The sequence below is a fragment of the Bactrocera dorsalis genome, chromosome 3 (assembly GCF_023373825.1).
Source record: "Bactrocera dorsalis isolate Fly_Bdor chromosome 3, ASM2337382v1, whole genome shotgun sequence".
Taxonomy (NCBI): Eukaryota; Metazoa; Arthropoda; class Insecta; order Diptera; family Tephritidae; genus Bactrocera; species Bactrocera dorsalis.
The window spans coordinates 73,536,765-73,680,943 of record NC_064305.1 but is presented as its reverse complement, the minus strand read 5'-3'; the positions used below and the strand labels follow the sequence as shown (position 1 = coordinate 73,680,943).

Sequence of the window (144,179 nt, the reverse complement as noted above, 5' to 3'; positions counted from 1 at the left end):
ACATACATATTTGCCACGAAGTTTGTATCACCCAGAAGCAAATATCGGCGACCATATAAAATATATATTTTTAATAAACTGCGTCTGTCTGTCCATCTGAATGTTGTTGTTGTTTTAAAGATTATCTAATCCCCCTTAGGATGGTGAAGATTACCCAAGTTGTCGTTGACGTCATCTATCGGGAAAGGTGTGCTGTTTCGTCGAGGTCGAACCAAAGAGAAAAGGGTGCCAGATGGCTGGTGTTGGTGGGGTATGCAAAGAGGTGGCCAGTGTCAAGCGGATACTCATTGTACGCAGGACATATTTTGTATAAGTCGGGGTCTATTCTGGATAAGTAGGAGTTTGACGTTCCAGAACGAAGCTGCGCAAGGGTCACTCTTGTTTCTCGCGGCAACTCGAGCCCTTCGTCTTGTCCGTCTGAATATACATGACCAGTGCTAGAGATATAGTTCTGAAATTTTCCGCATGTCATGTTTAACACAAGCAGCTGTTCAATTGTTGGAATCACTGGTATGGGATCACAATAGCTTTTATACAAAATGAACAAAGCTGTGTACGGAAAATTTTTTTATTGCTGTTGATATTGTTGTAGAGGCAGTATTCTGCCGAGTTGACAATCCTTGCCCGGATACAAATCCGGCTCCGTTCAGGGAACGTAGCCTCGACTATCGTGTGAAAGCTAAACAAAACATTTTTTATTCGAAGAGATTTCTTTTTGTAATTTGATATAGTATTATATGGCTTCGTTATTTTTATTTAATTTTAAGCTTCATCATGCTTATTATCATTTCGGTCGCAATTAAATAAAAATTCTAAACATAATCTAAGCCTACAATGTTACCAAAAAGGTCAATAATCTAATTCTACTAAATTTTCTAAAGTACCGCCAGTTCGCCGTGCCTGTTAACACACTAATTTATGCGTTTAACAATTAAAACTGGTGCTTTGAGCAACAATCACCGGAATTTAGATTAAATTTTTTGCGCCAACACAAAATTGCAAAATCAACAAAAACGGAATGTAATTGAGCTGCCACGGAAAATTAATAAAGACAAGCGCTAATAATTCGCCGTAACGCTGGGCAATGTGAAAAATGCTCCAACTACTAATGAAAAATGCGAAAATTTAGATTTTGTGAAAAGTTACGTATACGCCAGGACAAGCATAATTCGTAGGTGATGCCGGTTATTGTATTGGTTTAAATATGCCACTGCGCTTTCAACGCTCATATTTGAGCTGCTGACTTTGTTATCTATGCTTGTTGCAAATAACACGCACACGCACACTCGCATGCATACAGCCATAAATGGTTGCAGTGTGAACATGTAAATGTCAATGCCACGCCCTGTCAACGCAACAACCGATAAAGTAAAGTAGCTCACGGCGCTTCACACTCAACTACATTGACAAATCGCGCACGAACAAGGCTAAAGCGACAACAACAATTACAACAAAGCGCTTTCACCAGTGGATTTGGGCGGCTGCTTTGGTTGTTGGAGGTGATGAAAATGTGCCTGTTGACTACAACACAAACACACACACACATATACTTGTATATGCATTGTTCACATGTTCTTCTTCTACTTTCCAATTGACTTCAATTTGGTGCTGCTGTTTTTGTTGTTGTTGTTGTTACTGCTAATGCAAACAATAAATCTGAACACTCATTGTCAGCCAAAATCAAAAACATAACTCAACGCTCAGCCGAGTGCGCTCCACGCTCCACGCTCGATCTACTTTCTCTGCCACACACTCGCCGCTGCAACTTCAACTTCAACACGCGCAGCTCGGCGTTCGCTTGCGGTTGTGGCAAGTGCGTTGTGGTGTGGTCGTGGTCGCTTAAGCGAGCATTTGTTGCAGCAACAACGCAAACAGCTATTTCGGCAAATGTCGTGTGCAACAACAACAACAACAACAACAATTGTGCCAAGTGCAATTGTTGTGTTTCGTTTGTTGGCAGCATTTGCATTTACAATACATTTGCGGCAAATGTAAATGCGCCATGCGCCGCACACTTGCAACGGTATGCCGTGTTGCATGTGGCAGCGCCGCGCCGTCTACGGAAATTCGCATGTTTCGGTGTTGCACAGCAGCACGCCCAGCTGCCAAAAGTGCATGCAACTACAAGTGCGCGCGCCTCCATACAAATCCAGTGCCAACAAGACTTCGTACACACACTACTTTCGTATTTATGTTGTTGTTGTTGCAGTTTCTACACATGCCAATGACTTCCGACATGCAGTTATTTGCCGTTTTCCGCCCGCCAGCTCGCCCCGCTACGCTTTTAATACACCGTGCGTCGCTTGCCACCCTCAGGTCCGAGACTAGCATGTTGTTGTTGCTTGTTACAAGCAGTCGTTTGCTTTCGGCCGTTGCATTCTAGTGTCGCTTGCTGTATTTGTGTTTGCTCTTGGCTTATTTACTGTTTATTTGTCTGTCAGCATTTAGTGTTGTTGTTGTGTTTGTTGTAAGCTATACAGCGTTGCTTTTAGTGATTACTAACTCGTTTTAAAGGTTTGAATTCCAATTTTCTCTGTACACGTAATTGTAAAATTCGGAAAATAATTATGTGAGGTGAGTTGTGTATAACATTTGATCAAAATTGATCCGGACTGACACTGAAAAACTGCAATTTCACGTATTTGAACACACATTTTTATTATTATCGCCCTGAAAATGGCCTTTTGAGTTAGTACTGGCATGACAAGGATTATTTTCCTTGCACTTGTTATAAGCCTCGGATGGCTTAAGTGCCTGGTTGATCAGGATGATGAGAAGAGTTGAAACGCGAGTGACTCTCTGTCTGTACGTCCGTCGGGAAAAACGATAATTGGAGTAAAATTAAGATATATTCTTCAAGATTGAACACATGTTCCTTTGGCGAAAAAGTAAGGAAGAGTTCGTAAAAGGGAGTTCTCACATCACTGCCACTTTCACAAATGACCATTAAGCGAAATCTTATAAATTAATACGCTATTATTGCCATTAACGTATGCCTCAGGTATAAAAGTTGTCAAAATCTGACCAAAGCAATTCAAGCCCCAGATATCAGAACTGAACCTAAAAAATATCGGTCAATGTGTGAGATATATAATCGAAATTGTGGGAGAATCTTCTCCTGAAATCATTATGTCTGTATACTTAGTATGTCAAAAATGGGTTGAAGAAACCTAAATGAATTTTTCCAACTTTCGGCTGACTTTATACCTCAAATACTTATTAGCCAATAAGTGAGTTATTTTAATTAAATTGAGTGGGCGTCCTTTACTCCTAACGGTGCCCCTCTGCTCCCAAAATGGATGATATCAAAAGTAGCCTTAGCTTCCATATAACTAATATCACAATTTTCAAACATCTGCTTGATTTGTGTGCCGTTGCACCGTCCTGTTGGAACCACATGTTTTCCAATCCCAATTCATTAAGTTGCGGCGCAGAGAGCTCGTTGATCATTGCTCTGTAGCGCTCATCACTCACAGTAACCGTTTGGCCCGCGACGTCTTCGAAGAAAAAAGTTCCGATGACTCCTCCAGCGAAAACGGCACACCATGCATTGACTTTGAGTGGGTGTAATGGCTCTTCGTGGTTTACACGCTGATTTTCAGTGCCTCAGAAGCGAATATTTTGCTTATTTATGTATAAGATGGAAATTGGCCTCATCACTCATGATTATTTATGAGGAAAAATCATCTTCCCCTTGGTGGTGATTAAGGATGACTTGAGCATATGTTAGACGCGATTGGCGGTGAGCAGTTAACAGCTGATTTTGTACGTAAACGTCTTCAAATCTTGTATCAAAATTCGCTGTAAACACCCTCGACTGATACGCATTTGCGTAGCACGTCGTCTAGTGGAAGTCGACGGCGCTTCCATGACATCCTCGGCAACAGCAGCAAAATTCTCTGCAGAACGGTTACTCCGTGTTTTGCCAGTCTCTTCGTGATGAGCGGCTTAACGTCGCAGTGTTTTACCAGTAAGCGTCGGACGGCCAGGAAATCTGCGACGAAACTCATGTTGTGCCAAAGCCACCGACCGATTATTGGTCAAATAAATAGTTACCAATAACTCGCGTTCTGGAGCATTGTTGCGTACCATTGTTTATTTACGTGTATTTCGCATGTGTTTACTACACAAATGTCAAGACAGAACTGACATTAGAGGTTGTTGGCATGTGAAATACGTTAATCAAACTGAAAGAGTACCTGCATCTGTTAATAATATATAGTAATTTGCAAAAATTTAAAAAATCGCGTCAATACTATACTTATAACCATTCAAACTTCCGTTTGGCCTTTTATCGTATACATATGTATACTGGTATTTACATACATATATAAGATATCTTCGCAAAACTAACTGAACGCATACTATTTGATACACTTGTTAGTTTAATGCCGAAAATGTGTGAAATTATATAACACTATACATATATAATAATTTTCGTTATTCTAAAAACCCTTATTATATTTATGGTTTAGCGCTGAACATCATCTTGGCGTTGGGTATATTCGGCCTTGACATTCAATTGGCTGGCTTCAAAGATTTTTTAAATGATTTTTTTTGCATTCAGCAGTGTCATATTCCAAATATTTGAGTGAAAAAGATGCCGAAATTCTTGAAGATTCCTGGTCAATTTAAAAAGTTTTCTATGCAGGCACTTGATACCGATCGTTCAGTTTATATGACAGCTATAACCAATATTTGTGCGGTATCGGCGGTTTCAGTCAATAAGCAGTGTTTAACGAAGAAAAGGGAGTGTGCAAAATTTCTGGTCGATACCATGCAAACTGTGGGAATTAGTTCGCATATATACAGACGAACCGATAGACGGGAAATGCTAAATGATATGAACTCATCTCGTCACGCTGATCATTTATACATTGTGACAAAAAATTACCCGGAAATTGTAAATAAAACGCAAAATATTTCATTATCAATATTTATTTTGTCGTCTTTAAAGCAATCCCATCACCCCTTGTACAGTTATATCAATGATTCTTCCAGTCCTCGAAACACTTTTCATAATCAATTTTTGGTGAATTTTGTATTATCTCTTTGATCGACTGAAAATGGGTTCTACGAAATGGCACATTTGGGAACAAGAAAAACCTACTAGAACATAAATCAGGTGAATACGGTAGTCGATCTATGGTATTCATCGCGTTTTTGGCTTTAAATTCGGTCATAATCGTGGCACGATGCGATGGTGCATTATCATCGTATAAAATCCATAAATTGTTCTTCCACAATTCCGACAATTTTTGATGGATATGCCCACGCAAACGCCTCAATATAGAAATAGAACTCCTTATTGACCGTCTGTTCTTCCGGAACAAATTTATGATAGCATCACGTTGATTTTCGAGCGACTTTGGCGTGGTTTTTTTCTTATCGTTATTTTTTCCCTCCATTCCGACGATTGTTGATTCATATACCCATATCTCATTGGTAGTTTTAATGCTGTCCATGAAAGTGGGATCGGAATTCGCAGATTCAAGCATGTTCAAAGAGACCTTTTTATTGTTACTCTTCTTGGAAAAATTCAGCATTATCGAGACGAGTCGAGCGTTTTATACGCAAAATATGTACCGAAATCATTCAATCGGATTCGCGAGAGATGTTGAGTTCTTTTGCCATCTCTCTAGCCTTAACCTGAGAATTTTCAAGCACCATATCCTTAACTTTTGTAATATTTCTACCATTTGAAGATGTCGAAGGTCGTCCAGAACAAGGCATGTATTCAACTATATCTCGACCGTCTTTGAAGGCTGTGTACCACTCATAGGCTTGTGGTTTTGATAAAGTTGAATCACCAATATTCTCAATGATTCCGCATACGAAATTTGGTTAGAAATACAAAATTTGAGACAAATTCTTTGTTCGACATTTTTATCCATTGTAAAAATTGCAAGGCACTACAGAGGTATACCCACTAAGCAGCTGCTGTAAATAAATTGGTTGAGAGATCGCGCCCATATTTGGCATAGTAATTAAGGGCAGTCCTAAAAACTTAGATAAATACAGTTTTTGAAATAACATTTACCCAGGAACTTTTTTGTCACAATGTATATATATATTTTGTATGGACTCCGACCTTTACTTTAGGGTATTATAAACTGCGTCGCAATCTTAACATACCCAGTTCAGGATATAAAAATTAACTGTTGTTGTGTTATGTCGAAAAGACCTACAAGGGCGGTAGCTTTCCAAGGCATGTTTGGAATGTAAGAACAATAGAATAATTTGTAAGTTATTCCATCTCTTGGAAAATTGCACAAATATAGTTATAGATCCAATAATTTTCTCTAGCTTTCTATTTTATGAATCGTATATCGTGTCCGAAACCCTGCTCACAACCCTGTGTCTCTCCTTCAAACGGATGTTCTTTGGTTACCTGAATGATGCTTGGCCAAAGACCGGAACTCGTGAGCTGTTTGAGTCATATGTAACAGAATCGTTTCTGGGCACTCCCCAGTGAATGGCGATCACAGAACTTTCCTCACTTGCGTGCTCTTCTACACATGACTAGATCCTCCTCACTACATCTTATTACTTAGGTTAATAAACATTTATTTAAGTATTTTCGTTCAAAGCCCGAATCTCTTACATATTGAAAATTCAAGCGTTGGTCCACATAACCGCCTAAGTCAAATGTGTGGAATCAAAGGTTTTATGTGCTCCCTGAAAGCAATAATATTTCGTTTGTAATCGTAATGTTCGACCATACCAATGTTGTTTGTTTCGATGTGCCGAGTCTGTCGTCGGGTAGGTCATTCGCAACGAGTTATTCAGTCGACCATTTGCTGCGAATGACAACATGAAACCGAATATTTTGATTTATTATCCCACATAACTGCTGTTGATGGCGGTAGAAAGTTGCCGTTGCGGGGAAGAGGCGGCAGGGGAAACGATGTCAGCAAATCAAAATCAAAATCAAAAGTGTACACATGTGATGACGCCAACAACAATAACAGCAACAAAATACAAATATTAACAACACGAAGGAAAGGGAGGTTCGAAAAAAGAACGAATTTACACAACAAACGCCAATGTTGAGTAATAATTTCTAACTGGATTTTGCTTACTACTTATTTTTGTTGTTGTTTTTGGTGAAATTGCAACTGTGCAGTGACCGCACAAGCTGCATGCCACAAGCGCATAGCCATTTAAAATATGGCCTTGATGGACGAAATGTGGTGGTGAGGCGGTGAGGACTTTGCATGTGTCTATATGTATGTGTGTTTATGTAGATTTGTTTTGCTCTCAATGTGTTGCATGTAGTGCTTTAGTTGCTTGTTTGGCGTGGCGGTTCAAAGGGCAGCACATTTGCCCATATAATTCACATTAGCGCACTTCATGATTGGCGAGGTCTGTAATGAAAGTATAAATTACATTTAAACGGTGAACATGTGAGCGATTGTAATCGTTGCAACAAGCACTTGCAACAGCACTCCAACACTCCAACGCGCGCCACTTTGGCAGCTCACCACTCACAGGTCTACCGACAGCGCACAGTCTAACGGTGTGCTACGATTGCGCAGCTGTTCACGATTTAATTCGGGTTGTTATTGCTGGCCACAAGTGTTGGCGCAACAACAACAACAAAAACATCAATAACAGCAGCCACATTTGTTTTGCCCGTTTGTTGCAACGAATGCTGTGGTGCGGCATAAATTAGGTTAGAATTACAATTTGAATATGCTGGCTGGGAAAAACAATGCATTTCAAACACACACATACACATACATATAACACATATACATGCATAAGTGTGTTTGAAAGCGCCAAAACATTTGTGGCAATAATCGAAAAACTGTACATTGCGCCAAAATCGCCATGTTGCATGGCTTACATACATACAAACACATACATACATATGTATATATATGTGTACATACATATATACTTTATACTTGTTTGTTTGTCTCTATCTGTGCACGGAAATGGAAAATAAACACAACCACAATGCTGCCCGTTTGTCCCACTCACTTTGGGCCGCCAACACATTTCTATGGTCATTGCTCGCATTTATCATTTTTCAATTTGGTCCAACCGTCGTCGGCCGTGACCAGCATCAACCGACCGTGTCCGCGCGCGCAATTCGCATTATTCTCTCTTGGCCAAGTTAGCGATGGCAAGCATGTACTTTGCGCGCCATCATGCTTAACATGCTTGAACTGGTCAAAAGCTATGAAATCAGGTGGCAGCTGCTGTGGCATTGTTTTTAGCCGCATTTTGTGGATATTCTAAAATCAAAGCTGTGCTGTGCACGTTTTTGGGTTATTTTGTAAGAAATAATTACTCATTACTATTTTTATTTCTCAATTATCCGTTATTTTCTCTACCGCATTTCATGTGGTACAAGAGATGAGTTGAGTTGAAAATATATTACATTGGTCTAGATCCGTTTGTAATTCTATTCGGATTTTATTGATTACCTGTATTCAATTTCATTTTGGATACTTGGATGATTCAGTGGTAGCAGGGACTAATAATGAAAATAGGAATATTTATCAACGAAAATGGTGTTATTGTTTTTCAAAATATTCTCCATCAAGATTTATACACTTTTGCATGCTCTCAAACCAATTTTCGAAGCACTTTTCCACTCCGATTGAGACACCTCCAAAACATGGTTTTTGAATGCTTCAACAGCATCTTCTGGCGACGAAAATCGTTGACCACGCATTATTTTCTTGATGTGTGGGAATAAAAAGAAGTCATTGGGTGCCAAGTCAGGGCTGTACAGCGGATGACCCATCAATTCGACGTTTTGGCCGGTCAAAAAGGCGCTGGTTTGAGCATTGTCATGGTGCACAATGATTCGTCTTCTCTTGTTCGTTTTTCGAATTTCTCCGAAGACTTTAGGCAAACAAATGGTGGTGTACCACTCAGAATTGACCGTCCTACGTTGCTCAAGCGGAACAGTCGCCACATGACCAGTTTTGTCGAAGAAACAGGCGACCATTTGCTTCGAAGTGCTTCTTCCACGAACAACTTTCGTTGGATTTGGCTCGTTTGGGAAAGACCCACACGGTCGATTGCTGTTTTGTTTCGGGATCATACGCATACATCCAAGATTCGTCACCAGTGAAGATCTTATAAACGTCTTTTGAAGCACCGCGTTTTTTCAGCATTTCTTTACACCAATCCACACGAGCCTTTTTTTGAGCGATTGTCAAATTGTGCGGGATCCAACGAGAACAAACCTTTTTTACGGCCAGGTGTTCATGCAATATCGAATGTATGCTGGTGGGAGAAATGCATAGGCATGCCTCTATCTGAAGGTATGTTACATGACGGTCTTGCATTATCAGTTCACGTACGGCATCGATGTTTTCTGGCACAACGGTTGTTTTTGGACGACCTTCACGGAATTCGTCTTTGAGCGAGCGTCGGCCACGATTGAATTCGTTGTACCAGTTTTTCACAGTGCTATAGGATGGTGCTTCATACCCGTATAAAGATTTTAGTTCATCGATGCACTCTTGTCGTGATAATCCACGTCGAAAAGTGTGAAAAATGATCGCACGAAAATGTTCACGAGTTAATTCCATTTTTTGGTCGAAATGATTTTTTTAATTCCCTGTAAATAAAACAATTCACGATTAAATGACAAAACGTTCTGAGTGATGTTATGCTAAAAAATGTCAAACTTTCCAATGGAAATGTCAGATTGCACTGGCAACACTTAGTGTTGCCTAGGCCGGAAATATATATAGCAGCTCTCGTATATCTGTACTCAACAATACTGGAGGATATACTGGTATTACTCAGGGCCGCCGAGAGAAAACACGGCCAAGGTGCAAAAAGGCTGGGTCCCCTCTCTAATAGGAATGTTTCTAACACTTTATAAACTTTATTAATTCTATTTCTACTCACTACTTCAATTTATTTGAAGAATAAGTCAAATACGACGTAGTTTGTGCTCTCATCCTTCTTCTTCTTCTTTATTGGCGTAGTTTCCAACAACACGCCAGTCGTTCTTCCTTTTAGCTGCTTAACGCCAATTGGAGATTCCAAGTGTAGCCAGGTCCTACTATATCTGGTCTTTCCAACGGAGTGGAGTTCTTCCGCTTTCTCTGCTTCCCCTCTCAGAGCTGGTCCATTGGGACGACATGACTTAGCCGGCGCAGCCGCTGTCTCTTGCTTCACTGAATTATGTCAATGTCGTCGTATATAAACCATAAATCTACCGTAAAACCTTTCTCTCGAAAACTCGTAACGCCGGGTCATCAGATATTGTCATCTTCCATGTCTCTGCACGACCTGGATGATGAGTGACTTGTAGAGATTGGCCTTTGTTCGTTGAAGAGGATTTTATTTACCTTCTGGAAATAGTTATTCTACATTGAATTTCGACATTGACTTTGTTTTTGCTGTTAATATTGGTTTCAAGAACGCCGAAATTATCTACGACTTCAAAGTCCTGACTGTCAACAGTAGGAGCCTAGAGCTGCGATGCGTTTATCTTCATGTAGATTTTTTCTTACTGATGGTAAGATCATATTGTCTACTACCTTATTCAGTCGATTGTGAATTATTTTGCTGGTGAAAAATTCTCCATTGAAAAGTTTGTGAAAATCGGCTGACTGTGATGAGTGTTTAATACAAAATATTGGATTTCTATATCTATATTCTCTATTCTATTTTACTATATTGACTGGAGTAAGAAATGCCAGCTATAAGAATTTATCCACCATGTATTTGTAATACACAATATACAGGGACGGATCCATAAATATATGAGCAAATTTGAATGCTTTTGTACGACCCCCCAATGGTTTCAATTCCGTCAGTCGATCAATGCTCTCTTCAAGCGATTAATACCAACATCGAAGTTAAAAATATAGCAAGCCTTCTTGTAGATTCAATTTCTCGGCGATCTGTGTGAAGAAATTTATATTGAATGCAAAATTATTGCAAAGAACCAAACCCCAGAGCTTTTGCCATTACCCTAACGGAGCACAAATCTTCTCTTATTGGCCAAAGCTGACGCTTTCCGGCGTTTGCCTCCTTCAGACGGCCCAATTGTTGGCAGTAGAGGTCCGAATTAAGAATTTAGTCCTACAGCAGCTTAAACATACTAGAAAGTTCCTTGCGAATCCGACCAGACACATGACAAAACCTTTCTGATTATCAATTCTGGTTCGGTTAACGTTTCCGGTTTCACTTCACGTTGTTGTAAGTGATCCACTTTTCATCATCACTATACAACCGCATCAGCATTGAATCCCATGCTGATTTTTGAGCATATTTTTATATCCTGCATGTTTTAAATAGTTTAATGCTAAGCTCATGGGCAATCGAAACAGTCAACAGTCACACTCGATGATTTCAATTCGATTTTTTCAAAGTTTGATGCATCTTTGCCCTTATAATTCTGGAACGGATTCGAAGAAATCAAAATTGCATATTCACCTTTATTGAAAAATTATCAGACTTAGTTTTACTAGACTTTAGTAGCGTAAATAAATAAGTATTGATTTGACAGTTTTTATTGGTAAAATTGCTTCTGAGAATGCAGAAGAGCATTATATTTTAGGAAAAAGTCGATTTAAGATATATATTGATGGATACTTGAACGTTTTTTGACATCAATTAAAAGACAACTTACTGAAGACACTTAGACACCGCCATAAGAAGCCTGATTCATATTAGAAAAAGTATTTCAGCTCTTCAAACGAACTTGTATACTCTAGTCGCAATTACTTTTGTCATCAATCGCTCAGCTCGAAATATACCTAAAACATCATTAGGCTGAAATGCTTTCATTTAATTTGACTGTTATTTCCTTTTTACTAAGTAAACTAACATAAAAAATGGGAAAAGAAGTCGTGAATGCCAAAAAAAACATAACAAAGCATTATACCGTGAAGATGCCGGAAGCTTTTAGCATACCAGCACACATAAACACACATAGTAATACGGCATAATGCAAGTGAGGAAGAGAGCCAAGACTTTGTGGCAGCATTTTCAAGAATTTTTAATATTTTTAAAATTTCTTTTCGGTTATTAATAACAGTGCAACAGACAATGCCACAGTGGAGAGCCGTAGAGAAGTAGCAAGGCAAAGAAGGCCTAAACATTGCCACAACAATGGGTGCAACGAATGCAAATAAAGCGCACAGATGATGATAATAGAGTGAAACAAATAACCGAAAAGCAAATAAACTAACGAAAAAGAAAGAAAAAAAAAGAAAAAAAATAAAAATAAAATAAAATAAAATAAAATAAATGAAGATATAATCAAAATAATGCAAGGAGGAAAATAGTAGAGGAAGAAGAAACAAATTCAAGTAAGGGAAGTCACTAAAGTGATATGTTGAGAAAAATTTTTCAACTTTTTTTGGTAAGCTACAAGGGGTGTCACAGAGCTACTTTCGCAGCAGCGGCGTTTAGCGATGATGAGAAGGTGCACATGCACCCCCTCCGCACGCAAGCGCTTCATCTGCTGCCGCTTATGCTAATCTTACAAGTGGCTTTTGGACTGGATGAGTGTGGCATAAATGCAGCGACAGTTGTGATGTGGCTGTGAGGCAGATAGACAGCACACCATTTGACATGCCACCAGTCATCCATCAGCTATTGGCATAACCATTGGTTGAGTGCGACACAAGCGCTGTATCAACACACACACACACATGTATGCGCTCAATCACTCATGCCACCAACTCGTCAACATTATTAACTCAAAATGTCATTCGCTGGCATGCGCTCATTCAATGATTTCGCTGCCGTTTTTTGCGTTGCTCCTGCGGCTGTCCCCCGGCCTGTGGGCTTTTATGCGTTTTTGTGCTGATGCAGCAACAAATGTTGCATGCAACATGCTCTTGTGTTGATGATGAGTGCCAGTGCCGCCAGCAAAAGGTGGGCTGAGTAAGGCATGCAACAAACAAATGTGGCAAAGCCGCCTAATATCAAGTGCTTACTTACATACTTATCCATACTTATGCATGTATATGCTTGCATGTGTGTGCTTGTGTGGTAAAAATATTAAAACTAAGCAGCGTTTTTGCCCTTCAAGCAGCGCCTGACATTTAATATAATTTTTTTTTTCGTAGAAATCTCGCAAATTGTGGTAGCTGAGTGCCGCGGCGGTTGCAAGCTCGCACACAGTTATTTTTATTTGTTTGTGCAACTTGTAGATTTCTTTGAGTAAGAAAGGCGCTGCATAAAAATTCCAAGTTGAATTGAATTTCTACTACTTTCTAACTGTTCTTAGGCAAAAATCCGCATTTTCATTTCATTGCAATTACATATGTTTGTATGTGTATACATATATGTGAGTGTGTGTGTTGCATGCTTCGATTCAACTAAATTCCTTTATGCATATTGCAAGTATAGCTCGGCTTTATGCTTTTTTGTTGTCGCAAGCTCGCAGCCGCCTCAAGTTGCTATGAGGGGGAGGAGCAGCCGAGCGCGCGGGTAGCGCAATGCTGCTGCTTCGTAAGTAATCCCGCATATTTTATGCTCGCAAAATTATTTGTTTTGTCTGATTGCGGATTTGCAAAGTGCATCGTTTGCTCTGTGACTTTATGGTTGTAGACTTGGGAAATTATTGGTGCCTGCTGTGATAGCTCGCACAGCAAAATACGCCAGCAACGCACACACTCTCACATTATTATACACCTGTGTGTTTGTGTGTGCTTACATGTGTGCGGTAGGTGTCCGCCGGCGTAGGTGTTATTGCTGATGATGTGCATTTCCGTGTTGGCGGCGTAAATTCCTTCGACAATCCAGCTTTTTCATGTTCAATATTTTCTGGCTTTCTTTTCCTCCTTTTTTTCTTGAGCAGCGTGTCATTTAATTTGCGGCGCATATTTATAAGTGACAGTGTAGGCTGTTGTCGGTTTTAAAAGATATTTTCGATTTTATTTTGTAGTGATCTTGAAACATCGTTGATGCTATTAGAATGCTTGGAAAATGTAATTGGTTGGTAGAGGTTACAGTTCAGCACGATGTTAAAATTATAAGATCTAGTAAACAGAAATTCATTATATTTCTAATTGATGGTTTTAGTAAGCTGTATATTGTATCGTATAATTGCGCTACTACTACTAAGGCTACTAAGGCTTCAGAATGATAAAAATGCCTTAGAAAGTTTTGTGATTACTTAACTAAGTATGGTCTTTAATAAAAAAGAACGAAATAATATCAGTTTTGCATGGAATTGTCATTAGTGATTAGAAATAGATTTATTTTAAAAATTCTAAATGGAAAAAATCATGGGTTAATCTGGGACAATCACCTACGTCGATTGCATAAACAGATCGATTCAGAAGGAAGGCAATGCTAATACTAATATTAATCACCACAGATTGATCAATTAGAACCATGTATTGATCAAAAATGACCAGAATTGGCCAGAAAAGATGGGTAGGCAATTTTTTTTATTCAACATGGTTCCTTTCATACGCTGATTATAGCTACCCTTAAACTTTTCGATACAATTTTTATTATACTCTTGCAACCTGTTGCTACAGACTACATCTAAATAAATTTTCCTTGCTTTACTTATAGCAAATAGCAAGTGTATAAAATTACCGGTTGTATTCGAACTTAGCCCGTGTTTATTTGTTATGCCTTAAAATAGGTCTCAGTTTCGAAGATCACCACTTCATTCGACGAACATTTCTTCCCACTGAGCATTATTTTAAGATCTGAAAACGCGATATAGTCACTTGACGCCATATCAGTAGAATACGGTGGATTTGGGAGCAATTCGAAACATAAATTTGTGTCATCATTTTTATTGACCTGTGACACAGTGCATTGTCGTGGTAAAACAGCACTTTTTTTTTCTTCAAATACCTCCGTTTTTCGACCATTTTTACTTCCCGCAAACGGTCCGATATCATCCACTTTTCACAGAGCTTTCACATGCCCAAATGTTCGAGAATGAAGTGACGTACACGTTCAGCTGATATCTTCAGAGTACCTGCTATCCGGAACAACTTTATTAATAGCAATCTGTAACGGTTGATTTTCCTATGGCAGTTTCCAGAAACTCGCCATCAACTCAAGTTTTTGCTTAAACTGTCTTTTTTTCCTTCAAAAGACAGTATTTTCCTTCGGTAAAATTTTCTTTTATCCATTTCTTTCACAATAACAAAAATTGCTTAAGGGGTTAGGGGTAGTCAGAGGCACGAAAAAATAATAATTTTCAATGTTTTTTTTGCTATTAAATCGTGTTATTTTACAAAAGTAGTAATAGCATTATTACAGAATGTGTTGACTTGAAGTCGCGAAAATTTAAAAAAAATAAAAATTTGATTTCCAAAGTTATAGTTGTTTGTGTTGACCCGGTTCCAAAAAAAAGGTACTTGCGGTGACAACCATAAGTCCTTGGAGTTTTATCTAAAATCAGTCGGTCAAAAAAATTAGTTTTATAAATAGATAATCCTGGACCTGATCGAAGGATTTTTTTTCCAAAATTACAAAATGGCGGCCTCTGTAAATTTTTTTCTAAATATTTGGAAAAAATCAACAGTTAATTGGTCTTAAAAAAATCGAAATTTTTGAAAAAATAAACATCCTTCGATCAGGTCCGAGTTTTATATGTATTCTAAAAGCTGTTCATTAAAATCTACTGAGCAGTTTTCGAGTTACAGTTGTCACCAGTTCAAAAAACGTAGTTTTGAGAAAAACGCGTCTAAAGTTTCACACTAGCGCTTTGAAGTGCCCAAGCTCTCTTTTGTCGAATAACTTAAAAACTAATTATCGGATCAACCTGAAACTTTCAGAGAATATTTTTAAGATATTTATTACACTTAACGGAAATGCAAAAAAAAGTTATTTTTGAGAATTCTGACTACCCCTAACCCCTTAACTCAAAATTATACAAGGTGCTTTTCAAAGTAAACAGAACTTTCTGAATCTAGCGCCCCCTGGTTGCGCCATCTATATGTAGACTGGTGCGTTAGAATCAGCTATCTTTATCGATTGTCCAGTGAGTGAGTGAATTTCATGACATTTCATTGATTGGAAGTGAAGTTATTGCGTTTTAAGTGTCAGTATGTTTGTGTTATCGGTGCGAAAATGAGCTTCGAACAAAGAGCCAACATTAAATTTTGTTTTAAAATTGGTAAAACTCTTACCGAAACGTTTCAATTAATGAAACGAGTTTATGACGGTGATTGCCTATCCCGTAGCAAAGTGCACGAGTGGTTTCACCGTTTTCAAAGTGATCGTGAGGACATAAATGACGATCAAAATCCGTGATCACCGGAAATCGCGTCAAAACTGTGAGTGAATTCATCAAAAATCAGTCGAAATCGTCATTGAAATTCATGGAAATGGAATTGAACATCTCCAAAACATCGATTTATCGCATTTTGACCGAACATTTGGGCTTACGAAAGGTGTGTGCACGGTTTGTTCCGCATAAATAGAGTTACGACCAAAAATTGCTTGGAATCCAACATTCAAAGGACGATTATTTGACCAAAAATCAAATTTTAACCATCAACCACTCCCCGTGTTCACCTGATATGGCACCGTGTGACTTCTTCTTTTTCGGAAAAATGCATTTGTTCATGATAGGAAAGCGTTACGCAGACGTAGAGCCCATTCAAAAGGCTTGCACCGGCATACTGGCGGCAATACCGGCCAACTCCTTCGAGATGTTTTTGGACCTTGCAAAAATCTGTATTGAAGCAGAAGGCGACTATTTTGAATAAAATAAATTGATTTTGCCGAATAATCTATTTGTTCTGTTTTTTTTGGAACGCACCTTGTATAATTTACAAACTTATGATCGTACAGCTGTCAAAATATATACATATATGCGCCTTCTGAAGGAAGGTTAGGACTAACAAAAAGTAATATAAATTTAGTTAGATAGTAGCGCCATCTATATCTTAGGCTGGGTACTTGTCAATACCTGTTACTCTCCGAATAAATTGTTGAGATCTTACCATCGTCTTGCAAGCTGGCCAATCAAAATTGGTTATTACAGTTATATTGCTATGAAATATTACGAATTTAACTTACTCTTTTTCATACTTCTATTTCAATTGTATCTAATTTTCGCTACAAAATCTTGGATTTCATTGATACGGCTGTAACAAGTAACAAATCTCTTTGCCATTACCAAAAAAAATTCTGTTTCTTTTTCCAATTATTTTGCCGCATTGTTGGAGATTTCAAATTTTCCAATCGAACAGTTTGCTTGACCGCGGCACACAAAGTCTTTGCGTATTACCTTGACAGGGCAACGCAAATCCATGGTTAAGCATTTTGCTTGCGATCCACCACCCCGCGCATGCTGCACACCTTGCCTCGCCTGGTTGCTTGTCAACAATTGCTGGTTGGGTTTTTTATTGCTACGTATTTGTTTGTTGTTGTCACTTGTTTTTGTTGTTGTTGTTCTATATTTTTGTTGTGACTTATTTTTCTTGTTGTTGTTGTATATTTTTTGTTGTTGCACATATTTTTGTTGTAGTTGTACAAATTTTTGGTTGTTGCATATGTTGTTGTTGTTGCACTAGTTTGTGTCGTTTGTTGAAATTTTGTTGCTGTTGTATATTTTTTGTTGTTGCATATGTTGTTGTTGTTGCACATGTTTGTGCTGTTGTTGTATATTTTTTGTTGTTGTTGCTTATTTTCGGTTTGTTCCTCATTTTGCTGTTGCTGCTTATTGTTCGTTGCTCCTCAATTTGTTGTTGTTGCATAAAGTAGCAAATTATTGTTGCCGGTCGCGGGCCAATTGCGCTTTGCAATTTTTCGTCTGAATTCTCTTGCTTTGTTGTTCAGTGAATTTTTTCGGCCAATCACTCGCCGGCCAAACGGCCACTAAACAATGCAGCAAGCAGGCGCAACGGCTATTTTTTCATTGCTGTCGTTGTTGTTGTTGTTCATTGCTGAGTTGTAAGTTGTGACGCGTTTATCAGCGCTGCCCATCGATCTTCTGTTGCTGATGCTTTGCTTATGGCGCACGGAATTGTGCGACAATTTGTTGTAGTGTTGTTGTTGTTGTTGCTGCTGTCGCATGCCTGCAACTGCCAGTTTGCCAATTTGGTAGCCGATTGCCGCGACCGATTCAATTGTGTGCGTATATTGAATTCAATTGTGTATAATTGAATTGTTTGCCACTGAATTGATTTCGATTTGTTGTTGTTGTAGTTTTGGTTGCTGCTGTTTGGGTGCGTTGAAATGCGGCTAGTTGAGCGTGCAAATTAATTTACTAAATATTTAATTTGTTGCTTTTCGCAAGTGCGCATCTCGCAGCGTGCCACAAATGGCATGATTATGTGTGTGTGTGTGAGTGAAAATGTGTGCGTGTGAGTGTGGCATGCCGTTGGGCGCGGTGTGCCGTATCAGCGTTTGTGAATTATGCTGCTCATTTGGCGGTGCTCGTAAGCTGCTCGCCGATAAAATCTACAAATGTGCAGCTCAATGGCGTATTTTCATGCCGCACTTAAAGCGCTTGCCACTCCAGTGGCAGTCGCAAAGCGCGACAAAAGTATCGCCAAAAAAAAAGTATATACGAGCGACTAATTCGGCGTCATTGAGATTGGCTTTTCGCGTTGGAATTACCAATTTGCAACAGTTCTTTTTTCGCACGTCTGCGCGACGCCTCTATGTGTTTGTGTTTGTGGGTGAGCGTGGGTTTGGTGTTGACTTTTGGCTTGTGGCAAGCAACAGCCATTTGCCACTTCACGCTTATCGCACGCTACATCACCGCCAGGCCTTCCCTTGCCACAGTTAGCGCGCGCTGCGCTATTGCTTTGATATGATCGCACACAAACACACTTATACACACATCCCCGTTGGTAGGTCTTCCCGTTGGTAGGTCTTAGATCCCGTTGGTAGGTCTTAGACCCGTTGGTAGGTCTTAGATCCTACGGGATCAGGTATCCCAGCTGAGCTCTAAGCTACCGGGGGGGTCGGCAGGTCGCGGATAGCCGAACGGCCTGTAGTAGCAGGTTAGTTGCGAAATAAGTTACAACGAATAAGCAACCCCCGACGAGGAGCGGCAGGAGTGGAGGATGCGGTATAAAAGCCAGCCAAGCCGATGAAACTCCTGCGACAGAGGCGAATAGTTGCCGCCTCTCTAATATAGGTGACCGATCAAAATCCAGGCGCGACGGACTCAAAGTGAGCGGCTTCCTGGTCAGCGTCTGTTCACCATGTTAGGTGCGGCTGTAAATAAGACCGGTCCATACCGGGGCGCACTGGGAGTCCCTAGAAGCATCACCAGCTGTTTTCACTGGTGGTGTGGAGAGGGTGATGTGAGTCAGCTCTGCCGAAGTGTCAGCCACGATGTGAATCAGTAACCAGCCCCTTCGGGCCCTGGTCAGGAAGTGTACATTGGGCGCAGAACTAGTAGACTGCGTTGCTCCGGGCGAGCGCCGGTTCGTCCGAGTTTACCGGAACCGGTAAAGCGTAGGACAGGCCTCAGGGAACTGGGGTAGGGGCATAGTCCCCGAGGGTATACCCGTTCCTGTCTATTTCGGCCCGCCCCCCTGCACACGATGCGCTGGTTAAACTGATAAATGGAGACAATAAATGAAAAAACAAACAACAACAACAATAGCAGCAACAAGTTTAGCGATGTCACGAGTCAACTTACGATGTCAGGAGTAGACCCCTTCAAAAAAGCCTCGCGTTTGGCTAGATCGCCAGTGAAGGTGCTCTCAGCACAAAGACCAGTGAGGTCGAAATCGTCTCCTCCAACGCTTCAGGAGAACACCCCGATACTGGAAGAAGCACAGTCGCAACGTGATCATATGATGCAACTAGGAGATATGATACAAAAGTTAAAGGATATGATGCATCCGCCGCAGCGCACTATCAACAATCCCATAAGGGAACTGCTTAGCGAAATATTGAAGCTCTACACCCGTGCACAAGAGGACCATACTAGGCAACGGGAAGCTAAGTTAGGAAGAAGAGTAGCTGTGGAACAGTCGACTGCTGAAGTCACACCGAAAAGACCACGTGACCAGCAGATTAAGCGACGAACCCCTCCAAAAAGGACGAAAACAACGCATGACGAACCAATTGTGAAAGCGGGAGAAAGCAGAAATCTCGTGGGAGGAGAAAAGGACGCGACAAGGGAAGATACCTGGATCACGATACCAAGTAAATCCCAAAAAAATAAAAACAAGAAGAAGGAAAGCGCTGTACCACGTCTTCGACCAGAAGCAATTGTTATCGCAAAAACCGGTGACATGTCTTACGCAGACATACTTCGGGCAGTCAAGAAGAATGAAAACCTGCAAGTGCTTGGCGAAAATGTCTCACGAATTAAAAAGACAGCTAAAGGTGAGATACTGTTGGAACTAAAGAAAGCGCAGAAAGGAAGTACTAAGGAATATAGAGAGGAGATAGTGAAGATACTAGGAGATCAGGCACAAATAAGATCTCTAACACCAGAAATTACAGTGGAAGTGCGAGACTTGGACGACATAACGACGAAAGAGGATATAGCACAGGCGATTCGTTCAGAATTTGAAGAACTGCGTCTATTTAGTGTAGAGTGCATTAAAAGCATCAGACCAGCATATGCAGGCACGCAAAAAGCAATAATAAGCCTTCATGCACAGGAAGCAAGGCACCTACTGGCAGCACAAAAGATAAGAATCGGCTGGACAATCTGCAGAATCAGGGAAAAAGCGCAACTGAAGAAATGTTTCAGATGCTTAGAGTATGGACACGTGGCGAAAGCATGCAGCAACCCAGAAGACAGGAGCAAGTGCTGTATTAAATGCGGAGAGGAGGGTCATTTCGCCAAAGATTGTGTTAACAATCCTTTCTGCAAGGCATGTAAACACAGTGGAAGTACAAACATAGACCATCAGATAGGAAGCCGGAAATGTCCCATATATACAGCAGCGCTCAAAAAACCTAAAAGATGAAAATATTACAAATAAACCTGAACCACTGCGAAGCGGCCCAGGATCTCTTGACGCAAAACATATACGAAAATAAAATAGACGTTGCATTAATCTGTGAACAGTATAAAAATAAAGACTCTGACAAGTGGATTTCCGACACCACAAAAAAGGTTGCAATATGGGCATGCGGAGATAAGATGATGCAAGACAAACCGTTAATTGACAAGGCATACTATACAAGAGCCAAAATATGGGGAATTTACTTCTACAGCTGCTATATACCGCCAAGTATACCGCAAGCTGAATATGAAAAAATACTTGACGACTTGGTAAAGGATGCGATGACAACTACACCTAATATAATTGCAGGTGACTTTAATGCCTGGGCGCTAGAATGGGGCAGCAAAAATACAAATCTAAGAGGTAGCGCATTACTTAAAGCATTTGGTGTTCTAGACGTAGTACTGCTTAACACAGGAAGACAAAACACCTTCGAGAAGAATGGGCGTGGCTCTATTATAGATATATCTTTTGCCAGCAGAGTGCTTTATCGATATATAGACTGGCGGATATGCGACATATATACCCAAAGTGACCATTTGGCTATAATGTTAACTATCAGTAAGAGTATACAACAGGGAAATGTTTGCCACCAAAAGGTGCAGTCCAAGGGGTGGAGAATTGAAACCCTAGATGAGGAGCTTTTTAAGTTAATGCTGAATGAAAACGTAAACGGAAGTGAAGACATAGACCAACAGGCTAAAGTGTTGGTACAACACATTAGCAAAGCCTGTGATGCCGCTATGAATAAAAAGAGGACAGCCGCACAGAGAAAGCCTGCTTACTGGTGGAATCGAGAAATCGAATCTCTGAGAAGTGAAAGTCACAAAGCGAGGCGTCGTTTTCAACGAAACATACGCAGCTTAGATTGTGACAGTCTGCGAGAAGCATTCAAAAAGAAACGCAACGACCTAAAAAAGGCAATTAAAAAGAGCAAAATGACATGTTTTAAAGAATTATGCGAGAAAGTGGACGAAAATCCGTGGGGAGCAGCGTATAGAATTGTAATGTCAAGAATTAAAGGTGGCAAATGTCAAGCGCCTACATGTCCTTCATTACTTAAAAATGTAGTGGAAACCCTATTTCCACTACAAAATCAGGAAGAAGGAAACTATTATCGCGAAGAAGTCGCAGATGCGCCAGAAATCACAGAGCAGGAAGTTGTTCAGGCCGCTGAACGCTTTGAAAATAGCAAAGCTCCAGGATTAGATGGTATCCCGAATAGGGCTCTCAAAATTGCGATCAACTGTCATCCACAGCCATTTTCGGATATATACACACGTTGCCTTCGTGAAGGAGTGTTTCCAAGAATTTGGAAAGTACAACGGCTGGTACTCCTACAGAAGCCAAGCAAACCGGCAGGAGAACCAAGTTCCTACAGACCGCTCTGTATGATCGATACGATGGGCAAAATCCTGGAGCGGATAATCTGTACCCGGCTGGAAAATCATTTAGAAGGAGATGGTGGTCTCTCTGATAACCAATATGGTTTTCGTAAAAAGCGGTCAACACTTGATGCAATCAAGAAAGTTGCAGGTATAGCAGAAAAGGCTATTGAAGGAGACAGGTGGATGTACGGGAACAAAGAATATTGTGCGGTCGTCACCTTTGATGTGAGAAACGCGTTTAACTCGGCACATTGGCCCCATATAATGCGTGCATTAGTCCTCAAAAAAACACCGAGCTATTTGTTGTACGTCATACGAAGTTATTTGGCCGATAGGATCCTGCTGTATGACACTGACGAAGGACCAAAAAAGTATAGGGTAACGGGTGGTGTGCCACAAGGATCTGTGCTAGGCCCACTCCTTTGGAATATACTCTATGATGGAATATTGCGCCTCCCTCTACCGAGAGAAGTGCATATAATTGGATACGCAGATGATATTGCTGTGACAATAGTAGCTAAGGAGCTCCATCAAATACAAAGTATATGTAGTGAAACTGTACTGAAGATAAAGCAGTGGCTAACAAATGCAAAACTCGAACTTGCCGGACACAAAACGGAAGCAGTGCTTATAACTAGCAGGAAAAAACTGGAAACCATTTCGCTTAACATAGATGGGCACAACATTACAACACAATCCGCTGTGAAATACCTTGGGGTAACGATTGATGCGAGGCTCAATTACAAAATGCATATTGAAAAAGCATGTGAAAAAGCGGCGCGGGTAAACATGGCCTTATCAAGAATTATGGCAAACATAGGAGGGCCGAAACAGAGCAGGAGAGCACTTCTGGCCAAGGTCAGCCAGTCAATTGTAATGTATGCGGCGCCTATATGGGGACCAGCATTAATACATAAAACATATGCTGGAGTGGCGCAATCGGTGTTCCGGTTGAGTGCCATTAGAATAGTCAGTGCATTTCGCACGGTTTCTAAAGAAGCTGTCGGGGTTCTAGCAGGAATTATGCCTCCAGACATAATGGCTCTCGAACTTAAGCGAATATATGACAAAAGTAAAAGCGGAGGCCGGAAACTAACAGTGGCAGAGCGTAGAGCAGAAAGACAAGCCAGCGTAAACGAATGGCAAACGCGATGGGATACATCAAGCAAGGGGAGATGGACATACCGCTTAATCGGTAACATACAAGCCTGGATGGAACGAAAACACGGGGAGGTGGATCATTACTTGACGCAGTTCCTAACAGGACATGGATGCTTCAGGGAGTACTTGCATAAGTACGGTCACGAGGAGGGAGTAGCTTGCTCTTTCTGTGGTAGCTATACCGAGAACGCAGAACACATATTTTTCCACTGTCGGAAATATACAAAGGAGCGAATGACGATAGAAAAGGAAGTATCTAACCGAATAACGCCAGAGAATATAGTGACATATATGTTGCACTCGAGGCATGTGTGGAATTTAATGGAGAAGATGACAGCCATGGTACTCCATGACCTGAGAATAGCAGAACAGCAAAGAAGGAGTGAAGGTAGAGCAGCGAATATCGCTCAAATGACGTGAGCCCATAGGCTAAGCTTGCCCTGTGATGAAATGCCTAGCGGCGGTCCCACAGGGTCTAAGTAAAGCTAAAGGAGACGGAGTTAGGGTTTAGTACGTAGGCGTACCGTTTCGCAAGTCCAGAACAGTAGGTAATACTGACTGTGCGTGGTCCCGAATGAGGTGCACCTATAGCGGGCGGTACGAATCGTGCATATTGCTACAGTTAAGTAGCAGTATCTATGTAAGATTCCCCCTCCGGCACAAAAAAAAAAAAAAAAAAAAAAAAAAAAAAAAAAAAAAAACATATATACATCTATAAACATTCACACACACATATATGCACATTCTCTTCATACCGCTTCACCATTCCTTTTGCGTTCGCATTCTTTTTATATGCAAAATCGTAGATTAAGTAAACAGTTTTGTCGGCCACGTTGCAAGCCGCCTCACTAACGGCACTTGTGCGCTTGTGTGTCGGCGCTGATTTCATCGGTGTATGGCTGGTTGTGTAGTTCAGCTCGTCACGCGAAAATTTGCCAGTTTAGCGGTTTTTTCTTCGTTCGCCCACTTAATGGATATAACAAATTTATGCACTTCCTCATCCGCTTTCACACATTTCGCACGTTCCACGTTGCCACCTTTTCAACGGCTAGCTGATTTACTTGTGATTTGTCACAATGAGTTTTCACACCTCATTCTCCGCTTTCCCGTTTGCTTCATTGTCGCCTACGCCGCGTCGTTGGAAATGCTGTTAATGCATTGGCGCAGCGAAAGTGTTGACAATGTGGCACATTCAATTGCCATATTTTGTCAATTGTTTGCTTTGAATTTGGAAATTTATTATCCATGTTTCGACAAGGTGCTTAGCACGTGATTTCGAGAATTTCATTACAAATTTTAATTTGATAGCTTTTTATAGCAATAATGATGTGGTTATTGATTTCTGCGTTATTTGTTGAATCTTGGGTGGCTGAAAGGTTAAGAAACTACGTAGCAACTGAATTTTAGCGTGCATAAAATAGCGAATTCAGAAGCCACCAGAAAGTAAAAAAATAAAGAACTGTTTTCAAAACTGTTTAGCTTCGCCTTGCTAAGAGCTTGTCTTACTAAAAGACACTTAAGGTCTAAGAAGTTAACTACTTCTGTAATGATACTTAAAAGAACTGCTCAAAAAGCGCAGTTCCAGTAAATAAAGATACTTTCAATAAATAAATACATATGTATATTAGGTTGTCAAATATCTCCCATCCACTTTTTTGCTCTTTATTCAATGCTTTATAAAAAGTGTTACAGAGATGGGATTTAGTTCAACTATTCACCGTTTCGTTCGATAATCTGTTTTCATCAAGACGGCAACTTTATAATACCCCCCTCGTAGAAGCCTCCCTCCTTATTTCCGAAGAACACGAACAGCCACTTTTCACAAGCCTATTTGAGTTCAACTTTACACCAACAAGGGTGTTCGTCATGGACAGGAATAGGTGGTAATCACTAGGCGCTATGTCCGGACTAAATGGTGGATGCGATAAAACGTCCCATCTGAGCTGCCGTAGCTTCTGAAGAGTCATCAACGAAGTGTGTGGTCTGGCTTTGTCCTGGTGGAACTCTACACCCTTCCTGTTGGCCAATTCTGGACGCTTCTGGTCGATCGCCTGCTTCAAGCGGTCCAGTTGTTCACAGTAGATGGTAGAATTAAGCGTCTGGCCATATGGGAGCAGCTCATAGTGGATGGTTCCCTTGCAATCCCATCAAACACATAGCAAAATCTTCCTGGCCGTCAATCGCGGCTGGGCCACCGTTTGGAATGATTCACCGGCCTCCGACCACGATCGTTTTCGCTTGATATTGTCGTATGTGATTTATTTTGCATCGCCAGTCATCATCCGCTTCAAAAATGGGTCGAATTCATTCCGTTTCAACAGCACGTCACAGGCGTTGATTCGGTCCAGAAGTTTTTTTGCGTCAAATCATGCGGCATCCAAACATCAAGCTTTTTTGTGTATCCAGCCTTCAGCAGATGATTGAAAATGGTTAGGTGACTAACTCTCATCTACTGGGCGATGTCACGAGATGCCAAATGCCGGCTTGAATTTTTCCATGATTTGATCGTTATCACAGGTCTTCCACCGGCTGTCTTATCCGCGGTGTCGTTTTCACCCACTCTGAATCGTCAAAACCATTCGTCCGCAGTTCGAAGTGTTAGAGTATCATCCCCCAAAGCACCATTAATCTCACGGAACGTTTCTCTAGTGGATTTGCCTTTAACGAAGGAAAACATTAAAATAGCGCGAAATTGCTATACATTTATTCGACCTCCTAAAATGCATCGCAACTCCGTCCTCGTTTAATAATGCTTGTTAATGATGATTTTATTCTTCGCCAACTATGTATTTGTATCAATGGTGCTCTGTTCATGGTAGATTCATACATCCCTCCTAATAGTCCTCTAAAATTGTATAAGATGCATGCAAATAATATCTCTACACTGGTATTAAACATAATAATATTTGTGTTCTGGGTGACTTTAATCTAAGCCCTGCCCTAATTCCCTCCAATTTTTCGAGTTCTCATGAGTTATTTCTCATTGATAGCCTGCTAAGTCTCAATCTGATTTAAATCAATTCATATTCAAATAGTCTTGATCGATTTCTTGACTTAGTCTTCTTTAGCGATTTAGGTTTCTTGATAGATTCTCTTCAATTACTCCAGCTAGCATTCATCATTCTCCGTTAGCGTTTGAGGTCAAACCGATTCATTCTTTGCGTCTTCGGGAGCCACAAGGAAATGTTAAAGGTTCTCTTCTCTTTGTGCTGCTTCTCAATGACATTTCCTGTTGTTTCTCTTTTGCTAACATTCCAAAGATGTAATCTTTGCCAGATTTGGTTCCTTGTGACTTTTTTCTGTTTTTGAAACTGAAAAGGTTAGCTTCCGGTAACGCGCCATGTGCCTTTGACAGCTATTCGCTGAAGTCACTGAAGGCCGTCCCATTCGAGATTTATAACTAGTTGATGGAAAATTGGATTAAACGTTGTTTTATTGGCTCACGAAAGCACAATAAATAATTGTACTAAAATACTCGCACATGTAATTTGTTGTCAGTCTGGGTCAATTGAGTATATGATTAAGGTGGGACGTGAATATCAAGATTCTGTTTGTGGTCGAGTTTATTTTAGGCCAACAGTTCTATAAAGCCTTGCTGCCTCAACAAATGCGGTTTTTCGAGGAAACATATGCCAAGAAGATTTAACTCAGGAGCTTCTATAGGGCCCAAATTGTCGGTCGGTAATCTTAGAGGCTAACCTTAGGGAAAAACTTTAGTTCTGTAATATTTAGAAGCTACTTAATGTCCGTATGTCTGAGAGTGAAAAATATTTTAAGCACTTATTTAGAGATCCTTCAAAATACAAAAGGCGAAATTACTTCGTGTAAGGTTCGGCTTCTTTCGACAAGCCGTAGACTTTTATGCCGAAAATAAGAATTAATAACTAAATATGGCAGGTCCATTTAAGCGCTATACATATGTATGTGTAATGCAATGAGTAGTGAAATGAAAACGTTGACAAAAAATTTGGCAAAATGATATATTTGCACAAGTAACTGCATATCTTCGTATAACCAATACATATGGCGGCATACCTTGGTCTCGTGTGTATTTGTATGGTTTGCACATTTTAAGGGACACGACCATGACGGCGACAACAACAGCTAAGCCAGCGTAAAAATTGTAATCAGCGTGGGAGTAGTAAGTAATCAAAAGATGCCGTCGCATGCCACACGCATAACACGAAGATGCAACGCAACGACAATGACAGCAACGACCACAACGACGACGACGAAGATACGATGATTACTCGCATGCACACACACACTCGCGCAGCCACAAAATGAACAGGACACGACGCGAGCGTAAAATATGAACGGAAGTGTTCACGAACGCATTTACAGAGAGAGCGTGAGAGCGTAAACGAAAGAGTGTGCACACGAGAGTAACAAAAAGGGTGCGAAAATGAATTTGAGCGCTGATATTGAGCAGGAAATCATGTGATTTAAAGGGCGCATGAAGTTACAACTACAAGTGAATCTTTACTACGAGTACAATAACCGAATGATGGCACAGTGTGTTGTTATTGTACTTGACAAGTGCGAACCGCTGCGAGCGCCTGAATTCCAGGGGAAATATGAATTTCGCAGTGAATAAAATACATTGCACTGCGATGAATATTGCTGCGCGTAAACGAAGTTCATGCACAGAAACGAGTTGCGTCGATTAGTGAGACGACTACATGCGAAGTATGACGAAGGCACAGTTATAGCTCGAGCGTTTTGTTCAGAGTCTGTAAGTGTTGATTTGAGAGCTTGTTGGGGTTAGAAAAAGCTTTGCTTTCATGTGCGTGGGGAAATCTGAGTTGAGTCACAATTGTGGGTAAAGGGGAAAATGAGTGCAAATTGAGTGTTAACAACTATTAAGCAGCTTTTTTCCGAATTGACAGCGGAGATAAGCAGAAAAAGCTCGCGAAATTTTGATTTCAAATGAAATTACAGTCAAGAAAATGTAAAAAAGTTATTTCACGTTATAGGAAATATTTTTTTTTTTCGAGAAATATAAGTACTAAATATAAATATAGCAATTGAGAGACACTTTGAGTGGTTTTTTGCTTAGTAATTGGCAAATAAATTTATATTTTTGTTAAATTATATTTACTTACGAACAATATTAGAATTTATAATTTGTAAGATACTATTTTTTTGCAAAAATACACGGAAAGGTTTGTTCGAATAAGGGATTTCTCTAACTTTTATTTGCAATTCACAAACAAAATGATTAAAAATGGATTTTACTATAACGGTTACTCTCCAAAATCCGGGTTTGCAAGCTTTTTGTTGAAGCCTGATCTCACTTCCGCATTTAATAGAGGTTTTTGCAATTTATTTTCTTACCACATAACAGTATTTTGAGTTTATGCCTGAACTTTGCACTCCAAAAAATAAAAAGTTTCTGTAGTAAATGAAGTAAGCAAGCACAGAGAACTTTCCTACAATTTAAATCACGCAAAATAACTGTTATTTGTAACTCTAAAACCAACCCATCCACTTCTTGCCCACATACTTCCACTTACAACTCAAAATATGAAGCGGCAAAGTCCACTGACCGCTACCGTTACATTAAAGATTCTAAGTTTCAACCAACCCGAAAGCCCAGCAGCTGAAAATTGAGTGAAAGCTCACAGGCAGAGCACGAAAGCTGTGCGGCGACTACTCCTACAATCCACACAGCATCCAAGACGCGCTCGCATTCATCGCCTACTACCGCGCCGCCTAACCCGCTACTTGCTTACTACAAGCATTTTTTTGCATTTACTTCCTTCTTCCTTGCTTTCGTACTTTTGCTTTTATTGTTTTTGCATTTTACTTTGCCGCATTTCGCGTCGCCTTCGTTCGTCTACTGCCGTTATATATTGTGTCCGCTAGCCTCGTGTGAGCGTGCAAGTAAGTTGCATTGTTGTTTTTGTGGCTGTTGTTGTTCCTGCTTTTTAGCGACGCTGAACGCATCTGCTGTCTTTGGTTTTTTGCATATCCCCACCCGATCGGCGGGTTCATCGGTGGCGCGGCCGAGTGTGTGGCGCATATAAAAACGCCCGCAAACGCAAAATGTCTCTCATAAGTGAAAATTCTTGCGTGCAGTGTGTTCGATGATTTGTCGTTCGCTTGTTAGCTGCTGCAGTTATTTCCCTACTGTAGACGCCGTTGCTGCCGCCGCTGCTGTTGCACCAAAGACCAATGGACCATTTGGTTTAGTGTTTGCTTTGCTTTTATAAATAAAAACGCAGTTTTTGTTGTTGTTGTTGGTGGTGGTTGGAGTGTCGGTTGGTCGCTGTTGCTATTGCTGTTGTTGAGGTACGTGAGGTGTTGCGTGCTTTACGGCGCACGCATACTAAGACAAGCGTACGCATGTCGTGAGACTGCGACGATCGTGACAAAAACAAAAACAAATGCAAAAACAATATGAAAGACACTTATAATTATAAAAATAAAATGAAAATGAAAACAAAACCAATTAAAAGCAAAAACTAAATTACTAATTAAAAAAATTAATGACTTAATTAAAGAAAAAAATACTAAAATTTATTAAACCAATTAATTAATGGAAATAGTTAGATAAATTAAATATAATTAAATTTAAATCAATTTGTACTAATTATTAGACAATTAAATATTAAATATTTTTTTTAATTAATAAAAAAACAATTTTAACAAAAAATTACTTAATAAAAGAAAAACTATTAAAATTAATTACACTAATTAATTAATGAAAATAGTTAAATAATTTAAATATAAATATATTTTAATCAATTTTTATAAAATAAATTTTAGCAACAACAATATTTTAACATTTAAAACAAAACATTTTAAACAAAAAACAATTTTTTTTGTAAATTAATAAAAATTAAAATTAAAAAAAAATTAAAAACATAAATTTTTTTTTAATAAATTAAAAACTGACTATAATTCAATATAATAAAACTATCAAAAATAGTTATTTTTTTTCAGAAAAAATGCGCTTTAAAAATGTCATACATTCTATAATAAAATATTTGCTTTCAATTAATTAATAAAATAAAAAATAGTAGCTTTCAACTAATTAATAAAATAGTCAAAAAAAAAAATTAATAATAATTCAGCATATCTAACAATCAAACAATCAAAAACAAAAAAATATAAATTTTTTACGAAAATGATTTGAAGGATTTAATAAATTCTATAAGAAATATAATATATCTACTAATTAATAAATTTTCTTCGGTTGTAATGATAAGATAAACTTCACAAATTCGTAAGATTCCTTAAAAGAACTTTGATCGGTCAGCTTATATGGCAGCCATATGCTATAGTGATCCGTTATCAGTCATTCCGATAAATGAGCAGTTACTTTTTGTACAAATCTTACAATCAGAAAGTGGTGCAAAATCTCAAGTACTCTGATCACTTAGATGTACATATACCATATAAGGTCTCTGATATTTCGTTTTGGATGTCACAAGTATCGTAGCACACTTAATTTATCCAGTTCAGGGTTTCCAAAAACAAAAAAAAAAAACAAAAAATACTGTAACACAAGATTTTAAAAATCTAATTTTTCTTACTAAAATTTAATGCTCTGAATAAAGATAATTCAGAAATAATCATAAAAATTTTAGCAAATAAATTTTCTTTGCGAAACTTGACTATACAACAAGCGATCCTCACTTAACATGCATGGCCTCAGCGCAAAGTTATGTTGTAAAATTTAGTCAAGATTCTATAATATGCTTTTAAAATCATATATCCATTGCATTTTATTATAAAAGAACTACAAAAATTATACTTACTTCCTTTCGCTGCAGCGATCAGTAATGTTTGTTGTTACTCATACGCACTGTGTGCCAACGTGAATAAATAATGTAGTTGAAAACATATTGTTGCTTTTATGAAGAGTTGATCTGCTTCAAGCATAATATTTTTTTTTTTTTATTTTTAATCCAAGACAATTGACGATCACTTCATTCAAGTTGTTTTGAGCGCGTTTATAATCATTTCAGAAGCACTCTTAGTTTCGGAAAATGTTATGAACAAATAGGTCATCGTTTTGAGAGCCATTAAAATAACAGGCCTTAAATTAATTGATGAAGTAATAAAGAAAGAATGCAATTAACGGATAATTACCAATCATACATAATATAAAATTTAATTATTGTTGAGTGAAATTTTAGGTTTGATTAGCTTAGCCAGGCAGGCCTGTAAGCCATGCATAGACCAGTTTTGGAAAGGAAATTATAATTCAACTAGGAACTATTTTTAATCTACTAATTATTTTTGCTTTGCTTATAAAATGCTAATGCAAAAAATTTAAAAAATAAAATATTAAAGAAAGTTTAAGAGCAAACTTCAGTAAAATTGACGACCCAAAAATTGCTTTACGAATTTCCTGATTTTCAGAGTTTATACGCTCTAAAGATCAAGTTTTATTCGGAAAAATAAAACGACAATTTTTTTTTGAAAAATCACTATCTTTAATTTGATTTTTATACAATAAGGCTCGTAGAGTCTACAAAGCACTTCAGCAGATCTCAGTCTCAATTAAAAATTGTACTGAAGACAGTAAAGTTAATTGCGATTATTTTATAAAGCAAACGACCTGCGGTTCTAATTTTCACTTAATAGTTAGGTTGCTGTAATTTCGCCGAATTATAGGAACAATTCCAAAATGACTTTTCATAAAAATCTAAAATAGTTTTCAAATTGAGTGTATCTTCAAGGCAAAAACGTGTCCAAATAAAACTAGGCAACATTAAAAAAAATTAAAAAAATAAAATAAAATATTTTTTTTAGTGATCAGAAGAGCAGTTAAGAATTAGGAATGTAGAAAAATAAAATAAATAGCTTACATTAAAATAAAATATGAAAATACAATAAAATAAGCAATTTATTAAAAAAAAAAAAAAAAAAAAAAAATATTTTGTTTAATAAGTAGAAAAGCAGTTAAGAACTAGGACTGTAGGAAAATCAAACAATTAAAATTATCTTAAAAACTAAACTAAAAAAATACAATAGAATAAACAGTATAATAAAATAAAATAAAATAAAATAAAATAAAATAAAATAAAATAAAATAAAATAAAATAAAATAAAATAAAATAAAATAAAATAAAATAAAATAAAATAAAATAAAATAAAATAAAATAAAATAAAATAAAATTAAATAAAATAAAATAAAGTGAAATGTATAAATAAAAATTTAAATTAATTTAAAAAAATTTCAAAGTAACATAATGAAAAATGAATACATTTTTAATTTTCTATTATTTTCTAATATTCAATATATATCCCTGGAAAGGATTTTTATTTCTGAAAATATGTATTTAAGTTTTGTCCCAAGCTGTAATTTTTAACACACATAAATTATATATAATGAAGTTTATTCATTATGTTTTTAGGGTCTTGATCAGTGGCAGGTTATTGTGTATTCACAGCTAAGCTCAGATATTAGGCCATCCACAGTTCGCCAAACTGTAACCCTTGGAGAGGTCAGCCTGATACTATCAGCCTAATACTATCATCTGATAATATTTTTAAAATGCTTTTATTACAACGTTAAATAAAAAATTGCTAACTTTTTTTGAATAACATTTCTTCTTAAAAAATTAAGTTAGCAATAAATTGATATAAATTTGTAAATTCACAGCGAGGCTCGCCTACATTCCCTGTTAGTAGCATTGCCTAGTAAAATGTAATATAATTATAATAACGTGATATTGCAAAGCAATGCTGCTTTCATATTTAGAGAAATCACTTTATGTGTGCTTGTTCTTCAGATGAGATTATAAAAGTGTTTACAGTTTGATAAATAATTTGAAAAATGCTTTTAGATTTTGAATCATCAATTGACAAAGCCTTAAAGGTAAGGTATTTTCGGATTACTTTTTGCATATAAAGTGGAAAGTCCCAGGCTTAACTCATATATTTTTTCCACGCGTGAAGATTCCAGTCTTCGATTTACTTGAAAAATGTACTCCTAATTCCTGCATTCTCTAAAATAGGGAGGCGAAGTCTGCTTAAGAATGCGCAGTTTGAATTGTTGAAGGCATTTTTCTATATTTTACACCTTTACGAATGTTTAATAATAAAAATATTTCGTTTACAGAAATTTTCATGCTGCTTCATTTGGCAACTTTTTCATTCAAATTCATTACCTCACATTTTTCTTCCTTTTGGAAGCAATATCAGTAATCATTTAGCTTAAGCTTACTCCTTTATGTTACTCATACGCAACGTGCAACTGCAACTATTCAGCATTTATGCTGCTTTAGTTTGAAATAATTTCACTAAAGCTGTATTTATTTGTCTTAAAATAGTGATCAAAAGTTGCTATTATTGCTTTATGATTAAAAGTTCTGAATCAAAACATTGGAGTTTATTAAAATTTAGGCGCTCAAACAAAGTTTAGGCGAGCAGCCATAGTTAGAAAGGCAAATATATATAATTGAGTGCTTAGAAAATTTAAAAAAATTGTTTATTTATGAAGAAAATATTTTAAAAATTATGGGTTAAGTAGCGGCAGTTTTTTTAATCAAAGGTTAAGTGCTTTTTTTTATCAAACTTTTTTAACAAAGGTGAATTATTTTCGAAAAAGCAATACTTTTGGTTATTATTCCTTGTTTAAAAAATAAGGAAAACTGTTAATATATAAAGGAAAAGTTTCAAAAGATACCTGATAAGAAGTGGATGAATTTTTAAATAAAATTTTGAGTTATTTTTTTATCAAATTAAATTTTTTACTTTTTGTTGTTACTGATTATCTAAAATTTTAAAGCAAATCGTGTAATTATGAAGAAAATATTCGAAAAAAATATGTGCTATGAGTAGGAAGTTTTGTTAATAAAACTTTAAGAATTTTTTTTATCAAAGGTGAATTTTTTTGAAAAAGCAGAAAACAGAATTGTTTATATATGAAGGAAACAGAATTGTTTATAAATGAAGAAAAGTTTTCAAAAATATCGGCTAAGAAGTGGATGATTTTTTTTTATAAAATTTTGAATTTTTTTTTAACAAAAGTTCATATTTTTTTGTGGAAAATAAAAATGTTTTTTGTTACTGAGTATTTAGAAAATTAAACAAAATCCTATATTTGTGAAGGAAATATTAAAAAAAACTATTTGCTGAGAATTGAAATATACTTTGTATCAAAGGTTAAAATTTTTTTTTATCAGAAAAATTTTTTTTTTTCAAAGATTAAAATATTTTTTACTAAAGTCTAAATTTTTTGCTACGAAAAATCAATAAATTTTGCTACATATTACTGTTCGGTCAGAAATTTAACAAAATAGATATTTACCAAGAAAAAATTTCAAAAAAAATCTGTAAAGCACTGAACGTTTTTTTTTAACAAAAAATTTTTTTTTTTGAAAGTAAATATTTTTAGGAAATATAAATGTCTAAAGGTCAATATTTAAAATTTTCAAACAGACAACAATAACAATAATTTCCATAAACAGCAACACCTGCATAGCTTATAAAACCACTACATACACCCACTCACACGCATAAATTGCCAAAATACCAGCACTTTAACATTTTGGCGCACACTGTAGCGGCATGTTGGGCATAAATTTCATTGCTGTGTGTGTGTTTCATTTATTGTTTTTTCGCTGCTTCGCACGCTTCACACCAAATGCATTAGTGTTTAAATAAAGTAGGGAAATTTCGTTGTGCTTTTGTGTGCCCGTTACACGCTTAACTCGAATAACACGCGCTGCTGGCAATGTATTATCACTCGCTTTTATTGCACCCCACACACACACGCACGCACACACCAACAAACGCACTAACAACATGCGACAATTTGGTTGAAACATCTGACTGTCGGTTAGTCGGCTACATATATTGTTTTGTAGCTGTTGCTTTTGCGGTTGTTGTTGTTGTTGGTGTAGATAGCATAACTGTACAGCCGTACAAGCTGTTATTGCTATCTCACAGCGAATGTAATTGTTTTTGTACATGCATGTTGACAATTTGCAAATAAATAAATTGTTAAAACCAACTGCTGCCAACACAGCGCACAACAGCAACAACAACAAGCAAGCGCTATCGGCACACAAGTGCGTGTGGCGTGTGTGGCTGCGAAATACAATTGTATATGTGTGTGTGTGCCGCTGTGTTATCTCACTTTTCGCACGATTGTTATTTGTGTTGTTGTTGCTGTTGCTGTTGCAGCTTCAGGCATTTTGTATTGTATTTTGACACTTTTCGGCGCTGCCAGTTGGCAGTTGACTGCTCGCCTGCGCGACTCTTTGACTATTTGGCGTACTGTGACTCTCTTTTGCTGTTGTTGTTGTTATTGTCGCTGCACAGTTTTTGCAGATAATCAACATGAAAATTAATTAAATACGCTCGCACGCAATTTATGTGCCTGTGCATATGTGTGGTGTTGCCATATTGTTGTAAATATACATGTAATCAAATATGCACTGGTGTGGGGGTGTGTGTGTTGCGCAGGTGAAGCATTACATTTGTTTAATTATGCAAAGGTTTCATTTGATTTTTTTTCTGGCATTTTTTGTTGCTTTTATTTTTGTTTTTAATTTCGTGCTATTTATGACCGCCAGGAATGCCATGCCGTTTCATAAGCGGTATTTATTTTTAATCTTTGTTTATAATTTGTTAACAAAATATTTTAAAGCAATTGAAAAATAGCAAGCACACACAAACAGCTAACGGTAAAATTACAATACAAATGTAAACAACCGTTTTTTGTGCGTGCAAAAGCGTGTTTTTACTAAATTTGTAGCATACGCACAGGCGCTCTATAGTAATTATGCTCAAAATATGATATTTTCGTTGAAAAAAAATTATGAAAAAATAAAATATTAACGCAAATTAAAACAAATAAATGAAAAATAACATTTACAATGTTAAAAAAAAATTATGTAAAAATTCCAACGTAAAAATGTATTCCAAAAAATCTACATATCAACATAACAACAAAAAACGCACGCAATAAATATCGAAAAAACAAATTAAATTAAAACGTCGCATCAAATTAACGGTTTTACTGCTAAATTAAATATTTTTCAATCAAAATCCAAAAAAAAAATTCCAAAAAAAATTTAATAAAAAATGCCAGCGCCGAGCATAACACAAATGAATGCTAATACCTTGCAAATATTTACATGAAATTAACAAATCAACATTGCGCGTAATATTTCAAAATAACAAGAATAACAAAAACACCTACAGCAATTGTAAAAAGTGCCACAAATTGCACAGAAAGCAAAAAGAATCGCAACTTATGATAAACATTAATTATTTTATCGCGTTATTATCGCATCAAATAAAAATAAATTGCGCGTAAAAAATTGACACAACAAATAGAGTGTTTTCAAATAAACATTGCAAACATGACATGTAAATAAAAACACTTTTTCGCCGCGCATATTTATGACACTGGCGAAGCTTGCAACGCGGATCAACTTGTTGGTGAGTAGCAAAGGCAAATATTGTATTTATAAATAAATGTTGTCAAAAAAGTTGATCTCTGAATGCCATAGAAGCAACAGCTGCGATGTTTTTGCAGCGATTTGTTTTTTTGTGAAATTTTTGTTTAATAAACTTTTTTATATATTATATGAAATAAATTTTTAATAATCATAAAATTTGGATTTGCAAATAAAAACTAAATCGTATTAGTTTTGCAAAACTAATTACATATGACTTTTGTAATGTTTAAGCAAATTAACACAAATAGTTAAAAAATTATGTTTTTAGCTAAAAAGTTGTTTACGTTTCCCTCCTTGATGAGCTTAAGCTATTTATGAAATTAATGAATTTTGCTTGCTTCATTGTTTCTCATATTTTATGGAATATAGTATTTGCACAGAATTTTTTCATATTAAGGAAATCTTACGGTGCAATTTTTCAGCAGTAAGTTAGAGGATGCCTAAAGGAGCCTAGAGAGACTGTTCCGAACTGATGATAATTTTTCTTAAATTCATATTTGTAAAGTCAGAAAGTTGCATTGTTTCTGTTTCCAAGTGCTTCTCTGCAGAAAATGAGAGTGTACAAAAATACCTTATTTCGGTTTGTCCAATTTGTTTGAAGGGAGATGCCAATCATAAATGGTGCTTTTTACAGCAGGTCTGAATGACCCCATGTAGTTGAGCATTTACTTAAAAACCTATGAACCTATTAGCTGTCAGCAGACCAAAGAAAACGTAGGCACAAAAGCCCCAGACTGCACGCAATAAAGTTGAACAGTGGCACACCCGTGTAGTAGCCAAATAAGACTTATTCAGCAACTCAGTGGACTTAGTAACTACCGAGTTTTCCACTGAGTTTCTAGTTATTGCCTTCTTGCCTAAACTTACGCAGTGACACTTAGAGTAGGTGCTACGTACAACTATAAATTCCGTTTAGTTATCCAATATAAAGTTATTGAAATGCTTGACAGTAGCCCATTTTGCGCAGTTTTTTATGCCAAATATTGTATAATGACATGAAAGACTGAAATGCAATCAGTTAAAAAGCTACATTCTACGTATGTATTTTTACAGAAAAAGCCCGTTGCTGTTTCTATTTCAGTTTTTGATCCATCGGTGTATACACAGTTTGATCCACTCTTCCCTGCTGTGTCTTTATATTTATCTATGATAAATAATAAAATGTCAGTATGAGAAAGGCAAAATTCCGCCTTGCTACGTCGTGAATACGTCATGAATAATATGAGAAAAAATAATATCCTATACCATTGAAATAATTTATAAACTTTTTCCTGCCATAAGTTCTGTTACAAGTACAGGCAGTCATAAAAATGAAACTGTACTACATTTTTTATAAAGCTTATTTTATTTAGTATTGCATATATCAAGCGAGCGATGTATAAAATTTCATTTGAAATTATCATTTTTCACACAAGTTCTTAACTGTTTAGGCCACTGATCAATAGCAGGTTGCACAGTTTCTCTTGCTATTGACGACGCTGCTTGAATCAAAGAGTTTTTGTGCTTCTTCAAATTTTTTGTAGTTTCTTGAGTGGCCATGTTCGTCAACTCTCATCACAAAGGGATTGAATTCTTGGAATATTTTTCTAACTTTAACCACCTACTCTCATTCAAAGAATTGAACTCTTGTAATACTATTTTTTACATATGTGTAAGTTTTTGCCTAGATTTGGGTTAATTTTTAATTTTTAAAAAGTATGCATCCATTTTCAGTAATTCCTTGTCCTTAAGAAACCGTATGCATCACTTGAGCCTAATTTGTTTTAAGAGCGTTGTCAGTAGATGATCAGTTGACCGACGGTACTCTTTCATGCCAAGCTTATCTCGAATGAGTCTTGACATTGATCGGGTTGATTTTCACATTTCCTTTGAAATAATTTTAATTTGCAAACGGTTTTTGTTTTTGGCTGAATTGGTTAGAACCGCGACCACTTCTCCTGCTGTCATGAATGCTAGACCTTTGGGAATAACCATCAATGATGTATGATTGTAAAAAAAAATTTTAAACATTCTCAAACATATGTAGTTTGTTGGGAAGCTCTAATTCCTTCCATGATCAAGGAATTCTTCACTACTTACAATTCGACTGCATTAAAAGTATGAATAAAATTTATTTATAAAAAAAAGTTTCATATGATTTTATGACGCCTAGCACCCAATGTAACCTAGTATCAGTGTTAAACGCAAAATAATATTGAACCTTTTTCATGTTGAACTGCTACTGAGATTTCCATTCCTTTCTAACACAACAATGCATTTTTTAGTGCCAATAGTGAGAGATGGTATATCCACGAATATTTTGGCGGGAACTGATCGGTATGCTGTGATTAGAAAGTTACTTTGTTGCCTTACGATAAGTTGAAGCTTTGTTGCGTTTTTGGTGACCCGAGAATTATTGGTGTTTGAAAGGAATTAAAGCATTTTTTTTGTCTGTTACACTGTGTACTTGTTAGCAGATTTCGTTGCTAGAACCCAAATAACTAATAAGGTGTATCAAGTGCTTCACGATTGTAGTAGGAGATTTTACCAGATTAAAAAAAAAATTGTCAAACATTTCCACTGATGAAGTGTTTGAAACACTTTCAGGCCTTCAAAGAAGTAGCAAAAACATTATTCTCTCTCACTTATTTATTCGATTTCTAGTCTATTTCAAATTTGGTGTTGCGCTGCTTAGTCGAAAAAATCAAAACCCACATCGTCATCTTCTTTTGCCTTGTCAACAATTTTCTTTAATTATTATTTTATTAACCGAATCATCTGTGCTTTCATCCTGGGACCATATGTTTGCTGCGTAGCAAGATTGCTGCGAGTTTCTTGATAATCCGCCAGTTTGCTTCACTCTCCAGCATGACACTGATTAAATTGTTCACGCTTATCTGTCGCGTCGTTGTATAGGCATGAAGGCTCTTCGTCTTTTCCCATTCTAAGAAGGTTCTTTTTGAAGTATCCGTGACCAGCTGTTATACGGGTTGTGTAAAAATTGACTTCTCCAAATTTACGGCATGTCCAAAAGCCTAGATCTTTTATAAATCTAGCCGTCTGTCTGCCGCGACTCTTATTTTCTCATTTTTGTTGCCATATTTTTCTTGTATCTAACAAGATACAAGATTAGTTGTTTAAGTTCTATTGCGCTCTTGTTATTATCGGATATTTTCTTTAGCTCCCACAGCTTTTTCCTTTCATATGCTAGAAGGTCAATTGTGGCATTACCGCTAATAGTATTGCATCGCCTAACACTGTTCTATAGGTTGATACAACACTGAGGACTGCGGTGCGGTGTGCTCTGGCTACTACTTTACGCCTTTTTCCTTTTTAAGCACGTCTGCCTAGAACTCAGCTCCGTATAATAGGACGCTAAATGTCGTCGACAATATAAGCTTTCTCTTTTCTCGGCTGGAGACTCTTGTTTTGGCCAGTCGAGAGGTGATCTTCGCTACCTTTCCTGCAGAATATTAGGCTGGAGTCCAGTCTTACAACTAGGTAGTTCACCACTTTTTATGCTCTAAGAATATCCGTAGTCGTTTGCATTCTTATTTAAAGAAGAATGTGCTTATTTGTTAGCACTAGTAGCGCTGTTTTTACCGCAGCGAGTTGGAGGTTGTGTGAGTCGAACGGTCTTAGACTATTAATAAAGAAATTTTGATTTTTTTTTTCAATAATAAAGACGCCTTAAATTATGGTTAAATAATTATTTTCACTCATAAATATATAGAGAGTGGCTTGAGACGTTCAGATTTTTGTTTGTTGAAAGCTTAGTTGAGTCATTTTCAGAATATGCTAACTGAACATAATTCGCATAAAGAAGTTGAATAACGTTTGGCATTAAGAATTAATTACTGAGCTGATAACAAAATATCTTGTAAGTAATATAAGACCTGCTCTCATCAGACACGGTTTCGCTGTTATTTACAAAACAAGCTAATAGAAATAAGGTTGGAGTAGTAGTGTTGTCAATGCAGGTCATAGGGGGAAATATTTACATACTATTCTGTTGTTTAGTGCTTGGTATCAATTTTAGTATATGTGGTGTTTTTCTTATAACAATTCGATCGTTTTGATATCAACAAGTCATCCGAAGATCGTTATGGATCTATAAGGAGGTAATATCCTCATATGTAGAATCTAATCTTTCAAACTGAAATTAGGCATTTATCTTAAAAATTAAATATGCAAATAAATGAGATGTTTTAAGCTAAAGCGTAACGCTTAAGCAAAAAATTTGTACAACTAAATTTTCACATATTAAATATTCGCCTGAAGTCTATTTCTCTGATACTCAGTTACCCACAAGCCACCATTTATAGATTATAGCAAAGCATATCCTCACTTTTCTACTTAAGCTCAAACGCAATTTTACTTTGCCTAGTCGTGTTGCCAGCTTTTCGCAGTAAAGATTTGCCACATACAAACATACACACACATATACAGATAAACTTTTGTTGGCGCTTTCGTGCAACTAAATCAACCTTGCCTTACACAAATTTGAATACAAAATCTCGCCACTCGAGCTGAAGACAAACTTTCCATGCAACGGCATGCTTGTTGGTGTGTGTGTGCGGCTGTGCGTGTGGGTGAGTGTGTCGTTTAAATAAATATGAGAAAATATTTGCAAACTTTTGAATTGAATGAATGAATATTGAGATAAATAAATAACATAAAATACGAGTTCGCTATGAATTGAAAGCAGCGCAATGATGCACAGGCGCATACATACATACATACGTGGAAATATAAGTACGTGTGTGGTATGATAGTTGTATTGGTAATGACTGAGTGTGTGTGTTGTAATTGCTATAAATGTCGGCGCACTTTTGCAAATACAAGCAAATATGTACATATCTACTCGACTATGTGCTTGTGTGTGTGACGGTGTGAAGTTTGTGCGGCGACGGAGTGCGTATGATGGAAACCAACAATTGCCATTAAGTCGAATCACTGCATGGCTCAGCTGCGAAAATGCCATTTGCGAAAGGCGCACTGAGCACGGGAATGTATGAGTGTCGGTGTGTGTGTGCATGTATGTATGTGTGGTCCAATGCGAAGAAGTGAGTTACGAAAGAATAAGCGATTGAGTTGAGTGAGCTGCCTCAACTACGCTTCACTGTGTATTACAACTGCGGCATGTTGCATGCTACAGCGCGAAATTGCAAGAGAAGCAGCAAAAGCCAAAGGAAGAAGTAGAAAAGTGGTCCAAGTACAAGTGGTTGGTTGGAAGAGGAAAAATGTTGCTTTAGCAAAGGCAGCAATGTTCTCAACGAACCGACAACCGGAAGTGCAAGCGGCACAAAACGCTGCAGTGGCGGGTGGAGCGTGCAACAGTGTGATTGCAACATGCCACGCAAAAAGTAGGCAACGCAGACGTATTAACAACGGCCGTGGCAAGTGTAAGTAGGGCAGCAAGGTAAGGTGGAAAGCATATATATAACACTCTAGATGTATGTATGTACTATGTATGCATGCAAGTATGTTCATATATATTCATATATATATATATATGTGTGCGTGCACTTGTGCGTTGTTGCTGGCAAAACTTGCGCAAAGACAAACACCAAGTGCGGCCAGGCACAGACGAAAATTGTTGCAGTTTATATGCGCCCCTCAACCTCAGCGTCGCCTGCCCGCCCGTTGCTAATGTGTGAGAGGCAAGAAATTTCGCTGCGGCACTTTAAATTCCAATTAAATGGAAAATGTTAGTAATTGCAAAAAATCATATGCACACAGTAATATACATACATATCTAGATACATATGTACATATGTTTGTGTGGTAAAAATGTGTGGCACAAAGTAGGTTTGCAGTTTTTTTGTTTTTGTGAAGGTAGTCATAAGCAAAACTGCTTGTTGTGGTAGTCAATCCGGTGTTGTATCAGAGGCTGTAGGCAGAATTATGGAAGAATGCGTAACGCAAGTAAAAGAGGAAGAAGAGATTTTAACTGATTTTCTCTGAAAAATAAATACTAAAACAAGAAATAATATTAACACACTTCACACGTGTATTTTTTTTTATCTTGAACTATTAAATTTTTTCCAGTCGCGTCACGAAATTTCCTTCGAAATATCCTAAAAAAAAATTCCCTGAAAATTTTAGCCCTTAATATTAACATTAAGAACTGAACCAAGGCCTGTAAAAATTTTCCATAGAAAATACGCTAAAATCGTGAGTTTTTGTCTTTAAATTTCTACAGATCAGAGGTATTTTATGGCATCACTTTGACTTTAGATGCATATTTCTCAAAATAGTTCACTCTACAAAAGTGCCGAGTGCAACAAAGTCGTAACTCACAACGGCGAGGTAGTACGAGGCTCTAAACCCGATTTTTCCAAGAATTTATTTTTTTTGTATCTATCTCGTAAATGACAAGAGCTATGAAAAAACTTAAATGACAAATTTGTAGGAAATTTTATTTGGTTAAAAAAAGGTCTGAAGTGAAAATCGCTATCATTAATACCTCTCGAGATATTCAGCTTTTTAAGTAAGGCTGTATACAATTTTCATAGATTTTTTAATTCATACCATCTATAAAAATTCGATAAAGCCTTATAAAAGTTCGATATCAGCGGCTCCCATAAATAAGCAGCTTCTTAAGGAGAAAATTACATGCAAAAAATTTCCGACCGATATCTGAAAAATAATGGAATAAGTTCGCAGAAATGATCAATGTATAACCATTTTATTACTAAAACTCAAATTTTTTTTCAAAATGAGTGGTTTCTATTATGCCATATTTAATTCGCCTGTAAACTTTCGAAAAGGTGACAATATATACTTTAGACGCTCCACGAAGCTTTTTTCTGGGTATCACAAGTTCTGGCTAAGTTGATATAACCACTCATGGTATAAAAATAAATCAATGTGCAATATACTATTATCTTATGTGTGTGCGGCGCATAGTTTAATAATAAAACAAATTTTTTATTTCCATTAGTCCACTTTTCTGTTGCCTACCTTTAGGCTTCCGCCAAAACCTAACATCGAACTGTATTTGTTACAATTTTTATGTTGTAATTCAAATCTTTTTGCACAGGAATAGAGTACAAAAAATAATAATAAAACTAACCAAACTCAATTTGAAAATTTTTTGACAAATTGGGATGTTGAAAAGGCTTACATCGGAATTTTGCGCCCAAAGGTATGCAAATAAAAAATTAAATATGAAATATAAAATTTTTATGAGAAAGTTGCCCCTTTATGTCTTTTAAAATATCCGTAATTTTCATTTGCAAAGAGTTTCGAATGCACCAATTACTTAAAAATAAAAAGTTGCTTGCATTTGGGGGCTGAAATATTAAAACCAAGCAATTAAGGAGGTCATCCAACTTCTTGCGCAAACTTCGTTCCTATTTTTGACAGCAGCGATTTAAAAAAGCTAAATTTTCGGTTATAAAATTTTAAATTAAAGTATTTAAAAATACTCGTAGTCGCAAGTACATTTCATTTATCAAGTGGAATTGTTATAACGAAAATTTTTATAAATTTGTTTGTATTAAATTTTTGAAAATTAATTTTGATGACAATTCTCAATATATGTAAATATTGAAATTTCAGTCAGTACTAATAATTTCGTACTTTAATTATTTTTATTATATATATTTAATCTTATTATTTTATCAAATATGTGCAATCCTTATGTAAAATATTTAAAAAGTATTGCGTATTTAAATAACATTTTTTTGACTTGTTGCAACCATCACAAAAAATGTATTTAGTAAAATATTGTCGATTCCCGATATTAAAATGATTATTTGCAAACAATTGGCAACCCTTATTGTCGTATGAAAAATATTTTCGAACAAATATTTTCGTACTTAAAGGTTTTGCAACCCCATAAAAAATTATTTCTTCAAAAATTTTTCGTAAAAGTGGCAACCTTACCGAAAAATATTAAAAAAAAAAATATTGTTGTACTTAAATATTAAATGGTATACTTTTTGAAAGGAATAATACAGCCCTATGAAAAACAAATTTCGCTAAATTTGTTTTCCGAACGATTGGCAACCTTTATAAAAGCTATTTACCCAATTTTTTTTTTCCAAAAGTGGCAAACTGTATTAAAAGTATTTCCAAATAAATATTTTCGTACTCAATTTTAAAATGAATAATTGTTAACAAGTGGCAACCCATGACGTCAAATTAAATTTTTTTTTTTTTTTAAGATTTGCTACCCTATAGAAAAATATTTCATCAACAAATTTTTTTCGCACATGTGGCAACCCTAATACAAAATATTTCCTTACAAATGTTATCGCACTTAAAATTAAAACGAATAATAGTAAACAAGTGACAAATATTAAAATGTTTTGTTTTTTTTCTTTCAAAGAACTCGCAACCCCATAGAACCCCATAGAAATATATTTTTCCAAAAAGTGGTTAGGCGTTTAGGCTTAGGTTTTTTAACTTGATCAAGCTGAATAAAAGTGCCCTTCTTACTCTCTTCCAAAAACAGCGCTTGCTTATATTTAAAAAACCCCACCGCCAGGTTTACTAACAAATTATCGACCGACGCCGGCGCCGTCGCTGATTCCTGCTGAGATTTACTTAAAATTATCAATAAAGGCTTAACCAACCGCTTCTCACAGGAAATGAGCACACAAGCTTACATATACACACATATTTATGTCGCTAAAAACACATATCACATTTATATGCCGTAGCATGTAGTTGTAGTAAGTCGCGCCGCTGCGCTGTGGCATATGCAAAACGCTTAAAAATTCATGAACACATGCACATGAAATCGCACCAGTGTGGCAACACGCTGGCTGTTTGCCACCTCTGTTTGTTTTGCAATGTGCAACGACATTGCTGCCGCAGCACGATAAAGTGAAAATGTTGTTAATTTTTCCTTAACGCTGCAAACTTTTTGCATAATTGGCCTTTTTCGGCACTCTGCCACAGCGTGCAGCAACCACATGCTGCGGCCGTCGCACAGCGAATGGCGGCACAGTCACACGATTGCAACGTAAAAAAGGAAGGATAACTGCTGTGTTCACATATGTGTGTGTGTGTGTGTACTGTGACTGTGTATGCAAAACTTATATGTTTATGTTCGTAGTGCCAACTATTTTGATATTTAAACTGAGCTAGAGATATTTCGTTGCTCATACGACAAGGTGTCCCAGGTAGGGAGATATGTATGATACATACATACTTCCATATAATTTTGTTATTGCACATGTATATGAGTGAAAATTGAGTGAGCAAAGTTTGGAATTGCTTTAAATTTTGTTTGCAACTAAATTCATTGACCTTTCGCAACTTTTGCTTTTTGTCAGAGTTTTAAGGTAAACAAGAAATGATATGATTTAACAGTTTGGTTTTTGTTAAATTTATTTTTTGGTAGATATGTACATATTTGTGTGCTGGATATATCGCTTCAATCTGAAAATATTTTTTTATATTTTTATCCTCTTATAGAGCGACCAATTGCTTATTTAGAGTCTGAAAGCAGTTCAGTAGTATGTTTTCTCTTTGAGGTAATGGAGTCTTTGATAAAATATTGACATAAAAATGACATTATGGAAAGTTTTTTTCTTTTTTTTAATAATATGTCTGTTTAAAAAAGTGCAATTGCTAAGCTATTAACACTTTTTGGTAGTCACTCAAAACATTTACCCAAAAATTATGAATGAAATTTATTAAACAAAATTGGCAATATATTTCGAAAAATATACATATGTTTGTAGTTCTTAAGCGAATGGGATTTCGTAATTTCTATAGTCCACTACTCAATACAGCAATGATTCAACTTTAGAAAATGTTGTGTTTTCGACCGCTTTTATGAAAGGAAAATTATCGAAATAACCGGTATCCAAAATTTGTTTGATAAAAAAAACCAGAATATCTGCCAAACTTCATTCCATCATAATTCTTTTCGATAGTTAAAAAATTGATGATTTTCGCTACAAATAACACTGTTTTAAACAATTAAAATTTTTTTATTATTACATACATGAAAACTCTTATCAAGTTTTGTATGTACTGAAGCTAATAGATATTAATAGTACAATGAAAAAAAAGTTGTTCTTGTGACAACAAAATATGATTTTTTATGTACTATATTTAATAAATTTCCAACAATAATCTTCTAACATTCATGCGCTCTATTTGCTTGAAAACACTGCTCCGTTAAGGAAATGTCCCAATGGTACCTCCTTTCACTTTCTTGACTCACAGTACCCAAAATTGCCAGAAAGAAATTCAACTGACAGTCCAAGATATCGTCACCTAAAATGCAACACAACGTACAAGTATATAATCATTTTAGAACCAAAACTCAAATTTTGTTTCAATATACATAATTGGTTTCTGTGATATCGTTTTTCTTTCGTCTGTAAACTTATGAAAAGTGATTTCAAGTTATTTTCAATTTTGCGTGACGATATGTATTTTTAACACCCTAAGGCTTCATATGACTTTATAGTAAATTATATTATATTATTATATTATAGAAATTATGCTTGGAAAACGTTCCCAAAACATTTTCAGGCTAGATTTCCTTTATGATTCAGTTTTTCTTCAAAGCTCTTACCCTTTATTAGTTGCCCTTTTGCGGAACTGAATATACAATACTCAATATCTATCTGTTTGGAGGCTTCGGCACAGACAGTTCAGCACTCTGTAAGATGGGTCTGTTGGTTGAAAACAAGTTACAGTGTGTCAAGTAAGAGCGTAGTCTACTTTACCAACAGTTAATGAAAGATTTTGTCAACAAAGGTTCAGTTGTCGTTGATCTTTTGAGAGAGACGCGTCGCGCTAAAAAGCTTTGTTCCTTTACATCCACCCGAAAGGTCCCAAAGTGTCGCAATCAGCGGCTGCTAAATATATGAGAAAGTCGAAGGCATTTGTACAGAAGGGGATACAGTGGATATACTAGATATACTAGAACGTGGTTCTATAGGAAAAGTGAACAAAAAAGATGAAAAAAGAATAGTGAATCTGCTTTCGCGGAATCCTGCTTTAACACTGCGGAAAGGACAAGCAAAATTAATGCCAAAACGTTTAGATACATCCTACGAAACCATCCGAACCCTTCTTCGTACTCATGATCTGAAAATGGCGCAACACAATGAAGAAGCCTCTGTTAACTGAAAAACTTGTGAAAAAGCGACTCGCTTGAGCGCATTAGAATATTGATAGAGATTTTGAAAATGTTATTTTTACTGATGAATGTTCTATATGGGCACGTTCTGTCACCGCGCGATCCTGGTCAACTTCCACCAATAGGCTTGTTCAGCGGACCGTAAATCATGGAATAAAGGTGCATCATTAGGGCTGCTTCTCAAAGCAGTAATTCGGCGTTTTGTACCTCTTTACTGACAACCTAAATGCCGAGAAAATGATAAAAATCTACAAAAAGGCTTTATTGCTATCTGCCAAACGATGGTTCATCAGGAGGACAACGATCCTAAACACCGCAGCAAGCTGTGTACTGAGTGGAAAACTCAATCTGGCATCGTTACATTGGATTGGCCGTCACAGTCGCCCGATGCAGACCCTATTGAAAATGTGTGTAGATACATATATTAAACAGAAGCTTCGTGGAAGACGTACATACACTTTGAAGCAGTTGTCTTACGAAATTCGTCGGATCTGGAGATCCTTGCCACTAGAATACGCCGTCAAATAAGTAGAAAACATGCCTCGGAGATGGCAGGCAATTATCGACGCCGGTGGTGACTGGACATGTTATTGACCAAATTGCATCATTGTTTGTAATGTGTACAATGAAATTTTCACAAAATATTTATTTTTATAAATTATCCCGACCACGCTCTTACTTGACAGACTGTATTACAGTCTGTTCTGAGTATAAAGACCAACTCGGTAACTTTACAGTTAAATCATCCATTTAGGCGATACTGATCGAGAATTTCTGCTATACCTCTCGTAGTTTTATTTTGAGTTCGTAGTACTACTCTATACACTTCATATTTATTTCCATTTTCACAATTAAATTTTGGCTCAAACACTCTGATTATCAATAAATGAGATTCTCCAAAACGATTTTCAATAAATAGGTAGGTAGGTAGAGTGGCTGGTTGACGAAGTAATTTTAGGAGGAGGAGACCCATTGTGTTGCTTGCGGGACTAAAGTCACCAGACACTCTTATCTCGTCTATGAACAAAAACGGGCTTCTGAGGGAATTCATCAATTTAAAAAGTTATATTTATGCAAACTCCGAGAAAATATAAAGAAGCCCTCGACCGATAGTTGCGATTGTTTTACTATACAAAGCCTTATATTCGCTTAGAAGCTGTTAGTTATGGAATTTAAGAAAAATAAATAAATACATTTTTGGTTCAATATGATTAAATAGTCAAAATTTATTATATTGTATGTAATATAAGTATAAAATATAGCAACGTACAAAAATATTCAAGTACTCTAAATATACAAATAATTAATGAAACGAAGCAATCTACAGCAACAAGAATTAAAATATGTTACAACAACAATACGCTTGTTCAATTACGCTTCAAGATTACGCTCCAGAGCACATAAAAGTGGATAAGCAAATATGAAGCTCTCTCGCACACACATACACACGCTTTTATTTGTATAGCAAATTAGCCGAGCTTTTTAAATATTTACAAATTAGTTAATTGTACTGTACATAAGAGGCACATATGTATGTATGAGCACTTATAATCGTACGGAATATTTCGACGTAAGCAGATTTAGCTAGCAACATTTTCGAGCAAATTTTCTACAGAAAAAGCAAGAACCAAAAAGGAGAAGAAGTATGTGAGGATGCTTGCAGTTTTAACAATGTTATGAATTTGTAAAATCTCGCAAAAACTAACAAGCTAACAAAGTGTTTTTTGTGTGAGTATGCAAAATTCATTTGCTAAAATTCTTCAGCTTGCAATTAAATACAGTGGAACACGGTGAACACATATAATATTAAAGAAAAAATAAAAATAAAACTTGGTTTAATTATTTCTTCAAATTTAATTAAAACGTTCCTCAACTTCTCAGAAAATAATGAGAAAAACGTGAAAATCGGTAGATTTGTATAGGTAACTTATTAAAAGGTTACTTGGGTTTCCGCGATTGAAAAAAGGAGTTTTTTTTTAACAAAAATATGAAATATTTTACTAGAATTTTTTATTATACGATTAATAAAGAAATTCAGAAATTTTTGAAAAAAAATATTTTGAACTCGGCCATTGCGATGCCATTTATGGTGACCTCTCGTAAAAAAGATGAGCTCGCGTTGGCAGGATAGCTCCTCACAGTATCATCTAATATGAAAAATACGTATTTTAATTAAAACCTTAACTTAGAACTTGGACGAAGGAAAAAAACTGAAAATTGGATTTTTGGCAGACATTTTTACAAAAAAACTAAATTTCAGTGAAAATATCGCGACATTATTTTTTTTCAAATAGTTGTAATCGAAAAAAATCCTTCGTCCAAGTCTTTAAGAATTGTATCTCAAAGACCTGTGTAAAATTTCATGAAGATCGGTTGAGTAGTTCTCTAGAAATCTTGCCAACCGACTTCAAAATCATTGTTTCGAAGAAAAACGCGTTTAAAGACGGCGCATTTAGCCTAGTTAGCCTCGAGCACACAAGTTTTCAAAGCTGTATTCCCGAAGAATATTGTACAAGCAAAATTTTTTAGTACCGAATCTGTATTTAGGGTTCCATCCTCGTAGAAGATCGGAATCATTACAGCAGTGGAAGTTATTTTTTGTTAACCCCTTCAGAGATCGCGAATAATTAGAAAAGATTTATTTTTTTCTTCAAAAATTTGTCTGTGGGTTCCTAAAATATCCCATGATGTATTCTCAAAGCTATCACAAAAGGTGAGTTTCTCAAACCCGCATCTATTGGAAAGCTTAAGATCTTAAGCTTCAGAAGTCTTAATTAAGAAATTAATTTCGGTTCTGTCTAGAGTTTTAGCTTTAGTCCCGGGGAAGAAGCTTTCCAGGATGTAACTGTTGAGATATTTCGACTTACGTATAATAAAATTGTCTGCCTCATCGGTTGGAAATCCGTAAAACAGAGTCTGGGATCCCTGAAATTACGATTCTTGGACTTATGCGGTTTACTGGAAACTTAGTTGTCTGGCAGTACTTGTAGAAAACCAGGGGAACTATGACCCATTCCCAGTTTAATAGTACATAATAAGACAAGTGTATTTTTTTCTGCAATCTTCATAGGTTTTGCAGTTCCCAGAGACTCTTTTATGAGAAGTTACTTTTTTCAAAGTTAGTTACAGCAATAGATGTTCTGTTACTTTTATGGCAGTCACCTGAGTCTGTAGGACGTGTATTTGAAGTTAAAGATGATGGAGAGTTTCTTAGAATAGACTCCCAAAGCAATCTTTGTCCTAAGTTTCGACTCGTTGCTAAAGAAGATCAGTATGTCTCTAATCCGATTCAATCCCAAATCGCTAGCAACTAAACGCAAAAAGAAGAAACAGTAGCACCACAGCGATATGAATAGCTGGGTATGGAGTCAAAGGGCTTACGATTTTCAAAGTTTTTAGACCTAAAGCTGTTTAAAACCCTAGTTTGCCTTAGTCTGTTATATCAACTTTCATTATCTACTGGCTATGTTACCACAAGTGCTAATGAGAGGATTTTGTTGAACACTTTCAAGCTGATTGACTAGTGTAAAATTTTTCAGACCCCTCCAGCAAACAAAGAGCCGTTAGTGTTACAGATTTATCTATGGTTTTATAGAACAACTACAGGTGGGAACCCCATTTTCATAGAAAAGAGATAGGACGGCAATATCATCATCGAAAACATAAAGGGGAGTATAACATATCAGGATATAGGGTATAGAGAGAGTTTCATTTGTGAAGACAGCTATCAGAACTCAACACTCTTCCCTGCTAGAGCTATTCACTTTCAATAAGACTCACTGTACTAACATACCTATATATGTATGCTCGAATGCATACTCAGGACTCACTTAAACTAGAACAAGTGTATCATAACTACAATAACCACCTATAATGCATCTTTTCATATATATATATATATCTATTTATACACATAGTCAAATATGTATTTGTTAAGCAACTCTAATTTCACGCTTATGCAAAAATAAATTGCCAGCAAACAACTGATTACCAAAGTGCAACTCTGCGTGGTAACCTGCGCGGTGTGCTGCTCGTGCCACAGATTCAAAGTCAAGCATTTTAGCTGTTCAGTAGTTTGCAGTCAACAGAAAAAAGACGAAGTGGAGTAGAGTGGAGTCGTGGCCAAAAGTGAGTAGCGCTTAGCAGTAAATAGCTTGACGCAGCCACTCGACCAACTGCTTAACTGACCAGCTTCACAGCAAGTCCGCCGGGCAGCCGGTGAGTCGGTGCATTCGCATCGTTACACAGCCAATTTCGTGGTCAAAACCACATTAGACCACATAAACAGTGTGGACTCATGCTTACTCATGTTGCACTTTGTTCTTGTATTTTTGTTCACTCGCTTGTTTTCATTTTAATTTATTTTGAGCGTGTTAGTTCAACTGGTTTGGTTGATTTCCTGGTGCGCTGGCTAAACGGCTAAACGCTGGATTGCTTTTGATTTCGATCAATGTCATTTGGGAATTAGAAGGATCATTAAGAAAGTATCAGAAAACATAAAGAAAGAACTAAATAGTAAAGCTTTATTAAATTATTATTAAGTTAAAGAAATTTTGAAAGAAACGGCTTTTGCTGGGAAGTAGAAGCAAAGTTGATTCTTTCCTCTGTGATTGATCGGTCTGTTTTCTTACTTCCACTATCTTTGAAGTAAATAGAAAACATCTCTTTCATCGACATGACATTTCCGATGTTTCCGAGTCGTAAACAAACAGTTTCCGAACAGAATTTTTTTTAAATGGACAAATGAAATAGCAAGTTAAGCATGAGCACTTAAACAAAAGACAAATTTTCTAGTTAATTTCGTATATATGTATTTATGTTGACTTTAGTAGTTCGTTCCAGCAATGTACGGATGAAGTTCAGTCCAGATGCAAGTAATTGATACTATTAAGATGGAAAGTCAAGTTGAGAAAAAGTCGGTTTTACATATCCAAACTCCAAAGAGCATCTATTCTGTATGCAAGCAAAGGAAAAATAATTGTTTCTTGGAAAGTCTTTGTAACATATCAGTTTACTCCAAAAAGTATCTACGCAGTATGAAAAGCCAAGGAGAGGAAAAATATTCGTGTGTTTGTAAAAAAAAATATTTTTTATTGATAAAGTTCAATGCCAAAAAATTAAACGTTAAACTTATCAATCGGTTATAACCTCAGATTGTTTAAGTTACTCTTGAAAACTTAGGTTAGATTAGGTTAATGTGGCCAATAGGTAAATAAGCCACGTATAGACAAGTTTTGATCCTTTGCGATACCTGATGGAGTTCAGTTACTAGGTTCATGAGGAGTAGTCAACTTTTTAATTGCCTGCGCACCTCCAGTGTGCCATAACGTGGGGACCCCAGATGCTTACAGCGTAGTCTTGCCTATGCGGGACAAGTGCACAAGAGATGCTCTATTGTTTCCCTGGTGCCTTGCCCCAGACATTGCCCGCAGTTTTTTCGATCTATCAGCCCCATTCTGCCGACGTGTCTCGCCGCTAGACCAATTAGTATTCCGATCATATTCCTACAGTCTCTTCTATCGAGCGCCAATAGGAATTCTGTGTACTTCCGATATACCGTTAAGGACATGATTTCTGCAGTTTTGCACCCAGGTACCTTGTTCCAACGGGTGTTGATTTTCTTTACCATGCTACTGTGAGATCGATGTATAGACAATGAATGGGTTTCCCATGGTTGATCACATAATCTTGGAAACTTAAATGCGATTATTTTTCCCTGAAAAGAGGATTACCTAAGATGTTATTACTCGTTACTTTATAACGCTTATGAACTATAATTACCTAGTACTACATAGGTTAAGCTGATAATGGTCAGGAGAGGGATTGAGTGAGAAGTAGAGAGAGTGAGAGAGAGAGAAAGACATTTAGAGAAAGAAAGAGGAAGAGTGAGATAGAGAGAGGGGGAGGGAGAGGGACAAGGAGAGTGAGAGGGATAGAGAGAGGGAGAGAAAGTGATTGAGCCACTCTGAAAACATTATTTCTTTTAGCACTTCTCGTTCACTTATGCGTACCTCAAAATATTCTATGAGAATTTAACATTAAAATTATCTTTTACACCAGAAGAAGAAGAAGAGATATATACAATATTAATAGTAATTGAATTATATCTTAATTAAGTTTCTCTTAACCCTCTCGATTCATTTAGTTTCTTGATTGAGCGATGTGAATTGTATTAGAAAGATATTTGTAACCCTGAGATATGTGAGAGATAGGAGAGAAGAACTATATATAAAGAAGGAAAAGTTTAGAGAGTAATTTAGTTAATATAAATATTCTATTTCTCAAATTTATAGTAGAGAGTTTGAAAGTTATTTTAAAAAAAATAAGTTGGTTGTGATCTGTGGCATTAAGAAGTACATCATTGGGCTTTAGAGCTTTTTCCAGCTTTCTATCTGTTATTCGACTCTATGTAGCTTAATTTTATTTAATTTCGATGTGAAGCGCAAATTTCACCTCCAGCCATTACGAATATTATTAATTTAAAAAATTTGCCACCTTCTAAAAAACACTTGGCAATAATCCGGTAATACCAAATCAAGCTTTTGCCAGTATTTATAAATTTTGCATGCGATTAACAGTTAAATTGCTGCAAAAACTACGCTTTAATCAAATGTGCTGGGCAGTGAGGCATCATAATACACATACATGCGCAATTACACGCACATTAATTATTTATGCGGCGCGTGGGTGGACAGGGCGTATGTGGAACAACGCAACCAAATAGATGCCTGCACGTGTACGTGTGTATGAGTGTATGTGTGTGTGAGTGCTGCTAATGCAAAATAAATGAACTACAAAGGGAAGCAGTGAAACAGCGACAAAGGCGAAACGTAGAAAAAGCAGAACAATAACAACAAAAATAAATAAATAAATGAAAAGCGCACGGCATAAAACGCAAACGCGAAGGCGATACTTTAAAATAAGCGAGCAAAAGCAACAACAGATAAAAATTGCAACAAATTAAATGTTGCACATGGCGTGGAGCGAAAGCAGGCGAAGATAAAAATGGAAAAGCACGGCACACAAGGGACTGCATGAAGCACAGAAACGCAAACAAGCGCAAATACACACCCACTTGTAAGCTTGGAGGTTGCTGTAAGCGTGTATGTGTGTGTGTAAAGACAGTGCTGTGTAAACGTATGCATTGCCAGGTGGGCATGTTTATGTCGGCGATTTGTTTGCACGTGCCACATTAGCATATAAGCGCCATGTTTTTTAGTTACTAAGTTAAAGCAGCTGCCAGATGGTCACACTTGCCACAAAGGCGGTCTAGCGATGGCGGCGGACAGCGAAAGTGAAATATATGCTAGTATACCAGCTTGCATGTCTCTCTGTGCACCTGTAGCGCTGTGTGTGCAAGTTTTTTCTATGGCTGTTGCGATAGCGCACGACCGTACCGTTGCTTCATGGGAATCTCCCAGTGACTTGTATTTGCAAATTGAGTTTACTCGGTAAGAGCATTGGCTCCCTTAGCTGTTGCAGGCTACACCAAGCACAAACAACATACACATAGTATTTCCCTAAGCGTGCATATGCTTACCCATACACACACATATATTCAACGAAATACACATACACCCACAAAGATACACACAAAGCGTTTTGTTGCCTTTATTGTTGGTGGTTGATACTAGCTGATATGATTGTTGCCACACATACCGTTAGCCACACACACACACACACACCCATGCAAATGTGCTTGCATTTTGCTGCTTCTGCAACTATTTTTACCATTTTTGCCCACTAACACAGTCATCCACATACAACTGAACCCAAACAGCTGCCTGCTGCTGATTTGGTTTATTTTCCCGGCTGCCGCTGCTGTCAAGCGTATTTGTCGATGATCTGGCAATTTATTTACTTACGCCTGCACTCAATTCATCTGCTCTTTGTTATGCTCGACATTCAGTTGCATTTTTCTCACACACACATCTCCCTTTTTCTTTTTTTCTTGTTCGTTGCCTGCCTGTCGACGTGTGCGGTCTTTGTATGCAAACGCTTGCTATAATAGTTTTTAGCTTCTTGCTTTTGCATTAGTGGTTTATTTTCCTGCTTCGCTTTGTGTCCTGTTGATCTGCGCATTTACTTTTCAAATTTGATGCGAAAATCTACAAGCGAAAGTCAGCACATGACATGATGCGGCTGCTAGTTGCTCTGACACCTTTTAACACACACGTTCAAAAAGATCGATATGTGAGGAGGTTTAAAGTGGGTCTCCATGTAATATATATATTAAAGCAGTTAAAGTAAAATAGAAGTTTATAAAACTAGAAAAGCATTAACCGGAGCTAGAATAGCCTTCACATGTGCATATCTCAAACCACACAAAGGCATTAAAAGATCTTTATATCAATTTCGATCGTTCAGCTTCAATGACAGCTATATATTATAGTGGTGACCTGATTGTAGCACTTGGACAATAATCCATGCGAAATCTCAAGAAGATATCTCTTCAACTAAAAAACTTTTCCTAACAAAGACTTAATTTCTATTGGTAAATTTGTATGGCAGCTATATGCTATATTGATTCGATCTGGGCAATTTATTCGCATATCCTAGCGTCGAAGTGGAAAACAAACTGTTCCAAATTTAGTGAAGATATCTTCTCAAACAAAAAAGTTTTCCATACAACGACTTTATTTTGATCGTTCAGCGCTGTATGCTATATTTGTTCGATATTAGAATATCCAACAAATAATCCTGCTTCTTGGTAAGAAAAAGACGTATACAGAGCTTCAGAGCGATATCTCAAAAATTCAGAGACTAGTTCACGTATATACAGACAGACTGTATGAAACAGTTCATCACTCTGTTCAAACAGTGCCACCTCCGACGTTTCCTTTTAGATTTACAAACTTCTTGGCAAACTTAATATACCCCGTTCAGAGTATAAATATATGACTGTAGGGAATTATGTTATTCTGGTGTTGCAAGAAAGAACTTCCTTTTATAAACAGGACCGAAAGAAATCTGCTTGGACTAAAATATGACTTCTCAAGCGAAATCAGAAATATTCAATTTAGAGCAAAGAAAAAAGATCCTTATATATATATGTGTCATTTTGATTCAAAGTAGAGCGAGTTCATATTTTACATCAGACTCGGTTTCGAAAAAAATGTAGACCAATAATGTTCATAGATATGATTCTTTTATAGTTGAGATTCTACCTTTTTTCCTTACCTATCTTCGTAAATACAACTTTTAAGTAAGAAGGTTTAAAAACTCTGTATAATGAATACAAAAAACTCTATCACTAATTAAGGGCTAGCGTTGACTGGGACTCGTGTGCATTTTTATGTAAATATCATATGAGTTTATAAACATGATATCACTGCTACATTTTCTAGTAAAAAAAATCATATGAAAATTATTTGTTGGGAGGAGAATTTAAGCTAAGTTGCACACCATATTTAGCCAGGAATGCGCATCATATTTACAAGCACCACAAGAAGTTTTCAGATGCAGAATTATTATTAAAAGTGATATGATTTTGAATTAAAAATAAATCAGATTAACTCAAATGAAATGAAAACATTTCCTATTCTTAATAGAAATTAAAAAAACGTAAAAATTGGTTTTACACGTTAATATTTATTTATTTTTAACAAGTTTCCAGAAATAACCGTTTAATCGAAGCTAATAATATCTAGTACAAAACGACAATATAATACACCGATTTGAAACAAAACTTATATTATGAAAGCATACGTGTTCACGATCACTTTAGGTGCGACACAAAAATGAATGCTTAAGCACCGAAAGTGGTTCTGAACTTGGCTAAAACAGCAATAAGATAAACTGAGCAAGGCTTCTGAATTATATTGGGAGATCGTAAATCACTTCGTATTATTAACTATAAGGCATAAAGTAAACCGGAATTTTGAAAATATTTATCTATTGGTATATGGGTATTAAAAGAAGTATTGTCCCCAATTGTAGCTATTTCCAGCACTAGTGCTTGTTCTTGGCAAATTTCAATACTAAACTTAACAGATTTATCGATTCGATCGGATACAATTTCTCATATTTGGATCATCTGAAACATAAGAAACCAATTTAATTCTAAAAAGTAAGTTAATGGTTATCGTCTATGCTAGAATCCTGAAAAAATGTTGATAAATAAAAAAGTAATTAATTTTTTTTTTTAATTTTTCCCCATGTTTTTTTATATAAATTTTGTCATAAGTAGAGTAGTTCGACTGGAATCATGTCCTCCAGTTTGAAAAAAAGTGTGTTTTGAAAAAACGTGTTTAATGTTTGCGGTACTGAAAAAGCGTACAAAGATGGACATAAATGTTGAAAAAAACGTCGAGCGGTATTATTATTTTTGAGACTTTTTCGAAACCTTCCAATGGTAAAGTGGAAAAGAATTTTTTTTTGAAAAAAGTTTACCCTACTGACTGCTTAAGATGAAATACCTTGCAAAGCTTTATCCGGATTTACACATTGCTCTTGATCTTACCTTATAAATAAATATTGAGAATTCCGTGGTTTTCAGAAATCTACCTCTCAATTTGTAAATCACTGTTATGTAGTGCATAAAATTGATTTTCTTGGCTTTCAATAAAAATTCTTCAATGGGTATCATTTAATCTTTATAAGAGAACTCAAAGAGGAATATTTGAAGATACTTTTACAGATTCAATTAATGTCTCTTCCAAAAGGTGATCATCATGACCCGATTCTGTTCTTGTTATTTATTAATGATATCTCCTCTGTCAAAGAATTCAGAAATATTTTATAATATGCCGACGACTTAAAGCTTTTTATATCATATACTTCAATTTATGAAAGTTGTCTGTCACAAACCGACTTAAACATTTAGTTGCTTGATGTGATAGAAATGATTTGGCATTGAATTTCAAAAAATGTAAGACAATGTGCTATTCTCGTAGATCTGAGTTCCCATCTCCCTATTTAAATGACTATTTACTAGAGCAAGTTTTTGGATTTTTTTGATTGGTGAGTTACTATGGACCCTAAGCTAATTTTTATCTTCATGTTAGTACCATGGTCTTCAAAGCAAAAGGTATTCTCAGTTTTGTTAAGGGGGTATTCTAGTCTAGAAATCAAATTTTGGGCAGTTTTTTGAATTTTATTTAAAAAAAAAACCAAAAAATATTTTTACTATCCATTTTTTTATGGTGTTTTTATTGATATCTTAAGAATACAGAAAAAAAATTTACAAAAAAATATTAAAAATTAAAATAATTAGATGGGGGGAGAGACAGGTGTAAAAAAGTGGCGCATCCTGGTGACATTGATCCTGACTCTCCTGGTGGTCTGAAAAAAAAAAAATTAAAAAAAATTCTTAATCAGTAAGGATGTTGTTATAGTCCCTACCTCAGGGAACACGAAATTTTTTTTTTTGAAAAATGGCGACTGCCTGAACATAAAAATAATTTTTTACGCTTTTTTTGAAATTCCTGAATATTTTTAAAATATTAAAAACAAAAATTTTGATACGATGCTGGTAGGAACGATAAAGGATTATATAAAGAAGGTTCACGCAAAATTTCAAGTAAATCGGTTGTATAGAACTTGAGATAATGCCGGTACCGTGTGGAAGAAAGTAGTTTCGAGAAAAACGCGTTTAAAAAAGTGAGTTTACCTACCTAACGGGCTAGGTACTGCGTCACTAAAGTAACTGTAGCTCTTAAAATAATTTTAATTTTTAAAAATTCTCTAAAGGATATGTTCTTAAGGGTCTAAACTATAAATATATGAATAAAAAAATCGAATTTTTCAAAATTCTAGAGTAGAAAACCCCCTTAAACGTTGATTTAAAAAATTTAAAGATCCGTATGTTACTAAAACACGTTTTACAACATTGATTCCCATTAGGTATATATGACTCTTTTGTATGGAACTCTAGTTCTCAAATCCATTCTAACAAGTAAGAGTCGGTAAAAAAAGAATTTTTATTTTTCGCTTTAGGGCATTTCCGATGGGATTCTAGGCAATGTCTTTCTCCATACACTAGTCGTAGAGAATTGCTTGGTGTTATATTCTAACTAAAAATCCAGAATGGAACAGTTAGCAGTTATTTTCTCCTATAGATAGGGCACAATAGACCCTAGGTCGCGGTGCAGAACCTCAAATTTTATTCTATTTCTATTTTTCTCCTATAGATGAAAGAACTCTTTTTGTACTTGCAAATCGCATTGCGTCACTTATATAACAATATATAGCAATATATCGAACAGCAACTTTCTTACATGCACCAACAGATAGACAGCCAGACAACAGTTGAAAAATGCAAGTAAATGCGAAAAAGTCAAGTGTTTGCTTACACAACACTTCTGGTGAAAGTTGAGGAATTGCTGACTGTCAGCGTTGAATACCGAGTAAGTAAATAAGTGCATATGTGTTGAACCGCAATTGCGGATGAAATGCAAATACCATAAATAACGCTTGTCACGGGTTAAAGGCAGTCGATGCAACAACAAACAATAAAAGTAATAAAAAACAACAATAATAATAACAAAACAACAATAATAATAACCATCAAACAGCAATAAAAACTAAAGTAGTTTACAACAAATAAAAAGTAAACAATAAAATATGCTAATAACGGTGGATTTAATTACTTGCAATCATACAATAATGCAATATTTTTATAAGCCACAACAACAACAAACTATATATCACACGCAAAGTGTTTATTTTCAATTAAACTCACGCTCCAACACATACACATACAAATAGACATGCAATACGGTGCTGCGTGCCAAAGCCACAAAGTATAACGGTGAAAATAATTAAAAAATTCCAAAACACCAAATGCCATTTGCCGCAAATATGCGTGAAAAAGTCGCTTTCCGAAACGCAAACGCAAATTTTCCGCTTAAACAGCAAAAGCGCAAATGTTAAAGCAGCAGCAGCAGCAGCAACAACAAAATACGCAAATGAAAATCGCATAAATATGAAGCGCAAATATTCTGTAAATTCGCTGGCATAAATTTCGCCATACAAGCGGCAAAAAGCAGGCAGCGCCAGGCGGCCGTCGGCAATGCCGAAATTGGTAGCGCAAATAAATGCAGCTGTTCGCTTATGAAATTGCATCGCTATGCATGCGTGTGTGCGTGAGTGTGTGCGTTTGTGCAAAAAATGCGTTAATTTAAATTAATTGAATTGCATTTGACTGTAAAAAGGCAATAAACTGTGTAAATATGCGCATTAAAGTGATTGAAATGCCGCTGCCTTTTTTCTTGCCGCTCAATGCGTGCTGTCAGCATGTGGCGCGGCCGTGGCGTATGAGTAATGTGCTGGCGCTAATAACTACTTGTGCTGCATGGGCAGCTTTTGCAGGTTGGCTAATGTGTTATTGCAGTTTGTGTTTATGTACTTTTGTTATAAAATATGGTATAAAAAATACTTATTTCTTTCTGGTGTCATGTAAATAATGGAACAATTGTGCAGTGTATCAACTCGGGGTAATTATATTAGCACATATTATGTGTATAAAAGGTATTATTTAAGTATGGAGCTCAGATCAGATATATTCGAATACAAATACATAAAATTTGCTTAAGTAATCTGATAACTTGTTGCTGTTAAGCAAGCGCATGCAAATATCAAATTTGCAACAAAAAACGAATTTTTTTTCTCTTGGTACTCTAAAAAATAGATTCTGGCACTCATCTAAGAAATTATTTGTAATAGTAGGGCTCTCCGCCTCCCAGTTTTCTTTTTTTTCGTATAGAAAAATTCATATTTCGCTTCAAGCTACTTGTAAAAATACTTCGTTTCGTAGATTTTGTGGCAAATTGAACCGTTTAAAAGATATTAACGGTTGAGTCTTGAATAAAATTATTCATAATACCACGTCAAATGCGAAAATTCTCCATACAAGCCCTTGATCGTTCGGTTTGTATAGCAGCTATATGTTATAGTGGTTCGATATTGGCAGATGCGAGAAATGAGCAGCTTCTTAAAGAGAAAATGACGTTTGTAAAATTTTAAAACGATACCTTAAAAACTTAGGGACTAGTTCGTATATATACAGACAGACAGACGGACGGACAGACGGACATGGCTAAATCGAACATACTAATCATTTATATATATACTTTATAGGGTCTCCGACGCTTTCTTCCGACGCTTTCTTCTGTGTGTTACAAACTTCATAGCTAACTTAATATACCCTGTTCAGGGTATAAAAATATTCGCTGGGCTTTATTAAGGTGCCTCACATACAATCGCCAATCATATGGAGTAAAGTCAGCCGGATGTTTGAAAATCCTAATAATAGTTAATGGGAGCAAGGTCAAGTCAGTCGGGTTCCAAGATGTGCGCTTTTAATAGTTTTGAACGTTACCGTCATATGGGGACTGAGCAGGGTTACCTTCCCATTTCATCCATTTTCGCAATGTAGGTAGGAGTTCTTACAATATTCTGCTGGGCGAGTTTACTAATTAAATTAATTGAACTTATTGGAGCGCGGGGCCACATCCGCTTTTTATACTCTCGCAACAAAGTTGCTAAAGAGAGTATTATAGTTTTGTTCACATAACGGTTGTTTGTAAGTCCTAAAACTAAAAGAGTCAGATATAGGGTTATATATACCAAAGTGATCAGGGTGACGAGTAGAGGTGAAATCCGGATGTCTGTCTGTCCGTCCGTCCATGCAAGCTGTAACTTGAGTAAAAATTGAGATATCATGATAAAACTTGGTACACGTATTTCTTGGCTCCATAAGAAGGTTAAGTTCGAAGATGGGCAAAATCGGCCCACTGCCACGCCCACAAAATGGCGGAAACCGAAAACCTATAAAGTGTCATAACTAAGCCATAAATAAAGATATTAAAGTGAAATTTGGCACAAAGGATCGCATTAGGAAGGGGCATATTTGGACGTATTTTTTTTGGAAAAGTGGGCTTGGCCCCGCCCCCTAAAAAGTTTTCAGTCAGAGTCAACCAAACTCTACAGAATCGTTTCCTTCAGGCATCTCCATATACAGTTCAAAAATGGAAGAAATCGGATAATAACCACGCCCACCTCCCATACAAAGGTTATGTTGAAAATCACTAAAAGTGCGTTAACCGACTAACAGAAAACGTCAGAAACACAAAATTTTACTGAAGAAATGGCAGAAGGAAGCTGCACCCAAGGTTTTTTTAAAAATTGAAAATGGGCGTGGTGTCGCCCACTTATGGACCAAAAACCATATCTCAGGAACTACTCAACCGATTTCAATGAAATTCGGTATATAATATTACCTTAACACCCTGATGACATGTACGAAATAAGGGTGAAATCGGTTCACAACCACGCCTTCTTCCAATATAATGCTTTTTTGAATTCCAACTGATACCTTCTCTGTATAACATACACATTAGGAACCTTACGCAAATACGGTATTTGAGTTGAGGTATCCCTTGTGGAAAAATTGTCGTGATCGGACTATAACTTTTCAAGGTCCCTGATATCGAACACGAAGAACTCAATGCCTAACCTAACTTAACCTAATTTTTCACCGAAAATATCGGTAAATCTCTCAGAATTTAATTCTAATTAATTTTACAGCAAAATAAAAAAATATGTAAATGACGGATAATGAAATCTCGATTATCACTTTATCATGCGAGAGTATAAAATGTTCGGTGACACCCGAACTTAGCCCTTCCTTACTTGTTTTAATTTTTTTTTACCCACAAATGCCCCTTGCCACTACGATTTCCCTCGCTTCCCTTCGCCGAATTACCGATTTAAATTTTAGTTTGGTGCTTAGTCATGAGAACTTGTGGGTTTTAATAGAGTTTTTTGGGCGTGGTACGTGGGGCGGCGATTACGTCAATCTACCAATTTATTTTAGGCTTTTTTTTCCAAGGAATGCGTGTACCAACCATTACGTTATCTCAATTCATACTCAAAATACACTTTGCACAGTCATAGACATACATCCGGATTTCAAATTATTTCGTCATCATGCTTACTTATATACATATATAACTATGACCCTATATATACATTTATAAAAATAAGAGATAAGAGAGATATTTGAAAATAGATTTTTACAAATGTCTGTTGAGGCCTATTTTTGACCAGCGTAATCACTCGCCATAGACGGCAGCAGGTATTAATGCTATTGATGCGGGGTCCAAACTTAGAGGTGGTTGCATAAGAACAGCCCAACGAAGCTTCCATAACTTCTGAAGTGACATTAGCGGCGTCTGCGGTCTTTCCATTAATTTTCTTAGTGAGTTTTGATTTAATACTCCTAGTGAGCCTATAATAGCTGAAGCAAAATCAGATTCTTAGAATAGAGTCCAGCCAAAAAAGGTTTCATAATGATAAATTAGCTAAATTAAAGCATTTAGAAGTTATGCTGAAATCCTAAAAGTATGCTTTTAAATTTAAATATTACAAAATTCTTTTGTTGTAAGAGGATTGTTTTCGCTTTAAGTTAATAACTTTGAGGCCAACGAGTCAGTTTATATTCGCTTCAAGCGCAAGCATCCCAAAAAATTAAAACTTCTCATAGACTACTTAATGATATTCAATCTAGTATCGCTAAGAACCAAAACTGGCGCATACGTGCCTCATCAGCCTATCAGTCTAATCTAACCTAACCTATTAATCTTGAAACTTTCTTTCATATAGCCATAAGCAGATTTTCGAGAAATCAGTAATAACTGACCCGCATAATACAAGTAACTTGGAATGCACTTTATTAACATTAAGTTCGTGCCACATTTTAGAAATTTCTAAAAAAAAAAATGGCGAACACTTATGTCATTGCGCGGAAGTCATTCATCAAATGAATGGACTTGGAAAAAAAAACACTCCAAAATGGCATACAGAAACAATAACAAACGAAGTCATACATTTTTAAGAGAAACCCTTCAGTCACATGTACACACGCACACATACATATGTATATACCTCAGTTTTCGTGGACGCCACTAGCACTGCTTAAGAAAACTCGAAGAGACTTTGCTCTATATTAAATCATAATCATAAAAAATGTACTGCTTTCTGTTGCAGTGTTGCAACTTAAGTGTGAGTGTTGTTGTAGCCACATTTTTCATTCTCCGTTTGGTGTGGCAACATATACTGCTGCAGAGTAGTAGTGTGAGTATATATGAATATATACACATACATATATACATATATATATATACATATATGTATATGTAGAGAGATGTGCCTAACTGCTTGCGATACAAAATGCCGCATCCGTTTGTGTATGTGTATGTGAGAGTGCATAAGCATATGTATGTATTTATATGTTGCATGCGAGTTTTTCGTTGGGAAGACAGTAAAAGTAGTTGCAGCAGACAAGTGCATAAGCACTTAGCTTGCTTGGACATTATGTCATTTTTATACGCGCTATACAGGATGTACCGTTAAGTGGGTGAGCGAGCAAGCGCATGCATGCGTCTTAAGCAATTCAAGATGCTGTAAAATACCGACAACGAAAAGTAGAAAAAAAACACAAAACAGAAATAAAGAGATAATGGAAATTGTGTGATAAAGAATTTAATGCACTTATAGCGATGTGGCATGTATTGTTTGTTAAAGGAATGTAAATATGTGTAGTAGATTGACATACACTTATGCGCACAACCATGAATATTTATGCACTTTTACTTAACAGTACAATCGCACAAAGTTATAAAAGCGTTAAAGTGGTTTTAGTCAAGCTATATTTGTATTTAGAAGTGGTCCAGAGCTGCTGATTTTCGAACTAGTTCGGGTGTAGTTTGATAGTAACTAGTTAATTTTGGACCAGTTTAAGTATTTTGTGTTTTTTTGTTTTTATAAGCTTATACTAAATAAAAAACAAGAATTTAAGGATTTTGTGGTAATATTAGAGAGCAAATTAGTGAAAGTTATTACTGTTTGTTTAATGTCAAGCCCTTTAGACGAATATTTAGACAGAGGTAGTGATTTTACTGTTTCATATGTGACATTAGTTTGATAACGGAAGCAGTTTTGTCTCACGATTTTATATATTTCTGTTTAGCAGCATTATTATGTTTTATGAAAGTATAAATGGGTTAGGACCAATGTTTAAAATATTACAGAAGCCGTCTTAAGAACCTCAGATTTCAAAGAAAAATACTCTTCAGTATTTTATGTCTGATTTCAGTAAGAATTTTGACCCTCAAATGACTAAACAGTTTTCAAAAAATTTAAAATTCTTCAAAATTGCTTTCCACTCCCCTTCTAACTTAGTACTGTTATTTTTTCATATCAACACATAAGTAAACGCATCAATATACATACATACATATATACCTCTATATACATACATACCTACATACATATATCCTGTCTTATTGCTGCAGCAATGTACGACAATAAATTTTCCACAATTTTCAAGTATATTTGCTCACATAACACGAAGACAGCAGTTTCATCATGTTCAGCAACAACACCACAGTGCCAACGAAAACCATAACAATCGTCAGCAAGCATATCTGCATCAGCTGAGAGCATCAACTTGGTTTTAAGCGCGTATCAGCATGAGTGGCTATATAAAATTCGTGTAGTCATAACAGCTGTAACTTTATTTTCAGCGCCGCTAAACAACACATTCTCACCCACATACACATATATATACATACATATGTATGTGTATGCAAATAAAAATATTTATACACAATAAATGGAGCATTTTTCACAATCAAATGAAATTGTGGGTTATTTATGCTTGAAGGTGGGGTTGTAGACTATGAATATTTCTTACATTTGTTAGTTGTGAGCTTGCTTGATTTCCGATGGATATATGTATAGTTATGTATTTGTATACAAAAAATAATAAAGTAAATTCTTTGGTTGAACTCATCTCGTACTATGTAAAGACATTTTATGTAGGTTATGAATATGGTAAAAGATAAGGCTTGACAAAATAATCAGAAACAAAAAAATTATATGTTTAGATATGGATAAAAGATCTAATAAGATTGAATAAAGTATATATATGAATTTTTTATATATTTTAGATTTTTTTAATTTAAAATTATTTACTTTCATAAACTGATTTTCAGCACATTTATATTTCCGCTGAAGCTAATCGATTCTTCCTTACTTTCAGGTATTTGCTACGCTCAATTGATTTCAGTGCCTTGTTGAAATAGGTAAGTAGCATGAACACTCTTGTTACTATAATAACATTTGGAAAATATTTTAAAAATTGTTTTTATTTTGGACCTGTGGATTATTTCTTAAATGAAACAATTAGGCCAAAAAAGCGAATTTTCCGGATTTTTTTCTGAGAAATCTTTTAAATGTATTGGTCCAAAAATTTCTACACATATTACGGTATCCTTTAGGTGTATTTTAAGACTTAGTTTTAGTAGAAATATTTATTTGGAAAAGACTTTTCTCGGCGACCACTATATCACTGAACTGGATCCTCCGAAATTAAAAAAGCCAAACAGATTTCATTAAAATAATGTTAAATCCATTAAAACAAATCAAAGGAATAAGCAAAATAATTGTTTGACAAAATGATAATTTCTAAAAAAAATTTGATTCGTGACCAAAATTTCGACCTTACTTAGTTCAGAATAAAAAAAAAAATTTATCGACGAGAAAAAATCTTCATTTAGTTACTACAAAATATATTTAAAAAGCTCGGGTTACAATTTAAGACTACTCGGTTAAGCCGTTTTCGAGTAATGTTGGTCACCGACTTTCAAAACACCATTTTGAGGAAAATGCGTTTAAAGTTTGACCTTGCACTTCCAAGCGCTCTGAATTTGCGTTTGATTTCGAAAATGTTCACCGGAACGATATGAAATTGTCTGTGCGTATTCTTAAATATATGTAACTGTACATTAAGAAAATAAAATAAAAAAATCAAATTTTTGAAAATTCTTATTTTATATAACCCCTTAAAACTTAAGTTAGAAAACTCGTTTTCTCAATAAAATTTTTGAATTATGCGAACTGAGGTTCTCACGATAGCCAAAATTGAGTCAAAAGATCTATTAGTCGACATCTTTGGCATTAATAAGAGAATGGCGTATATGTTTCATGCAACCTCTGAGCTTAAAACTGTTTAATTTATTTTTTGTCTGTAGTTAAAATATTAACCAAGCATAATTGTACCATTTCTATTTCTTTGCAAGCAAAAATGCTGTCTACATTTAGGATATTCGAATAATGGAGTTGTTGCCCACCTTTAAAATGATATTAGATTAACAAACAAGTTAATTATAAAATGAAATTTGTGACTATTAGGAATGTAGTCCTTGATGGTTGTCCTATTAAAGATTTCTAAATTGAGTAGAAATCTCTATTATTTGCAACTTTGGCGAAGCAGTTCATAATTAAGACTACCTCCTAGCTTAAAACTATTGTAGTAAGTTTGCTTCAGAAAAATTTTACTTAATAATGCAATTTAGTTACTATCGGTGGTTACACACCAATTTGGGCGAATTTTGTTTTTAAGCGGGCCATTTTCGGCTACTTCATCTTCATGTTCGTTAAGCTACGCTCCAGCTGGTATTGCGTTTGGATTTATTTATTTATTTATTAAGAAGAAAATAAGAAAAAAATTGCTGGCGACTAAATCTAGCGAATGCAAAAACGATTTGAAGTCCGATTCAGATCTTTTTGTAAAATTTTTTCAAAGCACTTCATTCAGCTTCAAATTAATTGTATTTCATTCTTCAAATATTTCAATAATGCTATGTATAGTAAAATATACTGTTTATGATTTCAAGGTATTCGAAAAAATCAGTCTATACTCATTCGTTAGAGACTGTTATAAGTTGCAATCATCGACAATCTATTCTATACATATTTAAGGTTCAGTTGCGATGACACCTTCTCACTGAAAGGATGTCAGTTTCAAACCATTTGGCATTCATAGATTTGGCTTGATCTTTTCAATTTCGGGTAATTTTATCATTCATGATACCATTTAATTTTAATAAAGCCCTCTAACCCTCTCTCTTTTTGATAGAGAAAGTCAAAATATGATTTTTCAGCACAACCTTATCAAAGTTAACAAAGATATTTTTCGATTACTATCAAAAGGTAGGCTTTGCTATATGATTGCTCCTAAATGTAGGCAACAGTTCTGTCAAGACACTAATAATGAGTTCTACCTTGACTCTGGTCTTTTTGGAAAAGTTATACTGTAATAGAATTTAATACATAAGCAAATATTATTTTAAGTCAGCTCAAGAGACATTGCCTATACTAAACCTAACTTTAGATTTTTTATATTGAACATATCTGCTTAAAAGTCGGTAGTTATAATATTAATCATGTATAATTGTTGGTAAACAAAAACGCTGCCTACATTTAGGATGACATAAGATTATTAAAAGAAATGAAATAGAATATAATAATAGAAATGAAGTCTCAAAAAATTCACAAAAAATACCTTAAAAATTTTGAAATTTTTTTTTTCAGTTAAATATTTATTTAATAAATGAAATTTATTCAATACATTTTTTCGGTACCAAATAATTCTTAAAATCTTGTCTAACTGATTTAATTTATTACTCGCATTTCTTTTCTTATTAGCAGTTATTTAAAAAAAATTTTTAAATAACAGTGTTTGAGATTTCTTGTAATAACGTTCCTACAAATAACAAATAACTACTCAGCATGCTCTCTTTCATTGTTCACTTCAATTAACGCTGATTAAAAAACTTTGCACAAAACTACCAAAATATTTAAATGTGGCGCAGTTGCCGGCGCTACACTGGCAACATTCAATCAACTTTCAATGCCACGCTGAGTTTTGTTGGCGAGAAAATGCGGAAAATCTGCGCGAAATTGTCAATTTTAATGTGATTAATTTCAATTTGTCCGAATTCAATCGGAGCAAACTTCGCACCGCGATATGATAGCATTACATATATATAAAGTATATACATATAACAGTATATATATATATGTAACTACTAACATATATACGTACTTACAACCGAATTGTATGCGCTTAGCGCCGCAAACTTTTCACATCCAACTGATTACGCTGCTTGAGCTTTAGTCAGCAGCTGCGACCTCGCTGGCAGCAACGCTACCTGCGCCTCAATTGCCACGGGTAAACTTGGAAAAGTTTTGTTTTGGAACAACTTAATTTCATTTAATTCAATTTTTTCATCATTCAATTCCGTTAGTCACTTTTTGCGCTGTAATTTGCCGCATTTTCCCTCAGGTCACATTGTTAGCTGCCGTTATTGGTACGCACATACATAGCTACCATTATATGTATATATACCGTTAGTTGCTGTATTTCCATTGATATCTGTTTGCGGAATTTCTTCGCAATAAATTGTGTTTGCTTGTGTGTGTGTGTGTGTGTGTAAGAAGTGGCCAGCTGAATTACAGCAGCGGAAGTGGGCTTGAGTTCGAAGAGAGCTGTGTGTCTATATATTTATATCATCACTGCTTTAGTTGGCTTTGTAGCGCTCGTTTTGTTGCCGCATTACGTTTGCCTGTAATCAAAGTCTGGCCGCAACGCTCAACGACCCACTAGTGTCTCATTAAGTCGTAACTGTGGCGCTGGATATTACCTCGGTCATTCCTTTGGCTGCTTACTTTTCTTATTGCATCTCGACTACCTTTGATTTATACACATTTGTTGTTGTTGTTATTGTTATTGTTGTTGAATTTGAGTCTGACAGGTATGCCTGTAAAAAATCAGCGCTACTCGCTTCCTGTACAACGCTAATCAGAAATCCGCACAAGCAGTCGGGCGAACAAGGTGGGAAGGAAGAAATCAAAAATGTGTAATAAAAAAGGAAAATCAAAGAAAAATAAATGAAAATTCAAATACAAAAATAAATAAAAAAAATCAAAAAATAAAACATAAAAATTTCAAAGAAAAAAAATTTGCTTTAAAAATCAAAAAAAAAAAATCCGGAAAAAAAGCTCTCGAAATGCAACTAAAGTTTCAACAAAGCTTTGCTTTTGCCATACTTACCTTATTTATTTAGTTATTTCTGCTTCACTCTATATACACCACCGTATATTTATATACAAGTTGCATTGAGGAATTAAAAATCAGCACAACAACAGCAAAAACAATGACGGGAAGAGTAAAAAGGCCGTGCTAGTGGCAGGCAAGTGAAGTGTTGGCAGTACTTCACTCTGTGCCACACAACGTTGCGCAACACTGAGAAGGAAAAAACACAGAAAAATGGAGAGAATGGCAACAATTGTGTAATGTTGAAAAATGTTGCGAAAAATGAACTAGCAGCGAGCCGTTGATGTGCTCCATTACAAGTTGATTTGGTATGCGCAAAATGGAAAGAAAAACTAAGAAAAAATTAAAAACAAGAAAAAATAAAAATAAATAAAATGAAAATAAAGAAATAATATATATTTTCCAACTCCCTTACGCTCCTGAGCTCCTTGAGGCAGCGCACAGTAACTAAAGCAAAATTCGAGGAAGAAGACCGCGCGGCTTGAGGTAGGCGGCGCGGCAGAGCTGACGGCACAAAGCAAAGCAAAAATCTGGCAAGCAACAAAATCCACAACATTTGTAGCTAGCATTACACAAGTGCCAGACGATAGCGCGCGTTGGCGATATCCTTGCAACAAGGATATTTCGGTTTGCTGCCACTTCCTTGCGCCGCAAAGGAAGTACGAAGCAGTGAAGTAAGCCAACCGCGAATGCCATGCACACACAGTTTCAGCTTGTCCCAGCGCGGGGGAAGCGCGCCGCAGCAGTAAGTAACGGCAACTACTCACGGACAGCTGCTTTGGTTGACCAACTACTTGAAGGATGCGAGCGCGCGCCCGTTGTTTCACAGCATGCGGATACTGCCGACATGTTGCCAACGCTGCCGCTTCGTAAGAGCGCCTCAACGAACCTTAAGTGTAATTGTAATCTTATATCCTTTATATCCTGTTTTGCTGTTATTTCTTTTAACAATTATTTCGGAGTGTTTATTGAATGAGTGGCAAGCGGTGGCGTTGCGCGGCGAAAGCAGGCGCTGTGGTGCGCGCTGGCGGCGCCTAACGAACGACAGGTGCGCTGCATTGGTTGAGTGGCGGCGCGCGCGTTGGTTAAGTGGATGAATGACCCGGCGCTACGGTTGACTGCGTTGTCGCTGTGTATGTGCGCCACAGTTTGCGGCTTAAAAATTGTCGAAAATATCTGCTTTGGCTAGCCAAGCGCACAGATGGTCAGCGCTGCGATGGAGCGCGCTGGAAGAAAAGCGCATAATTGCGAAACTAACAGCAGAAATAATATTAAAACTACAAAAATACGCATTTGGTAAAAAATATTCTTAAGCGGCAGGTAAAAAAAAAATATTTTCATTCTCCAATTTTTGTTGACTCTCTTTCGGCTGCCTGCCACTTCAGGAAACTTTTGATTTTCCGCGACACAAGTGGTTCAAAGTGGAGAAGCGGCTAAGTTGAGTTGTTTAGTATATATAAAAAAGTGAAAAAAAACTTGAAATTAAGTAGAGACTTAAGGAAGAAGTAAGTTATGACAGCATTGGCAACTTTTAAAGAAACTGCCAAAACAGCGTCTCGTTAAATTAAAGCGATTGTCTACTTAGGCTGTCGCAACAGACAAAAATTACGCAAAATTTATGTGAAAAAATTTATAGATAAAAGTCTAGTTTTGACTAAAAATAAAACAAAAGAAAACAACAAAAAAATCTGCTTAAAGAATGCTGTGCATAATTTTCATTAAAAAAAGTGTATTTCCAAATGAAGCAACATAAAACATGGAAAATGAAGAAATTGTATAAGAAACAGATTCTTCGAAATTTTGTTTAATTTTCTCGTTTCGATTTCAAGTACCATATTATTCTCTTTTTTAATTGGCTCCTGGAGCGTTGTTGTTCTCAAACTAAGAGCTGCTTTCAACTCATCTTGGTTGAGTGCCGGGACGCTAATGTTGTCGTGTTGCAGATTGTTCATGCTTATTCATCCGTCACAGCGCTGTTTTCGCCACTTAGCAGTTGTGTTAGTGTTCCCTTCACGTATCGGGTATACTCCGAGTGTCTGTTATCTTTACAGAAGCTGCCCAGGCCTTGAGATCATTTGTTTCTTGCTTTAACATCTGATAAAATCTGATATTTCGAGCCGCACCCTTACTAGCCAGCATCTCTGCCTCTGTTGTTGAACTGACGTCTCTCTACCCCTCTCTTCCATATACTCTACATGCATTTGATAGATAAAAAAATCGAATTTGAAGTTTTGATAATGTTGCTGAACTATATGAACATTGAAACCAAGAACTTATGCATAATAACATCTTGAGTATGCCAAGACTTCATTGTGATAGCTATGAAGTTCTGAGTGAATTTTTTAAAGATCCATCTATAATATCATCGATATGGACACTCGTAACGTAATGGAATCGAAAGGCACTGAGGGTAGAACTTTTATATCAATATATTCGAGTACTACCTTGCACAAATAATAACTTTGAAGTATGCCAGCTCGAGTTTTAAAATTGTCTAATCCGGCCATAACCGTTCAAGCCGCCACATTTCGAATATATGAACCTCAGTGCGTATGGCTGAGTTTTTGTCAAAAATATTGGTGTATTTATGAGATATGTTTAGGAAATTTGTGGAAAATGTCTGATAATAATATGGCCTTATGTAAAAAAAATCGGGTCAATACTTCACTTAGTCCCCATATATTGTAAAGGGTGATTTTTTAAGAGCTTGATAACTTTTTAAAAAAAAAAACGCATAAAGTTTGCAAAATCTCATCGGTTCTTTATTTGAAACGTTAGATTGGTTCATGACATTTACTTTTTGAAGATAATTTCATTTAAATGTTGACCGCGGCTGCGTCTTAGGTGGTCCATTCGGAAAGTCCAATTTTGGGCAACTTTTTCGAGCATTTCGGCCGGAATAGCCCGAATTTCTTCGGAAATGTTGTCTTCCAAAGCTGGAATAGTTGCTGGCTTATTTCTGTAGACTTTAGACTTGACGTAGCCCCACAAAAAATAGTCTAAAGGCGTTAAATCGCATGATCTTGGTGGCCAACTTACGGGTCCATTTCTTGAGATGAATTGTTGTCCGAAGTTTTCCCTCAAAATGGCCATAGAATCGCGAGCTGTGTGGCATGTAGCGCCATCTTGTTGAAACCACATGTCAACCAAGTTCAGTTCTTCCATTTTTGGCAACAAAAAGTTTGTTAGCATCGAACGATAGCGATCGCCATTCACCGTAACGTTGCGTCCAACAGCATCTTTGAAAAAATACGGTCCAATGATTCCACCAGCGTACAAACCACACCAAACAGTGCATTTTTCGGGATGCATGGGCAGTTCTTGAACGGCTTCTGGTTGCTCTTCACCCCAAATGCGGCAATTTTGCTTATTTACGTAGCCATTCAACCAGAAATGAGCCTCATCGCTGAACAAAATTTGTCGGACGTAAAGCGCGAAACACATTTCGAACCGAACACTGATTTTGGTAATAAAATTCAATGATTTGCAAGCGTTGCTCGTTAGTAAGTCTATTCATGATGAAATGTCAAAGCATACTGAGCATCTTTCTCTTTGACACCATGTCTGAAATCCCACGTGATCTGTCAAATACTAATGCATGAAAATCCTAACCTCAAAAAAATCACCCGTTATTATACCAAATATAAAGATTTTCGAACTTCCAGGTGACTTTATAGCACAGATGCCGCCAAAACAAGTAGAAAACTAGTCCTTGACCCAATATTATTAACAAACCTTATGATTCTGGCTAGTTGCAAGCAGATGAAATATTTGCTTGTACCCGAGCTTAGCTCTCCTGTACTTGCTTATGGATATACTAACAAAATTTGAGGAAAAGGTTAAGTTGAAATGTTAGAAACTCTTTGATTAGCAGCATGAAAAAGTGAGAGGATCTATAAACTTTTTTTTTATAGTAGAGGAATCATCAAAAGCTGGTGTGCGGAACTCTAATCCGCTAAACCTAACCTACTCTCAACGCATTTTTCTCCCACGGCACAACCGGATTAGGTATTACTTCATAAGGGAGAGAAAAATATATTTAAGTCTCTTCTATTGTACGAACCGACTGACTCCCAATTTATTGTAAGCTTCTTAGTTTTGTCATAATTAGAGCTGACACTTCGTTGACAGCTTGCTAGTTATCAGAGGACTGACAACGTGTATGTGTTGTCAAATTTCCCAACGTTACACTATCGTTGAGTGTAGATTTTAGTTTTTTCCTTTATGTTTAAAACACGGCTGCACTGAGTCTTCTATGCATTTTAAACATGTCGGACAATACGGACTAACGTCATTATTAATTTGGAATAGATGCTTTCTAAAGTAGCCATGGGTACTCCATACTTGGGTTAGGTGGAAATTCAGATCCCATGTCGTCTGTGTATTCATAAATGTATGTCTGGGATCACCATCGTCCTTTGGATGAAGTTTACCACAGCTTGTATGACTTTTGATTCTCTCTGTTTTTTCCGCCTTGTAGACAGCTCTGATAGCTGGTTTAGTCACGCGAATTCGTCCCTCTGGAAGTCAATAGGCGGCATGCTGGCTAGTATTTCAGTAGCATCGTTTGACATCATTCAGAAAGCATTTATTACTCGGATTGCAAAAAGAATATGCACTGCTTTTACTGCTCTTGCATATGTATTTATGACCAGCGCCTGTATCCATATTGGTACTACAATATCATGTAACTCATTGCTGGAACTTACGCAGTCTCTATTGGCCATTACTCTCGAAAGATTATTATATTTTTTGTACTTGAAGACCAATGTTACTCGCAAATGCTTCAGCTGCGGCTGTGAAGTAATCTCACATTCATCTACCATGAGTGGTACCCTTTCTTCCACCTTAAGTTTGCTTATGAGCAAGACTTCTTTACAGCCAGCTCTAAACTCATTGTTGTAATCTATTGGAGCAGACCATTTATGCAATGATTGCATTTGAGCCGGAGCTCATCTATATGTTCAACCATTGCTACCATTATAAGGCCATCCGCATACGCGTCTGTTTTCACATTTTTTTGGTTGAACAAAAAATGCAGAACATAATGCGATATTCAGAAGTTAGACTTCACATCTGACCGAAATATTTCCTTGAGACGTAAATTGCAGGCAGATTCTTTCCAAATTAGATGGCTTTTTGGTTGGTTGGACATTTTTATGGACCAGTTTCGGCAAGAGCAATACAATTTTTGAGGCCTTCATCTCTTTACGGTTTAAACAAAGTCTTCTTTAAGTCAGAAACCTTGTCAGAAAATCGAGTAAAACTATCTGCTATCGATTACTAGCATCTAACAATGATTAAAAAGTTTAACGTAGCATATTTTAAGGCGCTTTCCACCACACAAGTGGCAGTCCTTCTTAAAAGCCTCAATATTTTCGGCGGAAGTTAATTTAGACAGGTATTGTGTGGCCAGACGAATTGCTTAAATAATTTAGATAGCTATAGAAATTCGAAAGTTGAGTTACTGTTAGCCACAAAGCGTTATTTCTTAACAGTTATATTTACAAAGTGCAACTATTATGCAACATTTGATTAATATTTGGTTGCATTGTTTAATATAAAAGCGGCTGAGTGATTTTTAAGTTTTCCTTTAAGACACATAGCGCCATATTTACTTTCATTGTTGCAACAAAATGTTGCAAGCCTTGATTTCTAATGTTTTTTTGGTGGAAAATTCAACGTGCAGCACTTGAGTTTGTGCGCTCAAGCGGAAAACCTGAGATAGTAAGTAAGTTGGGTGACTTTTCAGTTGCAGGTGATGCAGACACAAACTCGGCAAAGCAGCACAAACAAGTGCAAACAATGAACGTGCAACAAATGGCAAATCAGCGCACAAGTGGCAGCGACAACACAAAACTTGTAGCTTGCAACTTGAGTGCGTGCAACAATTGTTGTACGAGTGGCGGTGTGTACGTGTATGCGTGTGTTGTGCGGTATAACAATAATTCTATAGTAAAATATTTGTTGTGCAACAACAATATAACCAGCCTTGCAACACTTGCATTGCAATGAGCGGCGGCGGAAAAGTGAACTGAAAAGGCGAAAACACGATTTACAGTTTTATTTACAACACACATTTTATTAAGTATTTATGGCGGCGCTCATTGTCTCTCTCTCGTTCTATCCCTCTCTCTTTTTCGCTCTCATTGCGCGCCGGCTACAACTTGCTTACTCTCAAGTGACTTTAAATCGTTACAAATGCAACGGGAATTAACTGCTAGCAGTCAGCCCGGCAATCACACAAACCTGCAACAACAGCAACAACAAATTGTGACAACAATGGCGAACATATAGTGGCAAACAAGAACGAAAACAGCCAACAAATTGGCAACAAAAGGCAAATGAGAAATGTAGTGAAAATAAAATAAACATAGCAACAAAAAAACAACAACAATTACAACTATAGAAAATCAGCAAGTTTTCTGTGACAAAAGCCAGTTGCAGCAAGTTGGCCTCTTTAACAATTCTGCAATACTGATTTACAACCTTTTTGTGAGGCAAATCAACGGCAATGCTAAATAAGCGACCTCCTTCGCTCACCCCCACCGACTCCCGGACGAGTTCAGCTACTGAGTTCGGTTCGTGCATTGTAAATGCCAAATGGCAACAGTTTCATTGAAACTGTGCAAAAAGTACAAAAACAAAACAACAAAAAAAAACTTTTTCTTGCAGCCGCTTTGGAAATCCATTTCGCTGTTGTTGTTGTCTTCTAAGTTGGCATATTTGTTGTTGTTGTTTCGCTTTTACGCTTATTGAAAGTAAACGAAATGGAAATGAGGTAGCGCATAAAATTTTCGTAAACTTATCAAAAACAAATAAACAAATCAACGAAAGGGGGAGAGAGGAAAAGCGCAAGAGGCGATGCGAACTGGAGGAAAAGCACACAAAGCGCAAACTTAACAAAATATCAACTAAACAAATGAAAATTTCGAGTGCAATGAGGAAATAAAAGTGGCGCAAATATTTGTTTTTGCTATTACAATTATTTGTATTTTATTCCAAGTTGGCGCTCTGTGTGTGTTTGTGTGTGTGTTGTGAGCGGAAATGAGCGAAACTTTGCAGCGCAAAAGTGGAGCGCAAGAAATTAATTGAAATGCTGAAATTGATAATGGAGTATACTTTAAAGTTTACAGTAACGGTATCTTTTATTTAATAGTTTTTCCACTCTCAATATATTGCCACAGAGTGTAATAGTTTTGTTGACTTAACGCTTGTTTGTATCACATAAAAGTAATCGAGGTATAGGTTATTTAATGTTTTATAAAAAGTGTTGCAGTGATCGGATTTAGTTCAAATATGCGCCGTTTCGTTCGATAATCTGTTTCCATCTAGACGGCAACTTCAGAATACGCCCCTCCTAGAAGCCCTCCTCCTTATTTGCGAAGAACTGAGACAGCCACTTTTCACAAGCCTCTTTTGAGTTCAACTTTACACCAACAAGGGCGTTCGCCATGAGGAGGAACAGGTGGTAATCACTTGGCGCTATGTCCGTGCTATATGGTGGATGCGATGAAACCTCCCATCAGAGCTCCCGTAGCTTCTGACGAGTCATCAACAAAGTGTGTGATCTGGCGTTGTCCTGGTGGAACACTACTCCCTTCCTGTTGGCCAATTCTGGACGCTTCTGGTCGATCGCCTGCTTCAAGCGGTCCAGTTGTAGACCGTTGTAGACAGTTGTAGACAGTAGATGGTAGAGTTATGCGTCTGGCCATATGGGAGCAGCTCATAGTGCATGATTCCCTTCCAATCCCACCAAACACGCAGCAAAACCGTCCTGGCTGTCAATCCCGGCTTGGCTACTGTTTGGAACGATTCACCGGCCTTCGACCACGACCGTTTTCACTTGATATGGTCGTATGTGATCCTTTTATTATCACCAGTCACCATCCGCTTCAAAAATTGGTCGAGTTCGTTCCGTTTCAGCAGCATATCGCAGGCGTTGATTTGGTCCAGAAGTTTTTTTGCGTCAAATCATGCGGCATCCAAACATCAATCTTTTTGTGTATCCAGCCTTCTGCAGATGGTTTAAAATGGTTTGGTGACTAAATCCCATTTTCTGGGCAATATCACGAGATGCCACCTGCCGGTCTAACTCGATGTTTTCCATGATTTGATCGGTATTCGTCGTCACAGGTCTTCCGCCGGCTGGCTTATCCATGGTGTCGTTTTCACCCATTCTGAATTGTCGGAGCCATTCCTCCGCTGTTCGAAGTGATAGAGTACCATACCCCAAACCACCATGAATCTCACGGAACGTTTCTCTAGCGGATTTGCCTTTAACGAAGGAAAACTTTAAAATTCACTTCAGCAAAAAAATGGAAAAAAATTGATTTTCAATTAGTTTTTAACAACTTTCTTCGTGTTTCGATGATTAATATTTGGGTTTGTTCTCTACTTTGCAATCTACACATTACTACCACTTCAGGTTGCTTTGAATTTCCTTCCTTAAGGCTGTGTTAATAGATTTGAAATATCTTAGTCTATCGCAAATGAAAGGATGTTTGGTCGCTTTAGGTAAGAAAAGGTTGCCTCGTACTGAGAAAAATTTCGGCTTGCATCCTATGTAATATAGCGTAGTCTCTAGTAATGGGGAAATACCATTAAAACACTGCCGTTTCATAGAATTAAAATCGCATAAAAAACTAAATGAGTCCTTATACAAATCAAAATTTTTCGAATTCAAACAATTACGATTTCAAAATTCTAAAAAATGTTCACTGTACTCCTTGCTTTGCCATAATTTCTAACCTCTCAAAGCTTCGTGAATTTTATTGTCGACTTTATGTGTATCTTCTAACTCGTATTATAACACAATCTTCAGAGTATTTCAAAAGGATAATTGTTCTTGAAAAATATTTCATTGAACAAGTGGTATAAGTACAATAAAAAGACATAAATATAATCAAAGATTGATTCTTTTACTAAGTGACTGTAAAACTGCAATGAGATATCCACATATTCTGTAATGTCGACTTCAATAAAATATTTTTTTTTTTATTATTTTGACTCGTTAATTTTAGACAAGAGCGCAGCGCCCAAAGATAGTGAGCAGCGTACGTACTATATGTGCCATAAAAACGAAATAAAGTTATGAGAGCACTTTTAGAGTATTCAGCACAATGCATACACTTTTTCGTATGTAAATTTCAATGCTGAATTATATAAAAAAATATAATTTTCTTATATTTATTTGAAAGTATTAAATTCCTTTGCATGTGAATTTGACTGTTTCCGCGGAATGCGTTGATTTAATATCAGGCCACAGCTGAAGCTGGCATGACATGTATGTGCATAAAAATGGCATTCAAATATATGCTTTCACATTTATATTTCACTATTATTTCATAGGGTCCTGTGTCATATGTCGTGCTTACTTACCCAGTGCTCGCACATGAATTATTAAAATTTTTCTGCAGTTGCATATTTGGCATTGCAACTCAGTTAACATTTGGGAAATTGAGTGTTTCTCATATATGCATTAGGATTATTATACATTTTTACGAAGGAGGAAGATATGCACTCCTCGTTCTGGAGGACTTTCGATCTCTTCAACTGAGGAAAATATTAAAAAAGTGAAATATACATATGATATATTGCTAGACAATCGTTAGGCAAGTACTAGAGAGATGGCAAAAGTGCTCGACATTTCTCGCCAGTCCGTTCGAATGATTTTGGTGAATATTTTTGGTATGAAAGGTGTTCTTGCTCAACTGCTCTCGGAAAAGCTGAATTTTTTCAAAAATAATACCGCATATACATATGTAAGTCCCTTTGGACATCATTGATAGTAGAATTCTAATCCCACATTTATGGAAAGCATTTTAACTACCGACGAAATATGGGTTTATTAGAATGGAGGGAAAGAATCGAGCCGAAACCAATAAACTTCGCCAAAGCAGCTCAAAAATCAAGACACTGCTGATTGTTTATTTCGATATTCGTGGTTGCTGTATCATGAGTTTGTACCGGATAGAGAGACGGTCAATAAGGAATTCTATTTGGCCGTATTGAGGCATTTGTGTGAGAATATTCGTCGAAAACGATCGGAATGTAGAATTGTGAAAGAACAATTCATGGATTTTACATGACAATGATGATGATAATGCACCATCACATAGAGCCACAATTGTGACTGAATTTAAAGCCAAAAACGCAATGAGTATCACCGATCAACCACCGTATTCACCAGATTTGGCTCCGTGTGATTTTTTCTTGTTCCGCAAACTGAAACCCGTTTTTAGTCGATCGAAAAGATAAGACAAACTTGCTAAAGGAGCTGAAAGCCATCCCAAAAAGTGGTTACGAAAAGTCTTTTGAGGTGTGGAAAATTAGTATGTATATCTTCTTCTTCTTTACTGGCGTAGACACCGCTTACGCGATTATAGCCGAGTCAACAACAGCGCGCCAGTCGTTTCTTCTCTTCGCTACGTGGCGCCAATTGGATATTCCAAGCGAAGCCAGGTCCTTCTCCACTTGGTCCTTCCAACGGAGTGGAGGTCTTCCTCTTCCTCTGCTTCCCCCGGCGGGTACAGCGTCGAATACTTTCAGAGCTGGAGTGTTTTCGTCCATTCGGACAACATGACCTAGCCAGCGTAGCCGCTGTCTTTTAATTCGCTGAACTATGTCAATGTCGCCGTATATCTCGTACAGCTCATCGTTCCATCGAATGCGATATTCGCCGTGGCCAACGCGCAAAGGACCATAAATCTTTCGCAGAACTTTTCTCTCGAAAACTCGCAACGTCGACTCATCTGTTGTTGACATCGTCCAGGCCTCTGCACCATATAGCAGGACGGGAATTATGAGTGACTTATAGAGTTTGGTTTTTGTCTGTCGAGAGAGGACTTTGCTTCTCAATTGCCTACTCAGTCCGAAGTAGCACCTGTTGGCAAGAGTTATCCTGCGTTGGATTTCAAAGCTGACATTGTTGGTGGTGTTTACGCTGGTTCCAAGATAGACGAAATTATCTACAACTTCAAAGTTATGACTGTCAACAGTGACGTGAGTGCCAAGTCGCGAGTGCGACGACTGTTTGTTTGATGACAGGAGATATTTCGTCTTGCCCTCGTTCACTGCCAGACCCATTTGCGTTGCTTCCTTGTTCAGTCTGGAAAAAGCAGAACTAACGGCGCGGGTGTTGAGACCGATGATATCAATATCATCGGCATACGCCAGCAGCTGTACACTCTTATAAAAGATTGTACCTGCTCGATTAAGTTCTGCAGCTCGAACTATTTTCTCCAGCAGAAGATTGAAGAAATCGCACGATAGGGAGTCGCCTTGTCTGAAACCTCGTTTGGTATCGAACGGCTCGGAGAGGTCCTTCCCGATCCTGACGGAGCTTTTGGTCCCGCTCAATGTCAGTTTACACAGCCGTATTAGTTTTGCGGGGATACCAAATTCAGACATTGCGGCATAAAGGCAGCTCCTTTTCGTACTGTCGAAAGCAGTATGTATATATAAATATATATTTTATGGATTTATATATTATATAGAAGAACACTCGTACAACCAAGTCCTCAGCCGGAAACAAATCTTCGCATTCGCTGAAAATCCCTGCCTCAATAGCCGCTTATACTGCGTGTTGCAGGATGCAGCCATAACAAAAGCTACAACACGCAATCACTTTAACGAACAATTGTATTTAGATGTGAGTGTGTGTGCGTAGCTCCAGGTGTTGGCATACATGTTTGTAAGCGCGTGTTCACGTGTGTGTAAGTGTGTTTGTGCGCGTGAAGTGAAGTGTAATGGAGTGACATTCAAGTGGCTGTGGAAGTGGCAGCAAAGTGTTGAATAGTGCCAGCGAAAGTTTCATTGAATGGAGTGCGTGTGTGTGTTTGTGTGTGTAGAGTGTTGCCCGAAGTGCATTTAGTTTGAGTTATGTGTGAATCAGCTTGCTCACCTAAGTATTTACTTATATGTGTATATATGTGAGTGTGTGCAACGGTGTGCGTGCCGTTATTTGAGGTGTGTCGGCCAGCACACAACCGCACTCAGACGGCTTTTGTGTGTGTGGACTTTTCAAAACTTTTGCACTTTGACGTCGCGTCAACACTTCCAACGGCTTTCTTGCTTTCGTGCTTTACCTTGCTACTCGGACAACTGCGTTTATGTGTGTGTACAATATGTGTTTGTTTTTAATGCGTATCGGTGAGCTAAGCGCCAAGTGAGTGGCCTTGCGCGTAATTCTTAAGTATGTAAGCTTTGTGCGTTCGTGCGACGTTGTCCACCGCTAGCTGTCTTGACTTGCGATGGCAGCATGAAGCATTTGTCGGAAAGCATAGATCACCTATAGGGATGATCATTATATAGTAGTGAAGTAGTTTATTTTCAAATATTAACGATACACCTGAGATAGTTGTAAAACCTTTGGCAAGAAGAAATCTACGAAAGTGGTTAAATGAGTTAAGATTCCCGCCCTGATGCATTTAAACCTATAGGGGTGTACGGGCAAACAAAATCTTTTTGTCATATACATACCTATATCTTTGAATATTCACATAACGCGAGATTTTTGAGCACTTTTCCGTTCTTGCCTGACAATTTTCAAACACCACATTCATCACATTTTTAATATTTTCTTCAGTTGAAGAGGTGGAAGATCTTCCAGAACGAATCTCTCGACCATCTTTGAACGCTTTGTATCACTCATAACCTTATGTTTTTGATAAAACTGAATCATCGTGTCGTGACTTTATATAATTGAAACCCTGATATCATACTTTTAAGTTCTTTCTTAGGTAACTTTCTAAATATAGGGAATCGGAATTTTATTAGTAGTTATACTTTGCCTCTAACTTATTAAAATTTGCTCGATCTAATAGAATTATATCACTATGGCTATCCCTACATCCCATATGAAATGAGATATCCTTTCTCTTACCTATTCAATGCAGCTACAAGCAGTACGAGTACTACAATCTCCTATTATTTTAGATCAGATCACTAAATCTTGTAGCTGCCATTAAAACTTACCGATCAAAATCAAGATAAAGATTTGCATAATAGATCATTTTTCCATTCGATATTCTTAACTCGACTTGAAGGTTGTTTATATATCGGTCTAAAACTTTGCTTCCGACAGTTTTTTTTGTTTTGTTAATTTAAGGCTTTATTGTATAAAAACGGTCCAGAAGTGGTTTTCCTTATTTCCTCAAAAAGCAATGCTTAATTAACACACGAACTGCTTTATGGTCTATTTTTTTGTAAACTAACATAAGTTGCTTTACAAAAATTCTATATTTTTTTTAATACCTAATATGTAGAAATTACATATATAGATGGTAGTAGTAGAGTAATAGTATTATCTATGTATGTGTCAGCCTCAGAAAAGCGTGGACGGGTCCTCAGCCGCACTTTTCTTGGAATTAAAAAAGAAAAGCAAGATTTCCCGCAAATGTCGAGAATTCGGCTCAAAAAGTCACATTTTCAATTGAGAATAAGTTTGGGATGCAAACAGATCTCTACAAATATCTTGTTGGGTTAATGTTGACACAAATGTCCAAGATCGATATAAAACGATTTAAATGACCAATGCTTGATCCTAGAGACATCTATTGGAAAACGGCGGAAGCAAAGTTGTTGACCTATAGGGAGATTACTATTAATTTTCGTCTGTAATTATGTAATCGGAAGTATTCAATACCCACTCTGAAGCAATTTAAAGACAGGTTATCGGTAAAGAACATAAGTTTATAACAAGAAGGTTGATTTAAAAACGGTATTAGGTGACTTATGACGCAGTTATGCCTGGTTATCTTTACAGTACTTCAATAATAGTCATATACTGTGAGGATGGAAATTACGGGCGAGAAAGTATAATCTTTGTACTTTTAGAGCTGCTCAAATTGAGCTGGTTTTAAAAGCGCGTTCAAAGAATATGAACTGAAATATGAAATGAAGTAATAAGCACTTTCGCCCAAAAAGTTTAGCAAATCGTACTACTGTTTTTTCCTTTGAAACATTCATTCATTCAGTGAACTAAATTCTGACATAAATCATAAGAATTACCTGTTGAAATCAAAAATTCACACCAACCCCTCCAAAACATAACCTCAAAGAGTAAATTAACAAACACTACGCTACAACAAAAAGCGAACACCATGAATTAGCAGCTTTCATACGCAATTAATCGCTAATTAGTAACACTCAACTAGAGTAAATGTTGCAAACAAAATTTTTCTTTTCGTTGGCGCATACAAACTTCCCAGCAAGAAGTCAACAAGCGGGACATCGGAGGGGTGTTTTAGGAAAGTGAAAATTAAAAAGTATTTTGCAACTAATTAAAATGCGCACAAATTCGTTTTGTGAAAACGCCCAATTAAGTGGAATTCATTGGAGAATAATGCGCGAAGTGTAAAGAAAATGCGAGTAAAAGGTGGACCTGTGGACCAGCTTTGTAGGCAATTGAGGTGCTGCATACAAAGCACACATTGAAATGTACAAATATACTTAATACACGCGGCATAGAAACTTAATTACACCAAGCTACAAACTTTTTCCCTGTGAGAGCCATGCTGAAGAACTAGCTGTGGCGTGTAAATGAACAGTTACAAAGAGTCATTTGAGCCGCCAAACGAGCTAAGAGTGGGCTAAGAAGAATGTGCTAAAACAAAAATCACGCCATTAGCTTGCTGATTTGTTCCTTCTATAGAAATAGTGTTAAAGTGAGTAAGAGAGAGGGAGCGAGAGGGCAGTAGTGTGAGCGATGGAACTTTATTTCACAAAAGACGCTCGTAAAACATTTCTTTTAAGTGGCTGCTAAAGTGAAAATTCGGCCGAAAGTTGTGCCATTCATTTGCGCATAAACTACCGTTAAATCTCGCACGTTCTACGGCAATGCAACCCTGCAGCCACTAGCTGCTTGCACACAAACCCTTGCAGCAGTGATTGCGGGTCATACACAATTACGAATTCGCGAAATCAGCAATATATACTTACACCAATATATATAAACACACATACATACTTATATCCAAGTATCCATGAGTGCCGCTTTTGTTTTATAGCCAGCGCTGATTTGTAGTGCTTGCAACACCCAACCAACTTTCTGCTGCACTCCGATTTCCGTTGAAAAATCTTACAATTACAACAACACTGAAGTGGTGTGTGTGTGCTGTGTGGCTCAGCCACATTTTGCGCTCTACCTTCAAGCTTCTTCTCTGGCACTTTTTCTCAGTCTTTTTACTTTTTATCGTCCTACTGCCTTTTCTACTCCGTTTTTATTTTTATTTTTTTGAATTTTTTCCTCTTTTTTTGCATTTTCTCATCGCTTTTCGGCAATAATTTTAAGGCTGCTTTTACTGCCTGCATTCGTCGTCGCATCGCATACAAATTGCATTCATTTGAATACGCTTAAGGATATAAGTGTGCGCATTTTTTATACCCCGTGAGCAAGCTATACACACACTCATACACACCCTCATGCAGGCATATACAAATACAGTTGCAAGCCAAAAATCACGCCTCGCCTGTTCGGGCAGCTGAAGGAATAAGGAGAAAATGCAGCTGCAAATGTATATGTGTATGTATGTATGTGTGTATGTTTAAGGTATATTCATTTCAAAGCGAGCTCCGAAATAGTCAGCCGTCTTCATTGCATCAAGAGGTTGGCTGCTTGGCAGATATGTGTTGGGAGATTCGCGTGAATTTTTAATACAAGGCTACATATCAAGGGTAAAATTACAATACTGTACACCCTAAAAAAATCATAGAAATATGCTATCTTGAAAGCCTCTTTTAACGAGCGTGGTTAGACTAAACGTTTGATGTACTAGACCCTTTACAAATCGCTTTCAGAACCTCAAAATGAGATGACGAATGATCATTTTCTTCAAAATCGATGTCCTCCTCACCAAAGTGAACCTGCTTGGCCCCAACACACTTGTGCCAACATTTTTTTCCATCGTAGAAAAAGTTGTCAAACCCAATTTCCTAGATAGTCTTCAATCTGCGTAGCGTTTATTTTCTTCAATTGCCGCAAAACGGTTTCCCGTTGAGTTAAGTTTGTTTGGAACACTCAAATTTCAATCGTCGGATGCATGCTCCTTGTCAGTTCTTCCCCGCCCTATATGAATAGCTCAGTGGACAAGACGATCAAACTTCTTCATGGTCGGGGAATGGAACGACTTGTTCATCGTCATCGATTGGAGCATCAGGTTTGCCTTCTCTTGGCATTCTATTTTCACTGGCATTCAGCAAGCTGAAGAAGTGTTCCCTCCATAATTTCGGAATACTCTGAACATCATTCACTAGATCACCTCTGGGGTTCTATAACAGTATGCTCCGATCTTGAAATCTTCCGTTAGTCGCTCTTTTTCTGTCTGCTAATGCGTCTCGTGCTGTGGTTGATTGTAACGTTGCGAGGTAGGCAGTCAGATTTATCTCCACTGCGACACAACACTGCTGATCGTAGCAGTTTTTCGTTTGCTTTGTCCAAAAACCAAAAGCTTGAAATGCCGTCGGGCAGTTCCCTTATATCGAGTTGCTGATGAGTGCAACAAGATAGTGGTTCGAGTCAATGCTAGGACCTCGGAGTGTACCTCAAGCCTTGAAGAATGTTTCATCATAGAGGCTGAATTTATCGAACGTTGTGTCAAAGATACCTTCTTTGCCCACCTGGCGTTAAAGTTGCCAAACACCATTTTGACATCGTGACGGGAGACAACAACGCTCACAGGTGTGCTCCAAGTGCTCATACAGGACATTTTTGGTCGCATCGTTCTTCTCTTCCGACAGAGCGTGGGCCCAAATCAGTGATCTGTTGAAGAACTTCGGATTCTGGCTAGACGTTCACCTACCGGAGTGAATGACAGTATTCGGCGATGGAGTCTCTCTTCCACCACGAATCCTACACCAAACTTGCGGTCCTTTAGGTGTATGGTCACTGCAGTAACTGCCACGAGGACCTACTCGTCTCAGTCCTTGTCCCACCATCGCATTTTTTGGATGGCGTTATTGTCAGCCTTTACTCTTACGAGGATATAAACCAGCTGGGCAACGGAACCTTCCCAATGAAGGTACTGGAAATTTCAGGTGCATGACCTTAAAACGTTATTGGTCGTCATCAAAAGAGGGTCTCTCATAGAACTGGAAAACAATCGATGTCTGGGGCCATCGATGTTTTCGATGTTTTTGAAAGAAAACATCGATGTTTCATCGATGTTTTCAGTTAAAACAAAAAATTAAAACTTAACAAATTTATTAAGAGATCATTGTTTTTGATTTTTGTTGAGAAAAAGTAGCTTATCTACTATATTCGATTTTAAAGCGCATCTCCTGTCCGATACAATTTGTCCAGCTTTGCTGAACGCTCGTTCAGAAGCGCAGGAAGACGCTGGTACGCAAAAATACTTCTTTGATAATATTGCTAAAGCTGTCGTATCCTTTGTATGCTCCTAAAATGAAGAGAAAATTATTTTTGTTATATTAACCATGTGAATAATTATATTACACTTATTATTACCTTCCAATAGTCAAGTGGATTGACTTCTTCAGCTTCATGCGCCGTTTCAAAATATTGGCGCAAAAGAATTATGGCGTCAGCTTTATTTGATTTTACTTTATCCTCCAGCTTTTGACTCATGAAGGAAAAGCGTTTGGGTTGTGGTGGTGTTGGCTGTGGACGTGGTGTTGTTTTTGACAAAAATGTGGAGACTTCTAACTCTAAGGCTTTTTTAGCCTGCTCAGCATTTGATGGCTGCAGGAATCCATCCTTTTTGAACCGTGGGTCCAAAATGGTTGCAAGCCTTGTCGCGGTACGCTCCTCGTACTGTGAAAATCTCTCTGCCATTCGGACCCTTAGGTAGTCGACGACTAGTTTAGCCTCTGGAGATATGAAAGAGTTCATTTCAAATATTTGTTTGCGCAGCTCACAGCATGTTGGAATGATCAGTGATATAGTCACTTTTGTGTCTGCAGAAACGGATACGGTTGCATCCTGAAATGGATTAAGTATCTCAACCAGTTCCTTTATGAGTGTTATTTCGTCTGCAGTAAACGGCGGTAAAGACTTTGGGGTTTTCAAAAGAACTCTCGAGATTGCTTCATTTGTCTCCAAAATACGCTGCATCATAAAGAGAGCACTATTCCAACGCGTAGGAACCTCCTGGATCAAACTGTACGGCTTATTAACGCCTTGCTCTTCCTTGAATTTAGCATAAGCTATATTGCTCGCTTTAAAAAAAGCGACTGTGCGCTTGCACTTCACAATAATTTCGGAAACGCATGGCAGCTTTAGCACATCTTGCACTAATAATTTATCGTATGTGCAAAACAGGGAATATGCATGATTTTAAGCAGCTCACAAGCTTTTTTCATTGTGGCGTCATTGTCTGTTACTACACAAACGACTTTACCTTGCAAACCCCATTCAGTTACAACATTATTTATAGTATCAGCAATGTTAACAGCTGAGTGGTTAGTTGGTGTGATAAGTTGGTTCGTCGACAAAATTTTTGAAGCAAGCTCAAAAGATTCGGTTACAAAATGACACGTAACAGTTAGATAGGATTCATTGGCTCTTGATGACCAGCCATCGGTTGTTAATGCGACGCTTTCGACAATCTGAAGCTCTGCTTTTAAAGTTTCTTTTAGACTATTGTATTCATTTTTTAATAGTACATTGCGCAGGTGAGTCTTACTCGGCATTTTGTAACGTGGATCTAGTTCATGGATCAGCTTGGTTAACCCAACATTATTAACCACATTTAGAGGTAAGACATCGGACGCAACCATATTTAGTACCAGCTTGTCAATGCGTTTCTTTTTTTCAGAGGTATTAGAGTAGAGGATATCACGCTCTAGGAATTTCGTCATGCATTTTGCTTTCTCTAAAGGCTGATCTTTAAGTAGCGTAGGATGCATGCGCTTCAAGTGATCCATAAGGTTGGTCGTGTTTCCACCGGTTTTGTACTGCTTACCGCACTGGTTGCAAATAGCCATATTACTCTCCTTGCATTTCTTAAAAACCTGCCAAACCATCGACGTTTCCCTTTTGCGTTTATTTGTGTGCTGCTGTATGTCATCCTCAACTACATTTTCTTTATCGCCAGTTGATATTGATGTTACTAAAAAAATACAAATACAGACACATGTTATAAGTATACATATACAACATACACACATTTTTACTTGTATGCAGAACTATTTAGAAACAATACTTACTTTTCACAAATTTGTCCATTTTTTATCACCACGCTTAAAGCCAACACCACCGTTCGCCTTCAAGTTAGTCCAAGTTTACTGTATATTATCATAAATTTAATAAAAAAATAAAATAATGCGAGACAAAACCAATTCTACTTACACGTTGCTCCAATGCACAGATACAATTAAAAACAATCGATAGTGGTCTATGAGCCATCGATGTTTAGAAAATTTAAAAAACATCGATGGTATCGATAGTGCCATCGATTGTTTTCCAGCTCTATCTCTCATCCGATGATGTTTTCTTCCTTTTATTGGATTTTTTATGTGGCGCACAACCCTATGGAAGAATATTTCGCCTTTTTACGTTAACTCGACTTCAAACGGATGTTCTTAGGCTAACCAGAGGATACAATTGAGAAATGACCTCTCTCGACAAACAAAGGCCAAACTCTACAAGTCACTCATCACCCCGTCCTGCTCTATGGTGCAGAAGCAGGGGCGCTGACAACATCTGATGAGTCGACTTTACGAGTTTTCGAGAGAGAGGTTCTGCGGATGATGTATGGCCCTTTACGTGCTAGTAATGGTGAATAGTAATGTTGAATAGTAATGGTGATTATCGCGGTGGGTGGAATGATGATTCGGCAGAAAGAGAGAAAGATCTCCACTCCGTTGGAAAGACCAGGTGGAGAAGAACCTGGCTACACATGGAATCTTCAATTGGATCACCCCACTTTAATTCTGCTATTATTCATTTGTTCAAAGTAAACAATTTCACTTCTTCAATTGCATTTCTCTCACTGTACGCGTGTTCTCGCAACACCCAACCGCATTTGGTGCAAATGGCAACACTGATTTTCGCTGCTGCACAGTTTGTTGAAGTTTTGTTATTTTTTGGTGATTTCATTAAAACTGCCACCTTCAGCGTCAGTCAAGATTATCCGTACAATTTGGTGAGATTTAGCAGCAAAACCGATTTTTGGACGCCATTGTTTTTTGGCTACGTCATTCGTTGCCATTTCATTTTATGCATGTATTTTTGGAATTCTCTGCTGTTTTTATGAAAATTTGATGCTGCTGTGTGCAAGGAGGCAGCTCACACACTCAAGCACACACACATGGATATGTATGCGTGTAGCATTGAGCTGTTGCTGCTGCAGTCCGCCAGCTATTTGTGTCAGTTAAATATAAGTCTATGATAGCTAACGGAGCATAGTTAGCAGTAGTTTTCACAGCGCGCATCCTCTCCCTTCGGTCTGCTCCTGCTTCCCTGCGTCCTGACGCTGCCGTGTCAAGTCTGTAAAATTTAATGAAATCTAAAAATTTGCGCTATCTTTTGGTTGAGCGTGCAGCATTAAATATTCAAATTTGTGCTTGCAACCTAGTTTTGTGCAACGCCTTGGCTCTGCGACATTTGCAATTGCCGTCGACTGTGGGCGTGTGCTAATGGTGTGTGTGCCCAATGTGCTTATTTAATTGAATAACTAAGGGGCTGGGTAAGTGGAGCGGTTTAGTTTCAGTAGAAGTTACATGCAATTTATGATTTCTGGTTTTTGTTTTTTTGTTGGAATTTCTGATGAAATTGATTTAGCAGATGTGGTGGTGTGTAGGCCGAAAATCGCTTTTTGGTTTAATATTAAAGTTTGCGTAGATACTGTTGGCAGAAGATATCAGAGCTTGATTTAAATAAATGATTTAAAATAATTTTCGACTTAAGCTGTTTATATAGTAAATTTCAATTAAATTTTCTTGGGTGACCTATAAATGTGTGGCATTGTTTCAACACGGAATTAAGTCGGGAAATAATTATAAATTGCTCTCCATCGGACCACTATAGCACACTATAGCTTCCATACAAAGTAATCGAGTATTTTGGTATTTATCGATTTTTTTCACCAATCCCTTACTATTAATTTAAGTTCTCCTAGTTATATTGTATATTCAATTTTTATTGGCTTGCTGTTTGAAGAACCTTTTGTTGTAGTTGAGTTATATAATTCAATTATCAATCCATATTTTTTTAAAATTCTGCCACGTTGACAGTTTTGGTCGCATTACAATCCCTGTTCTTTTCTGTTGCGCTGACCCGACTGTCATGGGAACGGCATAAGAAGAGGTCGAAAAAGATATCGTTAGTTTTAATGTGCTCCAAAGTAAGTTTTTCCTCTCTAACTGCGAAATTATTTCTAGATTGGAACTTCAGAACAAGCTCTGCATTCTGCCGATACCTTACTGCGTTTCAGTCTTGTCCGTGCTCTGTTATGAGCCACACTATATATACTAAATTGCTTCTCTCTCATAAGTAGACGCCTTTGTATGAGTCTACCATCCCTACTACGCCAAAGAAGTGGCAGTTTTGTCGTGCGACCTCTATTGTTCGTGTCACAAGGCGTCAGGTATTTCTATAAGAACCATTATTTCAAATAACGTTGGTGCGTTGTGGGAGACAAATTTCTTGCTGGCTGGATACATAAATAATATCATGTAAAATTTTTGGTACAAGTGTGGTCGTCATGGCTAGCCTCTCCTTAGTTGTGGGGTTTTAACAGGCGTCTATGCTACAATGCTGGCTATCTTACCAGACGCCATGTGCAGAAGTTGTATGAACTACGACGAGGTGGTACAACTCAACACTTTCTTCTTTATTGCTCCGCGTTTGAGAGGTCAAGGCTTAAACATTTGGAGCGCATATTTTCAGACAGTCCACCGAACTGGGGAGAATGAAAATTGAACATCTGTGCAAATTTGTATTGGGTTCTAAGCGTTTTTTTCAAATTTATAAGTTCGGACAGAGAAGTTCTTATTTTCTAGGGCTTCCCAAAGAACTATATATAGTATATATTTCTAGCTAACAACCTTTTAAACGTCACTTGAATACTTATTTATATGGAAGTTAATCGCCTTTTTTAATTCTGTCAAATTAAACTCCCACTCTCGGTTACACTAAGTGGCCATGTTGTCATAGAAGAAATTTACTCTTGTGCTTCACATTTCGACGCTTTGGTCTTACTTTGGCTTGAATATCATTTCATAATGTCAATATACATAATATTTTTCTTTTAAAGAGACCCGATATCGCTAGGCAACAGAAAACCTACAGGTACTTTGAACATGAAAAATAAACTATCATAATCCGCCATATGGACGCAGTGCACAACTTTTGGATTGTCTTCTTCAGAAGCTCGACCAATCAAATGTAAAAAGGAAAAATTTCTGACCATCTGACACTCATTGTTCGAGGATCTATTGTTGATCTGATGAGGATATGCTGAAGCAACCTGTTTGATTACTAGGAGACTCTCAAAATGAGGTCAAGAAAAATATAAATAATCATGGAAACATTGTCTTGTGATCAACAATTCCAACGGCGAAATTTACATATACACGGATCAAAGAAAGAAATAGGAACAGGAGCGGGCCTTTTCTGTAGTAATATATATGCAGAAGGTAGCTTCAAGCTAATTGAAAATAATTTAGATTTACAGGCCAAATTGTTGACATAATAGAAGATGGCAAGTTGGCTTCTGATTTAACCAAAAAGTACATAAGCCTTCTAGTGTCAAGCGACAATTATGGCTATCAGTAGCACCAATACTAAGTCTCACTATGTTTGGTTATGCAAAAAGGCAATAACTTTACAAAAGTATGTAACTATGTTAATATCATCTGGGTATTCAGTTATATAGGAATGGAAGTAAACGAAAAGGCAGACGAGTTGGCCCGCCTGATGGCAAACGTAAACAAATTTTCTTAGAAACCCTAGACCATTCACCTTCTTCAAGGGTTATTTGGAACCAAGACGAACACCTTAGGTTTTGAAATAATAGCAACACTGGGCAGACCACAAAGTCACTTTGGGGTAATGTTGATGGGAAACAAGCCAAAAAGCTTCTTCTTTCTCTAGGAAAACAGGATATTATAATATTGTTGTGGTCATCACAGCATCCCTTAAGAGTTCTTATTCAAAAATTGGAAAAGTTGATTATGCGGAATGCAAAGCATGTGTGGATGCTGATGACATGATGGATATTCTTTTTGCGAATGCTCAGCCCTCAGCCGGCTGGGACGGTATATCTTTCATGGCATCCAGTGCTCCAAGTGAAGATTCATTGGGCGGCTGGGATGGAAATTAATCAGATTTTTTACCAAATCCACTAAGTTGGTATTTAGGGCTTAATTTGGTTACCAACCGGGACCACACTGAGCCTAATGATAGCTTCCAACCAACCAACCAATCTTTAAGGTGAGCCACGATGATTATTCTGCATAGGGTACAATTGCATATAAATTAGTATACAGAACATGTCTTTAGAATGCATTAGCGTAGTCATTAATTCCAAATATGCAAGCGAATTCCCTAAAGGTATAGTTAGATGAAGATATTGGGCAGTCAAAGAAGTTCTCTGCATTTCTAATCAAACTGCAACTTATTTTTTTTTATATTTTTATAATGCACTTTAATGAACCAAATATATACTTTATTGTGGATACATCAATACTTCCCAGCTAAGCTTTCCCAATTTTTGCCCAGTCATCAAAGATGTGTGATCTATCGTTGTCCTGATGGAAGACGAAGCTAATCCCGTTGATCAGTTCTGGCCATTTTTTCGATTGCTTGCTTCAATGTCATCAGTTGTTGATAGTAAAATGTAAAATCAATCCTTCGACCAGGCTGGAGCAGCTCATTGTGGATGATTCCTTTCCTATCCCACCAAACACTCAGCATAGCCTTTCGAGGCATTAATTCTGGCTTTGCGTCCATTTGCTGAGTTTCACCATGCTTGGGTCATGATCTTTTTCGCACATTATTGCCGTAATTGATCCTCTTTTTGTCTCGTGTTACCAACCGCTTCAGAAATGGTTCGATTTCATTTCGTTTCAGCAAAGAATCGCAGATATTAATGAGGTCCATTAAATTTTTCAGAGACAATTCATGTGGTACGCAACATCGAGCTTCGTTTTGTAGCCAGCCTGTTTTAAATGGTTCAAAACCGTTTTATGATGATTGTTAAGTTCTTCAGCGATGTCATGGCTACATCAATCGACAAAATACGAAAAGACCCAATAGATTCGTTGAAATTTTGTTTAGACTACAAGAAATTACCCTTCTGTATTGTTAATTCGGTGTGGTTTCGGTTAAAAAAGGGTATAATTAGTCTCTTCATAAAATTTGTTAAATATGTTATGCTTTGAGGTTTCATATCGGATTTGTCGAATTTTTGTACAGTTAGAATCAATACTCGTGAATTGGCACCGACATTATTGGGTTTCAAATTTTCAAGGAGTATGTTGAGTTCGGCATATGTATGCTCGACAACAATTAGGGTCTATACGAAGTGTCAGAAAAGTTCGAAGAATTTTCAGCTTTCAGTTCCAACCCGATTTGACACCACGATACAATATTTCGTAGTCTTTAACTATTTATTAGTAAATTATATATAAAAAAAACTGGAATTACAACAAAAAATAATTCTGAAAATTTAAAAAATAAGTGTCGCTTTCCTGGTGAACCTCATTGTTCCTGCCAATTTTTGGCACTCATTTAGTTGGCTGCCGCAATAAAGCAGCCATTAAGTGCCTTTAACAGTGCAAATAATCGACGTCAAATTTGATAACTTGCGCCGCCATTTATAAACAAATATATGCAAAATATTACACAAACACACACACGATGCATACACTGGCAATGGCAACTCAATGAACAGTTATTTGAGCAGCGCTAATTTTGTTTTATTTGTTTCACTTCTGCTCGCTTACCATTCCGCGGCGGCGGCGAAATCAAATTGCGCAAGCATTTAAAAACTTTTCGCGTCCAATTGCGAACTGAGCTGAATGCCATTTAGCGCGAAGCAACGCGACCTTACCCCACCCACTCCAAGCGCCCATGAGCGTACACAGTTGCGCAAGCAAGCTTTTTGTAATTTGTTTGCAACTTTAATTTTCGCATTTCTGTTGACTCTTTTGTTAATTTTTCTTTTCGCTGTTCGCTTCTTGTTGCTGTTGTGGTTCGTGCTGTTGTTGTTGCTGCTGGCTTTTTACTGCCACACAAATGCAATTGCGCGTATCTGCAACACTTTCCAGCTCGGCGGTGGCGGCGGCGGCAACATCCTGTATACTTACCAGCTGCGGCACTCGGCAGTGCACGGCAACGCCAGACAACTTTCTGTGCCACACTGGTACTGGTCTGCCTCTGACCAATACTTACCGCCCGCCCCGGTGTTGCCACAGCGCTGCAAGTATGCACCATTTGTGGCCAGCAAACATTAGCGACAACATTTAGTCAACTAGGCTGCAACCGACCAACTCACCTCGCTCCGCCCGCTTGCTTCTTTGGCAGCGCGCTCCACAATTTTGTTGTTGGTCGCTGCGTAAGTGTAGCGCATTTTGGTGTTGCCTCGTTTGGTTGGTTGTGGATGGAGGGAGGGAGCGCGCGCTTTGCATTGCCAACAAATGACCCTGACCACTAATGAGCTGTATGGCGCTGGTGTCACTTAATGGCTGACTTTCAGTTATCTTTTGTGTCGTTCTAAATCAAGTGTACACTCACCGCCGCGCATTCGTCTCTTTGCCGTCGTCGCGCTATCTCTTACGTATACTAAGCGAGTTCTCCGCTTTTTGCGCCGGAAGTTAAGCGCTGCCCCGCGAGAATCCGTTAGCGCGCCGACTGCGGGAGTAGTTTTGCTCATTAAAAAAAAAAAAAAAAAAAAAAAAAAAAATTAAAAAAAAAATACAAAAACAAGAAGAAACGTTAACTTCGGTTGCGTCGCAGCTATCATACCCTTTACATATACCAGAGCTTGAATTTGATTGGTCAGTTTGTATGGCAGCTATATGCTAGAGTTGTCCGATCTGAACAATTTTTTCGGAGATTGTACCGTTATCTTAAAAAATAATTCATGAGAATTTTCGGGTAGATAACTCGTCATATTAAAAGGTTTTTCATAGAAGGACTGGTTAGTTTGTATGACAGCTATAAGCTATAGTGGTCTGATCTGAACAATTTCTTAGAATATTATACCCTTACTTCAGAAAATAATGCATGCCAAATTTCGTGTTTATATCTCTCCAAATAAAAAAGCATTTCATATGAGCACCAGATTCCGATCGTGCATTTTGTATGGCAGCTATACGCTAGAGCAATCCGATTTTAAAAATTTTTTCAGAGATTGTACTGTTATCTTAAAGGGTAATTGCTGAAAATTTTCGATAAGAGAGCTTGTCACATTAAAAAGTTTTTCATACAAAGACTGGATTTTGGTCGATAAGTTTGTATGCCAGCTATAGGTTCTAGTAGTCCGATATTATCAATATCTTAGGAGATTATATGTTTTCCTCATAAAATTAGTCATGTTAAATTTCGTGAATATATCTTGTCAAATAAAAAAGTTTTCCTTACAAACACCTGATTCCGATCGTGCATTTTGTATGACAGCCATATGCTATAGTGATACAATATCGATGGTTCCAACATATTTGTAGCTTCCTGAAGAGAAAAAGACTTGAGCAAAATTTTAGGATGATAACTCAAAATCTGAGAGACTAGTTCACATATATACATTGAGAAGGACACACGGATATGGTTAAATCGCGACAACAAATCATGCTGACCATTTATATATATACGTTTCATAGTCACCGACGCTTCCTTCCAGGCATATAAGACCAACTGACAAACTTACTGTACCCTGTCCAGGGTATAAAAGTATGATTATCCAAATTAAATGAAAAATAAAAAACAATTTAATTTAGTTTTCACTGCGCCTTGAAATATGCAGTAAAATGTGGGCGCTTGGCAGTTAGCAGCGCGCGTTGGGCCACTAAAGCGTTGCATTTAAAATTATTACACATAATTTGCATTCATTTGCGCTTTATTTTCACTTTTAAGCAACAAACATTTGCTGCGTTGGCTTTTCAATTTTTTCACCATTTTAATTTTATTTCTCTTAAATGTTTTTTTTTTTATTTATTTTTTTTTTTACAGCTGCCAGCACTTTCTTGTTGTTCTTGTATCTACTCGTCGTCGTCTTGCACCATTTACGGCTGTGTACTCATTGCGCTGCGTTTATATGCAGTCACTCAGTTGACTCCAGTTGCAACATGACTCCAGCAAAATGTTGCCGGATGTGCAGTATTTTTTACTTCCGGTCGCGTTTTGGCCGCCCGACACTTTGTGCATTTTATGCTAAATAAGTTATCTAACTCTTTATGCTGGCAGTGGCAATTTAATACATACCTACATACAAACATAGCTGAGTAGTTTAAATTTAATGAGCGAGTTGTTAGCGCACTTTGTGTGTTTTAGTGCGTGGTGGCATAGTAAAAAAGGTTATGGCTTTATTAATTATGGTGCAGATAGTTAGATGACCGTTAAGAACTAAGCGCGCCTGTAGTTGTTGCAACATTGGCGATCAATTTGCTAGTTTCATAGCTTATTTTTTCTCAATATGTAGAGCATGAGAGAATTAAAGCAATATTTGATACCCGAAAACACCAAAGATTCAATAGATTTGTTGTCAGTCTTTCATATTCGATTCTAAAATATATAGGGTGATTTTTTAAGAGCTTGATAACTTTTAAAAAAAAAAAAAACGCATAAAATTTGCAAAATCTCATCGGTTCTTTATTTGAAACGTTAGATTGGTTCATGACATTTACTTTTTGAAGATAATTTCATTTAAACGTTGACCGCGGCTGCGTCTTAGGTGGTCCATTCGGAAAGTCCAATTTTGGGCAACTTTTTCGAGCATTTCGGCCGGAATAGCCCGAATTTCTTCGGAAATGTTGTCTTCCAAAGCTGGAATAGTTGCTGGCTTATTTCTGTAGACTTTAGACTTGACGTAGCCCCACAAAAAATAGTCTAAAGGCGTTAAATCGCATGATCTTGGTGGCCAACTTACGGGTCCATTTCTTGAGATGAATTGTTGTCCGAAGTTTTCCCTCAAAATGGCCATAGAATCGCGAGCTGTGTGGCATGTAGCGCCATCTTGTTGAAACCACATGTCAACCAAGTTCAGTTCTTCCATTTTTGGCAACAAAAAGTTTGTTAGCATCGAACGATAGCGATCGCCATTCACCGTAACGTTGCGTCCAACAGCATCTTTGAAAAAATACGGTCCAATGATTCCACCAGCGTACAAACCACACCAAACAGTGCATTTTTCGGGATGCATGGGCAGTTCTTGAACGGCTTCTGGTTGCTCTTCACCCCAAATGCGGCAATTTTGCTTATTTACGTAGCCATTCAACCAGAAATGAGCCTCATCGCTGAACAAAATTTGTCGATAAACACATTTCGAACCGAACACTGATTTTGGTAATAAAATTCAATGATTTGCAAGCGTTGCTCGTTAGTAAGTCTATTCATGATGAAATGTCAAAGCATACTGAGCATCTTTCTCTTTGACACCATGTCTGAAATCCCACGTGATCTGTCAAATACTAATGCATGAAAATCCTAACCTCAAAAAAATCACCCGTTACTTTTCTGAACACTTGTCACTAATTCTTCGATCAATAAGTAAGCAGATTTTGCAAGTCAGAAATACAACTGACAACATCTCTCAGTTAAGACTGCCACATACTAGCTTACAGCGACCTCTGCAGGATGAAAATTTTTATCAGCAGCGACTGATTGTATGATTGTATCCTGAACCAATTTTGCTTTTGTGATAGGTGCATTGTCGTGTAACAAAATTACTTTGCCGTGCCTTCTGGCCGTCTCTGGTCGCTTTTCGATTAAAACATGGCTTGAACAGATCTTTTGTTGTCTGTAGCGTTTAATATGAACAATTTCACCAGGTTTTAGAAGCTCAGGATATACCACACCCTTCTGATCCCACCCAACACAGAACATTGGCTTCCTACCGAATCGATCTGTTTTTGCAGTCGATGTTGGAGGTTGTCCCGGATTAAGCCAAGATTTACTCCGTTTAGAGTTCTTAAAATACTCATAAATTCATTCCATCATCGCCAGTGACAATTCGATACGAAACTTATTTTCCTTGGTGTCTTTGAAGCAAAATTTCACAAGTGTTTTTTCGCTTTTCCTTTTTTCTTTCATTCAATTCTTGTGGCACCCATTATTCTCATTTGTAGATCATTTCCATAGCTTTCTAACGTTCTGAAATTGTTTGTTGTGCAAAATTTAGCATGACTGTCATTTGCTTTTGCCTCAAAGTTCATCCAATATTGCTTGCAGTTCGGCGTCTTCAAACTTCTTCCACGTCCTTCATTTCCCACAAGAAAATCATTATCTCAGAATCATTGAAACCATTTTTTGCAAGTTACTTTTGATAAAGCATGATCACCATATGCCTGGAGAAGCATACTATGCGATTCTGCAGTACTTTTCTTCAAATGGAAACAAAACATTAATTATTTCCGCAAATTATCACTTTTTGGTAAAAAAAATCGAAGTTTTCAACACAATGAAAAACTATGTTGTTGTTTATTCAATGACTGTGAGGTTATTGAATAGGTTTGACAGATGTTATGACAACCAAGTTGAACAAAAATTAAGATTCGTTGACAATAACTATCCCTATCAACACATTTGTATCTTAACGCTCACTTTATACTGGTACAACGGTTAGTGGGGATGGTATTGGTTCTATAGCTATACATCGTCACTTAAAATGCCAAACAACGTATCATCTACAAAATCGAAATTGAGTTTTTATTGCTTACGATTCACTACACCATCATAAAACTCAGATATAACCAATATATAACTAATATATAACCAATATATAACTAATATATAACAAATATATACATAATATATAGCCATTTTATAACCAAAATCAGATTTTCTTTCGATATGCGTGGTCTTTATTGTGTCATTTTTCCTTCGTCTGTCGACTTATGAAAGGTGATGTTAGGTTATTTTGCATTTTAGGTGACGATATGATCCTTATTTATTGAAATAAGCTATTATATGATACTCATACTGCTGAAAAGCTAAAAAATATTAGCTTGTCCGTGTCTAGTAGCTGAAAATTATCAGATAAAATATAGCCAAAAATCTCGGTCTGTTTTGAACTTCTGCATAAAGAGCCACTCTCAGTTTAACAGGCATCGAAAGCCGGAGTGCGGGACTTTAATACGCTAAACCTAACCTACTCCCGCCTCATGTCTCTCCCACGAGACCAGTGGACAACAATATATCCACGGAACAAAAAAATAATCAATCTCAATTTGCTTGTGCTTCTAAGTCATTCTACTGGCCTTAAGATAAAAACTATCGCATGGAATTTTTATGGCAGGTCTGGTAACCGAATTATTTTTAGCCAGAGGTCATGGAACTAAAAACTAGACTGATAAAAGCATACAAAATACGATTTTCCATTTTCAATTTTGTCTAAAAGTGCAAGATAAAAAACTAACCGTTAACACTACTACTTAAAATACTACTGTCTCTGAAGTTTAGAATTCACTCTATCAGTTCTGTCGTTCGCTTGGTCATAGATAACCAACTAACACTACCCTAACACTACCCGATACCACTAACCAGTATCTAACTTATTAAAAATATCTCTTTGTGAGGTGATTTGGAATATTTAAAAGTGCTTTTACATATAATTAAAAAGCATAGTATATGTACACATGAATATTTCTTCTGGTTACCCTAGAAAGTAAAAGAAAAGAAATAAACTACATGGAAAAAAATTTATATTTTCCAATTTTTTTTAAGATCTGGCTTCATAAGAATGTAATATTTCACACATGCTCTTCGCTCTTATGTACATTCCAGTGAAGACCTTCGAAGGAAAAAGCATGTGTGTGTGTGTGTGTTTGTTGCAAGTTTAACTGAGAAGCAGCGAAACCGCAAGTAGAAGCAATAAATTTTTAAGTACTTCGGCTACAAAGTTTTGAAAGCATGCACAGCCATCCAAATATATATGAAATATATAAATACATATGTACACATATACACACACACATGCATGTTGCTGTCAGTTAATGTGAGTGCTTTCTCGTTTTCACTCTTTTGTCCGAAGATTTGCAATAATGAGCAAAAAATACAGGCTTCTATTTTCCTCGAATATACATTTTCGTATATATATATATAATATATGTATATTATATAAATATATGTTTATGGCATGTGATAAATCAGTACTTCACATCAATGTAAGCGAGCCTTGAGTGCTTGACCTTTACCCATTTGCACATTTGCTGTTTTCCCCATGTGTCTGCGGCTTCTATCTTTTCGAGGCTTTTCATATTGTTATTATTGTTGTTTGTATTTTTAGGTCTCTTCGGTGTAACTTTTATAGCTCTTTTTTTTTTTTAATCGTACCAAATTACTTCACTAATGTCAATATATTATGAAAACAAGTTGTTATTGTATCCCCCAATTATATTTTATAACAGTTATCCTGATGTTTGTTTTACAGTTCATCTTCAATACATGACAATATTTCGGCTCAGTGAAGTTATTTATTATATTAAAGTTAAATTCGTATATATTTTTTATTTTTGTTTTTGTGACTACATATATATTTTACTTTGGAACTAATTCTCAATTTGTTTTTTCATATTTTACAGATTTTCCTACCTTCGTGCTCTAAGCTTGGTAAGTTTCTTAAAAAAAATTTAATTTAAAATTTAAAATAAACTTTCAATAATACTTTAAATTGGTCTTAATTCTAATTAAAACCTTCCTAAAATTATTATGAGACCTAAAAACAAACCTAACCAGTACTTTCAAGCAATCTTTTTTCGTTTATTAACTTTAGGGTCATAAAAATTAATTCGTTTTCTTTGGCCATTTCCCATTATTATGTCGAAACGTTTAGGTCTATCTTCTTCAGAACATAGAACATATAAGTTTCCTGGAGCAAAAAATTGCATACGAGGTATGACAATCAAGTAATGAGACTGAATCCATAAAAACCGTATATTTGAAAATTATTCTAAAACTCTGTGGGTAGCTATACAGCGATTCCAGCGAGTTTCCATACTTCCTTACATTTCTTTTGACCACCGATTTTGTTTCCGGAAACCCAAAAAAGTCACAGGGTGACATGTCGGGCGAATAAGGCGGCTGTTGCAACATGGCGATCCCTTTAGAAGCCAAATACTGGGACACGCTGAGGGCGGTAGGGCACGGCGCGTTGTCGTGATGAAGGATCCGGTTACGAGCGATGTCTGGGCGCACCCTGTTGACTCGTTTTCGAGTACTTGGCAATAGTAGACTTGATTCACAGATTTCCCCGGTGGAATGAATTCTTTGTGGACAATTCCACGGCTATCAAATAATCATCGTTTTCACCTTCGACTTGCTCATGCGAGCTTTTTTCGGGCGGGGGGCCCCTCCTTAAACTCTTTGTGCCATCGAAACACCTGGGTACGACTAAGAGCACTATCACTATACACTCTTACAATTTTAGCGTACGTTTCCGAAGCTGTTTCGCCCAATCTGGCGCAAAATTTTATCACGACGCGCTGCTCTTGATAGCAAAATTTCTTGAAATAATGGTATCTCCAAAGTCTTCTCGCAATAATTTGATTGTTGCAGTGCTGCGTGGCACGTAGGCCTGTCTTATTAGAACCAGATGTTGTTAAGATCAACTTATTCCAATTGCGGCTTTAAAAAGTTGGTTGTCATCGATTTATACCGCTCTCCATTGACAGTAACGATGGTTTAATTTCGAAAGAAGTACAGACCGATGATTCTACGAGACCAAAAACTACAAACTTTCAATTTCGGTGAATGTAATGGTTGTTCATGAAAAATTTGTGGATTTTCATCGCACTAGAATTGAAAGTTTTGTATATCAGTTGAAAGTGAGCCTCATCGGAAAAGATGATTTTCTTAAAAAAGTTGTTTCAAGTTGTTCCAAGGCAAAATCAGCAAACTCACGACGTTAATAGTAGTCCAATGGCTTCAGATCTTGAGTGGGAACAATTATATATGGATGCAGGCCCAAATCATTTCTCAAAATTCGCCAATTGACACGCGTGATGTTCTACTCCACAGAAAAAATTGTACCGGAGTGATATCACACGATCTTGGTGGTCAATCGTTCGGCCCAAAAAGTGAAATTATCTGCTCACCGAAGTGTTCTCGCAATAAATCTATTATTTGTTGCGATGTGTGGGAGCTGGTGCCATCTTGTTGAAACCAAATATCGCCGACATCACGAGCTTCGATTGCGGGTATTAAATGGTCGGTTATTATGGCATCATAACGGTCGTCATTGACGGCTACGTTCGCACCGGCGCCATTTTTGAAGAAATATGGACCGATGATTCCACCGGGCTACATACTATACCCAACCATTTTTGTTTCTGGATGAAATGGCAGCTCTTGAACCCCTCTTGCATGGTGAATAAATATACAAAATATGAAAAGTAAAATGTTGAGGCCCCATCATATACCTGATACTCTAAAGATATTATGTACCAAAAAATTTAACATCCAAATCATAAACTCACAGCTTCCTTGACAGTATGGCATGCAACTGGTAAGCAATAGCAACTCTCTGTTCATAGTCTTACAAAAATTACTACATTATTTGCCGCAGCCTCCCTCCTATCCGCTACCCCAGGCATTATATAATTCGCTGATATACAAATATATAAATATGTGTGTAATTTAATGGCGTGTCCTATTAATTTTTATATCAATTGCATGCAGCTTGTCACTCCCAACAAATTCCACCACCAACCAACATTTCAGCACCTGCCTCCACCACCTTCAGCGCTCATTCGTTTCAGACCATACGATTCCGTAGCATCATCTTAGTTACAGTCAATGCGATGTGTCTATTTGTTGTTGTCACTGTTTTTTTGTTTTTTTTTGTTTTTTGTTTTTGGCTCACACGCCCCGGTCACCAACCGTTTTGCCCAGCAGTGTGACTTTTAGTGTTTTGAACTTAATTAAAAGCGACAAGCGACTGTCGTCGTAGTGCTCGCCCCCGTCTTCGTCTTCAACATCCAACACGTCGTTGCCAAGCATATCCTCAGTGTGTAGGCGTTGCTGCCAGCGGCGCAGTGTCGCATTGGATTTATGGTTTGACTCGGTTCGCCAAAGGACTTGTGTGTGTAATTTTCCTGCTGTCGTCATTCTTTTTCCTTTGTGCTTGGTACTTTTTTCGAAATGAACTCAAAGATATTTTTCTTTTTTTCTCTCTCGGCGCTTTGTTTTTGTCCTTGTGCCCGCACATTTCGACACTTGGCAAGGTTTTCCCTTCTAATTTTACCGACACTTTTCATTTGAGTTGTGTTGCCATCAAAAGGTATCTAAGCGCATCAACATGTGTTTCTCTGTGTGTGTGTGTCTTTCTTTGGTATGTGTTGTCTATTGCGGTGTGTATGCTTGTGTTGATGCTCACATTTGATATGCTCCATATGATGTCCTTATAATCATTTAACTGCTGGCACTCACTATTTTTACACCTCGTGACTTATTGGCGCGAAGTGTCGTCGTGACAGCTTTGACATTAATTGTGTTGCTATTAAATTTATTAAATACAAATCATTTTAATTTTATACGCCTATTAAGTAAATTGACAGTAAATGGTAGGCGAACTTGATATTGGTGTGTTTATTCATTGTTGTTTATGAAACATGAAAAAAATATAAAAAACAGAGACAATTGTACTAAAGCTAAAACCCTCCGCAAATAAAAGTAATTCCATACGAGAACTTGATTTTGATAGTACAGTTTGTAAGACAGCTATATGCTATAGTGATCCGAACTGAACGATTTCTTAGAATATTGCATAATTTTCTTAAATAATAATCGATAGCTAATTTTGTAAAGATAGCTCTTCAAATAGAAGACCTAATTTGGACTATCTGCTACAGCGGAACAACATCGGTGTAGAGGTCTTGAGGAGAAAATTTCAAAACAATATATCAAAATTTGAGGGTCTTCTTGTATACACAGATGGACGGATAGATGGGAAGGCCAAATCGACTCAGCTCGTCACGCTTTAGGGTCTCCGGCGTTTGCTTCTGGGTGTTACAAACTTCGTGGCAAACTTAGTAAAACTACTCTGTAAAAAAGTGCCTCTTTAGACATTTGTTTTGGAACAACGTTGTTGAGGTTTTCATACCAAACAACCAGAGCAACGGTTATAATCGATTTTTTTAGATAATATTGAGCGATATATTCGGAAAACGCGAGCTTTCAATCTTGCTCTTGTGAGAAGCACTTGAGATAGCTTCTTCAAGGACTTGCATGTATGATTGAGGGATCTGGCTGTTACCTACAGTCAAACAAATATTAGGTTCTGTCATCTTAGCTTTACAAAATTTCTACTTCTTCCATGAACTTACGGCCTTTTTTCCTCTAATTAGAAAATTATTATTGCTTGTGTTTCTTGATAATTTATTGTTTTTTTGATAGACCCGTTTAAAGAAAAGGTGCATATAGAGCTCATTATGTCTTGACACTGATTTCTGTCTTGTGTCCCAATGACTCCTAGATCGCATTTAGTGTTGCACCATATCAGAGCGTGATGAGCGACTACCATACCCATTTTTTCTAACAAAAATATATTTTTAAATTCAAGATATCTTTCGAATGGAATGTCCGAATCGTATATTCCTATAACTATTTGAAGGTATTGAATTAGGCTTGAAAATGAAGTAATTTCTTTGTATAGAGATTAATATTAAGGTACTAATAAAGAGCTTTTACAGAGGCATTGTAATTTTTTTCAATAAAAATAAACTTATTACGACGTAACTAAAGGGTGATCCATTTCAAGGTTCCCTACTTTATACAGAAAAAACACAGAAACTTCAAATATAATTGGAATTATGTATTATTATTCGAAAGAACATACTTTGGCATTTATTTTTTGGGGATCATCTCTTTCAAATGCTGCTCGCGGCTATGTCTCAGATGGTCCAAGCGTTGAGTGAAATTTTCGATGACTCGTTCTAGCATTTAGACTAACTGGGTAACTGGCGAATGAAACCCGTGATGTTTTGCTCCAAGGCTTGAATCGAAGCGGGATTGTCCGTATAGACTTTTGATTTTATATATCTCAATTGAAAAAGTCTAACAGTGTGATATCACACGATCTTGATGGTCAATCGAACAGAGCTAAACGTGAAATGGTCTGCCCAACAAAGGATTCACTGAATAAATCTGCTTACTCATGCGATGTGAGAGAATTGGCGCCGCCTGGTTGAAACCAAATATCGCTGAGATCCCGAACTGTAATTTCAAGTTTCACGTTTTTCAAAGTAGTCGTGAGGACATAAAGTAAATTACGATCAAAATGTGGGCCAATCAAAATCCGTGATCACTGGAAATTCCATCGAAACTGTGCATGAATTCATCAACAATCAGCCGAAATTATCATTGAAATTCATGGAAATGGAATTGAACATCTCCGAAACATCGATTTATTGCATCTTGACCGAACATTTGGGCTTACGAAAGGTGTGTGCACGCGTTTGTTCCGCACAAATTGACTGACGACAAAAAATTGCTCACAAACCAACATTCGAAGCACGATTATTTGACCAAAAATCACATTTATAGGCCATTCAAAAGGCTTGCACCAGCATCCTGCGGATATACCGGCCAACGAGCTTCTTTTGGACCCTGCAAAAACTATATTAAAGCAGAAGGAGACTATGTTGAATAAAATAAATTGATTTTGCCGAGAAAACTTCTTTGTTTTTTAAGTCCTGTTTACTTTGGAAAGCACCTTCTATCACATTTTGGGTGAAGCAGATTTTGTTATTGTGGAAAATTTGATAAAAAGCAGTTTCGCGTTAATGAAATATTGTTTTTTGAAGGGCAAAGATATAGTTCAATCAAAATTTTGGCTAAACGACGAGTTTCCGGACGCTGCTCCAGGAAAAACAACTATCAAGGATTGGCATGATAAGTGTAGACGTGGTAAAATGAGCATCGAAGATGGTAAACGCAATGGAAGCACAAAAGAGGTTGCTTCCGACGACAACATCAAAGAAGTTCACAAAATAATTTTGGATGACCGTAAAGTGAAGTTGTTCGATATAGCTGAGACTCTGAAGAGATCGAAGGAATGTGCCGGTTAAAACGTCTGTATTTAGGGATCCGCGTGGAATAATTTTTATTGACTACCTTGGAAAATTAAGAACTATCAACACCGGCTATTATATAGCGTAGTTAGACCGTTTAAAATCGCCGAACAAGGGCCGCATTTGAAGAAAAAGAAAGTGCACTGTGTCACAAGTCCTTGGAAACGATGGCAAAAATCCCTGGATTGGGCTTCGAATTGCATCCGCTTCCAACATATTCTTCAGATCTGGCCTCCAGCGATTACTTTCTGTACTCAGTTCTCAAAAGAATGCTCGCTGGGTCGAAATTTTTGTCGCATGAATAGGTGATCGGCGGAACTAAGGCCAATTTTGAAGCAAAAGAATCACCTTGAAAATGGTATCGAAAAGTTGCAGTCTCGTTATATTCAGTGTATCTGCCTTGAAAGGAAAAAAAGGAAAATTTGTGTTTTACTATGGAAGGTCGGAGATCTTTCAATTGACCGCTTACCACTTCTGTATATCAATTTTAGCTAAATTTAGCTCCATATATACTCTTTACTCACTATTGAATGCAATTTTTGAAGAACATTCACCTTTAAACGCTCACACGGCAGCTGGAGGCTGGCAGCCTCTGCAATTTAATTACCAACACATATGCATTGCCACTTCATTCGCCATTGCCAACAGTAAAATAAATCGCTGGCAAATAATTAAAATCACAAATAAATTCGGGTTTTCTCGACAATTAAAGCTTCATAAATCTCGGACGATGTGGTTTTTTTTCGGGAGCGCAACAGCAGCCAAAGGCGCGGCGCATCATTGTGCAACTCATGCTTTTTTTGCGCGTTAAATACTCACAATTTTGTTGTTGTAAAGCGGCAACTAAACGCGTAATTTAGCGGCGTCATTGCAGGCAGTAATGTGTGGCGCTCGTAGCCGGCAGTAAGCGGTGGCACAACATAAATCCTTGCGGAGTTGGCGGCGAGACTAGACTAAATTTGCAGCGCTTAATGCGGTCGGAGTTGAGGAGAGTTAGTCTGCTGCATAAGCCAAGGCATTGCGCTAATTCACTGCCGCAACAGACGCTGATCAACACCTACGCAGCGCCAAAAAGAAAGAGTTAGTTGGCCTTGCTGGCTGGCTGGCAAAGAGCAAAAGCGCGCAAGTTTAAGTGTGGCGAGGGGAGGGGGCAGCAGCAACAGCACTGGCAGCCGAGGCAGTCAAGCTCGTCGCATTTTTCCAGCGTCTAATTGAGTTGTACACGCTACTAATTGCATTTGATTCTTATGGTTGCCATAAAATACCAGCATAGACGCCGAGGCGTGAGTTGAGGCAAGCAGTAGGTTAACGCACACTGCTTAGGGGGTGTCTTTGTGTGCGTGTGTGTGTGTGTGTGTTTGGAACAGCGCACAACTTCAATTTAATTTCTTCGTATATCCTTTTAGCAGCAATCGCATTTTCGAAGACATTGATAGCGACTGAAGGCGGCTTAAGGGGGGCGAGAGTGCAGCGCGGGTGGCGGTTTGCTGCTGCAGGATCACCGCTATTCGGTGCTATAAAATTTTTCTTGAAATAATTAAATTTTATTGCAGCAAATGAACCCGAATTGAGCGCACCGCACACTGCTATCCAGCTGTTGCAAGTGCAGCGCTGTTCGTGTCTACTACGAAGGTTAATGTGTTTGTGTGTGTTTGTTTGCGAAATTTATCGTTTTTTTTTTGCACTGTCATTTTTCACCCGCTAACTCACTCTCGCTGACTCACTTTTAATTAAGAAGCAATCATTAAATTAAACCAAACTCATTTTGGTGTGCAATAAAAACGCGGTTGCCTTTTGCCGTTATGGCGCTCAAGGTGCTAACTCGTCACTTTGCCAAGGCATATGGCGGCAGGCAGCAGAGCTAAGCGCAGCGCAGTAAAGCGTTTAAAGTTGCTGTATAACTTGGTTAGGAAGTAAAAAAGAGAAATTCGGACCTCAAAGCCATTAACTTGTATCAATTGGTGTTATCTGTGGTAGGGCTGCCAATCAACCAATTATTTTCTATATATGGCATATTATTCTGCAAGTTCTACATATACAAGCAGCAGCGAAAAACTGCAATATACGTACCGATGCCTGTAAAAGCCAAACATTAATCAATTTAGCAGTTAATTTAGAAATATGTATGAAAAATTTGAATAACATCTGATCAAATTTGACCCGGACTGACCTAAAACATAAAAACTTCAATTATTCTAACGCAAACCTTAAATATCGCCTTTAAAATAGGCATCTGAGCTAATAATAAGCATGCCATTTCAATCCACTTGTTATAAGCCTCGGCTGAGATGATCTTCAGCGAATTTGGCGAATTTTGTTTTTTTCGGCGTCGGCTGATTTTAAGAGTGTCATTCGCTGGATTGTTGAACAGTCTCGACGTCGTAAAAAACCACCACTCATCACCCGTAAAGATGCATTTGATGAATATATGTTGCTCAGCTCCGTGTAAAGCATCTCTTTTGCCTTCGCAACTCGATGTCGATTAAGATTGCTAAAGATTCAGGTTTTTCTTTGACTGGAAAATTCGTTGGCATAAGTGTATTGCAGCGGGAGGGGATTACTTTGAAGGAGATGAAATGGACAAAATTCACCTTTCAATTTGATCACAGTCCAATCTACCGTTTTGCACATGACTATTGCAGTTATGCATCGTTCAAACGGGTTTTGGTTTTCTTTCTTTCTTTAAAAATTGGAAATTAATTTTTTGAATTCAAAATTTAATTTTTGAAAATTTTAAAATTTAATTTTTGATTTTTTACTTTTAATCTTGTGGAAACTTAATTTCAAATCACAAAATCGGAACTAAGAATTTGAAATTAAATTTTTTAAATTGAAAATTATTTTTTAAAAATTTGAAATTTTTATTTTTTGAATTTTTTTTTTCATAATCTTAGAAATAACACTTTTCAATTAATTTAATTTAATTTTTTTTATTTTGATTCCATTTTTACAATTCGAAATTAAAAATTGGAAATAAAATTTTTTAATTCAAAATTTAATTTTTTGATTTTTTACTTATAAACTTGTGGAAACTTAATTTCAAATCACAAAATCAGTACTAAGAATTTGAAATGAAATTTTTTAAATCGAAAATTATTTTTGAAAAATCTTAGAAAGTTTTATTTTTTTATTTTTTTTTCTCTTTGAAATAACATTTTTCAATTTAATTTTAATTTTTTTCAATTTAATGTTAATTTTTTTATTTTAATAACATTTTTGAAATTAAAAATTGATTTTTAATCTTTCAACCCTATATTTTGGATTAGAAATTTGAAAAAATATTTTAGGTTAAGATTTCCGATGTTTCAAAATAAAAAATAATAACTAAGCTGTCAATCCAGTTGCACTGTTAGTTCATTATTTGCAATCCCGAATATATGATTCATTGTGTTGATATTTCAAAACTCTTTTTTTCTTCTATTAAGTCTTATATAATAAGTGAAAAAAGTGTATCTAAAAGTATGTATGTATGTGTAAACTTTCTGATGCATTGACGCATCACATGGCTGATCCTCGCTGCAAAGGTAACACAGGAAAGATCTTGGACAGCTGTCAACGCTATTTCTAAAATTTGAGCTATCGATCATAAAACTCTTACGACATCAATAGATCAAATACTTTTGAGTATACCACAAATTTGTTAAAGCATACAATACTCATCTCAGGCACTTTGTCAGGTTCAATGATGGTGTGTATGCCGAAATGATCCAACCTCAGTCTGGCAAACCGTGGACAGTTCAAAGCAAAGTGTGGAGATGACTCCAGCTAGCCTTTCTCCATACTGTTTTTTAGAAAATAGCATCCGACAAGACATGTAACCTTACTTTACCTTGTCACTTGTTAGCCGATTGAACAGTTCCAGTCAGAATATCTACCATGGTGGTGAAATGATAGATAGATAGATAGAAAAAACTAATAGTTCAGAGAACAACTTTTCTTGCACTTTGAGCCAGAAGGTCTGATTGGTGATCAGCGCATGCCGCTGTAGACTTTTAGAATCATTGCTAGAGCGATAGAAAATATCGAAGTACCGTCTCGTGATGAAATAGAGCTTCGGTAAGGTTACGAAAACATAAACTCTATAACAGTTATATTATTTCAAGGTTTAGAATATATCGTAGGTGACAGTTCTCGAGGTGGCTTTAAATCCATTTCGGGTCTATGATGGTCATGGTAAACCTGTTGTTACTCCTGAAAGCTTTACGAAGCTAAATATTATTATTATTAAATATACTGAGCAATTTTTGAAAATTAAACCAATAAACGGCATACTTTCTCACCAACATTTACATACATATGTATATATATATATATAAATCCAAAGCTGCATCGCTTTTGCCAAGGAAGTTGCGTTGGCAAGGCGATAATTGAAAAGTGTAATGAAATTAAATAGCTCAAGGAAAAATAAACTGAAGATGGAGGCGAAAATAAAACCGCAATGCACCTGTTACAAACAACAACCTGTTAAAAAGTCAAGGCAGTGCTGAAGAAGGCTTTTCGCACCCACTTACATACATAGTATTCCCGCTAATTCGCTGAGTTATGCTGAGACTACAATAAATTGTGCGGTTATGTATTATCATAAAAGCGACAGTGATGAGGAAAACGGTTATGAAGTTGATGGAAATGTTGTTGCTGCTGTTGTTTTTGCTCTGGGTGAAAACAATATCGCGGGCACCTTGGTTGCTAAGGATTTATGATGATATGATTATATAATGTTGTAGCTGTTGTTGTAGTTTTAGCTGTTGCTGCCGCTGACAATGACTTTGATGTGTACGCATTTATTTCTGAACCACGGAAAAGACCAGCGAGCAGCTAAAGAACTGTTAAAACATTTTTGAGTGACGTTGCAAGACTGTTGTTTAAGCGAGTGATTGGTGAAATGTTTAGTGAGTTGTATTTCACGCGCGGTTTTGGGTCAAATAATTAGTTTAAATTTAATAATATTTAATAAATATGCAAAGTGATGAAAATCATAAGTCGAATTTTGCATAAGGGAGAGGAAAATGTATCTTGTCAAATCAAAAAGTTTTCCATGCCAGCACTAGATTCCGATCGTTCAGTTTGTATGGCAGCTATATGCTATAGTTAACCGATCTGAACAATTTTTTCGGAGATTACATTGTTGCCTTCGAAAATAATCTATACGAAATTTCGTGAATATATCTTGTCAAATATGAAAGTTTTCCATATAAGAACTTGATTCCGATCGTTCAGTTTGTATGGCAGCTATATGATATAGTGGTCCGATATCGGCAATTCCGACAAATGAGCAGTTTCTTGAAGAGAAAACGACGTTTGCAGAATTTCAAAACGATATCTTAAAAACTGAGGGACTAGTTCGTATATATACAGACGGTCATGGCTAAATCGACTCAGCTCAACATTCTGATCATTAATATGTTTACTTTATAGGGTCTCCGATGCTCAATTCTGGGTGTTACGAACTTCGTGGCAAACTTAATATATCCTGTTCAGGGTATAAAGCGGTCAAAAATAAAAGGAACGAACGGAATAAATATGCTTAAAGCTTTCTACAGGTTTATGAAAAATTCTTTTTGTACTCATGCAACATGTTGCTACAGAGTATAATAGTTTTGCTCATGTAATAGTGGTTTATATCCCATAAAACTGATTACTAGTTAAATTCCGATTAATTTTATTTCCGTTTGACCATTTGATCGTTATGTAGATACGTAGAATGAATGTATGACGACGCATCTAAGCTTCCTGGGGGCCCATTGTGAAACCACCGGGACTAAAATACCCTGATATATGGACTTTGATATATATACTTTCACTTAGAAGATGCGAAGATGCTTCTTCAATCATTTGACACCCTCTACAGAAGTCATTGAATTTAAAGGTTGACTTCACCGAGCCTCAGCTATATCTGCAACAAGACTGTCGATTAAGTATCTAGAAGTAGCCAGAAGCATATAAATTGACTATTTTTCAGCGTGCCTCTATTGTCTAGATCATCTGCTTCACTATGTCTTGGAACCCATTAAGAGATCAAGGTATTCTTTCATCCTTAATGACACCCGACAAGACTTCAGTGATTTGTATATATGTATAAATGTATTCCTCTATGTCGGCACATTCCTGGTTAGTACAAGAGGGCTCTCTTTAACAGCTGTGATCTCCGCTTAGCAGACACTTCTGTGGTCTGGTAGTCGCAAGGTGATTCTGGTATCTAACTATGCTGAAAATACACCATCTTTAACTTTATTATCTGTTTGAGCTCATCCTTATAGATACTTACACTTTTGTCGTTGTCCACCTTACCACTATTCAACATCATATCTGGAACATGGTACCAAAACCTACCATGGTATTTCTCCAAACGTAATTTTCCCTCAATCCCTCAATTTCCCTCAATCTAATTACTAAAAATGACTAACCCTTTTATATGATATACTTGCATGCATTACTCACGCGATATAAAAAAAGCTTTGAAGCTGAATCTTCATGTAATAAATGAACACTCCTTAAAACTATTCCCCAAAAAAACTTAACAAAAATATTTTTAAATATTTTATATCAAGCATCTACTACAAAAATTGAGTAGAATAATAGTATATTTTATTACAAAATATATACATATTTATCCATACAACAGCTAAGATCCATTGGCTAGCAATTTAGCTCGTTAAGTAGTTATATAAGGAAACCATAACGGCAGACGCCGCGGATATACTGACTAGATAAGTCATGAATGTATTGCATCTTTCATACTAAAGAGAGAAATAAAACAGAAATATTGACAATACCGAAAATAAGTATTTCAACAAACCGAAAATAATGGCAACAAATTTGTTTTGCTTCTCCATTTGAAAAATGTCTCTTGTATTTTTTTCTTCATAAAAAAAAACATCAAAAACTATAAAAAACACCAGCAGGACACATGATGAAATAAAAAACAGAGTCATGTTAGCACCCAAAAAATCACAGTTGTAACAACAAGTCCATAGTTCGAAGCGTCAGTTAGTCATATGCACCCAGGGTCAGCGTACTGGCAGTCAAAAGTAAAACCACAAGTGTCGGCAAAACGTCCCTTCTTTAGTTCGTTAAATGTTTTTTGTCTATTTGTCTTTGTCACACTCTTCGTCGCAGCGTCCGAACTGCGTAACGCGCTCAGTCTACAATAATTACTTCGTCGACTAGCAGCACATCATCGTCTCCATTCTGATCCACATCATAGTATTCGGCCGTCGGTAGGTTGTTGTCTGCCAGCTGGTTGTAAGCATCGCTACCAGCAATGCTGTCGGTATCACCTTCATCTACTGTGTCAAAGCCATCGTTTTCATGATCATCATAGTTTTCATCGTCGTACTCATCGAAAAAGTATAGATCATTTGATTCATCATCATTGACATCGTAATCGTCATCGCCATCGTCTTCTTCATCCTCGAATTCTTCATCTTCTTCCACATCAATGTCCTCGCCAAAGACCTCTTCATCATCGTCCTCCTCCTCTAAGGCTTCCTCATCACCAATATCGGATGCAAAGTCGTCTTGGCTATAACTTATACCCTGTTCCACTTCCTCTCCAAACTCTGCCGCTTGCAAATCAACTTCATCGTCTTCGCCGGCAGCTTCACTGGCGCTCACAGTCGATGCTGAGTTGGTGGGCGTGGTTGCGCTCGCCGTATTGCCAAAGCCCATGCTGTTAGCAATACCAAACACATCCGTTTCGGCGGCAATTGCCATAAACTCCTCCAACAAGTAGATTTGCTCGGCAGATGCCTCCACGGTGGATTCTGATAGCGCCGTGGCCGTGGCTGTGGCCACAGCGGCTGTTGCTGCAGCAACTGTAGCCGACGTGGCATGTAGACGCCTGCGTGTGGGCCTGTACTGACTGCTGCTGGCACCTGCATTGCCGGACATTGTAGCTGCGTCTGTCGTATGGTCCGTTTCGGAATGTTTTCGCTTGACCTGTCCGTAAAGAGAGAGAGAGAGAGAGAGAGAAGCACACAGAAAACGAGGCGGACAAGAGACATTTTTCAATTAAGCAAAACATTATGCCCTCAACAAACTTACTGAACGTCGTTGGTCCTTCAACGAACCACGGCATATGGGGCAGCGATTGGCCCATGCGTACTTCTGGTACGATAAGTAGACCTCCAGACATTCATTGCAGAAAGAGTGACCGCACGTGATGCGTACCGGCGAGCGCTTCTCATCGAGGCACAACACACAGCGTTCGCTTTTGCTTGTCTCACCAGCGGCAGCGCTGCCACTGGGCTTATTGCTTAGATTCTTCGCTAATTTTTTAGCATCGCAGCTGGCATTTGTGCGACTCTTGTGACAGTTAGGACTATTATTGCAATTTACATTACTATTGACTTTTTTATTATTGCTATCGCTATTATTGTTATTATTATTATCTTCGTCGGCCATATTATTCATTATTCGTGTGGCTTCGTGGCCGATCGCTGCTAATATGAGTGTTTAGTCAACTCAAATCTCGATCGGTTCCAGCCTGTCAAATGGCTGACAACTTTTCTATGCCTCTCTTTGTATGTTTTGTGTTATTCTTGATTGTTGTATGCTTCAATTTATTATTATTATTGTTGTTATTACTGTATTGTTTGTCTGATTGTTTTCAACGTCGACGTCAATTTAAAATTCGGCTAGTACAAAAATATATATTTGTGTAGAATTATTTAAAAAATTACTGAGGAAAATTGTTGAAATATTTGTTTTGAAAAGAAAGAAATCCCAAAACTAGACAAAAAAGCTTGGCATGCGAAGTGGTATTTGAAGTGTGAAGCGTAGATAGGCAAATGCTTTTGTGAATTATGCGAGCAAAACCTTAGAATCACAAATACACCGTGCAACAATTTGCAGTTTTGTAAATCAACGCTAATTTCTCAAGTGATCGTTAGCCACTCCTTGAATATCTGGAGCTTGAATCTGTATAAAAGGAAAATATTGTTATATTAAATAGTTTTCTTCTATCGTATACCTACCTCATATAGCTCATCGTTCAATAAAATGAGGTATTCGCCATAGCCAACGCGCAAAGGCCCATAAAGCTTTCGCGGAACCTTTATCTCAAAAACTCGTATCGTCGACTCATCAGATGTTGTCATCATCCACGCTTCTGCGCCATATACCTGCACGGGCTAATGACGAACTCGAAGAGTTTGGTTGTTCGTTGAGAGAAGAATTTACTTCTCAATTGCCTACATAGTTCGATGTAGCAACGAATGAGTCTGACATTAATGTTAGTGTTAATACTGGTTCCAAAATCGATGTCTGAGACATCGAAGTTATGACTGTCAATAGTGACTTGGAAGCCAAGTCGTCCGAATATTAATTAAGCCCATTGGCTGTAGTTACTATTGGACGCTTTATGAGGCAGGATTGGCTATATAATAGTCCGAGTAAAGGAAAGCCAAGAGAGTCTCTTGTAGAGCCTTCTACGAAAATGTAAAAAGCTGTGATAAGTCCTCATGATTTAAGCGCATTCTAGCAGCTTTCAAAGGTTTAATTTTGATTTTTTTTTTTCTAAAGTAAACCTTGTTAAACGATATCTTTCTAGCCTTTCAGTCCTATTCGCTTAACCACAAAATCCACCTACGAGCACTTGTACTGTATGTCGTTTAAGTGTGTATATGTTTACCGCTCGCAAATGTGTAAATCTTATTTAAAATTTATTCATTTTTAAATACAGCGTATACACGACGAAAGCAATACGGCCAACGAAATGCAAGTAGAAAGAAAATATAAAAAAATACACAGCAATTTGGAGGCCCTAGTGGAAATTTTAGTATTCGGTCCTCACTTACTCTGGAAAGAAACTAAAATTGAAGGCAAAGTATGATCTATGATTACTAGCAGCCTTTACTTCCATCCTTCAGTCTAAGAAGTGTACTTTTAAGTTCGAATATTACTGAGACAATCAACATTTTTTATTCATATTTGTTGTAGATTGTTTTCGTAAGATTTTGCGAGGAATCAAAATGATTTAATGAGTACTTTACGAAGAGTATAGTAGTATAGCTCACGACAGATAGTAGTCTCTCTATATCTCCTTTTGGGCATGATTATTTGAGAAAAAAATATCCTCAGAAAACTAACAAACCTTGAATCTATAGTTGAAAAAAAGGTTTGAAATGGTAAAAAGAAGAGGCTTAAGTTTATAACAGACATTTGTTTGACTGGTGAAAATAATATTGCACAGTATTACTTTGTAAGTATAGTTTGAGATATGTATATACTCCCACATTTTCTACTGATTTACTGAAGTCTTGGCTTTCTGAGCTTTAAGATCATAAGCCAATTTTTGTTTGGTTTTTTGGAAATTTCAATATACCTGTTAAATCATAAAAACCAACAACAAAATTTCATGAATAAGCCAGTAAGAAAAACAATTCTCCTCTACTTCCACATTTTTATTAAATTTTTTTTTTCAATCGCTAACGCTTTCCTACTGGCCTTTGTATGCATTCGTGCTTGCACATGCTTTTATAAATTATACCCGTCTGTAGACTTGACAAATATCCTTGCCAGGCAATCAGTGGCGTTGGCAGTTTGCTGAAATAAGTTGGAGTAAGCAGCAAATATGCCGGCTGCGGCATTTAATAGTCACCGTGTAAAATAGCGGTGAGAAAAATGTTCAAACAGAAAAAGAAAACTGAGAAATACATATATACAGAAATATAGGGTCTACCAGAAAGAACGACGTGATATAAGAATGAAAAAACACCACTTTCGGTCCAAATGGGTTCTGTTTTTTAATGCCTATAAGTTTTTAAGCCATTTATAATATAATATTAATGAAATGTCATCCAGTGCTCCGTTTGTGTACGCCAATTTTCGATGATCCCAAGCAGTAGTTCGGCTGTAATTTCGGATATAGTCCGCTGAATGTTGTACTCGAGCTCCACCAGCGTTTCTGTATTTAGATTCATAAGTTATTTTCGTTTAAATGGGGATTCATTTGGTGTTTTACTCTCTTTTCCTTGCTGTCATATCTAAATGATTTTAACTGTGGGCTGAGGCAACTAAGATTATTAAAAAGTATGCTTTTAAATATTATGAATAACCATAATATATTTGAGTGGTCTGGATAAAACGCCATTGACTAGATTAAAGAGGAGCAAAAGGCTCAAAAAATTGATTTTCTTCAAAGAGTATATTCCCTGAAGTAATAGATTACGAGTATATCGTATATCGACTCTTTATGTACGAAACACTTCCTACGGTCCCTAATTTTGTCTCAGTGTTTCCAAATTTTAGCTTGTCTCGGTTAGTTTCAGAATTTTAATTCACATTCTCAAAAAATGCTTCACTTTTCCGGGGATTTGTAACCAACCATTTCAAATGGTTTGAAATTATACATAAAATGGTTATTTTCAGCCATCTTCCATTTCTTAATATTATTTTTTTCCAAATATACTCATTTAAATACTACAGCTGGTTGGCAGTTGAAATTTTTGTCAACCCCACCGGCACAGAGTTGAAAACCTTAAGGGGTTAGGGGTAGTCAGAGGCACGAAAAATGAGAATTTTCAGTATTTTTTTTTGCTATTAAATCGCGTTATTTTACAAAAGTTGTAATATGGCATTATTATAGAATGTGTTGACTTGAAGTCACGAAAATTTAAAAAAGAAAAAAAATTTATTTCCAAAGTTATAGTTGTTTGTGTTGACCCTGTTCCAAAAAAAGGTACTTGCGGTGACAACCATAAGTCCTTGGAGATTCATCTAAAATCAATCGAACAAAAAAAATTCCTGGGCCTGATCGAAGGATTTTTTTTAAATTAACAAAATGGCGGTCTCAGGAAATTTTTTTCTAAATTTTTGCGAAGAAATCAACAGTTACTTGGTCTTAAAAAATCGAAATTTTTGAAAAAACAAAAATCCTTCGATCAGACTCGAGTTTATATGTATTCTAAAATATATAGAATATTTTAAGATAATACACGTAACGAAAGTGCAAACAAAAAATAAGTTTTTTGAAAATTTTGACTACCCCTAACATCCTAATACCATACCAAAGAAAGTTGAAGTTCAACAACACTTTAACCTAATTCTTTTTGACAGGTTAAGCTTCAACCAAATACAGTTGGGTTGAAACTCATAACGTTTGGCTTAATAATACTTAACACAATTTTTAATTACTTTAGAACCTTTCTTCGAATTGAACGATCCTTCAAAGCAAATACCCTTATATATCCAATTTTTTGCTGCGAAAAGTATTAACCAAATCAGTTCATATTTTTGGCGATGTTCATAAATAACATTGCCTTCAAAAGAGCTACCAGGTAAGATCATATAAGACAAACAATTCTTTATAATTTGATGGAATGTTTTGAGAAATTAATTTCTAGCAAGAGCTCTTATTTGAGCTGAGTGACCTGTTGAACTGACTTTTTAGACATTTTGTTCTTTTCTCCTCCAATTTACGTTGTTCGACAACTTAGTTTTCGATTTACATTAGTTTCATAAATATTTTCATAAGACCTTCGGGAAAGAGTTATGTATAGTTAGTTAGTTGCAGTCATGAACTCATTAATGAAGAAATCGGTCGCCCTATTTTTTAAACCAGATTGGTAACAAACCTAGTTAATTGAAGTTGTGTTTCCGATCACACAATTTTTATAGACTAGCCTATTGAAGGATTAGACAAAAGAGACATTATTCATTCAAACCTCTAAACCATTTAAGATGTCTTTGAATATAAAGAAGTTGGAAGGAATAAAGTAGTTTAACAAAAATGGAATAATCTAACAATTTTGTTAATACTAGCTTGAGAAGAAGATCGAATCGTCGAAATCCTTACTTAGTACCTCAAAATGCTGAAAAGTTTATATATTAAAAGGTCTTATTTAGGGCGTTAGTAAAACTACATTTCAGTTATTCTGGTCAGTGCCAATATTGATTCAAAGGAAAAAGGGCGTCATTTGAAAAAAGAGTTAGTGACATAAAAAATTAAAAAATAAAAAAGAATTATTTACTATTTTACACAATTAAAACTCAACCGCCAGTACAAACTACCGCAACTGCCCTAAATTCAATATTACATACCCACACTACAGCTAGATCTAGATAGTGATTTAAAACTCGTTTCGTTGAAAATCAGCTTGTTGGCTGTAGTTCATATAGCCGGTATCACTTTAGCTGCTATTCTCAACGCCTTTTCTTTAAATGGCTTTGATGCGCTTTCAACGCCTGCATGTATGCAATGTTTATTCGAGCGTAAGCCTTTTGTTGCCCAGCCAATGTGGAAGGCCATTAACAAAGCATGTTTGTACGGTCTGCCTTTGCAAGCATTTCAATGGCGAAGCGAGTGTATAGCTAAGCGCAGATACATGTGTGTGTGTGAATGTGCTGTTGTGTGTGTGTTCGTGTGTCCGCAAGGCATTGGCGCTGTGCTGGAATTCATTAGCCAAATGCATGGCTGTAAAATTGCATAATTTCTTAGCATAAGCGCCTGGGCATTTTGCACCTTTTACTGCCATTTCATTTCACTGCTTCACTTACTTACTGCCTTGCTTTCTTAGTTACTTACTCGCTGCTGCACGAATGTGAATACTTATATTATATATATATTTTTTTTGTGAATACGCAAGTAGTTTTGTGATTGCTTATATACCATATGATAAAATTTGATCCGGACTGGTCCATCGAATCGATAAAAAGTTTTTTCTAGACAACATTTTTTATGTTTGCTTGACAACTGAAAGGAAAAAAGGCGATGGATCTATGTGCTTCGCGTGAACTCAGTAAGCGTTGACCAGCAACCAGCACTGGTGGTGTAGCGAAAGCCTTCTGGCTCAGTGTGGAACATGTATATGTCCTAACTGGATATTGTCTGATTGGCAAAATTTTGGAGGACGCAACTTGTTAAAGTTTCAGAAGGGAAGATGATAGGGAAACATACAGGCTCTTTCTCCTCCACTGCCAAGCTTTCACCAATCTAATCTTGAAGTATTTCGGTCGCCATACTCTCCAAATTACCTAGAATACATATTCGGCGGATATATTAGTTGTGTGGCTGACTCTAGGAACTTTGTTTATATGCGACGGTCTTTTTTATCCATACCATGGATCTTTCATCACGATTAAGGGCTCTCACATTCTAGTAAGATAGCGGCTGACTTTTTTACCAAACACCAAGCGACAGTCATTGCTAAATCACGGTGATCACTAGATTTGGCTTCCAGTGGCTTTTCTGTTTTCGAAACTGAAAAATCTGCTTCGGGGAACGTGTCATGAGTCCATTGAAGTAATTAAAAGCTATCCGCTGAAGACACTGATCCTGATCCCAGCCGAGGTTTATAAGAAGTGTATGGAAAATCGAAATAATCGCATGATTGTATTGGTTCAAAAGGAGCTCATATTCATTAAAATATTGTTTTTTGCCAGTCCGGTTCAAATTTGATCAACTCTCATTCACTCTTGTTTCCATACTTACATACTTATGTTCTTACATTTATTCCCTTAAGCTTTGTCTGCTGCTACTTTATTGATTGCTCCGTTCCATCAGCCAGCAAAGAGAAATATTTGCATTGGCAATTATTAAAGCATAAATATTTGTTGCAAGTAAAGTGGTTAATAAATAAATGTTTTCCTCCACACATTTGTATATAGAATAAATATTTAGCCGTCTTTACTAACACACCGACACAATGTTAAGTTGAGTAATTCGACTGTGAATTGCACATGAACGCTTTGTTTGCGTGCTGGACAGAAGGCGAGGGTTTTGTAAGACACTTAAAGCAGGCATTTTACGAAATTGCACACTAATACATATGCAAATATGTAAATATGCAAATTCTGCATATACAAATCTCTGTAAATGTTGAAAATATTGGTTGACCGTCTGTCAAGCTGTTCAAACCGAAAATAACTGTCGGAGCTTTCACAACAAACCCAAACGTCTGCATAACTGTTGGTGTGTCTGGCACGCGCTCGGTCTGTCTAACGGTATGTCGGCCTGTCTGAAGCTTCGACTGTATGTCTAATGGTCCAAATGTATGTCTAATGGTCTATCTCTTTGTCTGGTGCTCTCTTGTACCGTATGTCTAATATGTATATATATGTCCGTCTTTTGGTAGCTTTGTCTGTTTGTCCGTTGATTTGTGTTTTGTATCGCTTTCAAATAGTTTTCCATTGAATGCTTCTTAAGTGTATCCTTGGCTAACACCATTTTGAATGGCAGCACTACTACAACCACACACACACACATTGGCACATGACGCACACACACATTTATCACTGCGCACTGACACACATTTGTCGACACATCCTTCCGTTCGCATTCATTGTTCATTCGTTGGCCTTTCTTGCACCGTTACTCTGCTGCTGCATGCCACCTAGCTGTCGGACCAGCATATTGAGACATTTGGCTGCACACACATTCTCTCTCTCTCTCATATAAGCATAGGCGTTTGACATACTGACATAACATTGCATAAACACAATGCAAATAGCAAATTTTTGATTAAATTCTACTTGAAAATTTTGCTTGCTTTCTCCTTACTTTTTATTGCAATTTTTTCGAGTTGGTTTTTTTCTGTTTCTGTTGCTGTTTCTGTTTCTGTTTCTCTTGCTTTATTCTATTGCCCTCAATTGAGTCATTGAAGCGTGCAGACAAAGCAAATCAAAAGCAAATAAAAGTTTGTATAAAATATGTGTGTCTGTATGTCGTTGTTTCTTAACTATTTTCTTAACATACTCTACCTGCTGCCTCCCGAGATTTTTAGCAGCAAAATGTGCAATGAAAAAATATCGATTTCTATATTCATAGCATTTGAAGGTGAAGCATTGCCAAGCATATCCAGTTTATTGAAACAAAATGACCTAAAAAGCATTATTTTGCTTTCAAAGCAGTTCTTTTTATTGAATGGCATCATATGCCCTTTAGTAGATTTGAAAGTAGTGATTTACACAACAGAAAAAAAAAACATGATTCATTGACATTTTTAATTGAACATCAGCTGGATTCTCTTTCCCGTCTTTAGTATGTGATTTTTAGTTTATCGCAGTGGGTTAAGGGGCACATCTGTTTCCACCGCCTACTAAGGTGATTTCTAAGATTTCATTTTTTACTTTATGAAATATTCTTCATAAATGCATATCTACCAAAAATTTCAAAAAAATTAAAATATGCTACTTTAAGGGTTATATACAGTTAGAAAGCCGAAAACAAGCGAATTTTCCGGAATTTTTTCGGAGGAAACTTTTAAATTAATTTGTCCAAAAATTTATACACATACCATGGTATCTTATAACTGTATTTTAAGACTTGGTATTATTTATTTGGAAAGGACCTACAGCTGATCTGCGGGCGCCCCTATCAAAACATACGTTTTGCGGTGACCACTATATCTCTGAACTTGATCCTCTCATATTAAAAAACCTATAATAATTCGTCAAACTAATGTTAAATCTAGTAATTAAATCGAAGGAATAAGCAAAATAAATTTGTTTGATAAAATGGCGGTTATTACAAAAAAAAATCGAGAATACTCAAAATTTCGTCCTTAAATTATTTATAAAAAATGTTTTTCGTTGAGAAAAAATCTTGGATTAATCAGTAAAAAATCTGTTTAATAATCGAGTCGTGTCAAACTGTCATGTTATTTTTGTTTAGTAATGTTCGGAATTTCATTATGGAAATATATACTTACGCTTGAAGAACGTTTCCAAATTGTTTAACTTTATTCACGTTCTGTAATGAATGTGTGTCGAGCGCTTCGCTTAACTTATGGTCAACCCAAGAGGCCTACCGAGTGTACTTTTTTTTTCTTGAGACCCAGGATTCATTATTGGATAATACTCAACTGATTACACTACGTCCAGCACGCAGTGAAGAAAATATAGCAGCCGTAACTGAGAATGTACACGAAGACCTTGGAGAGTCGATTTCGCGCCTTTCGAAGCTACTAGGACTGACCTATGGAACGACTTCGCGCATTTTGCGTCGATATCTTAAATTGACAGCCTTCCCATACGAGTATATATATTGGTATGTATTTTAAAAAGTATGTAAAATCGAAACATGAAATAACCAATATTTTTTTGAAATTTTGCGCTGGGTGCGCTTCCTATTTCTCCCTCATCAATACCATAAATGAATTATCAACAGGAAATTATTTAAATGACTATTCAGTCAAAATAAAAGGTCATAATAATATTCATCATTGACATCATATGGCATAAAGGAAATAGTAAAAGCTTTGCCAGTTCGCATATTATATTAAATTAAATGATTTGACAGGAGTTTAGATATATCTATGGGCACTTCGATTATCCTAATCTTTCCTGTTGCATCCCTTCTATCATCATAGTGAACATTCCCTCGTAAATTATTATTTTTCGAATTAGTGTTATTAAGTCCGAATCGTTTTCATTTTTTTTAAATAAATTTGACCGATTCTCAAACCTTTTGATAATGTATAGCTTTCTATACATTAAAAAATATACTAAACCTAAAAATTATGTTTATGTGTTTACTGTGACAGCTTTACAAACAGGAAATGCTATACGTAATCTATAATCTATTTTATAGTAGGAACACATTTTTTATTAGTTCTTTGACTTTTGTTTTAGCAAAGTTATTTACGAATTATTCCCACTATATAAATCCTTGCAGCATATTTAAATCTTTTTTTATCTCTCTTTTAGATTTACTACGTGTTCAATATTCTTAATTGGTGAGTAAACTTAACTATGCTATATAAATTAATTCCTATCAATTTGAAACCATTTCTTTTGATATCTTTGTCTCACATTTTGTAAATAATTAAATATAAATCTGAAGGTGTGACCTTGATTGTGCAGGTTCATTAATATCGATGGGCCTTAAAGAGGCATAAGCTTTATTCTTGGAAAAACGGCCTGCTTATTACATATTAAAACTAATAGTTTACTAAAGTATGACATTCGAATAATGTTGTGTAAAATTAACACTAAGAAGTATCAAAAAATTACAACACGTAAGGAAAAGCTAAGTTCGGGTGCAACCGAACATTTTATACTCTTTGAACTTGCAAGAATCAAAGGCAAGAAATTAGCTTAAGGTGGAAAACGTCAACCAGACCATCGGAATCTAAGCAATTTTATTTATATATACAGGATATCTATATAACATATACGAGTACACTAAGTGAAAAAGGCAAAGCAATGCTCACCTTTCGAAGACAAGAAATTTTTTGCTAATTTTTGGGATTAGAAGGAATGGCCCATGAATTAAGAGAGAATTTTAGATAACCGTTAGGTGATATCGCACTTAAAAGAATGCTGAACTAATATAGAGCCTCATCGTCGGAAGACAATATTTTTTTTTTAATTTTGTCAAACTTTATGAGGATGGAATGAAGGAGCTGTGGATAAGCAAACTTCGAAGTTTTTTCTATAGACAATACTCAGCATATTTCTAGAGTAATATAGATCATTGGCCATTCTCATCATCGAATTACAACGTTTGTTTTATACATTTATTAGAAGTTTACGAATATAGAGTAAATTGCCTATATTATCATCATTTGTGGCATGTATAACCCAAATAAGTTTTTACTCGTATGTGGAACAAAATCGATTTAAATAAAAAATGTTTCACTAAACATTTTTTTGAAAATACTAGAGTTATCTCTCCCGCCATAATGCCCATCATTTTTGCAATCCACTAACAGCAAATTCTCACTCGCTGGCTGAGGATATTACGTAAAGTAATGCGGTAACGTAGAGGTAAACAGTTTCAGGCGGAAATGAAATTTCATGAAAACAGCCAGCCACACACACACATACCCAGAAGGAGATACACATACGCGCCATTACATGGAAATTGAGACAAATGCAAAATGTCCAATTACGCGTAGCGCACACCCACAAGCAAACCATAGCAACCATCCTTCCTTCCGGTTTCCGACAACATTTCTTTTTATGCAATAATTGCGCACTCACACATACATACATATATACACACACACAAACAAGCAGACAAACAGAAAATGCTTGAGTATTTTTCTAATTATCAACTTTATCATCAACGTGGTCATCATTATGGCAGCTGCCAGCTAACGGTAACTGGGTTTCTAAGGACCTTTAGCGGCAATGAATAGAAAAGTAATGCGGAAAGGCAAAGCTGTGGCCAGCAAAATGAGAGAAAACTTTGAATGTGCTTTAAAGAAAAACTCAAGCGTACAGGATGTCTTTGCAATAAGTGCGCGGTGGCGTGAGGGGTGTGGCGCTTCAGTTTCTTATATAATTAGTTTTGTAAGTAGATTTACATTATAAAACACACTATTAACAAGGTGAAGCATAATAAAGGCGAGATGACGCAGAGATGATGATGAAGAGTGAAAGAGAGGCAGATTGAGGTGGAAAGTAGAGAGAAAGAGCCGACAAGAAAGCGTCGCAGCCACGTCGATTGCGGCAATGAAGGGTAAAGTTTGCGGGTAATGAAGTTGTGCATGAAGGAAAACAGTGTGAACAATATATCCTTAAGCAATGTTTCATATCCTTTTCATATTAAGAAAAGTTTGCGCAACACACACACGCTTATACATACATATACATATATACGTGAATATAAAGAAAACGTTTTTTCTTCACAATTTGCGGCACAGAAGAGCCATAAAAGATGCATATGAGATAAGGAAGCGCACAAATACACGCTCATGCATATGTATGTACACATATATACAAATATAAATTTCTTTATAAACGCAGCCCTGTGGCAGCATGAATATGATGGTCCACTGCAAGTTGAAATTAATAAAAAATCAGCAAAAAACGTAAATTCTGTTGCATTGACACTATAATACCCTTCACAGTTGCATTTTTTTATAGCTTGAAAGGATTTAAACAAATATTTATTTTGATTTTGATCGGTTAGTTTGTATGACAGCTATATGCTATAGTGGTCCGATCTGAACAATTTTTTTGAATATTATATAATTGGCTTGGAAAATAATGTAGGCCGCATTTCGTTAAGATATCTTGTCAAATAAAAAAGTTTTCCATACAAGGACTTGATTCCGATGGGTCAGTTTGTATGGCAGCTTTATGCTATAGTTGTGCGATATCGACAAATCCGACTAATTAGCAGTTTCTTAATGAGAAATGGGCGCTTGTGAAATTTCAGTTCGATATCTCTTAAACTGAGAGACTAGTTCGCATATAAATACTAAGGCAGAAGGACATAGAAAAATCAAATCGGCCAAGCTCGTCACGCTAATAATTTATACTCTATTTCTTTCTATTATCTACTGCTAAATGCACAGGGTATAAAAATAATTAATAATTTTTGGTTAACTCTTGGATATCATACATACATATGTACAAATGTAAAGATGCCACAACGTTCTGCCGCATCTTTGTTCACATTTCCCATTCACTCAGTTATAACACATGGCAGCGCTCACAAAAGCACATCCTTTGGCGCCAGCAGCAGTTACAGCTGTGTTAAATGAGAAGACAAATTTAAAATGACGCCTCAATGAAAAGATGCGGAGTGAGAGTGTCTGCAAGTTGCATGATGCCTGCTGCCTGCCAGCCAGCTGCAATTATAATGCGCGAGATATCCTTTGCATGCCACACACAAACATACACCGAAAAGCACATGTATACTGGGAAGAGATGAATGTGCCTCGCTTATTTGTAGCTGCGCCACACCGGATATGCGGCAGGACATGCGACAGCGATAATGTGGCAACAGGCAGGCAGGCACAGCCGTGACGCTGACGATGACATTTACTATGCGAGTTGACTGAATGCAGGCGGCACACACTCATATACAATATATATACAGGCATGCAGTGCTGCGTCGCTGTTGTTGCTGAGTGGTGGTAAGGTCCGCAGGCGCATTGCTGCAAGCGCTGCATGTTGAATGTGAGCAACAGCAATCATACACAAGTGTGCACAAATACACTGTCGCTGTGAGTGCTTTAAGCCATCGAACGCGTGTTGACAAGGAAGTGGTGTTTTAATATGCGCCAGGTTGTTGTCGCGGCTCGCATCTCGTTGTTTGATGTTGTTGCGTTATAATGCGTCGAAATGCCGCGTTTACTATTTGGCGCATAGTGACTTTCGAGCCGCGAAAACTTTTGCTAATAAATTAAAGGTTTGAAAATAAGTGTTTAAGAACTGGTGACAATTTGTTTGGAATTTGATTTAAAAGTACTAATTTCTAATCACAAAAACAATCAAACAAAAGCTTAGATAACCTTCATACCTTTTTTAATTATCAGAAAGACCTAAAAAACAAGAAAAAATATCAAAGAGACAAATCTGGTGAATATGATGGTTGATCGATAGTATTTTTTTTCAGTTTTGATTTTAAATTTGGTCACAATAGTGGCTTGATGCGATAGTGCGTTATCATCGTTAAAATCAATGAATTGTTTTTCCACTATTCCGAGCCTTTCCGAAGAATGTTCTCATGCAAACGGCTCAATACAGCCAAATAGAACTCCTTATTGATCGTCTACCCCTCCGTAAAAAATTCATGATGCATCAAACCACGAATATCGAAGAACGCAATTGATTTTTGAGCGGCTTTGGCTTTGTTTTTTTGTTCGGGTCGTTTTTCCCCTTCAATTCGATGATTGTTTACTCGTCTGAGCAGATACCCAAAATATCCACCAAAACCATTCGAACAGAGTGATGTCGAGCTCCCTTGCCAGAACCACTGAACTACTACTGCTAAAAATCTTGTTGAATACAAGTCATTAAAGTTGAATGGGGAAAAAGTCCAGTTTTTTGTAACGACAGTCATACCTTCGGTGAACGAGGAAACAAAGCCAAAACTGACGCTGGCTGCTTTAACACATGTTGGATAGACTTAAAGCGCCTTGTCGTCCAATTATATAGCAATTATAGGTACCACAACAGACTAGTCGTTATAAGCTGTTCAAGTGAGATCCTTACTGGGATCGACCTCGTAATCTAATCTTGCCTAAAGCTGTAGATTTTCCAAATGTGTGAAGTGTGAAAAGTGGTGTTGGAAGAGACCCCTGCCTCAATAATGTTGATTCTACTTAAAGAACTGGGAATTACAGCTTTTGGCGATATTCCACAAAGATTTTTCTTTCGCATTCGCATAGTGTATATTGTTATAGGGTAGACCTATGTTAAGCGCATGTTCTTCAAAACATCAGTGCCTGTAAATAAAAGCTTTAAGTCTCTAAGTACTATTCCTAAACATATGTAATAAGTGCTTAGTTCTATCCATCGTTTCCAGCGGGCCTGGTATTAACTGCGTTTCGGATTCGTCTTGGGTTCCTAGCTTGATCGACTCAATCTCCTTTTCTTTACCGAAAATATACCAAATTATACGTATGTATATATTAGAGATGAGCGATATTGCTATTTTTAAATCACTGTGATTTTATATTGCTATTGCGATCGCAACTTTAACGTTAAAACGGAGACGTTTTGTTGTTGTTGTTGTAGCGGCAGATTCTGCCGATTTGACAGTGTTTGGCCGAATACAAGTTCGGGTCCCGTCCAGTTACGTACACCCGACTGTCGTGGGAATGACTGAACCTTTTGTCGTTATTGGCGGTAAATTCTCTTTTGGTTCCTGTAACTCGAGTCAAGTTTTTACGCCTTTCTTTTCACTACATTTTTGCAAATGTTGGAGCGCTTCGGCTACCTGAAACTTAGAGCTTATTGCATAGTTCATTTGTATGTTGGTATGATCCGCTTTTAATATTTTCAAAGAAAAACTATAAACTCCATAATCCATCAGAATGTTTTGAATACCCGCTAATAATATTTTCAAGACCAATTGGGAAAATATTAAAAACGCGTAATTTTTTATTCCATATTTTTTCTGAAATTAATTAGTTACAATTCTTGTTTTCAACACAAAAAGCTTTCAAATTTGGTTTTAACAATAAATAAAATTAAAAATTTTATTAAAACAAATTAAAATATTCCATTTTGATTATATTTCATCTACCACTTCAAACATCACACTTCACTTCTTTTCCTTGATACATTTCCTGCCATTATTAAAAATTATAAAAACGTTACACTCAAAACTTCAAACCGCTATGACGAAAATAGCATATACGATATATACAATACCCTGAAGAAAGTTGTTACTTTTCTGCTATTTGCTATTGTGATCGTAATTCACAGGTTCGAACTGCTATCGTAAATCACAGGTTCGAAATGTGATCACAGTTTCGAACTGCGATCGCAATCACTGGTTCGAACTGCGATCACAGTTTCGAACTACGATCGCAATCACTGGTTCGAACTGCGATCACAGTTTCGAACTGCGATCGCAATCACTGGTTCGAACTGCGATCGTGATGCGTTCATAGAAGCGAACTGCTATTTCTAAAAAGTGATCGCAGTTGCGATTTGCGATTTTTCAATCACAGTGAAAAAATCACCGGTAGTGAAATATCGCTCATCACTAGTATATATGTATATATTACGTGGAATTGATCTGCCATTGAGCCTTCCTGCTATTGTTGACTGTGCTGGAATGAACAAGTCGCGTCGACAAGGCCAGTAATGCCGCTTGATTATTGTGTGTATGGTTTCTTTCTGTAGATAGAGGTTATATTATAATACTCTCCCCTACTGAACCTTCTCTCCATCATAGCGTAATGTATTCAAGATATATGCATTTATATATACATAATTTAAACGAAATATATTATATAAGTAATCAAAAGCAGAAAAGTAGTAAAATGCAAAAACAATGTAGGACATAATTGAGTTGAGTAAAGATACTACGGCTATTTTCTGCACTCTCGCATATACTTGCCACTTCAATTTGCATTTAATACCCCAATTATATAAGAACACTGCTTAAGAATATTCAGCCTCTTTTATGCAGAACAAAGTAGCAGCTCATTTCCGCGCAACAAATGTGTTAAGATTTTCTGAAGAAAGCAAGAAATATGGTCATAATCCCCAAAGAAGCTGAGTGCAATAATTTTTTTTTTGACATACTTTTTATGAGATTTCTTTTTAATTAAAGATAATTATGTAAGTTGAAGAAAAAATTCAAAAAAATATAAAAAAAAGTTGGTCCAAAAAAATTTCGAAAAAATTCAAAAAATCGATTTCGTAAATTGCCAAAAATGTTCATTAATGTTACATTTAAAAAAAAAAATTCATAAAATTTTTTACATAAAAAAATTTTAATTTTTTTTTTTTCATAAAAAGTTTTAAAACTTTTTTCCAAAAAACCGTACACAGTAATCACAAAATTCCCTTAACATATTCCAAAAATCAATTTAATGCCTTCGCACTACTATTGAATTATGCAATAATTGGCCACAGCAAATAGTGAAAATTAAGTTTTGAAAAAACAAAATAGTCACAAAGTGAATTCCATGCAGCTTCATGTTGCATATCCGGTTTGTGGCCAGCCGACAGCCACACCCACAAACTGCATTAGAAAGGCAAAAGCTGTCACACAAACAAACACACGCGCTAAGCAAACGTATAAACAAATGAAAACCGAAACGCAAAATGAAAATAGAAAATAGAGCGCAGCACGAATGCCATCCTGCAACATAGTGCACTGAACTATGCGCTTTGTAGTCTGAGCACGATTTTTTGTCCTTTTGCAATAAAGCGCGGAGTAAAAGCAATTGCCGTGCTCGCTTCATTGCAAAAAACTTATCGTAACGGTCGTCGGTTACAGCGCATACAAAAGAAAAAAGGTTGGCAAAAAATGAAATTCTGAAAACAAAACAATCGCGTTGAAACAACATTGACGTTGAAGTGTTTTGAAAATTGCAATGCAAACGGCATTGTTGGTGCTTTTGTCCTTTGTTTGCTGAAGCTAAAATTTGTTGGCAGCAACGGAATGTTGATATGTGGGCGCATAGTTTTTAATATTCATATGCATATATGAACACACTGTCATACGGGTATTCATCATTCCAACGCACATAAATACTATATACAGTTGTGTATTTACGATGAAACCCAGTAGTATACGCTTCGAGGTAGCAGTGATCTCTCATTATTTCTTTGATTCATCTGAAAATTGTCAATAAGCTAATAATTTTTTTCTTTATCTAAGGCCCAGTAATCCAAGCTTTTATAACAAAAAAATATTAGACAGCATATCTGCTTTGAAATTCGGCTTTCAAGATTCTTCTTCCGAGAGACTGCCCTAGAAATATAAATGCATCGTGACAAAAAAGTATAACCAGATGTAATACACTTATGCCAACGTTTTTTCCGATCTTCGAAACCATTTTCATAAGCACTTTTTGGGATGGCCTTCAGCTCCTTCAGCGAATATTGTTTCATCTCGACTGAAAACATGTTCCACGGAGCGACGGTTTAAGTTTGGGTAACAAGAAAAAATCACACAGAACTAAATCGGCTTAATACGATTGCTGATCGAAGCATCCACATTGCATTTTTGTTGGCTTTAAACTTGGTCTCAATCGTACTTTTTTTAAATTCAGCGTTATCGGGACTATCTATCAAAATCACTGAACGGACTCGGGAGAGATGTTGACGTTTTTTACAATCTCTCCAACACTTGCCTGACGATTTTGAAGCACCATATCAATGATCGAAGGTCGTCCAAAACGGGGCATGTCTTCAACGATCTCTCGACCGTCTTTGAAGGCTTTGTGCCACTCGCAAGCTTGTGTTTTTGATAAAATAGAAATATTGAAAGCTTTTTCCAACATTAGAAACGATTCCTCATACGAAATTTGGTTAGAAATATTAAATTTCAGATAAATTTTTGGTTCGATATTTTTATAAATTACACCGTAAACAATCTGATTGAGAGGTCGCGATCATGTCTGGCATAGTAATTAAGGAAACCCTGCCAACTTGGCTGATTAAATTACAATTTCAAATTCAATCAATTGTTTTAAATTCAGTTACATGAAACCTCCTTTCGATTCCTTAAACCCTGAAATATAAAATGGAGAATAGAACAAACAACAGGCACAAATCAAATTATGCCAGTTTATTCTCGTAACTAGTATATCTAGTAGGTAAATAGTTACGCCACTTCATGTGATATTCACAGACGTACTTGTGTGGAATTCCATGGTAAAATTTTGATCTTGTGGAACTTCGTTCTTGCTTTCATTGCACGGAAATAACTTAAATTATCGATGTTTCTTATGAACATCTCAACAAAATTCACTTACTGCCTTAGTAAACTCATATACAGCTTTGAGCCAAAAAGCTATATTTTATATCTGAATGCCAAATGATTTGGTTATGAGTCGAATCGCAGCGAAGTTTGTTCCAAGATTGCTCACTTTCGACCACGAACAGCATCGCGTTGATATTGCCCAGATTGCTCCAGAGGCTCATGACTGCTGACGAATCATGGATTTATGGTTAAGGCGTGGAAACCGAAGCTCAAACATCCCAATTAAAGCAACAGCATGAGCCATGACTGCAAAAAGCACCAAGCTAGTTCGAACGTGAAGGTTTAGAAACAGTTTTCGTTCGCATGGGCGTCGTGCATTATGAGTTCTTGCCAAGGGGTCGCACGGGCAATAAAGAATATAGGCGAAACAATCAGCTCGTTGTTGTGGAAAAACAAAAAATTGGCCTGAGGACCATACACACTCACTCACTCACTCCTTGTGCCCGAATATTAGCCAAAAAACGCATACATGACGCCGTAGCTCCATATTCCCCAGACCTCATCCACTGTGGCTGTTTTTTGTTCACAAGGGGCGCTATTATATGATTGAGAAGCTAAAAATTGCATCGAAGGCAAGATCACAAAAATATATGTACTTTTCGATTTGAGGGTTGGAAAAAATGCTGACAGGAGTTCAATATATCTGGGGGTGTTGATCTTGAAGGGGACAAAATAGATTTTTTTCTACAAAAAGTTAAGTCCTTAAAATGATGGATTCGAACTAAATAAACAATTTTACTACAGTCTATCTGGTTTATAATATTAATTTCAGTTTTAACTATTATTTTTATAAAAATTATCTAAAATTTAAAAATTTTCGAGTTAAAAAAAATAGCAGAAAGGGCTCATAGTGTTATAGACTATCTGTTTTTTTAAATATAATCTAAGTTTTTTTTTATTAACTTCATTAACTATTAGAAGAGAAAGTGAGCTTGACGCATTTTAGCCAAGACTCAAACCAACCGCACGAACTCAATTTACAGAGATTTTGCGAACATTATACCGAAAATTTTATCAACACCATTTGGTTAGAATTTCTTTTATGAGTACTTGGTTTAAAATATATTAGTAAATATGGCATTAATGGCATGTTAGGAGAATATTTACCAAACTGTAATTGGAACTAAAAGCATTAGTGTGAAAACCACTCTGAAAAAATCAATAAACTTCAACACTTATTGTCCGCATACATACTTACAAGTATATTTCATTGCATAGTTACGTCTGCAAATTTGCAGTCCGCGAAGAGTATTTTTTATTTTTTGTTTCATCAGCTTTCAATACTTATTGCTTATGGTACATAGAGTTCTGTCTGCGCAAAGTTATGCCTTCTAATGATCATTTGTTGAAATTTTTGCTTTACTCGCTTTGAAAGCCTAAAATGCTTAAGTGCTGTTTTAGAAAAAAAAACTCTAGGCTTTAAAAAGCCTTTTTTGAAATCTAAACTTTTTAGCCAATTTTCTGTTATTAGAATTATTAAAAAACTTTATTGCCAGAGGTCTGCGTAGGGTCGCAGAGTGGCTTGTTCGTGCGTTTCCAACTATTAGTTTCGTGTTTGCTCGTGCGCTTCGCTTTCGCTGCCACTCAAAGGCCATTCAATCATATTTGGGTGCCAAAGCAACTCTGCACATCCGCTTTCAGCGCTCATGCAGTGCTTCTGCAGTGCTTTATTATATCGACATACTATATAATATATCGCTCAGCCTTCAAGCTCGCTCCTCCGCGCACACGCTCAGCTGTTTGTCTGCACTTGATGGATTTATTCGCATAGAAAATTAAAATATTTGCTCCGTTCTCTATGCAAAGCAAGCAAAGCGTAAATATTTAATGCACAAATACAACAAATATGGTACACTGGCAGTGCTGCTCTCACTCTTGCGATCTAACGGTTCGTTTATTGGCGAAATTTGAACTGCAATTGATGCATTGGCCCCGTTTTACTCGCTTTGCTTTTGATTTTCGCAATTTTTCGTTTCGATATGCTAGCTTTTGTTTATTATTTGCTTTTATTATAAATATTCGTATCAGCAGCGTGTTGTTGTTGTTGCCAGTTTCGGTTTTAAGCGTTTAGTTTGCGTGCAATTTGTGGCATGTTCATGGATATTTGGGGATTTGCCCTTTGGAAAATTGCCTTTGCCGCCGCCATTGAAGTTTTGGTACCGTTACTGATTTGTGTTTTTGTTGTTTTGCGCTTTTATGTACGTAGTATGGCGTAAGCCGTGCTTGTTGTTGAGAGCGCGCTTTATTTGTTGCACGTATCCGCAGAATTGCGGCAACTAAAATTGAATTATTCATGCATCAAAATTGCAGTTCGCACAATTTTCACTTTTATAGTTTTGCATTTTTGTTGCGCGGATTCGGTTTTATTTGCTCTCGGTTGGATAATCCCTCGAGTTTGATTGATTACAAAATTTTTACAATTTTTATTTGAAACAAAGTATTTTAGAGTGTATTTTTTAAAAAGCTTTGTATTTGTTAATTTGTGTAATCATTTTGTGGAATTTAAAATATTTCATGTTTATGCTGTGCGGTTATTGGTTTTATAACAAATGTAATAAGTAGGTTTTTTCGATAGAAAAAGCTCTTCAAGCCCAGAAAAGAACACTATAAATATATGTACATGTACCGTATCATATTTTCATAGTCTGACTATGATCTGGCAACTTTCTTCGAAAGGCTTTATAAGAAAACAGATAATGATTTCCTGACAACCTTGTCCAATGCTCTCGTTTTATTTGTCTTCTAAATCTTTCAATACTGTCAAGCAATAATTATGGCTCCATGTTGTCTGTTCGTTTTGAGACTTAAAGAATAGCGAAAAAGCTAGAAGCTTGTCTCAATTTCGCCATGTTCTTCTACCCAAAGTAAATTCATTCCTGAAAGTTTTGATATTGAACTATTTTTAACGGCCATACAACCTCAGAAAATTTTCAGTGATATCCCCAACAGTATTGAAAAGATGTTATAAAAAAAGTCTCAAAGAAAGTTTTGGTAACTGCTTCGAAAAAAAATAATCATTAATTTTAATTCAAAAAACATTAAGTTCACATAAATCTTTGTGCAGAAACCGTTTTCAAATACTTATAAATATTTTTGGAAGATCCTCAATAAGCTTTTTATTTTGATAAATAACTCTAAAGTGATGTTCAAATATGGCCTGAAACAGATCTACTTCAATTCTGCAGAGAAAAGTTTCTCCTATAGCCTCTATCAGGGTTAAGTTTGGATCGCAGAATGATGCTAATAGGGATCTCAGTTGGACGGCTTAAACGTCGCCACGTTGTGGTGCTTAAAACTCCTTTATAATAAGTCATAAGATCACTTCAAATGCGCAAAGGCTATTACAAGTTTGTGGAGACGGCCTTAGTGAACATCTCCAAAATTTAAATTTTGTATCAACTAATTTCACCCTCAAATACAATAAATGCATATTTTGGCCTGTAAACTATTCCGAGTGATATAATAAAAAAATACATCCTTAGATTAATCGAAAATATCGATAATTACTTTCTTGAAATTTGATCGATAATTCGACGTCTTCAGATTAAACGATGTTCAAACGTAAGTCTTTTTATAATGAAATGTCAAACAATATTGAGCAAAAAGAGCAACATCAACTGTTAAAAAAGGCTATTGAAAAAAGTACCTCTACTTGGGTTAACCGTTAGTGAAACCTTAATTTTGAGTTCATTACTATTATCATTTCAAGGCGTTAATTAATGAAAAATATCTCGATCTAACTTTTGAGTATAATCTGGATACCCTAAGGTATAGATAACAAAGAGTAGTTAATACGAGTTTTCATAATAATCGACTCTTTATCGATTACAATAAAACATCGATTGATCAAAAAAATCTATATTGCAGACACATTAGAAGCTAATTTTATTTAATTCAGCTCATCTTTGCTTCAATATGGCAATTCGAGAAATCATAATAATCGACTTTTTATCGATTAAAATAAAATATTGATTTATCGACAAAATTTATTTCTTATTGATGAAGTATTGGATATGAGAATGCTTAAGGCCGTATGTTACTCCTAATGATCGACTTTTCATCGGTTAATCTAAAATATATCGATATGTTGAGAAAAATCAATTGAGTTGAAACTTTAGTGGAAAAGTTTATATCGACTGTTTTTACATCTCAGTATATTAAATCAAGTATTAATAATATTAAATTTTTCATCGATTAATCTAAAATATCAATTTATTGAAAAATCGAAATGTGAATTGAAGCTTTAGAAGAAAAGTATGTATTTGGCAATTTTATCAAAAATTGTATTAGTATGTCAATTCAGAAGTATAACCGAGTTATCTGAATAATCAATTAATCGAACTTATCAAAAAGTCGATATCGGAAAAAATTTAGAATAAATTTTAGAGCTTTAAAAATTTCAACTATCCGAATTTTTATCTATTAGACTGAGTTTTCTTCATAACCGATTTTTAATCGATTAATCTAACATATAAATTAATCGAAAAAACGATCTCGCAGAAACTTTAGAAGAAATTTCAGACCTATAGAAATTTTTTAATTCTTCGACCTTTTACCGATTAGTTTAAAGATTATATTAGTATGTTAGTTCAGAGGTTAAACATCATATAATCGATTAATCTAACATATCAGTTTATGGAAAAAAATCAATCTCTCAGAAAGTTTAGAAGTAATTTAATGCTATATAAATTTTTCAATTCATCAACTACCGATAATTTTAAGATTATATCCGAATGTTGATTCAGTAGTTACATCAAATTATTTTAATAAACGATTTTTAATCGATTGACATATAAATTTATCGAAAAAAATCGATCTGGCAGAAACTATAGAAGAAATTTCAAAGCTATATAAATTTTTCAGTCGATCGACTTTTTATCGATTTTTATTTTAATCGATTAATTTAAAGAGCATTATTGTTTGAAGTATTACTCGTACACATGAAGACAGAAATATATGAAATCTTTCAGACGTTTGCAAAATATTAATTATTTTCTCTCAAAACGTCAAATTAATTTGTCTTCACACGTTTGTAATCAATCCACATTACTTCATGTTTTCAATAATTTTTGTTTTATTTAATTATTTTTTCAACTTCCTGCCAAACTCACATAGCTATGAACGAAAATGAAAAGACGCAAACGCGCTTTTCAAGCCTTTTATTATAAAGTGTTCAAATATGCACAACCCGCAACTCAACACCAACGCCTGAAAGCTCACAAGCGCATAAGCACTCACACACACATATACCTACATACATATATGTGCCCACAATTTTTTATTCATATATTTATTTAATAAAAACGCGTGTCATAACTACACACACACACAGAGAGGCTTACGCACACATGCTTATGAATATCGCACAAAAGCCAAGCGAGTCGAGTATCAGGAAACAAAGCGCGCAACAAAGCAGTGCGGCATGCAACGTGGCTGGTCGACAACGGGGGAAGTGCCACTACATCCCGTTACACATGACTCGATCATCATACGAGCGCGAGTCGCGTAGCACGAAATGAGTAGCGGCGACGGCGGCAGCAAGAAAAAAAGTGGGCAAGTGAAAAGTCAAGCGACAAACTCCAGGCATTAAGCTTGTTTGTATGTGTGCGTGTTTGTTAGTGTGTTACTGTTTGGTTTTTTGTTTGCGTGTGTTGGTGTTTGAGAGCTTAAGTGTGCATTGGTGAGTGAAGCGGCATGTGACATTTGAGTTGGCCGATTGCCGGCTGGCATGACCTGCCTGCCACTCTGACAGCTTGGTTAGTCGGCTGCCAGCCTGGGTTACTTTGTGTCGCTGTGTGCGTGTGTCCTTTTGGTTGGTTTTCGCTTTGTTGCCAATCGTTTGCATATTGCGGTAGGATTTGCTCGTACGCGGTGTTGCCAGAAACATCACGCTTTTTATGTGTGTTTGTATTGGTGGATATGCGAGCGCATGTCAACGTTGGCGCGTATGAATGACGTTTTAAATCCTTTTTGGCGAATTACCTGTCACTGGGTCACAAAAGCGCTCAGCTGTGAGTATTTATAAGCACATACACATGTAGATCTGTATATATACAAATATATATGAATATTTTTTTAGGCGTAAACATACATTTGTGTTTTATGAAATTGAAATTTATATGTTTGCTATAAGCTTCAGAGGCGATTTTTCGGGCCTTGAACTGTTGCATAGCCTTCTATGCAAAGGTTGCCAGATTAAACACATTTATTGGGAAATTAGTTGTAGCCATAGCTTCCTTAATAGAAAGCCAGTTCCGTGAACTTAAGGCATCTTAGAACTGATTACCATAAATACACAAATCTTGCCTACATTTAGGCGCACATTGTCTTAACTAAACAAAGTCACACATCTACTTAAAGAAATTTTCATATTTTTGTAAAAAAAATCCAAACATGAATACCGAAAAAACAAAAATTCTTTTGGAAAACTAATTTTTTATTAAAAAAAATTCGAACGTTGTAAACTTTTCTAAAAAACCCTTAAATGACTATAATTTTTTTTGTTAAGATTTCAATAACTCATTTTTATAAGAATAAAATTTTAATGACTGATGAAGTTTTTAATTTAAAAATCTTTGTTTTAAAAATTAAAAAAAAAAAAATTGTTGCAGAATCAATTATAATTTAACGGTAACTCTTAAAGATTTAAAAAACGGCTTTAATATAAAGAAACTTTACTTTTAGAAAACTTTTTCTTCAAATTCATCCTTTCTGGACTTAGGAGTTGTTTAGCGCTCAGTGACTCTCCAAACAGCAATTTGTAGGCCCTAAAGCTTATGTATATCTACAATGAAATCGAATTTGTGTTTAGCTACTTGCGAAGGATTCAACAAAGTTACTGAAAACTAAAAATCATTTTCAGGAGACCTGCTCGGTTCACAATGTTTCTGTTACCACGTCTAAGTTCCTTAACAAACAAATTTGGTTTTCCACCAGCAAAGTTGACTAACTGCAATCTTCTTATCTTATCTTGTGACCCCTTTCAATATTATCTCTATTGGATTGTGGCAGTATATTTCAGTTATACCAGTTTACATGAATTATACTAATATAATTATATTAATTATACTGTCAATATAAAATACGAGTATATTTCATTTGTAACAAAATTTTTCATTTATACCAGGATTTTATATTTATACCAGTTTACTTCTTTTATACCAGTTTTCACATTTTTGCCAGTCTATTTTATTTATACCATATTATTTTGTTTAAGCCACTATTTAATTATTATTGACGTCTTTTCAATTTATACCAGTATTTTACGTCTATACCAGTCTTGAATATTAATACCATTCTCCTCAATTAATACTTATTTTTCATGTATACCACCTGTTTGCTTTCTTTGTCACTTTTAAGAAGTTGATTCGGAAGGATATAGTATACATACTGCTCCATGTGGGGTGACTAAACTTTTTTTAACCGAAAGTTTGTGATACCACTTTCAATAAAATATTTTTTTGTTTGAGTCAGTCTATTTTATATATACCAGTTCGCTTAATTTATATGAGTTTCTTTTATTTATACCAATCTTTTATATTTATATAATGTTTTTATTTATACCAGTACTATAAATTTATACTAGTTCATTTATTTTTTATCAGTATTTCTCATTTATACCACTTGTTGGTCTGCTTCAAGAATTTTCGAGACCTTTTAATTCGAAAGCGCGTAGTTTTCCAGTGAAATCAGGGGTCCTCAAACTTTTCTGAACCCAGTGATTAATTTAATTTTAATTGTAAGTTATTGTGGTCTTTACCAAAAATTCAAATTCAATTACTAATTAATTATTAAAATTTAAACTAAAATAAAAGTAAAAATAAAAATAAAATTAAATAAAATACAAAAAATAAAAATAAATTTTTAATTAAATAATTGCAGCTTAAGAATGTTATTTACGGATTTAAAAAATACCTTGGCATCAAAGAAAATAGCATCCTTAAAGTCCTTTATTCGGGTATTTTAATATTTAAATTATTAAATACAAATTTTTTTTTCATATTACCACTGGTTTGAAATATTTTTTCAATAATGTAACGGCATATGCGTTTAAGCCGCCTTTTCATACCGTTTTTATGCAATTTCTTTGATGTGTTGGTTACTGTCAAATAGCTTAATCGTTGAATGATTGGCAACACGCACACATACACACAAACACGAACATCTGCGCACTGTAACACACACACATTATCGCCTCTACCCACAAAGGCTATTAACGGATAAGCATGCCGATATGACTTTGACGTCTGTCCGAGCTCACCTGCGAAAGTATGAAAATATAATTAAAAATAGCACAAAAGCTATAAATAACCAAGTGCTCAACACAACAAAAACAAGCAAAAAGCAACAGTCTTTGGAAAAACGCCAGCCATGCATACATACAAACTTTGCGGTTGAGCAGCGAGCGCAGCGGGACAACCAGAAACAAAAATGGGAGAAAAAAATTACTTTAGTTGGCAACTGGCGAGGCTGAAGAGGCATTGAGAATGCCTCGGTTTGCCGTTACAAACCGACGCGATTTACTTCTGCCAGCAACACTAATTAGTATAGTGAAGTGTCCACTTGGAGAGCTGGCAAACAAAGAGGAGACAACCAACGAAGTTGCAACGAAGCTCAGCACTGGGAGAGATGCACTGGGCGGGTGGCTAGCGGCTGGCGTTTGTGCCACATGCTGCAACACATACAACACAGCAGGAGTGTGCTGAGTGTGAGCGAAAAAATAAAATTATAAAAATTAAAATCACACACACACATACACACATTGGTATACGTGGTAGTTGCATAATGAAAAATGCTCAAAAGCGCTCTTGTGCCGTTAAGTAGTTGGAAAGGTGGAAATTTGTAAGCCTTTTATGTGCTTTTCTCACCAACACCAATATAATTAATTTCATCCTTTTACAGTTGCAGCACTTAATGCATTACATTTAAAATGCTTATCAGTTACAGCATTTATTTCCTGCCACCGTTATGTGGCATGGTTTAAGAATGCTGTATTTGTGTGAGTGTGCGCGTGTGTTGTTGTTGTGTTTGTAGGTGTAAATTTATTCATTATTCATATATTATACTTGCTTTATTGTACAATTAATCGCGGTCTCACTTACGCGCTCTTAAATTGCTCTCTTTAATTTTGTCGGCAATCGTGTGAAATTTTTAATTAATTACAGTTATTTGTGTTTGCGGTTACACGACAATGAGTAAATGCCACAAAACCGCTTTCAAAGAACTTTGTTTTCATTAAAGAAATAATATTTTTTCTATTTATCAAAATTTTCAGTTCACATATTAGAGAGATTGAGTTCATGACTCAATATTACTGAACTTAACTTAGTTTTTGTTTGAGGACGTTCGTCTTCTACTTAGAAGGTTCATAAAAATTGATTTCTGCTGACCGAGGCAAATATACATAGTTTCTAGTAATAAAAAGTTAGTCACTTCTAATGACGTCAAGCGATAACGGTGTTGACCGCATCGTAATGAGCCGGCAAAAGCTATGGTAAATGCCGTATTTAAGCTCACGATTGCTTTGCTTTGTGTTTGGTGAGATTTTTAGAGAATTATCTATCCCGAGCTGCTCTCTTACTGTCAAACTCCGAATTCAGAGCTGTACATTCAACAATGAGAGTATTGGAAAGAAGCAATAACAGAATAATTGTGTTTCAGCAGTTCAATGCTAGGCCAAACACATCCATAGTAACTCACTAGATGCTCTGTGAACTTGGTTGGATGGTTCTTATACATCCCGCTTACAGACCGGGCCCAGCAGCAAGTGATTAATATACTCGTATGTTTATGCCTATGACGAATGATCTTGCTGTTGAAATATTAGCCTAAAGAAAAGCTTAGGAAAATCGACTGTTTTTTTTTTTATGAATGTCTAGTTTTTTACCAATAGGGACGAGGGTTTCTATGAGAGGCCACTGAAAAGTTGGATTTCAACTAATTGAAAACTAATCTTCAAAAGTTGCATGCTCAGACGTCAGCTCTGT

General features: G+C 36.5%; 2 protein-coding genes and 1 long non-coding RNA gene across 4 annotated transcripts; 1 reads left to right on the top strand and 2 right to left on the bottom strand.

Annotated features, from left to right (window-relative positions):
• Positions 1 to 34,784: 34,784 nt before the first annotated feature.
• LOC115065919 (uncharacterized) lies at positions 34,785 to 102,606 on the top strand. The gene is made up of 3 exons (XR_007422251.1): positions 34,785 to 36,859; positions 67,020 to 67,062; positions 102,579 to 102,606. It is a non-coding gene; the product is annotated as an uncharacterized LOC115065919 (long non-coding RNA).
• LOC125777337 (E3 SUMO-protein ligase ZBED1-like) lies at positions 88,064 to 90,310 on the bottom strand. Of its 2 annotated transcripts, XM_049451947.1 has the most exons (4): positions 90,187 to 90,310; positions 90,045 to 90,122; positions 88,345 to 89,947; positions 88,064 to 88,276 (listed from the first exon to the last, which is right to left on the bottom strand). In XM_049451947.1, the coding sequence occupies exons 2-3, from the start codon at positions 90,061 to 90,063 to the stop codon at positions 89,130 to 89,132; spliced, it is 837 nt and encodes a 278-aa protein (XP_049307904.1). In that variant the 5' UTR covers positions 90,064 to 90,122; positions 90,187 to 90,310; the 3' UTR covers positions 88,064 to 88,276; positions 88,345 to 89,129. The 2 variants fall into 2 exon arrangements, with proteins under 2 accessions (XP_049307904.1, XP_049307905.1); XM_049451948.1 differs by having other exon boundaries at positions 90,045 to 90,310.
• A 12,230-nt stretch (positions 102,607 to 114,836) lies between the features above and the next one.
• LOC105223356 (nucleoprotein TPR) lies at positions 114,837 to 117,027 on the bottom strand. Its single transcript, XM_011201073.4, has 2 exons — positions 116,109 to 117,027; positions 114,837 to 116,003 (listed from the first exon to the last, which is right to left on the bottom strand). The coding sequence occupies exons 1-2, from the start codon at positions 116,475 to 116,477 to the stop codon at positions 115,203 to 115,205; spliced, it is 1,170 nt and encodes a 389-aa protein (XP_011199375.2). The 5' UTR covers positions 116,478 to 117,027; the 3' UTR covers positions 114,837 to 115,202.
• Positions 117,028 to 144,179: the final 27,152 nt, after the last annotated feature.

Bases quoted from the DNA above. Each gene is read 5' to 3' on its own strand.
- LOC105223356 (XM_011201073.4), bottom strand. From the start codon at position 116,477: ATGAATAATATGGCCGACGAAGATAATAATAATAACAATAATAGCGAT. The intron at 116,004-116,108 runs GTAAGTTTGTTG...CTTTACGGACAG, and splicing joins TGAAGGACCAACGACGTTCA to GTCAAGCGAAAACATTCCGA.